This window comes from Tachyglossus aculeatus, chromosome 11 (genome assembly GCF_015852505.1).
Source record: "Tachyglossus aculeatus isolate mTacAcu1 chromosome 11, mTacAcu1.pri, whole genome shotgun sequence".
Lineage (NCBI taxonomy): Eukaryota > Metazoa > Chordata > Mammalia > Monotremata > Tachyglossidae > Tachyglossus > Tachyglossus aculeatus.
In genome coordinates, this window is record NC_052076.1 from 63,459,417 (window position 1) to 63,603,595 (window position 144,179).

The 144,179-nt window shown below is 46.7% G+C and overlaps 2 protein-coding genes across 6 annotated transcripts; one reads left to right on the forward strand and one right to left on the reverse strand.

Moving 5' to 3' along the window:
- Window positions 1-37,586: 37,586 nt before the first annotated feature.
- On the reverse strand, window positions 37,587-55,850 carry CCNE1 (cyclin E1). Of its 4 annotated transcripts, none has more exons than XM_038754779.1 (11): window positions 55,805-55,850; window positions 50,724-50,811; window positions 50,516-50,584; window positions 44,574-44,719; window positions 44,300-44,435; window positions 42,703-42,849; window positions 40,438-40,533; window positions 39,989-40,123; window positions 39,790-39,901; window positions 39,544-39,701; window positions 37,587-38,303 (listed from the first exon to the last, which is right to left on the reverse strand). In XM_038754779.1, the coding sequence occupies exons 2-11, from the start codon at window positions 50,787-50,789 to the stop codon at window positions 38,181-38,183; spliced, it is 1,188 nt and encodes a 395-aa protein (XP_038610707.1). In that variant the 5' UTR covers window positions 50,790-50,811; window positions 55,805-55,850; the 3' UTR covers window positions 37,587-38,180. The 4 variants fall into 4 exon arrangements, with proteins under 4 accessions (XP_038610707.1, XP_038610705.1, XP_038610706.1 ...); XM_038754777.1 differs by lacking the exon at window positions 55,805-55,850 and adding an exon at window positions 53,024-53,091; XM_038754778.1 differs by lacking the exon at window positions 55,805-55,850 and adding an exon at window positions 52,520-52,539.
- On the forward strand, window positions 44,044-119,204 carry LOC119935136 (uncharacterized protein F13E9.13, mitochondrial-like). 2 transcript variants are annotated; one of them, XM_038754780.1, is made up of 7 exons: window positions 44,044-44,380; window positions 59,286-59,361; window positions 65,048-65,130; window positions 82,147-82,327; window positions 99,102-99,252; window positions 104,243-104,370; window positions 118,267-119,204. In XM_038754780.1, the coding sequence occupies exons 1-7, from the start codon at window positions 44,351-44,353 to the stop codon at window positions 118,455-118,457; spliced, it is 840 nt and encodes a 279-aa protein (XP_038610708.1). In that variant the 5' UTR covers window positions 44,044-44,350; the 3' UTR covers window positions 118,458-119,204. The 2 variants fall into 2 exon arrangements, with proteins under 2 accessions (XP_038610708.1, XP_038610709.1); XM_038754781.1 differs by lacking the exon at window positions 44,044-44,380 and adding an exon at window positions 54,695-54,709.
- Window positions 119,205-144,179: the final 24,975 nt, after the last annotated feature.

The following is a 144,179-nucleotide window of genomic DNA, read 5'->3' on the forward strand; positions in this document are numbered from 1 at the left end:
CGTCTCCCTACACCTCAAGAACCTCCCGTTGCCCATCCACCTCCATATCAAATAGAAACTCTCCACAACTGGCTTTCAAGCACTCCTACCTTGCTTCACTGATGTCTTACTTCACTGATGTCAAGCGCTTAGCACAGTGCTCTGCACACAGTAAGTGCTCAATAAATACGATTGATATATATACTACAACCCAACCTGTATATTTTGCTTCTCTTAACAACCTTAGTTAAAAGGCAGGGCTGCAAGAGCAGGAGACTTCACTGATGGTACCCTCGAGGAGCGGAATGCCATGTCATTTATTTACTTTTAATCCCTTCCTCTGTATGCTTTTGATGGAACGAAAGAGCACAGAAATCCGTATAATAATAATATTAAGCGTTTACTATGTATCAGGTACTTTATTGAGGACCAGGGCCAGGTTAATCAGATCCCACATGGGGCTCCCAGTTTAAGCAGGAGGAAGAAGGGGGATTGGATCCCCATTTTGTAGACGACGGAACGGAGGCCCAGAGAAGTGAAATGACTTGCTCAAGGTCACACAGCAGGTACAGGGCGGAGGCAGGATTAGAACCCAGGTCCTCTGACTCCCGGGCCTAGGCTCTATCCGTTAGGCCGCCCTAATGAATGGATTCAAGGCTGGGCTACTGATTGAATTTTTTCTGTTGTTTTCGAACCCTGTTGCTGGGCCAGTGAAACACCCTGGATGCCGAATTGAGTGATCCGAGTTCGAATCTCCGTGGGACCTGTTGGGCTTTATTAACCAGCACTTAGTACGGTGCCCGGCATCTAGTAAGTGCCTCACAAATACCGTCGTTATTATTAGGTTTACAAACGAAAGCTCCGAACTGCTATTTCGGAAAGGGTAATATTAGAAATGAGTGGGTGCCTGTCTCACAAAGAGAAACTGGGCCATCATCAAAATGAAATTAAAGAGGGCTCAGCGCCCAGAGACGCATCCAAAGCAGCTCACACAATTGCTACCATTACTTGTGGGGCGTGGATAGGGGAAATCATGGAGAGAAAATTCGTAAAAATTCCCCCCCTCTCTTCTCTCCCATAGGAAAAGAGGTGAACGTGTGGCTTGGTGGATAGACGACAGGCTTGAGAGTCAAAAGGACCTGGGTTCATTCATTCATTTATTCATTCAATCATATTTATTGAGCGCTTACTGTGCGCAGAGCACCGTATAATCCTGACTCTGCCCCTTGTCTGCTGTGGGACCTTGGATCTGTCCCTTCACTTCTCTGGGCCTCAGTTGACCTCATCTGTAAAATGGGGATTAAGACCGTGAGCCCTATAATAATAATAATGATAGCATTTATTAAGTGCTTACTATGTGCAAAGCAGTGTTCTAAGCGCTGGGGAGGTTACAAGGTGATCAGGTTGTCCAACGTGGGGCTCACAGTCTTAATCCCCATTTCACAGATGAGGGAACTGAGGCCCAGAGAAGTGAAGTGACTTGCCCAAAGCCACGCAGCTGACAAGTGGCGGAGCTGGGATTTGAACCCACGACCTCTGACTTCAAAGCCTGTGCTCTTTCCACGGAGCCACGCTGCTTCTCAATGCTTCTCATTGTGGGCATTCATTCATTCAGTTGTATTTATCGAGCGCTTACTGTTGTAGGGCACTGTACTAAGCAGTTAGGAGAGTATAATACAGCCATAAGCAGATACATACCCCTCCCATAATGAGTTTACAGTCTGAAGGGAGTGAGACAGACATGAATACAAATGTGGGTCAGGGACCGTGCCTAATCCGATTTCCTTTTAACTACCCCAGCGCTTAGTACAGTACCTAGCACATAATAAGCACTTAACCAACACCGCAATTATTATTATCACCACAATAATAACAAGAATACTAATTTTGGTATTTGTTAAGAGTTTATTTGTTGTTGTCTCATGCTGTCGAGTCGTGTCTTACCCATCATAATAATAATGATGATGGCATTTATTAAGCGCTTACTATGTGTAAAGCACTGTTCTAAGCACTGGAGAGGGTACAAGGTGATCAGGTTGTCCCACAGGAGGCTCACAGTCTTAATCGCTATTTTACAGATGAGGTAACTGGGGCACAGAGAAGTTAAGTGACTTGCCCAAAGTCACACAGCTGATGTGGTGGCAGGATTTGAACCCAGGACCTCGGATTCCACAGCCCATGCTCTTTCCACTGAGCCACGCCACTTCTCCAGAGCGATGCCATGGACACCTCTCTCCCAGAACACCCCACCTTCACCCACAATCGTTCTGGTAGTATATCCAGAGAGTTTTCTTGGTAAAAATACAGTAGGCGTTTACCATTGCCTCCTTCTGTAAGCGTTTACTACATGTCAAGCATTACACTAACTGCCAGGGTAGATATAAGCCGACTGAACACAGTCCCTGTCTCACATGGGGATCACAGTTTCAGGGAGAGGGAGAATTGGTATTTAATCCCCATTTTACAGATGATAATAACAATAATACTAATTAGGGTACTTGTTAAGCACTTACTGTGTAAGCTCATTGTGGGCAGGGAATGTGTCTGTTGATTGTTGTATTGTACTCTCCCAAGCGCTTAATACGGTGCTCTGCACAGCGTAAGTGTTCAATAAATATGATTGAATGAATAATAATAATAATAATGGCATTTGTTAAGCGCTTACTATGCGCAAAGTACTGTTCTAAGCGCTGAGGGGGATACCAGGTGATCAGGTTGTCCCACGTGGGGCTCACAGTCATCACCCCCATTTTACAGATGAGGTAACGGAGGCTCCGAGAAGTTAAGTGACTTGCCCAAGGTCACACAGCGGACGTATGGTGGAGCCGGGATTCGAACCCACGACCCCTGACTCCAAAGCCCGGGCTCTTTCCACTGAGCCATGAATCAATCAATGTGCTGTTCTAAGCACTGGGGTCGATACAGGTTAATCAGGTTGGACACATTCCCTGTCCCACATTGGGCTCGCACTCTTAATTCCCTTTTTTGACAGATGAGGTAACTGAGGCCCAGAGAAGGGAGGTGACTTGCCCGAGGTGACCCAGCGGACAAGGGACAGAGCTGGGATTAGAACCCAGGACCTCCTGGCTCCCAGCCCCGTGCTCTATCCCACTACATCACGCTGCTTCTCTTGAAAGATGAGAAAACAGAGATCCAGATAAATTAAGTGATTTGGCCAAGGTCATCTTTCTTTTTATGACATTTATTAAGCGCTTACTATGTGCAGAGCACTGTTCTAAGCGCTGGGGAAGTTACAAGGTGATTAGGTTGTCCCACAGGGGGCTCACAGTCTTAATCCCCATTTTACAGATGAGGTAACTGAGGCACAGAGAAGTTAAGTGACTTGCCCAGAGTCACACAGCTCCCTCTGCCCATCCGCCAAGCTAGCTCTCTTCCTCCCTTCAAGGCCCTACTGAGAGCTCACCTCCTCCAGAAGGCCTTCCCAGACTGAGCCCCTTCCTTCCTCTCCCCCTCGTCCCCCTCTCCATCCATCTTACCTCCTTCCCTTCCCCACAGCACCTGTATATATGTATATATGTTTGTACATATTTATTACTCTATTTATTTTACTTGTACCTATCTATTCTATTTATTTTATTAGTATGTTTGGTTTTGCTCTCCGTCTCCCCCTTCTAGACTGTGAGCCCACTGTTGGGTAGGGACTGTCTCTATATGTTGCCAACTTGGACTTCCTAAGCGCTTAGTACAGTGCTCTGCACCCAGTGAGCGCTCAATAAATATGATTGATTGATTGATTGATTGATCACACATGTCATCGAGGCGGAGTTGGAGTCAGAAGGCAGATCCTCTGACTCGTGGGTCTGAAATCTTCTCTTGAGACTTTACTACTTCTCTCCTGCTCTGCTTTGGGGGGTGGGAGGGAATTGGGAGCAGGGGGCAAAAGACTTAAAGGCAAAACACAGATTTGCTATTTCACCTGTTTTAGGTAGTATTAAAAATAATGACGGCATTTATTAAGCGCTTACTAGGTGCAAAGCACTGTTCTAAGCGCTGGGGAGGTTACAAGGTGATCAGGTTGTCCCACGGGGGGCTCACAGTCTTAATCCCCATTTTACAGATGAGGCAACTGAGGCACAAAGAAGCAAAGTGACTTGCCCAAAGTTAGACAGCTGACAATTGGTAGAGCCAGGATTTGAACCCATGACCTCTGACGCCAAAGCCCGGGCTCTTTCCACTGAGCCGTGCTATTACTTGCTCATACTACAGGAAATGAAATAAATTCTACATGCCAACTTGTACTTCCCAAGCGCTTAGTACAGTGCTCTGCACACAGTAAGCGCTCAAGAAATACGATTGAATGAATGAATGAATAAGAGGTGAATAATAACGACTGAATGAATGAATAAGAGATTTCCAAATGGGTGATGGAGATTGGCCCCCAATTAAAATACCATAAAAATTGTGCTCTGGCACATTATTTAAAGGATTCATTATGCTTTTGTTTATTAATCATATGAGACGTTGGAAGGATTATAATTCCATTAGGGTCAAATTTTGTTTATTCGTACTAATGGAAGGAAACCTATTTTGAACGACCAATTTTGCAGATTCGGGAGAATGTGAAAGGACCCATTCAAACTCTGAAGGTTGTGACCCATTCAAACTCTGAAGGTTATCCATCTCTATGTACGTGGAAATTACAGTAAGATATTCTGAAAATAATTTTCCTCTTTAAATTGACTTCCCCAATGACTTTATGATGGAAGCAGTTAAATCGCTCATTACAACTTTGTTTTTTCAGCTCACCTTCTAGGGGAGGTTCGGATTTGACTAGAGAAACATTAATTAAACTGCCAAGACAGGTATCAATCCCCAATTTATTAGTGGGCCCAAGTGAACGGATTACTCACTTCACAAAACACTGAATAGATTTTTAAATTGTTCATATGCTCTGCACACAGTAAACTCTCAATATGATTGATTAATTGATTGATTAATAATAATCATGACATTTGTTAAGCGCTCACTAAGAGCCAGCCACTGTACTAAGCGCTGGGGTGGATACAAGCAGATCGGGTTGGACACAGTCCCCGTCCCACGTGGGGCTCATCGTCTCAATCCCCATTTTACAGATGAGGTAACCGAGGCCCAGAGAAGTGAAGTGACTTCTCCAAGGTCACACAGCAGACAAGCGGCGGAGCCGGGATTAGAATTTTCTTGCATGTACTAAGGCACTTTCGCTGTGTCAAGTGCTGTCCTAATTATTAGGGAAAGATTAGGCCTGGATAGTAAAAGGAAAAAAAATCAGTCACAATCCCTACCTCCCAGAGAGCTCACAGCCTCGAAGGGAAGGGAAGGAAAGTGGGAAAGAAGCAACAAAAGAAATGCACTGAAAATACAACGCGTGATAAGAAATTTCAGTGAAGAAATGCCAAACAAAATGGTATCAATCAATAGAATTTACTTAATCAATCAATCAATCGTATTTATTGAGCGCTTACTGTGTGCAGAGCACTGTACTAAGCGCTTGGGAAGTACAAGTGGGCAACATATAGAGACAGTCCCTACCCAACAGTGGGCTCACAGTCTAAAAGGGGAAGACAGAGAACAAAACCAATCATACCAACAAAATAAAATAAATAGAATAGATATGTACAAGTAAAATAGAGTAATAAATATGCAAGCATATTCCTTCCTCTCCCCCTCGTCCCCCTCTGCATCCCCCCCATCCTACCCCCTTCCCTTCCCCACAGCACCTGTATATATGTATATATGTTTGTACATATTTATTACTCTATTTATTTATTTATTTTACTAGTACCTATCTATTCTATTTATATTATTTTGTTAGTATGTTTGGTTTTGTTCTATGTCTCCCCCTTTTAGACTGTGAGCCCACTGTTGGGTAGGGCCCGTCTCTATATGTTGCCAACTTGTACTTCCCAAGCGCTTAGTACAGTGCTCTGCACACAGTAAGCGCTCAATAAACGATTGATTGATTGAATGCGTACTTTATGCAGAACACTGTACTAAGCACTTGGGAGACTTCAAGACAACAGAATTTGTTGTATTTAAGCGCTTAGTACAGTGTTTTGCACATGGTAAGCATTCAATAAGTATGACAATAAATGAACAGAATCTGTAATAATAATAATAATGGCATTTATTCAGCGCTTACTATGTGCAAAGCACTGTTCTAAGCGCTGGGGAGGTTACACGGTGATCAGGTTGGCCCACGGGGGCGCTCACAGTCTTAATCCCCATTTTCCAGATGAGGGAACTGAGGCCCAGAGAAGTGAAGTGACTTGCCCAAAGTCACACAGCTGACAATTGGCGGAGCCGGGATTTGAACCCATGACCTCTGACTCCAAAGCCCGGGCTCTTTCCACTGAGCCACACTGCTTCACCCCAAATTGAGCACCCCCCTTTCCTCTCCTCCTCCTCCTCCCCATCACCCCCTCTTCCCTACCCCTTTCTCCTCCCCACAGCACTTGTATACATTTGGACATATTTATTACTCTATTTTATTTATACATATGTATTAATCTATTTATTTAATTAATGATGTGCACACAGCTATAATTCTATTTATTCTGATGGTATTGACACCTTCCAACTTGTTTTGTTTGAGTTGTTTGTTGTTTGTTGGTTTCACTTCTCTGGGCCTCAGTTACCTCATCTGTAAAATGGGGATTTGAGTTGTTGTTTGTTTGAATTGGAGGAAAGGAAGTGGAGACAGAGGGGATAGTTAACTCTCTCAACTGTCTCCCCCTTCATATTTATTACTCTATTTATTTATTTTACTTGTACATATCTATCCTATTTATTTTATTTTGTTAGTATGTTTGGTTTTGTTCTCTGTCTCCCCCTTTTAGACTGTGAGCCCACTGTTGGGTAGGGACTGTCTCTATAGGTAGCCAACTTGTACTTCCCAAGCGCTTAGTACAGTGCTCTGCACACAGCAAGCGCCCAATAAATACGATTGAGTGAATGAATCCACCTCTCCAAGGTCGTCAACGACCAAAATCCCATGTAGGACATGGATTGTGTCCAACCTAATTAGCTTGTATCTACCCCGGCGCTTAGTACAGAGCCTGGCACGTAGTAAGCACCTAAATACCATTTTTTTAAAAATCGAGCTAACTCTATATTGTCATAATTCTCTTCCACCTCCAGACCACCTTCTAGAGATACTATCTAACTGATTTTTTGACAGTTCTCTCCTGGTTCATCTCCTACCTCTCTGGCTGAACTTTCTCGGTGACTTTCACCCTAAATTGTGAGAATTGGAGGAAAGGAAGTGGAGACAGAGGGGATAGTTAACTCTCAAGGAATTTGGAGAGAAGTAGAAGGAAGATGGGGTGATAACTGGAGAGAGTCATCATTAATCGTATTTATTGAGCGCTTACTATGTGCAGAGCACTGTACTGAGAGTCATGGGGTCAAGGGAGGGGTTTTTTTTAGGGGAAGGGAGACAGGAGCATGTTTGATGGTCTGGGAGGGAAGAAGGGTGGAGTAATTGCTTTGATAAGGTGCAAAGGAATTTTTTATGGTATTTGTTAAGCACTTACAAGCACTTAACTAAGTGCTGGGTACATACAAGATAATCAAGTCCAGCAGAGTCCAAGCCCTGCCTGGGGCTCACAGTCCTAATCCCCATTTTACAGATGAGGTAACAGAGGCCCAGAGAAGTTAATAATAATAATAACGATGGTATTTGTTAAGCGTTTACTATGTGCCAAACACTGCTTTATATGTATATATGTTTGTACGTATTTGTTACTTCATTTATTTTACTTGGACATATCTATTCTATTTATTTTATTTTGTTAGTATGTTTGGTTTTGTTCTCTGTCTCCCCCTTTTAGACTGTGAGCCCACTGTTGGGTAGGGACTGTCTCCATATGTTGCCAACTTGGACTTCCCAAGCGCTTAGTACAGTGCTCTGCACACAGTAAACCCTCAATAAATACGATTGATGATGATGATGATGATACAAGGTAATCAGGTTGTCCCACGTGGGGCTCACAGTCTCAATCCCCATTTTACAGATGAGGTAACAGAGGCCCAGATAATTTAATAATAATCATAATAATGGTATTTGTTAGGCGCTATGTGCCAAACACTGCTCTAAGCACTGGGGTAAGATACAACGTAATCAGGTTGTCCCACGTGAGGTTAACAGTCTCAAGCCCCATTTTACAGATGAGGGAACTGAGGCACAGAGAAGTGAAATGACTTGCCCAAGTTCCCACAGCAGACAAGTGGCAGAGCAGGATTAGAACTCACATCTTCTGACTCCCAAGCCCGGGCTCTTTCCACTGAAGGTCGTATCCCAGAGCTTCTTACAGTGCCTGGTAAATAGTAAGTACCTGATAAGTAGTGAGCACTTAGCAAATACCATTTAAAAAACAAAAACAGGCTCTGATAGCCCCCAGTGGCAACCTTAGGTCGTAATTTTCACTCTTCCACCATCCTCAAAAAATTTTATTCTTCTCTCCATATGCCAGAGCTAATTTTAATAATAATAATTATTAATAATAATTATGGTATTTGTTAAGTGCTTACTATATGTCTGTAAAATGGGAATTAAGACTGTGAGCCCCATGTGGGACAACTTGATCACCTTGTATCCCCCCCAGCGCTTAGAACAGTGCTCTGCACATAGTAAGCGCTTAACAAATGCCATCGTTATGTGCCAGACACTGTTCTAAGGGGGGGGGGGGGGGGGTTTATAAAGTAATCAGGTTGTCCCACGTGGGGCTCTCGATCTTAATCCCCATTTTACAGATGAGGAAACTGAGGCCCAGAGAAGTGAAGCAGCGTGGCTCAGTGGAAAGGAGCACGGGCTTTGGAGTCAGAGGTCATGGGTTCAAATCCCGGGTCTGCCAGTTGTCAGCTGTGTGACTTTGGGCAAGTCACTCAACTTCTCTGTGCCTCAGTTAAATGGGGATTAAGACTGTGAACCCCCCCGTGGGACAAACTGATCACCTTGTAACCTCCCCAGTGCTTAGAACAGTGCTTTGCACATAGTAAGCACTAAATAAATGCTATTATTACTCAAGTGTCTTGCCCAAGGCCACACCGCAGATAAGTGGTGGAGCCGGGATTAGAACCCACAACCCCTGACTTCTAAGCCACTTTAGTGGGGTAGTCGCCACAGCAGAGGGGAGAATGGATTTGTGAGAAATCCGGGGTATTCTAGAAGGTTCTGCTAATTGCAGGGGAAAAGAACATACCTGATCAGATTGAAATAGCTTCTCCTTCTGCCCTTAGGCTAAAGCATCCTAACAGTAGGCCAGTGGGATTCAGCTTCAGGAAGGGAATTATTCATTTAATCGTATTTATTGAGCGCTTACTTTTTTTATCTATTTATTTTATTTTGTTAATATGTTTTGTTCTGTCTCCCCCTTCTAGACTGTGAGCCCACTGTTGGGTAGACTGTCTCTATATGTCGCCAACTTGGACTTCCCAAGTGCTTAGTCCAGTGCTCTGCACACAGTAAGCGCTCAATAAATACAATTGATTGGACACTGTACTAAGCACTTAGTACACTTCGGCCACCGATAGAGACAATCCCTACCCAAGAGACGAGTTCTGCTTTGAGTCCCAGCACAAGACACATTAAGCCAGCCACCCCAGACGGTGACCCCGGATATCTCAGGGGAGTGGGGCCTGAATTAAGTGCTTAGTATAGTGCCCTGCACACAGTAAGCGTTCAATAAATAGGACTGCATGAATGAATGAATGTATTCATTCTCCACACTGCACCGGAGGCCAGGGTTGACCCTGGGACTTTGCACTAATGAGATTACCCTGGATCATTTTTCTACAGAAACGTTCAGGCCCTGTTTCCCCACTCCTCAAGAACCTCCACTGGGTGCCCATCCACCTCTACATCAAACAGAATATGTTTGTATGTATTTATTACTCTATTTATTTATTTTATTTGTACATATTTATTCTATTTATTTTATTAATATGTTTTGTTCTCTGTCTCCCCCTTCTAGACTGTGAGCCCACTGTTGGGTAGGGACCGTCTCTAGATGTTGCCAACTTGGACTTCCCAAGCGCTTAGTACAGTGCTCTGCACACAGTAAGCTCTCAATAAATACAAATGAATGAATGAACTCACCTTTGGCTTTAAAGCAGTTCGTCCCCTTGCCTCCTCTTACCTCACCTCGCCACTCTCTTACTACAACCAGCCCGCACACTTCATTCCTTAATGCCAATTTTATCACTGTGCCTCAATCTGAGCACAATCAATTCCCTTCCTCAGTCTACCCAGACTGAACCCCCTCCTTCCTCTCCCCCTCCCCATCCCCTCCTTACCTCCTTCCCCTCCCACAGCGCCTGTATATATGTTTGTACGTATATATTACTCTATTTATTTATTTATTTTGTACATACTTATTCTATTTATTTTATTTTGTTAATATGCTTTGTTCTCTGTCTCCCCCTTCTAGACTGTGAGCCCACTGTTGGGTAGGGACCGTCTCTATATGTTGCCAACTTGGACTTCCCAAGCGCTTAGCACAGTGCTCTGCACACAGTAAGCGCTCAATAAATACGATTAAATGAATAAATGAATTACAGACCCGCCCGCATCACTTTTTCGGGGAGAGCTGGGAACGACAACCAAAAGGACGATGAGGACGCGTCTCCGAGAGGCCCCGCCCCCTGGCCAAAGTGCGCATGCGCGATAAAGGGGCGGGGGCCTAAACCGAGGGAGGGGGTAGTGGGCGTGTCCTGGAAAATCAGCCAATCAACGAAGGAGTGGGCGGGGACTAGAAGTCGGCAAAGAAGGGGGAGTGGTGGGCGTGTCTTGAGAATCAGCCAGTCACGGGGTTTGTGGGCGTGGCCTAGCGCCGTGAGAGGTACGAGTGGGCGTGTCCCTGGAAGCAGCCAATCACCGAGGTGGAGGGCGTGGCCTAGCTCGGCCGCCGGGTCACGTGGCTAAACAAACGCCACGTGGAGCCGAGCGGCGCGCGGCCGCGCCTGGAGGGCGGAAGTTTGTTCATTCATTCATTAATTCATTCATTCATTCAATTGTATTTATTGAGCGCTTACTGTGTGCAGGGCACTGTCCTAAGCGCTCCGAAAGTACAATTAGGCAACAGATAGAGACAGTCCCTACCCCACAACGGGCTCAGTCTAGAAGGGGGAGACAGACAACATTATTTATTTTACTTGTACATATTTATTCTATTTATTTCATTTGGTTTATACGTTCTGTTTTGTTGTCTGTCTCCCCCTTCTAGACTGTGAGCCCGCTGTGGGGTAGGGACCGCCTCTGTATGTTGCCAACTTGTCCTTCCCAAGCGCTTAGTACAGTGCTCTGCACACAGTAAGCGCTCAATAAACCAGACAGGTGGTAGAGAAAGGGTCAGAATCCAGGTCCTCTGACTCCTGGGCTCGGGTTCTTGCCACTAGACCCCGCGGCTTCTTCTTCTTAGGCCTGTGAGAATGGGTTCCGCATGTTTACCATGGAGGAGAGTAGTAATGTTACAATAATAATTGTACTTGTTAAGCCCTTACTATGTACCAAACACTGTTCTACGTTCTGGGGTAGATACTAGTTAATTCCCAGACTGAGCCCCCTCCTTCCTCTCCCCTTCTCCCCTTCTCCCCATCCCCCCATCTTACCTCCTTCCCTTCCCCACAGCACCTGAATATATGTATATATGTTTGTGCCTATTTATGACTCTATTTATGTATTTTACATATTTATTCTATTTATTTATTCCTGTATATATGTATATATGGTTGTACATATTTATTACTCTATTTATTTATTTATTTATTTATTTTACTTGTACATTTCTATCCTATTTATTTTATTTTGTTGATATGTTTGGTTCTGTTCTCTGTCTCCCCCTTTTAGACTGTGAGCCCACTGTCGGGTAGGGACTGTCTCTATGTGTTGCCAATTTGTACTTCCCAAGCGCTTAGTACAGTGCTCTGCACATAGTAAGCGCTCAATAAATACGATTGATTGATTGATTGATTGATTATTTTATTTTGTTAATATATTTTGTTTTGTTGTCTGTCCCCCCCCCCTTCTAGACTGTGAGCCCGCTGTTGGGTAGGGACCATCTCTATATGTTACCAACTTGTCCTTCCCAAGCGCTTAGTCCAGTGCTCTGCACACAGTCAGGGCTCAATAAATACGATTGAATGAATGAATAAATGTTGGGTAGGGACCGTCTCTGTATGTTACCAACTTGTACTTCCCAAGCGCTTAGTACAGTGCTTTGCACACAGTCAGGGCTCAATAAATACGATAGAATGAATGAATAAATGTTGGGTAGGGACCGTCTCTATATGTTGCCAGCTTGTACTTCCCAGGCGCTGAGTACAGTGCTTTGCACACAGTAAGCGCTCAATGAATATGATTGAATGAATGAATGAACTGAGAGCTCACCTCCTCCAGGAGGCCTTCCCAGACTGAGCTCTCTCCTTTCTCCCCCTTCTCATCCTCCCCGCCCTACCTCCTTCCCCTCCCCACAGCACCTGTATATATGTTTGTACAGATTTATTACTCTAATTATTTTACTTGTACATATTTACTATTCTATTTATTTTATTTTGTTAATGATGTGCATCTAGCTTTAATTCTATTTATTCTGATGACTTGACACCTGTCCACATGTTTTGTTTTGTTGTCTGTCTCCCCCTTCTAGACTGTGAGCTCACTGTTGGGTAGGGACCGTCCCTATATGTTGCCAACTTGTACTTCCCAAGCGCTTAGTACAGAGCTCTGCACACAGTAAGCGCTCAATAAATACGATTGAATGAATGAATGAACCAACAAGTAGACAGGTGTTAATACCATCAGAATAAATGGAATTATAGCTATATACACCTCATTAATAAAATAGAGTGATAAATATGTACAAGTATACACAAGTGCTGTGGGGAGGGGATGGGCAGAGGGAGGGAGGGGGCGGTGGGGAGGGGAGGAGGAGCAGAGGAAAAGGGGGGCTCAGTCTGGGAAGGCCTCCTGGAGGAGGTGAGCTTTCAGTAGGGCTTTGAAGGGAGGAAGAGAGCTAGTTTGGCCAAGTTAAGAGCCACGGTCGCCCGGGGACGGGGGAAAAGGCACTCCTTTGGCCTTATTATTGAACGCTTACAGTGAAGTTCCTTTGGCATTTTAATCTCAGGGCTTTTAAAAGTGATGATTTTTTAGACTTTTAATCTTTTAGACTGTGAGCCCACTATTGGGTAGGGACTGTCTCTATATGTTGCCAGCTTGTACTTCCCAAGCGCTTAGTACAGTGCTCTGCACACAGTAAGCGCTCAATAAATACGATTGATGATGATGATGATAATTACATTTAAAAAAGCAGAGTCAGTTCAAAAGGAATTTCTGGATACCTTCTCACAACCAAGAGCTGTAATAATAATAATAATAATTGATAGTATAATAATAATAATGATGATGGTATTTTTTAAGCGCTTACTATGCGCCAAGCACTGTTCTAAGCACTGGGATTGATACAAGGTGATCAGGTTGTCCCACGGGGGGCTCACAGTCTTAATCCCCATTTTACAGATGTGGTAAATGGGGCCCAGAGAAGTGAAGTGACTTGCCCAAAGTCAAAATGGCAGAGCCGGGATTAGAACCCACGACCTCTGACTCCCAAGCCCGGGCTCTTCCCATTGAGTACAGTGCTGTGCACACAGTAAGCGCTCAATAAATACGATTGATTGATTGATTGATTGAGCCAAACTGCTTCTCTGTTATTTTCTAGCATTGTTCAGTGCTTTACCTATATGCTAAACGCTGGGGGAAAATAGAAGATAATCAGGTCCAAGTAGCATAGTCTAAAAGCTCAAGTGGGAAGGAGACTAGGTTTTAAATCCCCATTTTGCAGAGGAGGAATCTGAGTAACGGGGCTTGAAGGATGTCTATATCGTTATCATTTCTTAACACCAGAGTTAATGGAGACACACACGTGAAATTATAATATAATTTCATATATATTCATCTTAATATATATATACTGAGGAACTAAAGCCTGAATTCTCTCAAAATGCATTTAGTTTTCCTCCTTTCAGTTTTTCCCACCAGATGTTACTGCCGTTCCTGTGATATTTTCAGCGAGAATTACTTGAGACTTAACCAAGAAGCCTCCTGCTGATAATTTGTCCATATTGAGAAACAAAAAAAAAACCCAAAACGCTTTTTTTTAAGCCGATTCTCACAAGTGGCAAAAAATGTAATGCTCTGGTCATAAGGCAAGGAGAGAGCGGAGCTATAATCCTGACATTCAATACCCACGAACATTGATCATCATCATCATCAATCGCATTTATTGAGCGCTTACTGTGTGCAGAGCACTGTACTAAGCGCTTGGGAAGTACAAGTTGGCAACATAATTGATCTACTGCTTTTTTCTATTAGATCTGGGAAGATTGCAAAATGGTTTCCTTCGGTACTTTGATCCATGGATCAATAGCACTGACTGACCACTGAATAAATAAATAAATGATGGCATTTGGGTTTTTTTTGTTTTAATGGAATTTGTTAAGTGCTTACTATATGCAAATCACTGTTCTAAGCGCTGGGAAGGATACAAGGTGATCAGGTTGTCCCACATGGGGCTCACAGTCTTAATCCCCATTGTACAGATGAGGTAATTGAGGCCCAGAGAAGTGAAGTGACCTGCCCAAAGTCACACAGCTGAAGTGCAAAGCACTGTACTAAGCAATTGGAAGAGTACACTAAAAACAGAATAAACATTCTGTCTTGTTTACAGTCTAATGGGGAAGCAGACGAAAGAGTTTACAAACAGTGGGATCAAGAAGGTCATATTTAAAAGGCTTGCTTATTACACTCAAACTCTATTAATAATAGAAATTAATAACAGAAGTTAGTCATTCAATTGTATTTATTGAGCGCTTACTGTGTGCAGAGCACTGTATTAAGCGCTTGGGAAGTACAAGTTGGCAACATACAGAGACGGTCCCTACACAGTCTAGAAGGGGGAGACAAACAACAAAACAAAACAAGTAGACAGGTGTCAATGCCATCAGAATAAATAGAATTATAGCTATATACACATCACTAATAAAATAAATAGAATAGTAAATATGTACAAGTAAACTAAATAGAGTAATAAATCTGTACAAACATATATACAGGTGCTGTGGGAAGGGGAAGGAGGTAGGGTGGGGGGAAATTTTGTAATTTCTTTTTAATATTTTTTAATCTCATAAAGGTCAATAGTAGTAGAAGCAACATGGCCTAGTGGAAAGAGCACAGGCCCGGGAGTCAGAAGGACCTGGGTTCTAATCCCCGCTCTGCCACACGTCAGTGTGACCTTGGACAAGTCACTTTACTTCTCTGTGCCTCAGTTACCTCATCTGTAAAATGGGGATTCAAATTGTGAGCCCCATGTGGGATGGGGACTATGACCGGCCTGATTAGCTTGTATCTACCACCGCGCTTAGTCCAGTGCCTGGACAGAGTAAGCACTAATCAAATGCAACAACAAAGTAGTAGTAGTAATAGTAGCATTTATTAAGCACCCACTGTAATAAGATGTTAGGCAATAAATAATATTGAATGGTCCTCACAAGCTTTGCAGACAGCAAGCACTCAGTAAATATAATAATAATAATAATAATGATGGCATTTGTTAAGCGCTTACTATGTGCAAAGAACTGTTCTAAGCGCTGGGGAGGGGAAACAAGGTAACGAGGTTGTCCCATGTGGGGCTCACGGTCTTCATCCCCATTTTACAGATGAGGTAAGTGAGGCTCAGAGAAGTTAAGTGACTTACCCAAGGTCACACAGCAGACATGCGGCGGAGCCAGGATTCGAAACTATGATCTCTGACTCCGAAGCCTGGGCTCTTGCCACTGAGCCACGCTGCTTCTCCATATTCTCCAAATCATCATCATCATCAATCGTATTTATTGAGCGCTTACTGTGTGCAGAGCACTGTACTAAGCGCTTGGGAAGTACAAGTTGGCAACGTATATGATTGAATGAGTACCCTGCCCACAAAGAGCTTACACCTTAACCCAAAATATTGTAACTAGAGTTATAATACCTGTTCTCTCTCCTACTTAGTGAACCCCATGTGGATCGGGGCTGTGTCCAACCCGATTAGCTTGTATCTATCCCAGTGCTTAGGACAGTGCTTGGCATGTCTAATGCCTAATAAATACAGAGTGGCCAAAATAAATCAGTCAAGAAGATATCATCATCATCATCAATCGTATTTATTGAGCGCTTACTATGTGCAGAGCACTGTACTAAGCGCTCGGGAAGGACAAATTGGCAACATATAGAGACAGTCCCTACCCAACAGTGGGCTCACAGTCTAAAAGGGGGAGACAGAGAACGAAACCAAACACACTAACAAAATAAAATAAATAGAATAGATATGTACAAGTAAAATAAATAAATAAATTTATAAATAAATATTTATTTATAAATACATAAATAAATAGAGTAAAAAAAAAGATATATATCTGTGAGTGCTTAGGACGGTGTAAATCAGTACATAAGGGCCTGAATTGGCTGCAGGGATGATATGGCTCAGGTGCTGGGATATCCTTTGGGTAAAGCTTGTTGGAGAAGGGAGGAATTTAGGAAGGATAATAATAATAATAATAATAATGGCATTTATTAAGCGCTTACTATGTGCAAAGCACTGTTCTAAGCGCTGGGGAGGTTACAAGAAGACGCTGATTTTCCCACTGCAGCCTCCCAACATCTCCCACTTGGTTCCTGCATTTTGTTCAACCCCACCTGCAACCTAACCACCACTCCAGGGGTAAGAGAAAGCCCCTCACGTACCTTTCAGAAAGCGCTTTTTTGTTGTCGTTGTAGAAGGGGGACACAAACACCCGTCCTTATGGGCTTCATGGAGACTTCCAGGTATTGTAACGCAATTTCTTGTTGCTGTCAGATGCTTATTCTATTAAGAGAAACGTGAATTACGCTAAGCTGATTTGGAAGACAGGCAAGGGGATTGATTCTGACTATAAGGAGATGAAGGATTTCATTTGATTTTGGCCCAGTTAGGGAATTGTCTTCACTTCTAACTTCCCGCCTACGCTTCAAAGCTTCCCTGGTTGGGTGGAGTCAGTTATGTTGTTTAAAGAAGGATCTGCTACATTTCTGCCTTTGTGGTCAAGCTGCCTGTTTGGCAGTGGTTTGGGAATAAGGAAGGCAAAGATACAGCACGGAAGGATCTGCTACAGTTCAATCAATCGTATTTATTGAGCGCTTACTGTGTGCAGAGCACTGTACTAAGCGCTTGGGAAGTACAAGTTGGCAACATATAGAGACGGTCCCTACCCAACAGTGGGCTCACAGTCTTTGTGGTCAACCTGCCTTTTTGGCAATCAATCAATCAATCGTATTTATTGAGCGCTTACTATGTGCAGAGTACTGTATTAAGCGCTTGGGAAGTACAAATTGGCAACACATACAGTCCCTACCCAACAGTGGGCTCACAGTCTAAAAGGGGGAGACAGAGAACAGAACCAAACATACCAACAAAATAAAATAAATAGGATAGAAACGTACAAGTAAAATAAATAAATAAATAAATAAATAGAGTAATAAATATGTACAACCATATATACATATATACAGGTGCTGTGGGGAAGGGAAGGAGGTAAGATGGGGGGATGGAGAGGGGTTTTGGCAGTGGTTTGGGAGTAAGGAAAGCAAAGATACAGCACGGAAAAGACTGTTTTTCCCAAAAAACCTTGGCAATCCATACGGAGGAAAATTCGGCAGCGCACAAATTTCTGAAAGAAAAGATATTTCCAGCAGATGGTGCCCAGGGGTCTCGGGGGAGGCCCCGGATCCGTCCCTGCATCCATAGGAGGCAGAATCCCTTTGGAGCCAGAAACGGCTCCTAAAAATCGGGAAGGAGTGTGGACGGCCGGAAAAAGCACAGGCCTGGAAAGTCAGAGCACCCGCCTTCTCATTCTGACCCTGGCTCTGCTTACTGTGTGATCTAGGGCAAGATAAATTCACTTCTTTGTGCCTCAGTTTCTTCAACTGTAAAATGGGGACTAAATAGCTGTTCTCCCTCCTATTTAGACTGCAAGGCCCCATCTGGGACGGAGACTGCACCCCACCTGATTAACTTGGATCCACTCCAGGGCTTAGAACAGCGCCTGGCACAGAGTATGTGCTTAATTATTAATTATTAGGTTATTAATTATTAGGTCCAGGTAGCAGTGGGGCCATTTTTTAAAACCATATTCCGTAAGCGCTTACTATGTGCCAGGCATTGTATTAAGCACTGGGCTAGATACAAGTTAATCAGGTTGGACACAGTCCATGACCCGCAGTCATTCATTCACTCAATCGTTTTTATTGAGCACTTACTGTGAGCAGAGCACTGGTCTAAGCGCTTGGGAAAGTACAATACAACAACACACAATGACACGCGGGGCTCACAGTCAATCCCCATTTTGTAGATGAGGGAACTGAGGCGCTGAGAGGTTAAAAGTGACTTTTTAATGGCATTTGTTAAGCGCTATGTGCCAAGCACTGTTCTAAGCACCGGGGCAGATAAATAGATTAGACATAATCCCTGTCCCACGTGGGACTTGCGGTCATTCATTCATTCGATCGCATTTATTGAGCGCTTACTGTGTGCAGAGCACTGTACTAAGCGCTTGGGAAGTACAAGTTGGCAACATATAGAGACGGTCCCTACCCAACAGCCGGCTCTAAGTAGGAGGGAGAACAGCAATTGAAATCCCCATTTTATCGTTGAAGGAACTGAGGCACAGAGAAGTGATTTGCCCAAGGTCACACAGCTAGCAATTGACAGAGCTGGGACTAGATCTTGCCCAAGATAAATAACAATAGCAATATCGATGGTATTTGTTAAGCGCTTATTGTCTGTCAAGCACTATTGGAGAGACGTGCCAATCAGGTTGGACACCGTCCCTGTCCCATCTGAGGCTCACGGTCATAATCCCCATTTTCCAGATGAGGTAAATGGGGCCCAGAGAAGAGAAGTGACTTGCCCGAGGTCACAAAACAGTGGACAAGTGACAAAATCGGGAGTTCTTCTGAGTGCTTTATCTGCTAGGCCACGCTTCTTCTCTTAGATCACACAGCAGACAAGTGGCAGAGTCAGAATTAGAACCCAGGTCCTTCTGACTTCCATTCATTCATTCATCCATTCAATCGTATTTATTGAGCGCTTACTGTGTGCAGAGCACTGGACTAAGCGCTTGGGAAGTACAGGTTGGCAACATCTAGAGACGGTCCCTACAGTCAGCAGGCTCACGGTCTAGAAGGGGGAGACAGGCACCAAAACAACACATATTAACAAAATAAAATAAATAGAATAGTCATCATCATCATCATCATCAATTGTATTTATTGAGTGCTTACTATGTGCAGAGCACTGTACTAAGCGCTTGGGAAGTACATATACAGACAGTCCCTACCCAACAGTGGGCTCACAGTCTAAAAGGGGGAGACAGAGAACAAAACCAAACATACTAACAAAATAAAATAAATAGAATAGATATGTACAAGCAAAATAAATAAATAAACGATATGTACAAGCAGGCCCGGGCTCTATCCACTAGGCCACACTGTTCTTCTACCTCCACGCTGGGGCTGGGAACTGGTCTCGGAAGGGCACCGAGCTCATCCTAAGGCAGAACCCTCCCCGCCCCGGACTCGGCAGGCCATGGGGCTCCCTGAGAGTGGCTTCTCATCGCCAATTCCCTGTCAATCAATCAATCAATCATATTTATTGAGCGCTTACTGTGTGCAGAGCACTGGACTAAGCGCTTGGGAAGTACAGGTTGGCAACATCTAGAGACGGTCCCTACCCAACAGTGGGCTCACGGTCTAGAGGGGGAGACAGGCACCAAAACAACACATATTAACAAAATAAAATAAATAGAATAGTCATCATCATCATCAATCGTATTTATTGAGCGCTCACTATGTGCAGAGCGCTGTACTAAGCGCTTGGGAAGTACAAATTGGCAACATATAGAGACAGTCCCTACCCAACAGTGGGCTCACAGTCTAAAAGGGGGAGACAGAGAACAAAACCAAACATACTAACAAAATAAAATAAATAGAATAGATATGTACAAGTAGAATAAATAAATAAACGATATGTACAAGCAGGCCCGGGCTCTATCCACTAGGCCACACTGTTCTTCTACCTCCACGCTGGGGCTGGGAACTGGTCTCGGAAGGGCACTGAGCTCATCCTAAGGCAGAACCCTCCCCGCCCCGGACTCGGCAGGCCGTGGGGCTCCCTGAGGGTGGCTTCTCATCGCCAATTCCCTGTCAATCCATCAATCAATCGATCAATCGCATTTATGGAGCGCTTACTGTGTGCAGAGCGCTGTACTAAGCGCTTGGGCAACATATAGAGACAGTTGATTAGGCTCCTGGCAAGGCCTCCTCTCTCCCCGCACCCCTGTGGAAGCATCCTCCCCCGCCATCCCTTCCTCTCTAGTCGGCGGCGGCTCTGCCTCAGCGGCAGCGTTTTGATGATCATTTTTTTATGCAGCAGCTCCAATCAAAAGCAATACAATCTCCCAATGAAGCCTTTCAAATAAAAATCAAAGTTTAAAGTGGCCACCCCATGGGGCTAGTTGAAGTCTGAATCTGAAGCAGCTCTTCTGCTCAGACTTTGAACAGTTCCCGGGGTTCCCGCGGGTCGGGTCACGCACACCTGGAAGCGGAGAGCTCCTTTCAATCTCCCCCTTTCATCCGATGCTTAAAAAGAGAAACCGTCTTCCCGCTCCCTTATGCCCCGATGATTTCCTAGAGCAGAGGTGCTCGCTGAATATTTTTTCCGCGATCGCCCTTGTGCCCCCTGCCAGATTTTGGAGGCTGCACTTTGGAAAAGGCAGGAGAAGTTATGATAATTGGTTTTACCTTGGAGGTTAATAGGTAAATAGGATGACAGGGATGAAATTTGCAGATATCGAGTCCCTGCCGGAGGAGTATGTGTCCCCACTCTCTGTTTCCACTAAGACGCAGTTAGGGACTGTCAAAGCCAGCCCAAGTAGCATGGCGTTGGGTAGGGACTGTCTCTATATGTTGCCAATTTGTACTTCCCAAGCGCTTAGTACAGTGCTCTGCACATAGTAAGCGCTCAATAAATAAGATTGATGATGATGATAGAGCACAGGCCTGGGAATTCAATTGTGTTTACTAAGAGCTTACTGTGTGCAGAGCAATCAGTCAATCAATCGTATTTATTGAGCGCTTACTGTGTGCAGAGCACTGTACTAAGAGCTTGGGAACATATAGAGACCGTCCCTATCCAACAGTGGGCTCACAGTCGAGAAGATTCAGAAGGTCATGGGTTCTAATCCCTACTCTTCCACTTGCCTGCTGTGTGACCTTGGGCCAGTCGCTTCATTTCTCTGGGCCTCTCTGATCCCCACATGGGGCAATCAATCAATCAATCAATCAATCAATCAATCAATCAATCAATCATATTTATTGAGTGCTTACTGTGTGCAGAGCACTGTACTAAGCGCTTGGGAAGGACAAGTTGGCAACACATAGAGACGGTCCCTACCCAACAGTGGGCTCACAGTTGAGAAGAATCAGAAGGTCATGGGTTCTAATCCCTACTCTGCCACTTGCCTGCTGTGTGACCTTGGGCCAGTCGCTTCATTTCTCTGGGCCTCTCTGATCACCACATGGGGCAATCAATCAATCAATCAATCATATTTATTGAGCACTTACTGTGTGCAGAGCACTGTACTAAGCACTTGGGAAGGACAAGTTGGCAACATATAGAGACGGTCCCTACCCAACAGTGGGCTCACAGTTGAGAAGAATCAGAAGGTCATGGGTTCTAATCCCTACTCTGCCACTTGCCTGCTGTGTGACCTTGGGCCAGTTGCTTCATTTCTCTGGGCCTCTCTGATCACCACATGGGGCAATCAATCAATCAATCAATCATATTTATTGAGCGCTTACTGTGTGCAGAGCACTGTACTAAGTGCTTGGGAAGTACAAGTTGGCAACATATACAGACAGTCCCTACCCAACAGTGGGCAGTCAAGTCCCAGCAGCAGTCATGGGGCTGAATCACCTGTTTTTAGATCTTTTTTAACGGTACTTGTTAAGCACTTACTATTTGCCGGGCACTTTGCTAGGCGCTGCGGTAGATACAAGATAATCCCTGTCCCCAGACAAGTGGCGGAGCCAGGATTAGAACACAGATCCTTCCGACTCCCAGCCCGTCCTCCATCCACGAGGCCGAGCCGCTTCCACCCGAAGGATCGTGAAGGGAAGCCGTTCTGTTTGGAAAACCAAAGCTACCCAAGGAAGAGCCCCAACTGGCACTTTTCTCCCAGCCAGAAACAGGGGACCGAATCCCAATTTTTTCATTTGGAAAGAAATCATCCAGGGCAAAACTCGGGATGCTCGCTTTTCCCCACTCTGGACGGCATCTCCTTTCACCGATGATTTCTGGGGTCTCCATTTGAACCGCTTTTCCCAATCCTTCGGCTTTCACTCGGCCTGCTCGTGCGAAAAACACCACGAAAAACAAAGCACACGTCTAGGCCGGCTATAGCCATGGTGCGGCTTGAATGGGAGGGAAGGAGCGTGAGAAGGGGGGATATTTATTTTTATTTATTCATATGTAACTTATTTATTTATATTAATGCCTGTCTTCCCCCCTCTTGACTGTAAGTTTGTTGTGGGCAGGGAATGTGAATGTGTTTTTATTGTACTGTATTCTCCCAAGCGCTTAGTACGGTGCTGTGCACACAGTAAGCGCTCAATAAATTTGATCGAATGAATGACAGGGACTGTGTCCAAGCTGATTAGTTTGTATCTTCCCCAGCGCTTAGTACAATGCCTGGCACATAGTAGGCGCTTAACAAATACCATAAAAAAGTGATGGATATTTATCTGAGCCCATAAATACTGAGGTTACATCTAGTGCAGTCTGATTTTTTTAAATGCCATTCCTTATTTTATTTTATGACATTTGTTATGGTTTACTATGTTCCAGACACTGAACTAAACACTGGGGTAATAATAATAATAATGACACATTATTTACTCTTCTATTTATTTTATTACGTTAATATGTTTGGTTTTGTTGTCTGTCTTCCCCTTCTAGACTGTGAACCCGCCGTTGGGTAGGGACCATCTCTATATGTTGCCAACTTGTCCTTCCCAAGCGCTTAGTACAGTGCTCTGCACACAGTAAGCGCTCAATAAATACGATTGAATGAATATTTAGACGAGGGGGGAGGCAGCGAGCTCCTTTAATGTACAGGGAACACATCTGTACAGAGAAAGAGAAAAAACACCACGCTTTGTTATTTTTACTTTTTGGTTCTCGGAGGCCATCTGTGCAGGTTTGAGCTCGTCTGGAGAAGACCGGGTTTGTTTTTTTTTTATTTTATTTAAATTTATGATTTCTTTGCAGGCTGTCATTATGAAAATAATTTTTACAGTATCTGGGGCCATACCGAATTTCAACAGCCGGGCGGGTTTGTTTTTCCGACACTCTTCACCGGAGGATCACAAAGCACTCTGGCAACGGCCTGGCTTCTGCCACTTGCTCTATGGTTGGGGGGTCAGGGAGGGATTCCCCACAGCACCTGTATATATGTATATATGTTTGTACATATTTGTTACTCAATTTATTTATTTATTTTACTTGTACATATCTATCCTATTTATTTTATTTTGTTAGTCTGTTTGGTTTTGTTCTCTGTCTCCCCCTTTTAGACTGTGAGCCCACTGGTGGGTAGGGACTGTCTCTATATGTTGCCAACTTGTACATCCCAAGCGCTTAGTACAGTGCTCTGCACACAGTAAGCGCTCAATAAATACGATTGACGATGATGATGATGATTTGGGGGGGGCAGGAGAAGGGCCAGGGGAGGAAGTCTAGCCCAACTCTCTCCGCTGTAGAATCACAACTCTCTCCCTGCTAGCAAGGATCCTAGCATTCACCCCCCCGCTTATTACTCTATTTATTTTACTTGTACGTATTTATTCTATTTATTTTATTCTGTTAATATGCTTTGTTCTCTGTCTCTGCCTCCCCCTTCTAGACTGTGAGCCCACTGTTGGGTAGTGACCGTCTCTAGATGTTGCCAACTTGGACTTCCCAAGTGCTTAGTACAGTGCTCTGCACACAGCAAGCGCTCAATAAATACGATTGAATGAATGAATGAATCTAAAAATATTCTTAGAGACATCTGAGTATCCTCGGGAACTGGGATACTACTACTACTAATAATATTACGCTCTTACTGTGTGTCGATCAGCGGCATTTTTTATGGTATTTGTTGTTGATGATGATGATGGCATTTGTTAAGCGCTTACTATGTGCACTGTTCTAAGCGCTGGGGAGGATACAAGGCGATCAGGTTGTCCCACGTGGGGCTCACAGTCTTCACCCCCATTTTCCAGATTACTGTGTGTCAATCAGCAGCATTTTTTTATGGTATTTGTTGTTGATGATGATGATGGCATTTGTTAAGTGCTTACTATGTACACTGTTCTAAGCGCTGGGGAGGATACAAGGTGATCAGGTTGTCCCATGGGGGGCTCACAGTCTTCACCCCCATTTTCCAGATTACTGTGTGTCAATCAGCGGCATTTTTTAATGGTATTTGTTGTTGATGATGATGACGATGGCATTTGTTAAGCGCTTACTATGTACACTGTTCTAAGCGCTGGGGAGGATACAAGCTGATCAGGTTGTCCCACGTGGGGCTCACAGTCTTCACCCCCGTTTTCCAGATTACTGTGTGTCAATCAGCGGCATTTTTTTATGGTATTTGTTGTTGATGATGATGATGATGGCATTTGTTAAGCGCTTACTATGTACACTGTTCTAAGCGCTGGGGAGGATACAAGCTGATCAGGTTGTCCCACGTGGGGCTCACAGTCTTCACCCCCATTTTCCAGATTACTGTGTGTCAATCAGCAGCATTTTTTATGGTATTTGTTGTTGATGATGATGATGGCATTTGTTAAGCGATTACTATGTACACTGTTCTAAGCGCTGGGGAGGATACAAGGCGATCAGGTTGTCCCACGTGGGGCTCACAGTCTTCACCCCCATTTTCCAGATTACTGTGCGTCAATCAGCGGCATTTTTTTATGGTATTTGTTGTTGATGATGATGATGGCATTTGTTAAGTGCTTACTATGTACGCTGTTCTAAGCGCTGGGGAGGATACAAGATGATCAGGTTGTCCCATGGGGGGCTCACAGTCTTCACTCCCCATTTTCCAGATGAGGGAACTGAAGCGCAGAGCAGTGAAGTGACTTGCCCAAGGTCACCCAGCTGACAATTGGTGGAGCCGGGATTTGAACCCGCGACCTCTGACTCCCAAGCCCGGGCTCCTTCCACTGAGCCACGCTAGTGCTTATTATGTGCCAGGCACTGGGGTAGATACAAGCTAATCGGGTCGGACACAGTCCATACCCCACATGGGGCTCACGGTCTCGAGCCCCCGTTGAAGAGTTGAGGGAACTGAAGCGCAAAGAAGTGAAGTGACTGGGCTAAGGTCACGCAGCAGACAAGCGGTGGAGCCGGGATTAGAACACGGGGGCGTAGGGTGGGAAAAGAGGGATTTCTGAGACGACTAGTACAGTGAGTTCTCTGGACATCTGAATATATGGACCAAAATATCCTTTAGGCGAGAATTTGCTAGACAATTGATCTGGGGAGTGTGTTTTGCGGGAGAGGCCTGGTTCCCTCCACGCTTAAACCCACCAGTTCAGCAAACCAGTTCCCGCCACAGGCGACCGCTTCAATTCTGGCAATTTCCATCCCTCTGAAGAAGGAAAATTTCCACCCATCCACGGGAAGCAGCGTGGCTTAGTGGAAAGAACACGGGCTTGGGAGTCAGACGTCACGGGTTCTAATCCCGGCTCCGCCACTTGTTCATTCATTCAATCGTATTTATTGAGTGCTTACTGTGTGCATCATCATCATCATCATCAATCGTATTTATTGAGTGCTTACTGTGTGCAGAGCACTGTACTAAGCGCGTGGGAAGTAGCTAGGTGACTTTGGGCAAGTCACTTAACTTCTCTGGGCCTCAGCTGCCTCATCTGTAAAATGGGGATTATGACTGTAGGCCCCACGTTGGGACAACCTGATTACCTTGTATCTACCCTAGTGCTTAGAACAGTGCTTTTAGACTGTGAGCCCACTGTTGGGTAGGGACTGTCTCTATATGTTGCCAAGACAGACAACAAAACAAAACATATAAACCAAATAAATAGAATAAATATGTAGAAGTAAAATAAATAGAGTAATAAATAATAATAATGGCATTTATTAAGCGCTTACTATGTGCAAAGCACTGTTCTAAGCGCTGGAATAATAATAAATAATAATAAATACATACAAACATACATATGTACAGGTGCTGTGGGGAGGGGAAGGAGGTAAGGGGGGGAGGAAGGGGGGAGGAAGGAGGGGGCTCAGTATATATATGTTTGTACAGATTTATTACTCTATTTTACTTGTACATAGTTACTACTCTACTTATTTTATTTTGTTAATAAGTTTTGTTTTGTTGTCTGTCTCCCCCTTCTAGACTGTGAGCCTGCTGTTGGGTAGGGACCGTCTCTCTGTTGGCAACTTGTACTTCCCAAGCGCTTAGTACAGTGCTCTGCACACAGTAAGCGCTCAATAAATACGATTGAATGAATGAATGAATGAACTTGCACTTCCCAAGTGCTTAGTACAGTGCTCTGCACACAGTAAGCGCTCAATAAATACGATTGATTGATTGATTGATTGGCACATAGTAAGCGCTTACCAAATACCATTATTATTATTATTATTATCCCGCTGGGGATTTCCTTTAGCCCTCCCAGACCTGTCATTACTTCGTCTTCCAGGGCAAGTGGGGCCAAAGAAAGTGCCTTCCCACATGAGGCTCACAGTGTCATTCCCCATTTTACAGATGAGGTGATTGAGGCAAAGAGAAGTTAAGTGACTTGCCCAAGGTCACACCATAGACAAGGGGTGAAGCCAGAATTAGAACCCACATCCTCTGACCCCCATGCCCTTGCTCTTGCCGCTGGGCCATGCTGTTTATTCTTTTCTAAATTATTCGAAAGGGCCGCCACGATATAATAGATGTGGAGCTATCAGTCACGACTCGAGAGAGAGACGGGTCACCGTGGACCGTTCTTTCAAATCATCCAAAGCTAGGCAGTGTCGGAAAAGGGAGAGAAAATGCTGCAAAAGATGCTTCCACTCCGTACGCTGAAGTCCGATTTTACCAAACTAAAAAACCAAAATAACGGAACGGTGGCCCCTTTGATCCCGAGTCAGCTCTGTCACACAGCCACTGATGTAGGCCCGTGAATCCCTGGAGCGAATTACACTTTTACTGTGGCATTTTCCCAGATTTGTACTAAAAGGGCAGACCTTCATCCTTCTGGGGAGGATCCTGGGGCAGTCCAGTCTGGAGGCAGGGGTGAAGACGAGATGACCTTTTAGACTGTGAGCCCAATGTTGGGTAGGGACTGTCTCTATATGTTGCCAATTTGTACTTCCCAAGCGCTTAGTACAGTGCTCTGCAAATAGTAAGCGCTCAATAAATATGATTGATTGATTGATTGATTGATTGACCTCTTCCTAGGATTCTGTCTTACAGTGGTTGCCGAGTTGGGAGTCCGTTTAATGACGGAGCTTCCTATGGGGAACAATGGACAATGGAAGTCAACTCATTCCTAAAGTACTTTCCGGTATCGGAATTCAATAGCGCATCAAGTCCAACTGATTTCTTTTGGAAGACAAAAAGAATACATCCGCGACCCGTTCTTGATTCATTTGTACTTCACAAGCGCTTAGTACAGTGCTCTGCACTCAATGAATACGATTGATTGATTGATTGATTGATCAGTTGCCGCCTTGCAGTTTTAATCACGGGCTGTCTTCTCTTCCAGGTTCTCTTTGGCCTAGAGAGCCCCGTAAGCTAGCGGAGATGGCTATTTATGAAGCCAAGTGGAAAAATCACGGGCCTGAGAGACAGAGGATGTGACTTCTAATTCTGGCTCGGCCACTCACCTGCTGTGTGACATTGGGCAGGGAACCCCACTTCTCTGTGCCTCATGTGTAAAATGGGGATTAAATATCTGTTCTCCCTTCTATTTAGATTGTGAGCCCCATGTGGGACAGGAAGCAGCGTGGCTCAGTGGAAACAGCCCGGGCTTTGGAGTCAGAGGTCAAGGGTTCAAATCCCGGTCCCGCCACTTATCAGCTGGGGGACTTTGGGCAAGTCACTTCACTTCTCTGGGCCTCAGTTACCTCATCTGTAAAATGGGGATTAAGACTGTGAGCCCCATGTGGGACAGGAAGCAGTGTGGCTCAATGGAAAGAGCACAGGCTTTGGAGTCAGAGGTCATGGGTTCAAACCCCAGCTCCGCCAATTGACAGCTGTGTGACTTTGGGCAAGTCACTTAACTTCTCTGGGCCTCGGTGACCTCATCTGTAAAATGGGGATTAAGACTGGGAGCCCCCCGTGGGACAACCTGATCACCTTGTAACCTCCCCAGCGCTTAAAACAGTGCTTTGCACATAATAAAATGCCATTATTATTATTATTATTGTGTCCAAATTGATAAACTTGCATCTACCCCAGTGCTTAGAACAGTGCCGGGACACATAGCAAATGCTTAACAAATACAACAGTAATGATGATGGTAGTAATAATAATAATACTAATAATGAAAAAATACATTGTCAGAGAAATACGCTCAGACAACTCTGAAAACGAGTATTTCTGTTGTAATACTAGGTTGAACAGATTTCAACTTCTCTAGAGGTGAATTCAGTGGCTGATGATGGAAGTGTCAAACATCGTTTATTCTGTTCCATTACTGGCGACAACGTAGCTATAACCCGGGGATTAAATGTGGCATGAGGACACTCTGCCAGCCTATTTCTTTGAGGAGAGTCAATCAATCAGTGGTATTTATTGAGCGGTTACTGTCTGCAGAGCACTCTACTAAGTGCTTGGGAGAGTGTCCAACCTATTGAACTTTTATCTGTCCCAGGGCTTAGAACAGTGCTTGGCATATAGTAAGCACTTAACAAGTACCATGATTATTATTATATCATACTACGTATACATACTATATACATATATATGTGTATATATATGTATATATATGGTATATTATATTATATGTATATATATATACATACTATATACATACTATATACATATATATGTGTATATATATGGTATATTATGTGGTAATATTATCATATTACAATATGACAGAGTTGGTAGAACATTCAAGGAGAAACACAGTAGCTGAGCTGCTCGGCTCTACTCTTTTGAACAAGTTGATAAATAATTAGCCATTAAACTTAGTGTACTTGATCACCCAAGCATCCTGGTCTTTTAGCGCGTAGGAGATTTCTGGTTCCCAAACGGTAACCTTTACCAAAACGGTCTTCAGTTTATAGAGTAGGAGTCAGAAGGATGCGGGTTCTAATCCCGGCTCCGCCGCTTGTGGTCTGTGTGACCTTGGGTAAGTCACTTAACTTCTCCATGCCTCAGTTACCGCATCTGTAAAATGGGAGTTAAGACTGTGACTCTCGTGTGGGACAGGGATGGTGTCCAACCTGATTAGCTTGCATCTACGTCAGCGCTTAGAACAGTGTTTGACACAGAGTAGGCACTTAACAAATACCATTATTATTATTAGAGTACTAGGGACTAGATCTCTAATGCTGTAGTTTATTATTATTATTAGTTGTAATAATAATAATAATAATAATCTCCTATGCACTAAAAGACCAGGATGCTTGGGTGACCAAGTACACTAAGTTTAATGGCTAATTATTTATCAACTTGTTCAAAAGAGTAGAGCCGAGCAGCTCAGCTACTGTGTTTCTCCTTGAATGTTCTACCAACTCTGTCATATTGTAATAATAATAATAATAATAATAATGATGGTACTTGTTAAGTGCTTACTATATGCCAAGCCCTGAGATAGATACAAGTTCAAGCCAAGCACTCTTCTAAGCGCAAGGATGGATACAAGGTCCTCAGGTTCCAAGCAGTCTATTTACAGTCAATTAGTGGGGTGTACTTTGTCTTTTCCCATTTTCTTCCCTTCATCATCATCATCAATCGTATTTATTGAGCGCTTACTATGTGCAGAGCACTGTACTAAGCGCTTGGGAAGTACAAATTGGCAACAAATAGAGACAGTCCCTACCCAACAGTGGGCTCACAGTCTTCAGGCATCCGATTTCCTCTCTGTCACTTTCCTCCTCTCCTGCTAGGATCCTCCACTCTTCCGCCGGTCCGAATCGTCCTCTCGTCGTTATTTATCGGTCGCTGTCATTTTCCTCATTCCCTTTCCCTCCGCCACTCGGTTTCCCTGCTCTTGTTGCCGAAATTCTCCGTCCCTCTCCTCGCTTTCGTTACCTTTCGATCTCTCACATCCCCTCTCCTCCTCCTGTCACCCTCCCCGGGCCTTTCTTTTTCTTTCTAAAATCACTTTCTTTCTCAGATCTTTTCCCATATGGTACTTGCTCTGCCCTAAAACACACGTTAAGCAGGTTGGACACAATCCATGTCCCAGCTGGGGCTCACAGTATTAATCTCCACTTTACAGATGAGGTAGATGAGGCTCGGAGAAGTGAAGTGACTTGTCCAAGGTCACCTGGCAGGCGGCGGAGCCGGGATTAGAACCCGGGTCCTTCTGACTCCTGGGCCCGTGCTCTCGCCTCTAGGCCACGCGGCGCATGCAAAGACAAAAAAACAAAAACATAGCCCCTAAAACAGTCCTAGTTATTCAGGCAGTCTCCATGCTCTTTGTATCTTCCAGTCCACAGAGAAATTCGGCAAGGTTTCGGCTCCGTTCAATCCCAAAAAACCGTATTTTAGGGGGGCCACGTTGGTTAAATTTAGCAACGGTTCCAAATTACAAAGGCGATCGTCATTGCCAGTCAAATGCAATTGTCTGCCAGTTCAGACCCTGGAATACCTGCAGCAAATTATATTTAAGACTCTATTGTTACAGGCGGATTAGCTAATGCTTGATTTTAAGTCTAGGCTTCTAAATGTTATTACTGTTGGTTAACTTTCCCTGGCAGGTAACCTTGTGGAACAAATGACTGCATTACTTGAATAGCGGATTTGATCAAACAGGACAATTCTTTGAAAAATTGAGTTCTCTGTGGAAATTTGAGACCCGTAATCAGCAAATTAGATGATTACGGCGGGGATAAAAATAGTTCCCTGACAATGTCCAAGGTACAAATGTGATTTGAATTTCAAAAATGTTCACCATGAGGTAGGAGAACGGGAGGCTTGGTAAATATGACTAGACATGATCAGATTTGTTTTGATTTCTATTTCTCCCCCTTCTCTGAGGGGGAGGCTGATTGCCTACACAAACCTGATATCTTCGTTAAGGGTTCAAATTAAATGTCAGGAGGGCATTGCGCGTTGGAGTCAAAAGGCGGAGGGTAGACAGCTTTCCCAATTATTTCCCCCTCTCTAATGGTCCTCTATCTACGGCAATAATCAGTTTAAGCAAGGACTTCCCTTCCCCACGGCACCTGTATATATGTATATATGTTTGTACATATTTATTACTCTATTTATTTATTTATTTTATTTGTACATATCTATTGTATTTATTTTATTTTGTTAGTATGTTTGGTTTTGTTCTCTGTCTCCCCCTTTTAGACTGTGAGCCCACTGGTGGGTAGGGACTGTCTCTATGTGTTGCCAATTTGTACTTCCCAAGCGCTTAGTACAGTGCTCTGCACATAGTAAGCGCTCAATAAATACGATTGATGATGATGATTCGTAACCTTGATGGGAGTGGAGAAGAGGCCGCAAGACATTTGGCCCAAATGTACTTGGGTTCCCTGAAAAATGGGGATGACGATAAAATAACTAGGGAACAAACTGAAGGAAAGAAGCTAATGGGGTTGATTTGAGTATCTAGAATCAATCAATCGTATTTATTGAGCGCTTACTGTGTGCAGAGCACTGTACTAAGCGCTTGGGAAGTACAAGTTGGCAACATATAGAGACGGTCCCTACCCAACAACGGGCTCACAGTCGAGCTTTGCATGACAGATCAAGCTCTTTGCGACAGTCAATCGATCATCGTGTTTACTGAGCGCCTACTGTGTGCCGAGCGCTGTACTAAGTGTTTTGAAGACTAGGCTAGGGGATTATAGACAGGATCCCTGCTCTTGAGGAGCTTACAATCAACCAATCAATCAATCAATCAATCGTATTTATTGAACGCTTACTGTGTGCAAAGCACTGTACTAAGTGCTTGGGAAGTCCAAGTTGGCAACATATAGAGACAGTCCCTACCCAACAGTGGGCTCACAGTCTAGAAGGGGGAGAACAAAACCAAACATACTAACAAAATAAAATAAATAGAATAGATATGTACAAGTAAAATAAATAGAGTAATAAATATGTACAAACATATATACATATATACAGGTGCTGTGGGGAAGGGAAGGAGGTAAGATGGTGGGGATGGAGAGGGGGGCGAGGGGGAGAGGAAGGAAGGGGCTCAATCTGGGAAGAGACACTAAAATAAAGATAGGAGGAAAAAGGAAAAGGGGGCATATCACGAGTTATATATGTATATATAGATATACATATATGTTTGTACATATTTACATATTACATACATTGTGCATATTTATTACTCTATTTATTTTACTTGTACATATCTATGCTATTTATTTTATTTTGTTAGTATGTTTGGTTTTGTTCTCTGTCTCCCCCTCTTAGACTGCGAGCCCACTGTTGGGTAGGGACCGTCTCTATATGTTGCCAACTTGTACTTCCCAAGCGCTTAGTACAGTGCTCTGCACACAGTAAGCGCTCAATAAATACGATTGATTGATTGAGTTACTGCTTATTCATTGATTCAATCGGATTTATTGAGGGCTTACTGTGTGCAGGGCACTGTACTAAGCGCTTAATGTAGTTGGTAGCATCTGTAGTAGGTTATATATAGGCCAGACTTCAAGCTCGTTTTGGGCGGGGGACGTGTCTGCTAATTCTGTTGTACCCTACTCTCCCAAGCTCTTGGTACAGTGTTGAGCACACTGTTAGCACTCAATTCTACAGACTGATTGAAAAGCGCTTAGAACAGTGCAAAGCGCTTAGAACAGTGCTTTGCACATAGTAAGCGCTTCACAAATACCATTATTATTATTATTATTGATAGACAAAAACTGCTGTGGGAAGTTGTGAGTACCTAAATCAATCAATCAATCAATCCATCGTATTTATTGAGCGCTTACTGTGTGCAGAGCACTGTACTAAGCGCTTGGGAAGTACAAGTTGGCAATCAATCAAGAGAAGTGGCTCAGTGGAAAGAGCCCGGGCTTGGGAGTCAGAGGTCACGGGTTCTAATCCCAGCTCTGCTGCGTGACTTTGGGCAAGTCACTTAACTTCTCTGTGCCTCAGTTAGCTCATCTATAAAATGGGGATTAAGACTGTGAGCCCCCCGTGGTACAAACCTGATTACCATGTAACTACCCCGGGACTTAGAACAAGTGCTAAATACCATCATTCAGTTCTGCTGCATTGTACTCTCCCAAGTGCTTAGTACAGCGCTCTGCAGAAAGTAAGCACTAAGTCAATCAATCATATTTATTGAGCGCTTACTGTGTGCAGAGCACTGTACTAAGCGCTTGGGAAGTCCAAGTTGGCAACATATAGAGACAGTCCCTACCCAACAGTGGGCTCACAGTCTGAAAGGGGGAGACAGAGAACAAAACCAACCATACCAACAAAATAAAATAAATAGGATATGTTCAATTAAAATAAATAACAGAGTAATAAATATGTACGAACATATATACAGGACCATTGACTGAGTGATTGGAAGCCCAGAGAGCAGGGAAGAGGCTGATGAAGGAGCGAAGTCAGGATATGACGAGCACTTGAGCTGGCAGGTTGATCATTCGGATTGAGAGGAAGGGGTAGATCCTGAAAATGTTGTAGAGAGCTCAATTTAACAGGATTTAGAGAAAGACTGATTGTAGAGAGCTCTATTTAGGATTTAGAGAAAGACTGAATTTGGGGGTGGGGGCGAAGAGAGGGAGAGAGATGTCAAGGATAACACCAAGTTTTTCTTTATGATATTTGTTAAGCACTATCATCACCCTCAATCGTATTTATTGAGCGCTTACTATGTGCAGAGCACTGTACTAAGCGCTTGGGAAGTACAAATTGGCAACATATAGAGACAGTCTCTACCCAACAGTGGGCTCACAGCCTAAAAGGGGGACTATGTGTCAAACACTGTTCTAAGAACCGGGGTCGCTACAAGTGAATTAGGTTGGACACAGTCCCTGTCTCCCATGATGCTAACAGCTTAAGTAGGAGGGAGAAGAGGAGAACTGAGACACAAAGACATGAAGTGACTTGCCCAAGGTCACACAGCGTGCAATTGTGAGCCCGTTGTTGGGTGGGGACCGTCTCTATATGTTGCCGATTCGTACTTCCCAAGCGCTTAGTACAGTGCTCCGCTCACAGTAAGCGCTCGATAAATACGATTGAACGAATGAATTGGCGGAGCCACAATTAGAACTCAGGACTTCTGACTCCCAGCCCCGTGCTCTTCCCGCTAGGCCAGGCCGCCTTAGAGGAACTGGACGACAAAGTTGTGCTGATCTTGTCTTTTTGGGGGGATAAAATAATCGTCCTGGATTTTATTCAGGTTAATCAGGTCTGCAAATGGAGCCAGTCAGTATAAAGTGAAAACTGCCTCCTTTAATCAATCAATCGTATTTATTGAGCGCTTACTGAGTGCAGAGCACTGTGCTAAGCACTTGGGAAGTACAAGTCGGCAACACAACACATTAATAAGGCACTTATGAATTGACCCACTTCTTCTTAGGTTACTAAAACGACTAGAGGAAGAGGATTGGGTGTAGATCACAGTCCGAACAAGTTCTCTAAACCCCGAAGCTTCATTACACCTATCTTGTTTTCCCATTCCTATCTTCCTCCAAGAGGGAGATTAAGCTATTAGCTCCTCTTAGGAATCACTTCCTTGAAATACGCGAGGTCCCGGTTACCAAATGAAAATTGGCTCATCACTTGTACAGCATTTGCTTTGGAGCCACACTGAACAAAGATAAAAGGCAAGTCTACAATTTTAATTGAAGAACTCCAATTAACGCCTGATAAAGTGGCATTTGCAGATTTTACATGTCGCCTCCAGACTAATTTGGCGGTTTTTCAACGCGGCAAGGTGAGGCTGAAAGTCTTTCTTTCTCATCTTCAGCCAGTTTCATGAGACAGTGATTGTGTTCATCATCATCAATCGTATTTATTGAGCGCTTACTATGTGCAGAGCACTGTACTAAGCGCTTGGGAAGTACAAATTGGCAACATACAGAGACAGTCCCTACCCAACAGTGGGCTCACAGTCTAAAAGGGGGAGACAGAGAACAAAACCAAACATACCAACAAAATAAAATAAATAGAATAGCTATGTACAAGTAAAATAAATAGAGTGAGTAATAATTATGTACAAACATATATACATATATACAGGTGCTGTGGGGAAGGGAAGGAGGTAAGATGTCTATGCTCTGGGATCGGGGACTTTTGGGCATTTGGTATTTGCCCCACTCTCGACCCCACAGAACTTATGTACCTATTTGCAAAATATATTTTATAAAAATTATTTACATTCACACTCGTCTCCCCCTCCAGACCGTAAGCTCATTGTGGGCAGGAAACGTGTCTGCCGACTGTTGGATTAAACTCTCCGGAGCACTTAGTACGATGCTCTGCACGGAGTAAGCACTCAAATACTACTGTTGGATGCAACTGGTCAGAGCACTGACGTGGAATAGGTTGGCCGATAACTTATTTACCGTTCAATAAGTGGTGTTTGCTTAATCAGAGGACGATAATAATATTAAGATGCAGGAGAATCAGGTCCCCCATGAGGCTCACAGAGTAAGTAGGGAGGGAGAACAGGTATTGAAACCCCATACTGCTGATAGGGGGATTGAGGCCCAGAGAAGAGAAGTGACTTGCCCAAGGTCCCACAGCAGGCAAGTCTGCGGAGGAGGAATTAGAACCCAGGTCCCGGGTTCCTGCTCTTCCCACTAGGCCACACTGCTTCCTTTAGAAGGCTCTCGCTACTCCACCGGAGTCCTGATCCCAGCTCTGCCACTTGTCCGCTGCGTGACCTTGGGAAAGTCACTTCACTTGTCTGGGCCTCAGTTTCCTCATCTGTAAAATGGGGACAGATTGTGAGCCCCATGTGGGCCAGGAGCTGTGCTCAACCCAATTGGCTTGTATCCATCCCGGTGCTTAGTACAGTGCCCGACACACCGCAAGTGTTTAACAAATATTCTGCTGTCTCTCCCTGTCTCTCTCTGGGGCGGTCTCTGGTGTCTCCCTGTCTCTGTCCGGGGAAGTCTCTGGTGTCCCTCTGTCTGTCCGGGGCCGTTTCTGGTACTCCCTGTCTCTTCCTGGGCTGTTTCTGGGGACCCTCTGTCTCTCTCTGGGGCGGTCTCTGGTGTCCCCGTCTCTGTCCAGGGCGGTTCCTGGCTTTCCCGTGTCTCTCCGGGTCAGTTTCCAGGGCCCCCCTGTCTCTCTCTGGGGCGGTCTCTAGTTTCTATACCGTGAGCCCACTGTTGGGTAGGGACCGTCTCTATATGTTGCCAACTTGTATTTCCCAAGTGCTTAGTACAGTGCTCTGCACACAGTAAGCGCTCAATAAATACGATTGAATAAATGAATGAATGAATGTTGCCAACTTGTACTTCCCAAGCGCTTGGTACAGTGCTCTGCACACAGTAAGCGCTCAATAAATACGATTGAATAAATGAAATCATCATCATCATCATCATCATCAATCGTATTTATTGAGCGCTTACTATGTGCAGCGCACTGTACTAAGCGCTTGGGAAGTACAAATTGGCAACATACAGAGACAGTCCCTACCCAACAGTGGGCTCCCAGTCTAAAAGGGGGAGACAGAGAACAAAACCAAACATACTAATAGAATAAAATAAATAGGATAGATATGTACAAGTAAAATAGAGTAATAAATATGTACAAACATATATACAGGTGCCGTGGGGAAGGGAAGGAGGTAAGAGGGGGGGATGGAGAGCGGGACGAGGGGGAGAGGAAGGAAGGGGCTCAGTCTGGGAATCAATCAATCAATCAATCGTACTTAGTGAGCGAAAACTGTGTGCAGAGCACTGTACCAAGCGCTTGGGAAGCACAAGTTGGCGACATATAAAGACAGTCCCCACCCAACAGTGGGCTCCCAGTCTAAAAGGACTGTGATGATAATAATAATTATTATTATCATTATTATTTCCCTTCTCGCAGCAACCATTCCCCCCAACTCGGGGCCTGGCCAGACTTACAATTATTACTACTGTTGAAAACAAACATCAAGACAAGAAGAGGTACACCCCCGCCAGCCTCTGTAGTCTACAGGATGCACCAATGTTCTCTCTCCAGAAGAGACAACCGACAATGGCGTTTATAAAGAACCAACCCGCATTTAGAAGAGTTCAGATGCTATATCAAAACACCAAGCCCCCCCGACCCCAAAACGAAAACAAATCCCACTTTGACCAACAGCTCTCTTTAATTACCAGACCGAGTTCCATAAAACTAACTGTCTTGAAGACAGCATCTTTATTAAGAATTGATATAGAGAGACATAGCAGCATTTACATAAGAGGGTTTCGAAAAGGTGTCAATAATGGGGGGGTGGTGGGAAGAAAGCTTTAAAAATGTGCTACATTCCACAGTTGACTCACCCTCTGCATTATAATGCTCTCAGCCATTTATTGATCCATTCGATTGGAAGCGACCCCCGCGAAGCAGGGATGCCGCTTCTTAACTTCAAGCGTGTTTGTGTGTAATGACTTGGTGGAGTCAAGTATCACCTTCCTTAGCAGCATTTGGACCACTCAGCAGTGTTCTTTAGGTGGCTGGTGAACTTGACCCATTTATTTTAAAATAGTTCAATAATAATAATAAAAAAAAAACCACCTTCCCCCACCCTCCCCCCGACCCCCAGAAAAACAGGAGTTTCTTCTGTCAAGACAACCCCCTCCCAGGGAAGGGGGCATGTTTGCATTAATAAAAAAAATATTCCATAAAAGCTAAGAAACTCCCCGGGCAGCACTCGACGGAGCAGAACTCGGAACAGGCACTTGGGCAAAACTGTCTTTGATGGGAAACGTTGGCAGTCACACTGCCTTCCACTCAGTGGTCTGTTTCTTGCTGCTCTGCGGGGGCGTCAGGACACCGGTGGGGAGAGGAGAAGTCCTATTGTGTTCAGCCAATATGGCTTGCTTTGCCTGAGCTTTGTCCTGGAACGAGACAACGGAAGGAAGGATTACGAGGGCGGCTCTTCCGTCGCTCTTCCCGGATCGGCGCTCTAGGCTGCCGTCCTCTCCGGGGCGCGGAAGCCGACGGGAATCCTCCGAGGATTCAAAGACGGGCCCCTAAAACCGGTTGGCCGACTCAGCCGGCAAGTTATTCCCGAGCCAACGGTAGTCAGGCACGCAGGAAGGAGTTCGGGGTGATGTGGAAGGTCAGTATCACAAGCGGTTAAGGTAGCAGATGGAGAAGATTTCGATCCTCCTCCTTGTAAGCCCGATGTGGGCAGGGATTGTCTTTACTGCTGAACTGTACTTTCCAAGTGCTTAGCATGGTGCTCAGCACACGGTAAGCGCTCAATAAATACGACTGAATGAATGAATGAATGAAAGGAATTTGGGTGTCAGACGCAAACCAGATGTCACGGAATGAAATATCCAGAAATGGAGTTTATTAGGGTCCTTTACGATCGTTGATCTCCTTCCCTACATCATTTCAGAAGCCAGAGTAGAGTCCTGTGACTGGACTGGATTCCTTCTTTCACTCAATCGATCGTATTTATCATCAATCGTATTTATTGAGCGCTTACTATGTGCAGAGCACCGTACTAAGCGCTTGGGAAGTACAAATTGGCAACATATAGAGACAGTCCCTACCCAACAGTGGGCTCACAGTCTAAAAGCGCTTACTGTGTGCAGAGCACTCTGTTGTTGCACTGTGCTTTCCCATGTGCTTAAATAAATGGTGGCAATCCCTGCCCACAGTCTGGTGGGGGAGACGGACATTGAAACGAACAAATAAAATTACAGATGGGGCTGGGGGCCGAGGGAGCGAGTCAAGGCGACACAGAAGGGAATGGGAGTTGAGGAAAAGTGGGGCTTAGTCCGGGTGAAGGCCTCTTGGCGGAAAAAGGAGAACATCAGCTTCTTCCTGCCATGAGGATGGTGGGAGAATCAATGTGAGCACGCTTTGGGTAATGTTATCTGACTGCTGGAAGCTCGCCGAGGGCCAGGAAACTGCCTAACGACTGGCTGGTATTGGGCTCTCCCAAGCGCTTAGTACAGCGCTCCGCACTCGGTAAACGCTCGACAGATACCACAGATCGCAAGGCTCCGCGAGCGCCTCTGATTTTATCCTCTTCTACCTGCCGACGACGCACCAAGGGTCGCCTCCGGTTTTCAAATCACAGACCGGCTGCCTGAAAGCAACCGCGCAATGACTGTTACTCACCAGCAAAGCCAAGCTGTTCATGTGTGTCTGTATGTTGTGCAGGTCTTCAGTAGGAATGCCCTTGAAGTGTTTCAGTTTCGAACTCCCCACTTCCCTTATGGCCACGGCGAACGGAACCATCCACTTCACACACTCCTCGATGTCACGCCATTCGTAGCCTGGAAAGGAGGGGAGAGGCTGAAGGCTTTTCCGGCTAGGCCCGCTCGATCCCACCTACCCCATCAGGGCTGCTGAAGTTTCGCCTACCTGAGACTTTCTGCATCAGCTCCGAGGAAGAGAAGTGGTACAGGGCCGAGGCGGCAAGCACGCCGTAAGGAAATTCTAAGCAGCCGATATCCAGCACGCAGAGATCCAAGAGCTACGGAGAGAACGAGCAATGGGTCGCGCTCCACGAGAGCCTACCTAGACGTGTGAAAGTCTTTCAAAAGGAGACGCGAGACAATACCTCTGTGATCTGGATGAAGATTTGCTGGGGGTACTGGGGAAGGAGCACTTCATAAAAATCATTTAGGTACGCAACTTGCATGTATATGTTTAACCAGGACACAATCGTCAGCGGGCTTAAATTCCACTTGAGGGCCTGAAAACGAGTGAAGAGCGTGCGATTCAGAGGCAGGTCGAAACAATGAACATCCGGATAATTGGATACCCTCCCAATCCCAGTGAGTTTTAACGAAATAAAAATCCCACTGTGATCAAGAAAATAAAGATCGACCCCATGGGGATCCTGCTTATCTCTATTTACCACAATTTAGAAATCCACTATTTCATCACGTGGGATGGAAGGGGAAAAAAAAGCGCATTACGCGTCTATCCCCACTCGAAAGCCTTATTTTCCTCAAAGACTTCTGTTGACTAGTTCACAAAATGTCAAGTTTGAGCTCCTGTACTTACTTTCATTATGATTAACTCCATACTAAGAATCTCATCTTCTGTACAAGCCCCGTCCGTTACATACGCAAACTGGTGCAACTTAGGTGGGTAGATTTCCTGAAATAAAGTGGGAAGAAACCATTTCACACACCACCGTAAAACGAGGCAGTCATCCCTTTACAAGTCGGCGTGCCCAACAGCCGTAGTCCGTTTTTGTTGAAACGGAGGTTTAAGATTCGAACACACGCAGATATCGACACGTTCTGCGCTACACAATCGTTGCAGACGACCGGCTAACTGGTCGCCACTGTGATGATGGTGGAATCTCCTATTGAGAACGAAGGCCAGGCTTCACGCCAGGCACAGAGCCTTCCGGCCCGAGACCTGCACTGAGGGATCGGGGTGATGATAATTGTGACATTTGTTAAGCGCTTATTTTACTTGTACATATCTATTCTATTTATTTTATTAATATGCTTGGTTTTGTTCTCTGTCTCCCCCTTCTAGACTGTGAGCCCACTGTTGGGTAGGGACTGTCTCTATATGTTGCCAACTTGGACTTCCCAAGCGCTTAGTACAGTGCTCTGCACACAGTAAGCGCTCAATAAATACGACTGATTGACTGACTGTACTAAGCGCTGGGGTAGATATGAGGTAATTGGGTTGGACACGCTCCCTGTCCTGTATAAGGCTCACCGTCTTCATCCCCATTTCCCAGAGGAGGGAATGGAGGTCCAGAGAAGTGAAGTGACTTGCCTAAGGTCACCCAGCGGACGAGTAGCAGAGCCGGGATTAGAATCCAGGTCCTTCATCATCAATCGTATTTATTGAGCGCTTACTGTGAATCCAGGTCCTTCTGACTCCCAGGCGTGTGCTTCATCCCCTACTAATAATAATGATGCTGGTGGTGTTTGTTAGGCACTTACTATGTGCCCGGCACTGTACTAAGCACTGGGGTGGATACAACCATAACGGGTTGGACACAATCCCTGTCACACATGGGGCTCCCGGTCTCAATCCGAAGTTTTCCGGATGAGGTGGTCGAGGTCCAGAGAAGTGAAGTGACTTACTCGAGGTCACGCAGCAGAAAAGCGGAAGAGCCGGGATCGGAACCCATGAGCACCCGACTCCCAGGCCGGCACTCGATCCAATGAGGAACTGAGCCCACTGAGTGCGCGGGAGTGGGGTAAGGACACGGCGGGGGCCCGGCCTCGGTTTACCGCGTGGGTACGGACGCTGGGCCGTGACCCAGCCACCACGGGGTGCTTCCCTGCCCTATCGATGCCTGCCCTTGCCACGCCCTAACCTTATCCATTCATTCGGTCGCATTTATTGAGCGGGTACTGTGCGCAAAGCACCGTGCTAAGCACTTGGGAGGGCAGGACAATAAACAGATGAATCGTCCAACAACCCAGTTGCTCTTGGGCCCCCCAAATCTCCCCTCATTACTGTGGGCTCAGCCTCAGCAGGCCCTTTCTTTCATTCGTGCAGCACCAACTGTATCTGAACAACGGTGGCCAAGGCATTTGACGTCTCCAAGAGAGCTCAGGCGCCAGAGAAAGAAGGGCCGGTGACCTTCAGATAAAATACCGCAAATATTCAAATTCCCCAGTGGCGTGGGCTCTTCGAAGTCTGACCCTTCACATCTTCGATTTCCAAGTTCAGCCCCTCCCCTTCAGTCCAATCGTTTATCACCCGAACGGGATGCGGGAATAATAATAATGATGCGTGAATAATGTGGCCTCTGTGTTAAGCTCCTACTGTGCGCCAAGCACTAGACCCGATAAGACACACTCAGGTCAGACAAGATCACTGACCCACTTGGGGTTCACCGTTTAAGTGGAAGGCAGAGGGGTACTGAATCCCCACTGTTCAGATGAGGAAACTGAGGCCTAGAGAATCAATCACCATTTGCCCAGCACTGCACTAAGCACTAGGGAGAGGACCATGCAGAGGCACGCGTGGAGGTTACAATCTGGGGGATGGGGGGAGACATTCATATAAATTATACATATGTACCTAAGTACTGTGGGGCTGAGCGGGGAGGTGCGAATAAAGCGTGCAAATCCAGACGCGACGCAGAAGAGAATGGGTGAAGAGGAAATGAGAGAAGTTAAGAGTTACTTAAAAGCCACAGAGCAGGCAAGCGGCAGGGCTGAGATCGGAACCCGGGTCCATACTCTTACCCCTAGACCACGACGTTTCTCTAGTCTACAAATTAGACTGGGTCATTTTTCCTCGTCCTTCCACCCGGCCCCCGAAACACCGCACGCATTAACAACTTACCTCAAGTTTGGCCGCTATAAATAAAGATGAAATCCCAATAAGCTGCAATAGCGTCTTTACTATATTTTGTTGGGTTGCCATAAATCGATCAAAGAAATCCTGTGCTAAGTAAAACGTTTCCCGGTGAAGCTTATAGACTTCACACACCTGGAAAAAGGTTTAAAAAAAAGGGTTACTACAGTTATCTGAAGGAAGGCTTTTATTATGGCCCATAAAGTCTTAACTTTAGGTGAGGAGACAGATCACTGAAGACGGGAAGATGGTAAGCCTCTCTTCTTATAGGATGGTAACCACTTTTACACCCTTCTTCTCTCCATCTCCCACCACAAGCACACTTTCTATTCTAAATTCGTACTTTTTTTTTTTGGATAGACCGGGACTTAAAAATTGCACTGTAATTTTTCTTAAAATCACTACGGCACAGCAAAATTACGGTTAATCTCACACCACCTAGGTGGCTAGCAAAGAGGCTAACACATTTAAATACCAAAATGAACTAATTGGAAGTTGTGGCCCGCCAAGAAGTACTGTCAAATAAGCAAAACCTTAGAACAGTGCCCCAGCGCTTAGAACAGTCCTTTGCACATAGTAAGTACTTAACAAATGCCATCATAATCATCATCATTATTATTATTATTATTATTATTATGATGGTCTATAAACGGCATGTTCCAACTGAGTTTAAACAGACCCTATACACACCCTTCACTACTTTGGGAAAATGCGTCCAGGAGATAGTCTGGGGGTGCGCATTTAGACCCAGTTTGTTTCTAGAGGACTAAGCCTAGTATTCGTTTTCAGATTTCAAATCTAAGAATAGACTTCAGATTTCAAGTTTACTATTCACTTCTGAAAAAGTACAGTACAGTCGACGAGAGGTGGTTTCGCTTCTAGAGTAAAGCTAGCTTTTCCGACGGACTTCACTCAGCACCTGCCTTTAGCTTAAGATGTACCCAGTGTGTAAAAATTTCGCAAGTGACAAAAACGTGGGGTTTTGAATACCTAGAGAGCCGCATAGTTATTTGTAAACTGTTTGTAGTCGAGCCCCCAGATGTCAAGCTCCAAAGAAACGGGAGAGTCTCTTTCTGATTTACACTCATCCAGCTCGCGGCGTTTTAAGGGAAATTTCCATTATAAAATTTCAAACCCAGGGCCGTCGAAGAACCTTCCTAAGTGAAGCCCATTTTAGGGACCCCGTTAAGCATTAACCTAAGAGTAAGGCATTACATTTGTCGCGTTTTGATATTAAAACAGTCTTAACAGGATACAAAGTCCTCTATCCCAGGCTAGAGCCGCGGGAGGCAGATAAGGCCCCGACTGTTCAAAAATCTTGTCCGAGGCCAGACGGTTAAGCCCTCCTCGTGGAAGAGCGGATTCCAGAGAAGATGTAGTTACCTGTCAGTGAGTTACCAAAAAACGGTCAGCCTCTTTACCGCCTGCTAAAAAATCGGACTGTGGCATTGCAGGTGTTTTCCCTCCCGCGCCAAGAAAACAAACCGTGTTTCCTTTGGGTTTTGTTTGGGGAGAGGCGGCCAAACGAGGAGCTAGACGGGCAGCGGGGATCATCCTTGCCGCGACAGACGCAGTAGGGACTCACCTCCATTAGCCAGTCCAGAAGAATCGCTCGCATTTGCGGTTGCAGAAGTGGATGCCTCTGCAAGAAGTGCTTATCCCTCAGGTATGTCTGCTCTTTATTTAACATGATTTTCCAAACCTCATCCCTGTTTGCCCAGCTACAAAAGACGAAATACTTGCTTAGTGTGCGGACGTGCTCACCGGGAGAAGCGATGCAGTGAAGAGGTGAGGCGTCTGAGGGGTTTGGGGGCGGGTGAAGGGGGAGGAGGGGGTCCCGCGGAGGGTAAAATACGCACCCCAGTAACGGTAACGGCGACGTTCTGGTCAGATTAAATCTCCGAGGTCCATAAGGGGAGGATGGGGATGCCGGCTCATCCTCTTTGTCGGGTGTGGGAATCAAGACGCAGGGATTCCCGTAGATCGTGTCACCGTTGTTCCACGGCTGAAACGACACATACGAGTTCTCCTCCTTATGCCGTTCATTAAGTCCTGACTGTGTGCTAAGCACCGGGGTAGAGATTCCACGGTTTCCCCTCAGACGCCATCCCCGACAGGGCTCACGGTTGATTTTACCCTCACTTTCCGGATAAGGGAAATCGAGGCGGAGAGGGTGTGACTCACCCGAGTTCAGCCGGCGGGCCGGAACTGGGACTCCGACCCAAGGCTCCCGACTCCTAGGCCCAGACGCTTTCCACTGGGCCTCCCTGACTCCCACCGAGGGTAGACATGTATTGCCTGCAAACTACTTTGGATAAAGGACCCCTGAGTTTTGCCCCTATCTTTCCAAGTGGCAACCTTGGACAGTTTTGAGTTGCTAATGAGTAGAGATGAGCAACAGAAAGCAAATTCATTTTCCCTATCATGCTCTAGTCTTGAACAACTGTCGCCCGAGAGCAAACCAGGAAAGCGATATTCTAAACTTATTTCTTTTGAATGGGATGTGTAAAGATGAAGTAGAAAGAAAAGAAATTTTGTCATTAAAATTTTCACCCTGTGGGATATTACGATTTTCATCTGGGATATCCACTGCCCTTACTGCCAACCCACTCTGCTGTGCTGCAGTTTAGGCAGACCTCGAGGGAGAGACAGGTCGGAGAGGCCTGAGCGCATTTTTTTTTTTAATAGTATCGGTTAAGTGCTTACTATGTGCCAGGCACTGTGCTAAGAGCTGAGGTAGATACAAGCTAATCAAGTTGGACCCAATCCTTGTCCCATACAGGGCTCACAGTTTTAATCCCCATTTTACAGATGAGGGAACTGAGCCACAGAGAAGTGGAGCGGCTTGTCCAAGGTCACCCAGCAGACAAGCGGCGGAGCCAGGATTAGAACTCAGGTCCTCTGACTCCCAGGGCTGTGCTCTATCCACTAGGCCATGTGGCTTTGTAGCCTTCAGATGCAGGAGGGCCACCTCTTCTTTTGAGTGTTGGGCAAGGGGGGTGATGAGATGGGGCAAAGCAGGAGGGGAGGAGGAGGAGGAGGAAGCACCTTAAGCTCTGCTGTTTTCTTTAGTGAAGAAGCAGCGTTTCTGCAAACTAGGCACTCACACTGTGCCCCGGTGTTCCTGTCCCTATTGGATAGTGTGGCCGCTCTGGAGCAGCCTCCGGCTCAATGACATTCATAAAAATAGTATTCATGGTACTTGGAAAACACTTACTATGCACCAAACCCTGTACTAAGCTCAGCGGTAATAATAATAATAATGATGGTATTTATTAAGCGCTTACCATGTGCAAAGCACTGTTCGAAGCGCTGGTGGGGGATACAAGGTGATCAGGTTGTCCCACGGGGCGCTTACGGGGTTTTACAGGTGAGGGAACTGAGGCCCGGAGAAGTGAAGTGACTCGCCCAGTCACACGGCTGACAAGTGGCGGAGCCGGGATTTGAACCCATGACCTCTGACTCCAAAGCCCGGGCTTTTTCCACCGAGCCACGCCGAGCTAATCAGGGTGAGGCAGTCCCGGTCCCACATGGGGCTCACAGTCTAAGTCGGGGGGAGAAAAGGAACTGGCTCCCCGTTTTACAGATGAGGAAACCGAGGCACAGAGAACGTGAGTTACGCAAGGTCGCGCAGCAGGCCAATGGCAGAGCTGGGATTAGAACCCAGGTCTTCTGCCTCCCAAGCCCGGGCTCTTTTCGCTAGGCCTCGCCTCCCCGGTGCCTAGCCCCTGGGCCGGTGGTCACCCGTCCTCACGGCTGGCAACTCCATCTGTCATCGGCATCTGGAAAAATGAAGTCTCCAGGCTCCGAGCGTCCCTGACTTCACTCGCTTGTGGTTTCACCTCAGAACATCAAAACGTAAAATGAAGGTCTACCGGCAAAATGGCTCATTTCCACCTTCCAGGCCACCGCTGCTGGAGACCAGCACTACCAGGCTGGGAGGAGCCCTCTGCCAAAGTCTCTTGTGTGGGGTTGGGGGGCTTCAAATCCACGTCCCGGCTAGGGCCGGGAGTTTGACTTCAGAACCCGTGGCCTGTTTCTTTTAAAAACAAGAAAAGAGAGCAACCGGCTCAACTCTTTCTTTCATTCCCTGACGAGAAAGCTTCAATTTTATCTTTTGGGTTGAAGGTTTCTGAGCAAACACAGGCCAGGTTTACGTAATGTACACCCAGGAGCCCACCCTCCAATTCTTTCCTGAAGGATGGATTTCGGATCAGTTGTGCCTGTTTTGGGAATATTTGAGCAAACTCCATCAGGCCGGTGCTAGTCTTAGAAAGACAGTCCAATAGACTTCCTTTTAGACTGTGAGCCCACTGTTGGGTAGGAACTGTCTCTATATGTTGCCAACTTGGCCTTCCCAAGCGCTTAGTACAGTGCTCTGCACACAGTGAGCGCTCAATAAATACGATTGATTGATTGATTTCCTGCTTTGAATGACCAACGAGAGCCAGAAGCCTTTGAATCACCAGGCGGCCATCTTAATGAAAAGGAATCCAAGGGCGCTTCGCTGGATGGAAGCACGGTTGAAGAGACGAAACTACGAGCACTTCCGACATCTTAAAGCGTTCGGTAAATGCTAAGAATTGCCTCCGACCTCTCGCTCGCAGCCTTCTTCCTCGAGCTCTCTCTCACTTCAAACCCAAAAGATAACGGCGATCCCCATCATTGAAGCCCTTCTGAAATCCCCCCTCCTCCAGGGCTCCACTTGAGGTTTCGCCCTTCCGACTGCGACTTCACCATTTTCCCCCGCCTCCACATTTACCGACCTGCACATTCTCCTACCTCGGCACTGACTCATCCACACATTCCCCTTTCCTTTCTCCTCTTCCTTCGATCTAATTTGGAGTCTGCCTCCTCCACTAGACAGTCACCTCCTCGAGGGCCAGGGTAGCGCCTGACTATTATACTCCCCCCAGCAAGTGCTGCCCTAAACCATCAAGGTGTAATAGAGAAGAGAGGGCTGAGGCGCTTGCAGATGAAAATTCAAACTAAAATTAGGCTCGGTGATGTCACTAGAGGCAGTGACCTGTTGCCTCTAAGATACCACTCTGAAATTCCATCAGCTATTACTTCGACAATATCACTGACAGTCGAAAAAACACGGCCTATGTGCTTCCAGACTGCTAGGATGGCCAAGGGTGGGAGGGGAAGGGAGGGATGCTCTTTTCTGAACGAGAAAGAGATTATTCTCTCCTGGAGAGAGTTGCAAGGTGTTGGGTCTAAACGGTTCCCCGTGTCGGTGTCGTGACAGCTGACAGAGTCAACCTCCCCGCCTCGACTGCTGCACTGTGACTATCACAGTCACGCCAATTAAAAGGGCCACAGGAGACATCTTCAAGTTCGTTTTGCCCCTCCATCAGAGGGACTGAAATCTAGTTCCGCGGGCACAGCAGTCGGGGGGGGGTCACCCTCTCTGACCAGATGGTTGGCATAGCTGAGAGGGCAGGCCTTTGCAGATAAACCGGCAGCAGCTCTAAAACCGTGGGTCACAGGGAGAACTAAAGAAATGAGCACCAAGTATTCCCCAATGGCAGATAATCTGCCAACGGCTGATGAAACCGAATAGTGCTACTCTACACTTCACTAGTGTGAATACCTTGAGTTTATACAGGATTTGCAAAAACTCTAAAACAGTATAAACCGATGATGACACAGGCCTTGGGTGTGTGTTCAAAGCCTTCTTTAATGTTCTAATTTTCTGTTAAAAAAAAATGGATCAGAAGTGGAAGAACTAAATCCCCACAATTTCACTGGTAACAGATCCCAGGAATGCGTCATCTCCACATTTAATATTTGAACAAACCACATAAAGAACCAAAAAGGACAGTTTAAGTGGCAACCCCAATTTTTTTTCTAAAATTCGGCTCAAGGGTTCAATCTCAAATGAAAAAGGGATCAGCATCATGAGGCGCGCACGGTGACTTTGGAGGAAAATTAATAAAATAATATGGTCCTTACAGAAAGAAAAGATCAGTATTATCATAAAGTTGGGCATGCTTTTGATCAGATGAAGTTTTACTAAGCTTCTGTTACTAATGATATGGCAGGACGGTATGCAGCAGGGCCCAGGTCTGTTGCACTGCTAATGAACTTAATATCTATCCTAATTATCGGTCCACTGAAATGACGACATCGGTAATAACCGCATTAAAGAATAATTCTAAATAGCTAATATCCTGAAAGACTTGTAGTCCCAAATTCTAGCTTTAGAGACACCCATTCATAGATAGACCAATATCTACTAAAAAAACCCAATACATAGGGATCCTCTTTCCATTAATATTTGGGAGGTCACAAAAATTAAACTGTATTCCAGGGGATTGACATCTGAGCAGATTTTATTCATTCTACTGTGAAAGTTCCACCTGGTTAAATACCAGAGGTGATAAAAATGGACGAGCAAAAGCCAATTACATTATCCCTGAAATGGCCATCATCGAAGGCCAGGGAATCGGTTCGAACAATCGCCTCTTAGATACAGCAGGAGCTTCAAAGTGTTTCCATATACACTTGGTCCCGCTGTCTGGGGAAAGGGAGAGAGACAAAAAAACAACAAAACCCACAGTGAGTTTTTGAGACGATTTCAAAGCCCAGTGCATCCAAAAACTTTCCGTTCTGACCTTCGCTGAGCAGGGGGCCATTTGCTAGAACCCAAGCAAACCCGATCTGACTTCAACAGACAGGACTCTTGGGGGTGGCAGGAGCAGTTTGGGGGAAAGGGGGCGAACATAACCAATTCCCTTTACTTTAATAATGTGCATTTATTCAAAATAGGAGGTGGGCACCTCCTTTTCAGCGTTCCTGAATCGTACCCACGAGAGCTCCATACTCTAAGGCCTACGTGTGCGGTGACGACCATTTCTAACAATGCTGCCCATCTGTTACGGGGCACATTAAAGAGTAAAGATCCAGCTGCTACTTCTGTTTAAATGCAACACGTCATTCATTACCCTATGAAATACCCGACCCATAACTTAAAACACTGTCCCCCCGGCCACAACCCCGTCTCTTTTATCTATGAGGTTCTAAGACCTGAGCAGAAGGGGGAAAGATATGGCGCTTCCCAAACTCAAGACCTAACGCTGATCGCCAGCCATTTCTGGAGGAGCGTAGATAGCGCAGACTCAATTCATAAGGGGTGTCTGATATCACATTGTGTGGGGTTATTCTAGTGGGTGTTCCTCATGGGATGGATAAGTGTGTCGGCGGACTACGACTGCTGAAAAAAGTATAAAAATAGATCCTCCCGCCCTACTTTAAAGAACAAAACCTCAGTCAAAAGTGGCATATCTACTCAACAGTTAGACACACGGAGCTGTGAAAGCCACCAATTGGAATCAGAAACTAACCCGTTATATTTTAGGGTGAGCATGGACCCGGTGCGTAGCGAGACGGGAGAGAGGTAGGAGTTTTTATAGACGGGGAGAGATGGTGTCTACTTGGGATCTTCAGGGGCGTTCATCCTGCCAACCCTAGAGGTTTTCTCCTTTCTACTCGACTTACGGGTTAAGGCCAGAGGCTTTTGGGCGTCTCACGTGTCTATGCGTGAAATGGAGTCGGGGGCATTCTTAATCCCAGAGGGTGCCGCTCCCTTCTGAGCTAGGAATTGGAAGAACCCGCAGATTGGGTCAACTGTGCGGTACAACCATGAAACTGCAGACGAGCGAGCGGGCCGTGGAGCAGGGAAGGGCCTTAAGCTTGGTCGACGGAGGAGGGAGGCCCACAGACCCAAGTGAAGGGGTGGGGGAGCACGGCGGCGGGCGACGGACGGCCGCCGTCCGAGGCCGCCCGCCGCCATTACCTGATTCCCAAACTGTCTCTTCTTGGTCACCTCCACTTTGGCGATTTCTTCGTCGGGATCCTGCAAAAACTGTGGCCGAGGGACCACGGGCGGAAGAGAAAAGGAGGCGTTACCGGGTGAGCGGGGCAGGCCCGGGTTTGCGGGTCCCCCCGACTCCCGCCCCCTGACCCGCGTGGACACGGGGGACCCCGGCCTCCTCCGTACTCACCACGGCCACGTCTGCCTTCCTTTTCCTGGAGCGGCCCGCGAAGTCGGCGTTGCTGTCTTCCCTCATGGCGAGCGCCTCCTCCGCATCACTGCAGGGCAGGGGGGGAGAAGGAGATGGTTGGACCGGGTTGGGGAGACTCCCCCGCCCCAATCCCATCTGCTCCCCACCCCGAGGCTGGGATGGGGACGTGAGGGGAGGGGGAAGCCTCGTCCCGGGCCTAGCCCGGCCTCTCTCCGCCTCCCCGAGGCCCTCTGTCCTCCATCGGTCCTGAGCCTGGTGTGGGAGGAAGGGAGGGATGGCCGGGGCAGGAAGTGGGCAGGCACAAGGGAGGAGCGGGCCGCAGGCTGAGGTGGCGAAGGAGGGAGGAGGCCCGGGGCTGAGGTGGTCAAGGTGGGAGGAGGCCCAGGGCTGAGGTGGCCACCCCGGGCTGAGGAGGCCAAGGTGGGGAGGAGGTCCATGGCTGAGGTGGCCACCCTGGGCTGAGGTGGCCAAGGCGGGAGGAGGCCCAGGGCTGAGGCCGTGACCTCGGCCTGAGGGGACCCAGGAGGAAGGAGGCCCGGGGTGGGGGGAGAATCAATCAATTGTATTTATTGAGCGCTTACTGTGTGCAGAGCACTGTACTAAGCGCTTGGGAAGTACAAGTGGGGTGGAGAAGGCCACCCCAGGGCTGAAGTGGCCAAGGCCGGGGAGGAGGCCCAGGGCTGAGGTGGCCACCCTGGGCTGAGGAGACCCAGGGCTGAGGTGGTCACCCTGGGCTGAGGAGGCCAAAGGGGGGAGGAGGCCCGGGGCTGAGGAGGCCAAAGGGGGGAGGAGGCCCAGGGTTGAGGAGGCCAAAGGGGGAAGGAGGCCCGGGGTTGAGGAGGCCAAAGGGGGGAGGAGGCCCGGGGTTGAGGAGGCCAAAGGGGGGAGGAGGCCCGGGGTTGAGGAGGCCAAAGGGGGGAGGAGGCCCGGGGTTGAGGAGGCCAAAGGGGGGAGGAGGCCCGGGGTTGAGGAGGCCAAAGGGGGGAGGAGGCCCGGGGTTGAGGAGGCCAAAGGGGGGAGGAGGCCCGGGGTTGAGGAGGCCAAAGGGGGGAGGAGGCCCAGGGCTGAGGAGGCCAAGGCAAGAGGGGGCCCGGAGGGGGGAGAAGGCCACCCAGGGTTGAGGGGACCCAGGGAAGGAGGAGGTCCAGTGCTGAGGTGGCCAAGAGTTGGGGGGGGCGGGGGGGAGGCCCAGGGCTGAGGCCACGACCTCGGCCTGAGGGGACCCAGGAGGAAGGAGGCCCAGGGCGGGGGGAGGCCCAGGGCTGAGGTGGCCAAGGCGGGAGGAGGCCTAGAGCTGAGGTGGCCAAGGGGGGAGAGGAGGCCCAGGGCTGAGGAGGCCAAGGCAGGAAGAGGCCCGGGGCTGAGGCCATGCCTCGGCCTGAGGGGACCCAGGAGGAAGGAGGCCCGGGGGGTGGGGAGAAGGCCATCCGGGCTGAGGGGACCCACGGTGGGGAGGAGGCAGCCCAGGGCTGAGGTGGCCATGGTTGGTGGGGGGGGAGGCCCAGGGCTGAGGCCACGACCTCGGCCTGAGGGGACCCGGGAAGAAGGAGGCCCGGGGGGGGGGGGGGGAATGGGGGGGAAGGCCACCTCGGGCTGAGGTGGCCGAGGCGGGAGGAGGAGGAGGAGGAGGAGGAGGCGGTGGGTCCCCCGGGCTGAGGTGGCCAAGGCGGGAGGAGGCCCGGGGCTGAGGCCACCACCTCGGCCTGAGGGGACCCGGGAGGGAGGAGGCCCGGGGAGGGGAAGGGAAGGGCAGGCCACCCCGGGCTGAGGGAAACCTGTTGTTGGGTAGGGACTGTCCCTGGGGCCCAATGGCCCCTTCCAAGCGCTTAGCACAAAGTCGGCGCTCCATCAATACGATGGAACGAGGGGCTGGACGAATGAATGACCCCAGGCTGAGGCGGGCGGGCGACGAGGCCACGCCGGGCGGAGGGGGGGTCCGGGCCGCCGGAGGAGGAGGGGGAGCAGGAGGAGGACGCCGAGGCGGGGAAGAGGCGGCCCGGAGGCCTGAGGCGGGAGCCCTCCGAAAAATGGCCGAAAGGGAAGGCGGGCGGGAGGACGGGAGGGCGGAAGGGCACCGGGTCTGGGCCGCGGGGAGACTCCGCCGGCTCCTCACCCCGGGAGGGAAGGAGGGGGCCCTCCCTTCTTCCTTCTCCCTCCATCCCTCCATCCATCCCTCCCTCCATCGCTCCCTCCCTGCATGCATCCCCCTCTGGCCCTCCAGCCGGCCCCTGTCCTGGGTGTCCCCTGCTCTCCCCTCCCTCCCCCTGTCCTCTTCTCACCCCGGGGACCCCGGCTCAACCCTGACGCTGCGGCGCTGGCGGGCCGGGCCGGGCCGAGTGAGGCGGGGACGCCTCCTTTCCTTTCCTTTTCTCTTTCCTCTCCCTTCCCTCCCTCCTCCTCCTCCTCCTCCTCCTCCTCCCTCCCTCTTTATAGGTTGGCGGCGTTGCCGGCCGGCCGGCCGGGCGGGCGGGACATTTAAAAACCTGGGCGCGGAGCCGGGCCCGCCCCGCCCACCCCACCCCGGGGGCGGAGCATGCGCGCGGAGGAAGGGCCCGGGGCCCGGCGCGCGGGACTCGGCCGAACCTCCGCGGGAAGGGGCGGGGCCGGGCACGCGCCGAGGGGCGACGGGGGGAGGGGGCGGGGCCCTGCACGCGGCCGGGGGAGAAGGGGAGGGGCCCGGCGCGCGGCGCGGAGGAAGGGGGGCGGGGCACTGCGCGCGGCGCGGAGGAAGGGGGCGGGGCACTGCGCGCGGCGCGGGGAAGGGGAGGGGCCGGGCGCGCGGAGAAGGGGGCGGGGCCGGGGGGAGGGGGCGGGGCCTGACGCGCGCGGCGGGAGAAGGGGGCGGGGCCGGGCCTGCGGCGGGGAGGAAGGGGCGGGGCCCGGTGCGCGGAGGGGAGGAAGGGGGCGTGGTCCGGCGCGCGGAGGGGGGGAGGGCGGGGCCTGGCGTTTCGGCGGGGAAAGGGGGCGGGGCCCGGCGGGGAGGAGCGATGGGGGGCGGGGATGTGCGCGCGGCGGGTGAGGGGGGGCGGGGCTGTGCGCGCGGCGGGAGGGGGGCGGGGCCCGACGCTCGCGGCGGGAGAAGGGGCGGGGGCGGGGCTGTGAGCCCCCTGTTGGTTAGGGGCCGTCTGTATATGTTGCCAACTCGTACTTCCCAGGCGCTTAGCACAGTGCTCCGCGCACAGTGAGCGCTCACTAAAGACGACTGATTGGCGCGCAGAGGGTGGAGAAGGGGGCGGGGCCCGGCGCGCGGCGGGAGAGGAAGGGGGCGGGGCCGTGCGCAAGGCGCGGAGGAGTGGGCGGGGCCTTACGCCCGGAAGGCGAGGAGGGGGAGGGGCCGGGCGCGCGGAGGGACGATGGGGGCGGGGCCCGGCGCGCGGCGGGAGGGGGCGGGGCCATACGCGCGCGGCGGGTGAAGGGGGCGGGGCCTGACTCGGAGGGAGGGAAGGGGCGGGGCCCGGCGGGCGGTGGGAGGAGAAGGGGGGCGGGGCCCGGCGCGCGGCGCGGAGGAGGAGGGGGCGGGGCCCGGCGCGCGGAGGAAGGAGAAAGGGGCCAACTGTCAGCTGGGTGACTTTGGGCAAGTCACTTCACTTCTCTGGGCCTCAGTTCCCTCCTCTGTAAAATGGGGATGAAGACTGTGAGTCCCCCGTGGGACCACCTGATCACCTTGGAACCTCCCCAGCGCTTAGAACGGTGCTTTGCACGTAGGAAGCGCTTAGTAAATGCCATTAAAAAAAAATGGGGGGGGCGGGGCCCGGCGCGCGGAGGGGGGAGGAGGGGCGGGGCCCGGCGCGCGGAGGGGGGAGAAGGGGGCCAACTGTCAGCTGGGTGACTTTGGGCAAGTCACTTCACTTCTCTGGGCCTCAGTTCCCTCAACTGTAAAATGGGGATGAAGACTGGGAGCCCCCCGTGGGACAACCTGATCACCTTGGAACCTCCCCAGCGCTTAGAACGGTGCTTTGCACGTCGTGAGCAATTAATAAATGCCATTAAAAAAAGGGGGCGGGGCCCGGCGCGCGGCGCGGAGGGGGGAGGGCGGGAAAAGGGGGCGGGGCCCGGCGCGCGGCGCGGAGGGGGGAGGGGGCGGGGCCGGGCGCGCGGAGGGGGGAGGAGGAGGGGGCGGGGCCGGGCGCGCGGAGGGAGGAGGAGGGAGCCAACTGTCAGCTGGGTGACTTTGGGCAAGTCACTTCACTTCTCTGGGCCTCAGCTCCCTCCTCTGTAAAATGGGGATGAAGACTGGGAGCCCCACGTGGGACAACCTGATCACCTTCTAACCTCCCCAGCGCTTAGAACAGTGCTTTGCACATAGGAAGCGCTTAATAAATGCCATTTAAAAAAAGGGCGGGGCCCGGCGCGCGGAGGGGGAGGAGGAGGGGGCGGGGCCCGGCGCGCGGAGGGGGGAGGAGGGGGCGGGGCCCGGGCCCGGAGCGCGGAGGAAGGGAGGGAGGAGAAGGGGGCCAACTGTCAGCTGGGTGACTTCGGGCAAGTCACTTCACTTCTCTGGGCCTCAGTTACCTCATCTGTAAAATGGGGATGAAGACTGGGAGCCCCCCGGGGTACAACCTGATCCCCGGCGCTTAGAACGGGGCTTTGCACATAGGAGGCACTTAATAAATGCCATTTTAAAAAGGGGGCGGGGAGGAGGCGCGCGGCGCGGAGGAGAAGGGCGGGAAAAGGGGGGCGGGGCCCGGCGCGCGGCGCGGAGGGGGGGAGGGGGCGGGGCCCGGCGCGCGGAGGAGGAGGAGGAGGGGGGCGGGGGCCCGGCGCGCGGAGGGGGAGGAGGGGGCGGGGCCCGGCGCGCGGCGCGGAGGGGGGAGAAGGGGGCGGGGCCTGGCGCGCGGAGGGGGGGAGGGGGCGGGGCCCGGCGCGCGGAGGGGGAGGAGGGGGCGGGGCCCGGCGCGCGGCGGCCCGAGGCTGCAAGGAAGTCCCGGGAACAGGCACGGGATCGGGAGCGGCTGGCCTCCTTGCAGGTGCCCCGATCCCCCGCTGCGCGCTCGGCTCTCCCCTCCCTCCCTCCCTCCCTCCCTCCCGGCCTTCCTCCCTCGTACTGACGGAGCGCTTACTGCGCGCCAAGCGCCGCGCGACACGCTGGCCCGGGCCTCGGCGCTGCTGTCGCCGCCGGAGGCGCCTTCTCAGAAATTCATTCAGTCAGTCATTCATTCTTTCAACCGTCTTGACTGAGCCGCGGCGACTGGGCGCCGAGCGCCGCGCTGAGCGCTGGGGCAGGGCAAGTCGCCATGGAGACGGTCCCTACTCATTCATTCGTTCAGGCGTACCCGCTGAGCGCCCACTGGGTGCACAGCGACCGTCCCTACTCATTCATTCAGTCCATCGTCTCTATTTCTTTTATTTGTGGATATTTGCCATTCTATTTATTTTATTTTGTTACTATGTTTGGTTTTGTTGTCCGTCTCCCCCTTCTAGGCTGCGAGCCCGCTGTTGGGTAGGGACCGTCTCTCTATGTTGCCAACTTGGACTTCCCAAGCGCTTAGCACAGTGCTCTGCACACAGTCGGCGCTCAATAAATACGATTGAGTGAATGAATGAGCGCTGACTGGATAAATACGATTGAGTGAATGAATGAATGACTGAGCGTTGACTGGGTGCAGAGCGCTGCGCTAAGCGCTGGGGAAGGACAGCTCGGCCGCAGAGAGACGGGCCCTAGTCATTCATTCAGTCAATCGTCTCTTTATTTTACTTGTCCATATTTACTATTCTATTTATTTTATTTTGTCAATATGTTTTGTTTCTATTTATTTTATTTTGTTAGTATGTCTTGTTTTGTTGTCCGTCTCCCCCTTCTAGACTGTGAGCCCGCTGTTGGGTAGGGCCCGGCTCCGTATGTTGCCAACTTGGACTTCCCAAGCGCTTAGTACAGTGCTCTGCACACAGTCGGCGCTCAATAAATACGATTGAGTGAATGAATGAATGAATGAGCGCTGACTGGATAAATACGATTGAGTGAATGAATGAATGAATGAATGAGCGCTGACTGGGTGCAGAGCGCTGCGCTAAGCGCTGGGGAAGGACAGATCGGCCGCAGAGAGATGGTCCCTAGTCATTCATTCAATCAATCAATCAATCAATCAATCAATCGTATTGAGCGCTTACTGTGTGCAGAGCACTGTACTAAGCGCTTGGGAAGTACAAGTTGGCAACATATAGAGACGGTCCCTACCCAACAGTGGACTCACAGTCTAAAAGGTTCAGTCAATCGTCTCTATTTTCCTTGTACATATTTGCCATTCTATTTATTTTATTTTATTACTATGTTTTGTTTTGTTGTCCATCTCCCCCTTCTAGACTGTGAGCCCGCTGTTGGGTAGGGCCCGTCTCTCTAGATGTTGCCAACTTGGACTTCCCAAGCGCTTAGTCCAGTGCTCTGCACACAGTCGGCGCTCAGTAAATACGATTGAGTGAATGAATGAATGAATGAATGAATGAGCGCTGACTGGATAAATATAATTGAGTGAATGAATGAATGACTGAGCGTTGATCGGGTGCAGAGCGCGGCGCTAAGCGCTGAGGAAGGACAGCTCGGCCGCAGTGAGACGGTCCCTATTCATTCATTCAGTCAATCGTCTCTATTTATTTTATTTGTACGTATTTGCCATTCTATTTCTTTTATTTTGTTAATATGTTTTGTTTCTATTTATTTTATTTTGTTAATATGTCTTGTTTTGTTGTCCGTCTCCCCCTTCTAGACTGTGAGCCTGCTGTTGGGTAGGGACCATCTCTAGATGTTGCCAACTTGGACTTCCCAAGCGCTTAGTACAGTGTTCTGCACACAGTCGGCGCTCAATAAATACGATTGAGTGAATGAATGAATGAATGAATGAGCGCTGACTGGATAAATACGATTGAGTGAATGAATGAATTAATGAGCGTTGACTGGGTGCAGAGCGCTGCACTAAGCGCTGGGGAAGGACAGATCGGCCGCAGGGAGACGGGCCCTAGTCATTCATTCAGTCAATCGTCTCTATTTTACTTGTACATATTTGCCATTCTATTTATTTTATTTTGTTAATATGTTTTGTTTCTATTTATTTTATTTTGTTACTATGTTTAGTTTTGTTGTCCGTCTCCCCCTTCTAGGCTGTGAGCCCGCTGTTGGGTAGGGACCGTCTCTAGATGTTGCCAACTTGGACTTCCCAAGCGCTTAGTACAGTGTTCTTCACACAGTTGGTGCTCAATAAATCAATCAATCAATCAATCGTATTTATTGAGCACTGTACTAAGCGCTTGGGAAGTACAAATTGGCACCATATAGAGACAGTCCCTACCCAACAGTGGGCTCACAGTCTAAAAGGGGGAGACAGAGAACAGAACCAAACATACCAACAGAATAAAATGAATAGGATAGAAATGTACAAGTAAAATAAATAAATAAATAGAGTAAAAAATATGTACGATTGAGTGAATGAATGAATGAATGACTGAGCGCTGACTGGGTACAGAGCGCTGCGCTAAGGGCTGGGGAAGGACAGATCGGTCGCAGAGAGACGGTCCCTGTTCATTCATTCAGTCAATCGTCTCCATTTATTTTACTTGTACATATTTGCCATTCTATTTATTTTATTTTGTTAATATGTTTTCTTTTGTTGTCCGTCTCCCCGTTCTAGACTGTGAGCCCGCTGTTGGGTAGGGACCGGCTCTCTAGATGTTGCCAACTTGTCCTTCCCAAGCGCTTAGTCCAGTGCTCTGCACCCAGTCGGCGCTCAATAAATACGATTGAGTGAATGAATGAATGAGCGCTGATGATTAAGACTGTGAGCCCCCCCGTGGGACAACTTGGTCACCTTGTAACCTCCCCAGCGCTTAGAACAGTGCTTTGCACATAGTAAGCGCTTAACAAATAATAATAATAATAATAATAATAATAATTGACATTTATTAAGTGCTTACTATGTGCAAAGCACTGTTCTAAGCGCTGGGGAGGATACAGGGTGATCAGGTTGTCCCACGTGGGGCTCACAGTCCCAATCCCCATTTTACAGATGAGGTCACTGAGGCCCAGAGAAGTGACTTGCCCAAGATCACACAGCAGACATGTGGCGGAGCTGGGATTCGAAACCATGACCTCTGACTCCAAAGCCCGTGCTCTTTCCATTGAGCCACGCTGCTTCTCTATAAATAATAACAATAATAATAAATATCATTTATATAATATATCGTTATCATATTGTTATTTCTTATATAATATAAATATAATAATAATAAATAATAATAATAAATGCCATTATTATTATTATTTTACGGATGAGGGAAGTGAAGCGACTTGCCCCAGGTCACCCAGCAGACACGTGGCAGGGGCAGGATTAGAACCCATGACCTTCCGAATTCCAGGCCCGGGCTGGCTCTTTCTACTACGCCACGCTGCTTCCCATCAAATATCGCTACCCCCTCGGCGATGATGCGTTCGCCGGTAAAGCGCTCCTGCCCCCTTCCCTTCAAAATAGTTTCTTCTCTCTCCAGGACGTCAAGGAGCGAAAACTTACGGCATGAATGGGGTCTTAGAGTTTTTTTTTTTTTCCTCTTTCACAGACCATGAAGTTTATGCAACTGTTTGGACGGCTGAAATCCGCGGTCGTTGGGATGGTGCACGTGAAAGCACTTCCAGGTGGGGGAGATTCTGTTGTCTCAGAGGGTTATGGATTACAATTTCAGCAGGTCGGATCTTGTCGCCTACTAACCCCTGTACCGTGTATTCAAACCCAAATGGGCCAGCTCTTTTTTGGGGGTCTGGTCCAGTTTTGGGGTATGACCAAACCGGCTATTTTTAAAAGAAAGTGTTGTTGGTGTGACGTCCTTTATTTTAAAGGGACGGGGGGGAAACACCCCTCTAAATCATAGTATTTGTCGAGCGCTTACTATGTGCCGGTCATTGATCCCAGCTCCGCAAGTTGTCAGCTGTGTGACTTCGGGCAAATCGATTCACTTCTCTGGGCCTCAGTGACCTCATCTGGAAAATGGCGATTAAGATTGTGAGCCCCCCGTGGGACAACCTGATAATAATAATAATAATAATGGCATTTATCATCATCATCAATCGTATTTATTGAGCGCTTACGGACTGTCTCTATATGTCGCCAATTTGTACTTCCCAAGCGCTTAGTACAGTGCTCTGCACCTAGTAAGCGCTCAATAAATACGATTGATGATGATGATGATGCAGAGCACTGTACTAAGCGCTTGGGAAGTCCAAATTGGCAACATATAGAGACAGTCCCTACGCAACAGTGGGCTCACAGTCTAAAAGGGGGAGGATTAAGCGCTTACTATGTGCAAAGCCCTGTTCTAAGCACTGGGGAGGTTACAAGGTGATCAGGTTGTCCCACGGGGGGCTCACAGTCTTCATCCCCATTTTACAGATGAGGGAACCGAGGCACAGAGAAGTGAAGTGACTTGCCTAAAGTCACACAGCTGACAATTGGCGGAGCCGGGGCTTGAACTCATGACCCCCGACTCCAAAGCCTGGGCTCTTTCCACTGAGCCGCGCTGCTTCTCCTTGTAACGTCTCCAGCACTTAGAACCGTGCTTTGCACGTAGTAAGCGCTTAATAAATGCCATTATAATAAATAATAAATAATAATAATAAGTGCTGGGTGGATACAAGCCAATTGGTTGGGACACAGTCCCTGTCCCAAGTGGGGGTTACAGTCTCCATCCCCATTTTACAGGTGAGGGAACTGAGGCCCAGAGAAGTGAAGTCTGTTGATCATCTTTGGGTGTCTTTTATCCGTGGTTTTGCAGGCCCCGTTATTAACCACCCTTGTACAGTGTGATTTGGGCGGTAAATCTAAACCCCCAGTTTTCCCAAGGGAAGGGAAAAATCAGAAGTGTGTATATATATATATATATATACACATATATATATATATATACACACACACATACACATACACACATATACATATATACTATATATGATATAGTATATATACTCTTCATATATATATACTATATATGATATAGTATATATACTCTTTATATATATATATATATATATAGATAGATAGATATATGAAGAGAAGCAGCATGGCTCAGTGGAAAGAGCCCGGGCTTTGGAGTCAGAGGTCTTGGGTTCAAATCCCGGCTCCGCCAGTTGTCAGCTGTGTTACTTTGGGCAAGTCACTTCACTTCTCTGTGCCTCAGTTACCTCATCTGTAAAATGGGAATTAAAACTGGGAGCCCCCCGTGGGACAACCTGATCACCTTGTTAACTCCCCAGCGCTTAGAACAGTGCTTTGCACATAGTAAGCGCTTAATAAATGCCATTATTATTATTATTATTATTATTATTGAGTTCTGATTTGGCCATCACATGTGTTCTTCAAGCTCCTTGGGATTTGTTGCCTTCTCTCAGTCAATCAATCAATGGCATTTTGGGGGCGCTTACTATGTGCAGAGCACTGTACTAAGCCCCCAGGGTGACCACAATAGAAAAGAATTAGTGGACATATTCCCTGCCCATAACGACCTCAGGGTCTAGAGTCCAACCTTGCTTTTGTTCCCTGGGGTGGCTCACTTCAGAGGAGAACTGGCCAACAAATCTGATAGTCAGTCAGTCAATCAAGGGCATTTATTGCGGCGGGATTAGAACCCAGGCCTCCTAACTCCAGGTTCTGACAGTCAGTCAGTCAGTCAGTCGTATTTATTGAGCGCTTACTGTGTGCAGAGCACTGGACTGAGCACTTGCGGGGGGTATTGTGTAACAATAAACAGACGCATTCCTTGCCGTTAACTAGCTCTTTCCACCAGGCCCTGCTGCTTCTCTCGGCCTGAGTGTAGAGTTTTTCAGCCCCATTTTTCAAGTGAGGAAATCGAGTCAGAGAGCGGTAGAGTGACTTGAGCAAGGTCACCCAGCAGACCGTTGTCAGAGCTGGGACTAAAATTTGCGTCTCCTGACTCTCCATCTCGTGCTCATTCCTCTAAACTCGTAGGCTGCCGTTCTTCACTTCTTTTTTTAAGGGTGTTTGTTAAGCGAGGATGAGCCCACTGGTGGGTAGGGACCGTCTCTATATGTTGCCAACTTGTACTTCCCAAGCGCTTAGTACAGCGCTCTGCACACAATAAGCGCTCAATAAGTGCGATTGATTGATTGACATAGTAGCGTGGGAAATCTCTGGAGGAGGATTGTGCGTCCTTTTCACCTCGCTAAGCCGCCCTTGCCTGCCGCTTTTATCATCATCATCCTCAATCGTATTTATTGAGTGCTTACTATGTGCAGAGCACTGTACTAAGCGCTTGGGAAGAACAAATTTTACTCGGTTTTTCCCTCCTCCAGCTGCAACGTGCATTCTGCAGCCGTGTCTTAGGGCAGAGTTTTTTTGTACACTGATTTCTCCATGGCATTTAAGCGCTTAGTATGTGCCAGACGCTGTGTTGTACGCTGGGGTAGGTCCAAGCTGATCGGGTTGGACACAGTCCCTGTCCCACGTGGGGCTCACCGTCTTAATCCCCCGCTTTGCGGAGGAGGTGACCGAGGCCCAGAGAAGTTAATCAATCAATCAATCAATCAATCGTATTTATTGAGCGCTTACTGTGTGCAGAGCACTGTACTAAGCGCTTGGGAAGTACAAATTGGCAACATATAGAGACAGTCCCTACCCAACAGTGGGCTCACAGTCTAAAAGGGGGAGACAGAGAACAAAACCAAGCATACTAACAAAATAAAATAAATAGGATAGATATGTACAAGTAAAGTAAATAAATAAATAAATGGAGTAATAAATATGTACAAACGTATAGACATATATACAGGTGCTGTGGGGAAGGGAAGGAGGTAAGACGGGGGGGATGGAGAGGGAGACGAGGGGGAGAGGAAGAAAGGGGCTCAGTCTGGGAAGGCCTCCTGGAGGAGGTGAGCTCTCAGCAGGGCCTGTTAAGCGACTGCTTTGATCCATCAGCGTATTTACCGAGCGCTTACTGTGTGCAGAGCACTGTACTGAGTGCTCTGGTGAGTCTTGTCTTATGCCGTCGAGCCGTTTCCGACCCATAGTGACACCACGGACTCACCTGTCCCAGAACGCCCCGCTCTCCTTCTGCCGTCGCTCTGGTATATATTACTCTTTATTTACTTATTTTATTTGTACGTGTTTATTCTATTTATTTTATTTTGTTAAGATGTTTTGTTTTGTTGTCTGTCTCCCCCTTCTAGACTGTGAACCCACTGCTGGGTAGGGACCGTCTCTAGATGTTGCCGATTTGTACTTCCCAAAGCGCTTAGTACAGTGCTCTGCGCACAGTAAGCGCTCAATAAATATGACTGAATGAATGAATGAATGGTAGTGGATCCAGAGAGTTTTCTTGGTCAAAATCAGGAAGTGGTTTACCATTGCCTCCTTCAAAAGCGAGTCTCCACCCTTGACTCTCTCCCGTGGCACTGCCGCCCAGCATGGGTGAGATTTGTTGCCAATTTGTACTTCCCAAGCGCTTAGTACAGTGCTCTGCACATAGTAAGCGCTCAATAAATGCGATTGATGATGATGATTTGACTCATAGCAGACAGCCTCCCCCGTGCTAGCCACTGCCTCAGCTAGGAATGGAGTGGGTAGGCCTCCGCTTTTATTTTTTTGTGGCATTTATTAAGCGCTTACTACGTGCAAAGCACCGTTCTAAGCGCTGGGGAGGTTACAAGGTGATCAGGTTGTCCCACGGGGGGCTCACAGTCTCAATCCCCATTTTACAGATGAGGGAACTGAGGCACAGAAAAGTGAAGTGACTTCTCTGCTTGACCGTCCCTCAAGTAGCCGAGACTGGAAACTCTCCAGGAGCGACTCTGAGAGGGTCCTTGGCGAGTACCACATAACGATAGAGTCGGTCGACACATTCCCTACCCTCAAAGAGCCTACGGTCTAGAGGAGGAGGCGGACGTTAATAGAAATAAATAAATTATGGATATGTAGATAAGTGCTGTGGGGCTGAGGGAGGGATGAATCCAGCGAGGAACTCAGGACGATGTCGGAGAAGAGGAAATGAGGGCTTAATTGGCATTTTTTTGTTAAGCGCTTACTATGTGCAAAGCACTGTTCTAAGCGCTGGGAGGATACAGGGTGATCAGGTTGTCCCACGTGGGGCTCACAGTCTTAATCCCCATTTTACAGATGAGGTAACTGAGGCCCAGAGAAGTGAAGTGACTTGCCCAGGATCACACAGCAGACATGGGGCGGAGTCGGGATTTGAACCCATCATCATCATCATCATCAATCGTATTTATTGAGCGCTTACTGTGTGCAGAGCACTGTACTAAGCGCTTGGGAAGTCCAAGTCGGCAACATATAGAGACAGTCCCTACCCAACAGCGGGCTCACAGTCTAAAAGGGGGAGACAGAGAACAAAACCAAACATACTAACAAGATGAAATAAATAGAATAGATATGTACAAGTAAAATAAATAAATAAATAGAGTAATAAATATGTACAAACATATATACACATATACAGGTGCTGTGGGGAAGGGAAGGAGGTAAGATGGGAAGATAACCCATGACCTCTGACTCCAAAGCCCGGGCTCTTTCCACTGAGCCACGCTGCTTCTCTTAATCAGGCTTAATCAGGGAAGGCTTCTTGGAGGAGATGTGCCTTGGTTCATCGGTTAGTAATAATAACATCAATGATAATCGTATTTAAGTGCCTATTGTGTTCTAAGTCCTGGGGTAGATGATGATGGCATTCATTAAGCGCTCACTATGTGCAAAGCACCTTTCTAAGCGCTGGGGAGGTTACAAGGTGGTCAGGTGGTCACAGCCTTCTCACAGGTTCTCACAGTCTTAATCCCCATTTTACCGATGAGGTAACTGAGGCCCAGAGCAGTGAAGTGACTTGCCCAAAGTCACACAGCTGACAAGCGGCGGGTGGGTAAGGCAGATGCAAGTGGGTAGATGTAAGGTAAGCAGGTTGGACACAGTCCCCGTCCCACGTGGGGCTCACGTTCTTAACCCCCCTTTTACGGATGAGGGAACTGAGGCCCAGAGAAGTGAAGTGACTTGTCCAGGGTCACACAGCGGACATAGGGCAGAGCCGGGATTAGAACCCACATCCTGTGAGTCTCAGGCCTGAGCTCTATCCACTAGGCCACGCTGGTTTGGTGGATCGATGTCATTTTTTTGGAGCGCCAAGGACTAGGGTAGTGTCTCTTTTTTTTTTTCCTTTCCCCAGGGGGGTCACTTGTCCCTTGCTTCTCCTGCCCTGGAGGGTCCCTCCCTGCGACCCCTCCGTACTCCCACCACCCCCATCTTGCCTCGGCCGACCCCCGGCCTTTTGGGCTGGGGGCGGAATGGCCACAACGCCTGTCGCTCTTGCAGGGACTCCTCGGAACAACTTACCTTTGTCTCAGATCATCGCCGAAGCCCGCCGGGAAGCGGAGGTTTACCGGGACTCTGGAATTGTAAGACTCTGTCCCCCCCCTGACGATCCACTCTCTTTTTCAAAATTGCATGCTGTCTATTAACTGCTTACCATGTGCCAGGCACTGTACTAAGCGCTGGAGCAGAGACGAGGAAGCCAAGTTGGACACAGTCCCTCTCCCACGTGGGGCTCACGGGCCTAGATTCTCCACTCCTAGTCTGTGAGCTCTGCTTGAGATGCGGGGACTGTTTCAGAGCTGATTATCTCGGAGGAATGGCAGAGTTTAGCACAGTGCTTGGCACAAATGTAGCACATAAGCAACAGTAATAGTAATAATGCTGATGATGGCACTTGTTCAGCGCTTACTATGTGCCAAGCACTGTACTAAGCGCTGGAGCAGAGACGAGAAAGCCAAGTTGGATACAGTCCCTGTCCCACGTGGGGCTCACGGTCCTAGATTCTCCACCCCTAGTCTGTGAGCTCTGCTTGAGATGGGGGGGACTGTTTCAGAGCTGATTCTCTCGTAGGAATGCCAGAGTTTATAGCACAGTGCTTGGCACAAATGTAGCACATAAGCAACAGCAATAATAATAATAATGATGGCATTTGTTAAGCGCTTACTATGTGCAAAGCACTGTTCTAAGCGCTGGGGGGGATACAGTGTGATCAAGTTGTCCCACGCGGGGCTCACAGTCTTAAACCCCATTTTTGCAGATGAGGGAACTGAGGCTCAGAGAAGTGAAGTTTCTTGCCCAAGGTCACACAGCAGACTTGTGGTGGAGCCGGAATTCGAACCCACGACCTCTGACTCCAAAGCCCGTGCTCCTTCCACTGAGCCACGCTGCAATAGTAATAATGTTGATGATGGCATTTGTTCAGCGCTCACTATGTGCCAGGCACTGTACTAAGCGCTGGAGCAGAGACGAGAAAGTCAAGTTGGACACAGTCCCTGTCCCACGTGGGGCTCACGGTCCTAGATTCTCCACTCCTAGTCTGTGAGCTCTGCTTGAGATGCGGGGACTGTTTCAGAGCTGATTCTCTCGTGGGAATGCCAGAGTTTAGCACAGTGCTTGGCACAAAGGTAGCACATGATCAACAGTAATAGTAATAAGGTTGATGATGGCATTTGTTCAGCGCTTACAATGTGCCAAGCACTGTTCTGAGCTCTGGGGTGGACACAAGATAATCAGGTTGGACACAGTCCCGGTTACCACACGGAGTTTACAGTCTTAATCCCCATTTTTCACCCAGGAGGTGACTGAGGTACAGAGAAGTTGAGTGACTTGCCCAACGTCACACAGCAGACAAGTGGCAGAGCTGGGCTAATTATCATTATTATATAATCATGATGATTATCACCATCCCTTGGGGTCCGTCCCCCCCCCAACATTTCTCTCAGGTCAGATTCTCTCGTGCCCTCTTGACAACATATAATAGTGCCAAATGAAGTTGGTAATAATTAATTTAACACACAAGCACACCAAGCAGGTAGGAGGCAAATTCCCCCTAAGTCAATGTTTACTACACGGCGCTGGCCGGGGCAGGAAAATAAATACGGGAATGTGGGTCCCGACTGAGGAAAAGTTTCTGCCCTCCTGCTCTCCCCGGATTGCTCCAAAAACCAATTTAGACGGGAGAAAAAAATCTTCATCGTTTTAGAGAGCGGAAAGTGGTTGCTACCCCCCTCGTCCCCCTCTCCATCCCCCCCCATATTACCTCCTTCCCTTCCCCACAGCACCTGTATATATGTTTGTACATATTTATTACTCTATTTATTTATTTTACTTGTACATATCTATTCTATTTATTTTATTTTGTTAGTATGTTTGGTTTTGTTCTCCGTCTCCCCCTTTTAGACCGTGAGCCCACTGTTGGGTAGGGACTGTCTCTATATGTTGCCAACTTGTACTTCCCAAGCGCTTAGTACAGTGCTCTGCACACAGTAAGCGCTCAATAAATACGATTGATTGATTGATTAATGGCTGCCCTGAAGAAACAAAAAATAATAATAAAAATTAATGGTTTTTATTGAGAATTTATTGTGAGCAGAGTACTAAATGCTTGGGAAAGTACACTTCAGAATAGGTAGACGCATTCCCATCCACAAGGAGCTTACAGTCTATAGGGGGATTTAAGTGATTAGTATGTGCACAGCACTGTGCTAAACGCTTTTGTACTTTCCAAGCGCTTAGTACAGTGCTCTGGACACAGAAAGCGCTCAGTAAACGATTGAATGAATGAATGATACTAAAGTTCAGCTCTAATCCCAGCTCTGCTGTTTCCCTGCTCCGTGACCTGAGGTTAGTCACTTAACTTCTCTGTGCTTCAATTAGAGAAGCAGCATTGGCCTAGTGGACAGAGCCCATGGGAGTCAGAAGGACCTGGGTTCCAATCCCAGCTCTGCCACTCATTCATTCATTCAATCGTATTTATTGAGCGCTTACTGTGTGCAGAGCGCTGTACTAAACACTTGGGAAGTCCAAGTCGGCGACATATAGAGACGGTCCCTACCCAACAACGGGCGCACAGTCTAGAAGTGGGAGACACGCAACAAAACAAAACATGCGGACAGGTGTCAAATCCGTCAGAATAGATAGAATTATAGCTATATGCGCTGGTCCGCTGGGTGACCTTGGGCAAGTCACTTCACTTCTCCGGGCCTCAGTTCCTTCATCTGGAAAATGGGTAGAGCACGGACCTCGGCGTCTGGAGGTCGTGGGCTCTAATCCCACCTTCTGGTGCGGGACTCCCTCTCCCTTCCTGATCGACAGGCCGCCGCTCTCCGCATCTTCGAAGTCCTCCTAAAATCCCGTCTCCTCCGAGAAGTCTTCCCCGACTAAGCCCTCCTTTTTCCCTCGTCCCTGCTTTCCGGGTTGCCTGTGCACTTGGATCTGTTCGCCCTCTGCACTTTGATCCATCCCCACCCCCTCCACCCTCAGCTCTTGCGTCTTTATCCTTCAACCGTCACTTCCACACACCTCGGATTCCCCGAGAGGAACCACGACGCGACGGGAATGAGAAGCAGCATGGCTCAGTGGAAAGAGCCCGGGCTTTGGAGTCAGAGGTCAGGGGTTCGAATCCCGACTCCGCCGCATGTCTGCTGTGTGACCTTGGGCAAGTCACTTAACTTCTCTGAGCCTCAGTTACCTCATCTGTAAAAGGGGGATTGACTGTGAGCCCCATGTGGGACAACTTAAACACCTTGTATCCTCCCCAGCGCTTAGAACAGTGCTTTGCACATAGTAAGCGCTTAACAAATGCCATCATCATCATCATCATCAACCACACATGCAGGGTAACCTATGCTGGGAGACCCCGTGGAATCCTTGTCTGGGGAAATCGTCCCATTCCCAGTTTTCGGTTATTGCCTAGAAGCCGCGTGGCCTAGTGGATAGAGCCCGGGCCTGGACTCAGAAGGACCCGGGTTCTAATCCCGGCTCCGGCAAGTCACTTCACTTCTCCGTGCCTCGGTTATCTCACCCATAAAATGGGGATTAAGACCGTGAGCTCTGTGTGGGGCAAGGGGCTGAATCCTACCCCGTTTCCTTGGATCTACCCCAGTGCTTAATACAGTGCCTGGCACACAGTAAGCGCGTAACAAATGCCGCAATTATCATTATTATTATTAATTATTATTACCCCATAGCTCTTCAGGGGAGGGCCATTGTCTTAAGTTTCTCCGATCCCTCAGTCCATAATCTAGGGCTTATTAAAAGTTAGATGAAGTAACTACCATAAACAACCCTGCACAGAGCTGGGGCGTCCAGAGTTGGGGCCGGGATGGGCAGTGCCCAGAGCTCAGCTCAATTTGTGCCTCTCATTAATTAATTAATTAATTAATTCATTCATTCAATTGTATTTATTGAGCACTTACTGTGTGCAGAGCACTGTACTAAGCGCTTGGAAAGTACAATTTACTTTCAATTTCTCATGCAGCACGGCAGAATGGATAGAGCGTGGACCCGGGCGTCAGGAGGGTCGTGGGTTCTAACTCCACCCCTGCCACTTACTTGCCTGCTGGGTGACCTTGGACAAGTCACTTCCTCCGTGCTTCAGCGCCCTTCATCTGTAAAACGGGAATTGAGACGGTGAGCCCCACCCGGGACAGGGACTGTGTCAAACCCGATCTGCTTGCGTTCACCCCAGCGCTTAGTACAGTACCTGGCACACAGTAAGTGCTAAAAAATACCGCAATTATTATTATTTTAAATGGTGCTCGTAAAGCACTTACTATGCGCCAAGCATCGTACTATGCTCTGGGATAGATAGACGATGATCAGGTGGGACACAGTCCCTGTCCCACACGGGGCCCAGTGACCCTGGGCAAGTCATTTCACTTCTCTGTACATATTTATTATTCCGTTTATTAATGATGTGTATATATCTATAATCCTGTTTATTTTGATGCTGTTGATGCCTCGATGCCTGTCTACTTGCTTTGTTTTGTTGTCTGTCTCCCCCTCCTAGACTGTGAGCCTGTTGTTGGGTAGGGACTGTCTCCCTCGGTTGCCGAATCGTACTTTCCAAGCGCTTAGTACAGTGCTCTGCACGCATCAATATGATTGAATCAGTATGATGATTGAGAAGCAGCGTGGCTCAGTGGAAAGAGCACGGGCTTCAAATCCCGGCTCCACCAAATGTCAGCTGTGTGACTTTGGGCAAGCCACTTCACTTCTGTGGGCCTCAGTTACCTCATCTGTAAAATGGGGATTAAAACTGTGAGCCCCCCCATGGGACAACCTGATCACCTTGTCACCTCCCCAGTGCTTAGAACAGTGCTTTGCACATAGTAAGCGCTTAACAAATCCCATCATCATCGAATGACTGAATGAAGTGACTTGCCTAAATTGACACAGTAGGAAAGTGGCAGAGCTGGGATTAGAAAGTAGTCCCAAAGTATGAAGTAAACTAGTGCTACATTTTTTTTTAATATTAACACACAAAAGTAAAAGAGTTTTGAGTTAGAGCATCTACAAGTCAGCCTATCATGTAGCGGCAGACCCAAGCGACTCCTTTTTAAATAACAGTTAAGCAGAACACACTGCCCAAATGCAATCTACTGGCTCTTTCTTTTTTTGAAAGCACAAGAAAGCACCCTGCCCTTTTGTGAAGCCGTTTTGAGTTTGTGAAGTTGCCGTTTTCTCCAAAGTTTGTAGTCCTTTGTTTGCGACCCGAGGTTTGTAATCTTCTCGTCCATGAAAGGCAGTTAACCCAGGTTTACAGAGAAGAAAATGGAATTAGAAACCACATCCATGCTATCAAGCAGCATGGTCTAGTGAGAAGAGCACGGGCCTGGGAGAGGACCTTGGTTCTAATCCCACTTCTGCCACTTGCCGGCTGTGTCACCTTGGACGAGTCATTTCACTTCTCTGTGCTTAAATTCCCTCATCTGTTAAATGGGGGATTGAGTACCTGTCCTCCCTCCTCCTTTACTCTGTGGGACAGGGGCTATGCCTAACTAGATTATCTTGTATCTACCCCAGCGCTTTGTACTGTGCTTAGCACATAGTAAGCCCTTAGGAAATAATTATCATTATTATCCGGGGGATCCCGAGCAGGGCGTTGGTGGAGGAGAAAGTAGGATTCCGGATTCAAATCCATATGCTCAGACCCATTCCCCACAACCATCCCCTTTAATCATGACTGCGAACTTTCTCTAGAGCAGATTTGCCCCAGTGATAAGAGTAATAATAATTGTGGTATTTGTTAAGCACCTGCTGCGTGCCAGGCACTGTACTACTACTAATAATAATGATGGCATTTGTTAAGCGCTTACTATGTGCAAAGCACTGTTCTAAGCGCCGAACTAAGCGCTGGGGTGGAGACAGGTAACTTGGGTTGACACTGTCCGTCATCATCATCATCATCATCATCATCAATCGTATTTATTGAGCGCTTACTGTGTGCAGAGCACTGTACTAAGCGCTTGGGAAGTACAAATTGGCAACATATAGAGACAGTCCCTACCCAACAGTGGGCTCACAGTCTAAAAGGGGGAGACGGAGAACAAAACCAAACGTACTAGTAAAATAAAATATATAGAATAGATATGTACAAGTAAAATAAATAGAGTAATAAATCTGTACAAACATATATACATATATACAGGTGCTGTGGGGAAGGGAAGGAGGTAAGATGGGGGGATGGAGAGGGGGATGAGGGGGAGAGGAAGGAAGGGGCTCAAAACAGCAACAAAACATATTAACAAAATAAAATAAATAGAATAAATATGTACAAATAAAATAGAGTAATAAATATGTACAAACATATATTCAGGTCTCAACCCCCATTTTGTAGAGGAGGGAACTGAGGCCCAGAGAAGCGAAGTGGCTTGTCCCAGGTCTCCCAACGGACAGTCTTCCAGACTGTGAGCCCACTGTTGGGTAGGGACCGTCTCTATATGTTGCCAACTTGGACTTCCCAAGCGCCTAGTACAGTGCTCAGCACACAGTAAGCGCTCAATAAACGGGACTCACAGTCTCGCTCCCCATTTTACAGACGAGGGAACTGAGGCCCGGCAAAGTGAAATGACCGGCCCAAGGTCACACGGCAGACAAGCGGCAGGGCCGGGATTAGAACCTGTGACATTCTGACTTTCAGATCTGTGCTTTAGTCACTATGCCATGCTGCTTCCCCAGGACCAGAGAGAGGGCTGGGATTGGCAACACATGGAAGTTCAGTGAGATTTCCCGGCCAACGGGAAGGCACATTTGGAGCCGGAGGACAGCAATGGGTCTGGCGGGTGGGATTCTGAGATTCATCATAAGTAGTAGTAATAATACTACTATTAATAATTATGGTATTTGTTAAGTGCTTACTATGTGCCACACACTGTGCTAACCACTGGGGTAGATACCAGAAAAACGTGTTGGACACAGTCCCTGTCCCACGTGGGGCTCACGGTCTCAATCCCCTTTTACAGATGAGGTAACTGAGGCTCAGAGAAGTGGCTTACCCAAGATCACCCAGCAGACAAGTGGTGGAGCCAAGATTCATCATCGTCATCATCATCAATCGTATTTATTGAGCGCTTACTGTGTGCAGAGCACTGCACTAAGCGCTTGGGAAGTACAAGTCGGCAACGTATAGAGACGGTCCCTACCCAACAGTGGGCTCACTTCTGATTCCCAGGCCTATGCTCTATCCACTCTGCCCCGCTGCTCGTAGTATTGATTAAGCTCTTACCGTGTGCAGAGCACTGTACCGAGTGCTGGGAGAGAATACAGGGACGGCAGTCGAACACGGTGCCTGTCCCTCATCGGGTTCAAGATCTGAAAAGAGAGTGTGTTCGTTCTCTGGCCTTCGAACAGTGCTTTGCACATAATAAGCGCTTAATAAATGCCATCGTTATTATTATTATTATTGCACTAGGTTTTAATTCTCCCCTGCAGAGTCTTCCCATCAGGCAGGGAGGATGTCACCAGGTGATGTAAAAACTTCTGGGTCCCTTGGGCGATTTCAGGGGACACCTGCCTGTATCTGGGGAAACTGGCCTCAGAGCACCTCCTCGCTTACACCGTCCCATCTCCGAGACCCACGGAGCACGGCTTGGCAGTGCCCGGCGGGAAAACTCGTCCATCTTGCCGCCGACCCCTTTCCCACATCCTCCCCTTGTCTGGAACTCTCTCCCCCTCCATATACGCCCAAGCACCACTCTCCTCACCTTTAAATCACTCCTGAGGTCACATCTCAGTCAGTCTACCTCTATATTGAGCACTCACTGTGTGCAGAGCACTGTAGTAAGCGCTTGGGAGAGCACAACATAATAATATAACAGACACATTCCCTGCCCACAATGAGCTTACAGTCTCCTCCACAGGCCCTTCTTTGATTAAAAGGCCCTACTGAGAGCTCACCTCCTCCAGGAGGCCTTCCCAGACTGAGCCCCTTCCTTCCTCTCCCCCTCGTCCCCCTCTCCATCCCCCCATCTTACCTCCTTCCCTTCCCCACAGCACCTGTATATATGTTTGTGCATATTTATTACTCTATTTATTTATTTATTTTACTTGTACATATCTATTCTATTTATTTTATTTTGTTAAAATGTTTGGTTTTGTTCTCTGTCTCCCCCTTTTAGACTGTGAGCCCGCTGTTGGGTAGGGACCGTCTCTATATGTTGCCAACTTGTACTTCCCAAGCGCTTAGTACAGTGCTCTGCACACAGTAAGCGCTCAATAAATGCGATTGATTGATTGATTAAAACCCTTTTTCTCCATCTCACTCTCCCTTTTGCATTGTACTTTAATCTGTGACCTTTGGACGCTTGGTATGCACCTCAACACTTACGTTCAGATCTTTATATATTATAAATTATTTATTCATATTAATGTCAGTCTCCCCCTCAAGACTGTATGGGAGGGAACAGGCCTACTTATTCTGTTTTGTTGTACTCTCCTAAGCGCTTAGTACAGTGCTGTGCACATAGAAAGCTGATTGAGGATATGTTGGAGTAACTCTTCATAGCCTAGAGTGGAGTCAGGGCTTCGGATGTATTGTTCTTTCCCAAGCACTTCGAACTGTCCTCTGCCCACAGCAAGCATTCAATAAATACCATTGCTGACAGACCGATTTAATGCCAAGCCCTGTTGATTTTTTTTTAAAAATCGCGAATTGTTTCTTTAATGATAAGTGCAAAAAAAGAGAGGAAGTCCTGGCCATTTCCATTTTTAGATTACGAAAGCATCTCCACCTTCTTCCGGAATAGTGGGCAAAAAGAATTGCAGCGGGGGCTTTAGAAATGTAACGCGTCCCTTTCGCTGGCCTAGACGTGCTATGCTTGAGGGAGGAATCGCAGCGTGTTTAAGGCCGCTGTCTAGAATACAGAATGTTCTGGCCGAATTCATCTTCTAGGTATATACTTTTAAGCTTCATATAATGGCATGACCTCGTGACCCAGTTCTGCGTGATTTGCGGCAGAGGGGAATTTCGTTGGGTACACTGACGATAAAAATCAATGCCGCGTTCCAGATAATGTCCCAAAGATTTTTCTATAAATCACGCTGCAAGTTAAATCAGCAGAATATTTTTATGGCTATCCCACTGCTCGCCAAGTATGTGTCTTTGCGGAGTGAGAAATTAGATCTCGGTAGACGGTAAATGGCAGAGGATTCTATTAAGCACATTTGGAGCCCAGCAGCAGAAACACTGAGTTCTTACCGTTACTTCGAAGAAACGGAGGAAAAAATATAACCCCTGGAAAACGCTGGCATCGATTCCTGTCTTAAACTGAGAAACCCCATCATTCATTTCCCTCTCATTTCCGTTTAGCACAGATTCCAGAAGAAAGCTAAACATGTCAAAATGTATTAGTGGAGTCAGAGGCCTCCGTCAGGAAGAGAAATGTGGTGTTTGCTGACAGCCCCTTGACTACCTGTCTTGGACGATCAGGTTTGATAGAGGGGTTCCTCCTCTAATGCCACCCTACTCGCTGTACTTCCATCTTGTCTATCTCACCTCCAGCCACTCTTCCGCTTCCCGCTTCTGGCCTGGAATTCCCTGTCTCTAAATACCCAACAGACCATCACTCTCCCCACCTCCGTACCATTTTTGAAGGCAAGAGGCCTTCCCTGACTCATTTTCCCCTTCTCCCACTTCCTTCCGCGTCGCCCTTGCGTTTGGATTTCCCCCCCTTTATACACCCCTCCGTCAGCCCCACAGCGCTTACATCTCTATCCATCATCATCATCATCATCAATCGTATTTATTGAGCGCTTACCGTGTGCAGAGCACTGTACTAAGCGCTTGGGAAGTACAAGTTGGCAACATATAGAGACAGTCCCTACCCAATAGTGGGCTCCATCATGTATTTATGTTATTGTCTCTTTCCCTCTCTAGACACGTCTACCAACTCTGTTATATTGTACTCTCCCAAGCGCTTAATACAGCTCTCTGCTCATAGAAAGCACTCAATAAATACACTTGACCAATTGATCAGCTTCCTCCTTGCCCCCCTGTTTCTGGTTTTGTTTTGTCCGTCTCCCCCTTCTAGACTGTGAGCCCGTTGTTGGGTAGGGACCGTCTCTATATGTTGCCGGCTTGTCCTTCCCAAGCGCTTAGTACAGTGCTCTGCACACAGTAAGCGCTCAATAAATACGATTGATGATGATGATTTATTTATTTATTTTATTTGTACATATCTATTCTATTTATTTTATTTTGTTAGTATGTTTGGTTTTGTTCTCTGTCTCCCCCTTTTAGACTTTGAGCCCACTGCTGGGTAGGGACTGTCTCTATATGTTGCTAATGTGTACTTCCCAAGTGCTTAGTACAGTGCTCTGCACATAGTAAGCGCTCAATAAATACGATTGATGATGATTTATTTATTTATTTATTTTATTTGTACATATCTATTCTATTTGTTTTATTTTGTCAGTATGTTTGGTTTTGTCCTCTTTCTCCCCCTTCTAGGCTGTGAACCCGCTGTTGGGTAGGGACCGTCTCTATATGTTGCCAACTTGGACTTCCCAAGCGCTTAGTACAGTGCTCTGCACCCAGTAAGCGCTCAATAAATACGATTGATTGATTGATTGATTGATGAATGGGTGGAACAACTCCCTAGAGAATCGGCCTAGAGCCGACATGAAAGTCGGATCTCCCCCCAGCTCAGTGCTTCTCAGAGAGTGGTGTGTGAGGGATTCTGCTCAGCAGGTGACCACTCCGGCTGTTATTCCAGTGATTTTTTTTCCAGGAAAGGGGGAATTCTGACTCCTTTCCCGTGTCTGTGCCCTTGTGTTTCCAGGCAGACAGCTCTTGGGGAGTGAGGAGAGACATTCCCCCCGCACCCCCAGCAGATGTGCATATTTGGGGTGTCATTCTGCTGATGTAGCCACCGAGACTAAGGACCACTGCCTTAGCGTCCTCATCGGATCCGTGGAGGAACAAAAGAATTGGGTTATTATTAGTGGTAGTAGTTGTATTTATCGTTGTTGTTATTATTATCATTGATAGTATTGTTCTTGCCCACCAACTACATTTTAATCCATCAGTGGTATTTATTGAGCACTTCCCGCGTGCAGAGCTCTGCACTAAGCATTCGGGAGCGTACAGTACAACAGAGTTGGTCGACACGTTCCCTGCCCACAATGAGCTCTCAGTCTAATCGGGGAGACCGATATTAATATAAATAAATTATAGATATTTATGTAAGTGCTATGGAGAGGAGGTTGGGGCAGATATCCAGTGCCCAAGGGTCACAGAGCCAAGTGTATAGAGGGTGTAGGAGGGAGAGGGAGCTGGGGAAAATTTGAGGTTCGTGTAGCTGCTGGGTTTGTTTCCTCAGTGTTTACTTATTTTAGAGCATCCCTGGAAACCAGCGGAGCGGGATTATTGCGGATTGAGTTGCCCTTAACTTTCAGATCTGAGTCCTTCCGGGGAGTGGCTATTTGTTAATCAATCAATCAATCAATCAATCATATTTATTGAGCGCTTACTGGGTGCAGAGCACTGTACTAAGCGCTTGGGAAGTCCAAGTTGGCAACATAGAGAGACAGTCCCTACCCAACAGTGGGCTCACAGTCTAAAAGGGGGAGACGGAGAACAAAACCAAACATACTAACAAAATAAAATAAATAGAATAGATAGGTACAAGTAAAATAAATAAATAAATAAATAGAGTAATACATATGTACAAACATATCATCATCAATCGTATTTATTGAGCGCTTACTAAGTGCAGAGCACTGTACTAAGCGCTTGGGCAGTACAAATTGGCAACAGATAGAGACAGTCCCTACCCAACAGTGGGCTCACAGTCTAAAAGGGGGAGACAGAGAACAAAACCAAACATACTAACAAAATAAAATAAATGGAATAGATATGTACAAGTAAAATAAATAAATAAATAGAGTAATAAATATGTACAAACGTATCATCATCAATCGTATTTATTGAGCGCTTACTGTGTGCAGAGCACTGTACTAAGTGCTTGGGAGGTACAAATTGGCAACAGATAGAGACAGTCCCTACCCGACAGTGGGCTCACAGTCTAAAAGGGGGAGACAGAGAACAAAACCAAACATACTAACAAAATAAAATAAATAGAATAGATAGGTACAAGTAAAATAAATAGAGTAATAAATATGTACAAACATATCATCATCAATCGTATTTATTGAGCGCTTACTGGGTGCAGAGCACTGTACTAAGTGCTTGGGAAGTACAAATTGGCAACAGATAGAGACAGTCCCTACCCGACAGTGGGCTCACAGTCTAAAAGGGGGAGACAGAGAACAAAACCAAACATGCTAACAAAATAAAATAAATAGAATAGATATGTACAAGTAAAATAAATAAATAAATAGAGTAATAAATATGTACAAACATATCATCATCAATCGTATTTATTGAGCGCTTACTGTGTGCAGAGCACTGTACTAAGTGCTTGGGAAGTACAAATTGGCAACAGATAGAGACAGTCCCTACCCGACAGTGGGCTCACAGTCTAAAAGGGGGAGACAGAGAACAAAACCAAACATACTAACAAAATAAAATAAATAGAATAGATAGGTACAAGTAAAATAAATAAATAAATAAATAGAGTAATAAATATGTACAAACATATCATCATCAATCGTATTTATTGAGCCCTTACTGTGTGCAGAGCACTGTACTAAGTGCTTGGGAGGTACAAATTGGCAACAGGTAGAGATAGTCCCTACCCAACAGTGGGCTCACAGAGAACAAAACCAAACATACTAACAAAATAAAATAAATAGAATAGATATGTACAAGTAAAATAAATAAATAAATAAATAGAGTAATAAATATGTACAAACATATATCCATATATACAGGTGCTGTGGGGAAGGGAAGGAGGTAAGATGGGGGGGATGGAGAGGGGGACGAGGGGGAGAGGAAAGAAGGGGCTCAGTCTGGGAAGGCCTCCTGGAGGAGGCCTTAAGCGCTCACTATGTGCCAGGCACTGTACTAAGCGCTGAGGTAGATCCAAGCTGGTCACGCTGAACACAGTCCCCGCCCCACATGGGGCTCACGGTCTTAATCCCCAGTTTTTCAGGTAACTGAGGCCCAGTGAAGTGACTTGCCTAGGGTCACACAAGCAGACAAGTGGCTTAGATCAGATCAGTGGATTAGAACCCAGGTCCTTGGGGCTCTCAGGGCTGAGTTCTTTCCACTAGGCCACACTGCTTCTTGCTTCGTCTCAAAACCCCCAAGGGTCTGCTTTTCTCACACGATGACCTCACACATATGGGATAGGGACAGTGTCTAACCTGATTCCACAGCCTTAATACACATTTTACAGAAGAGGGAACTGAGCCCCGGAGAAGAGAAATGACTTGTCCAAGGTCACACCGCAGACAAGTTTGTTTGAGGGTACTTGCTAAACGTGTCCGACACTGTCCCAAGTGCTAGGGTAGACAGAAATCGTTTAGGTCGGACACAGTCCCTATCCCACAGGGGGCTCACAGCCTGGAGGGGAGGGAGAACAGGCGTTAAATCCCCATTTTACAGTTGAGTAAACTGAGGCAGAGAGGAGTGAGGCGACTTGCCCAAGGTCACACGGTGAGCAGAAACAGGTATTGAAACCCCATGTTACTGTCAAAGAGACTGAGGCGCAGAGAAGTGACTTGCCCAAGGTGGCACACCTAGCAATTAGCAGGGCAGTTGGCGGAGGTAGGATTAGAACCCAGGTCCTCTGTCTCCCAGGCTTTTGCTCTTTCCCCTAGGCCCCGCTGCTGACTCCCCCAGGCCCGGGAGTCAGAGGACCTGGGTTCTAATCCTGCCTCCGCCAATTGCTCTGCTGATTGCTAGCTGGGCGACCTTGGGCAAGCCACTTCTCTGCGCCTCAGTCTCTTCGACAGTAACATGGGGTTTCAATACCTGTCTTCCCTCTGTCAATTGCTCGCCGTGTGACCTTGGGCAAGTCACCTCACTCCTCTCTGCCTCAGTTTCCTCAACTGTAAAATGGGGATTTAATACCTGTTCTCCCTCCCCTCCAGGCTGCAGGCCTCCGCCAATTGCTCTGCTGATTGCTAGCTGGGCGACCTTGGGCAAGCCACTTCTCTGCGCCTCAGTCTCTTCAGCAGTAAAATGGGGTTTCAATACCTGTCCCCCCTCTGTCGACCGCTCGCCGTGTGACCTTGGGCAAGTCGCCTCACTCCTCTCTGCCTCAGTTTCCTCAACTGTAAAATGAGGATTTAATACCTGTTCTCCTTCCCCTTTAGGCTGTGAGCCCCGCGTGGGTTAGGGACTGTGTCCGACCTAAACGATTGATATCTTCCCCAGGACTTAGGACAGTGTTTGACACGACGTGAACATTTAACAAGTACCAAACTAACTGAATAATGGCATTTATTAAGCGCTTACTATGTGCAAAGCACTGTTCTAAGCGCTAGGGGAGATACAAGGCGATCAGGTTGTCCCACGAGGGGGCTCACAGTCTTAATCCCCATTTTCCAGATGAGGGAACTGAGGCCCAGAGAAGAGAAGTGACTCGCCCAATGTCACCCAGCTGACAAGTGGCGGAGCCGGGATTTGAACCCACGATCTCTGACTCCAAAGCCCGGGCTCTTTCCACTGAGCCACGCTGCCTCTCTAACTTGTCTGGAGTCAGAGGTCGTGGGTTCAAATCCCTGCCCTGCAACTTGTCAGCTGGGTGACTTTGGGCGAGTCACTTCACTTCTCTGGGCCTCAGTTCCCTCATCTGCAAAATGGGGATGAAGACTGGGAGCCCCACGTGGGACAACCTGATCACCTTGTAACCTCCCCAGCGCTTAGAACAGTGCTTTGCACATAGTAAGCGCTTAATAAATAGAGAATAATAATAATAATAATAATAGAGAAGCAGCATGGCTCAGTGGAAAAAGCACGGGCTTTGGAGTCAGAGGTCATGGGTTCAAATCCCGGCTCCACCACTCGTCAGCTGTGTGACTTAGGGCAAGTCACTTCACTTCTCTGGGCCTCAGTTCCCTCATCTGCAAAATGGGGATGAAGACTGGGAGCCCCACGTGGGACAACCTGATCACCTTGTAACCTCCCCAGCGCATAGAACAGTGCTCTGCACATCGTAAACGCTTAATAAATGCCATTATTATTATTATTATTATTATAAATGCCATCATTATTATTATTATTGTTGTCTGCGGCGTGACCTTGGGCAAGGAGAAGCAGCGTGGCTTTAGAAGAAAGAGCCCGGGCTTGGGAGTCAGAGGCTGTGGGTTCAAATCCCGGCTCCGCCACTGTCGGCTGTGTGAATTTGGGGAAGTCGCTTCCCTGGGCCTCAGTTACCTCATCTGTAAAATGGGGATTAAGACTGTGAGCCCCACGTGGGACAACCTGGTCACCTTGTAACCTCCCCAGCGCTTAGAACAGTGCTTTGCACATAGTAAGTGCTTAATAAATAGAGAATAATAATAATGATAATAGAGAAGCAGCGTGGCTCGGTGGAAAAAGCATGGGCTTTGGAGTCAGAGGTCATGGGTTCAAATCCCGGCTCCACCACTCGTCAGCTGTGTGACTTAGGGCAAGTCACTTCTCTTCTCTGGGCCTCAGTTCCCTCATCTGCAAAATGGGGATGAAGACTGGGAGCCCCACGTGGGACAACCTGATCACCTTGTAACCTCCCCAGCGCTTAGAACAGTGCTTTGCACATAGTAAGCGCTTAATAAATAGAGAATAATAATAATAATAATAATAGAGAAGCAGCGTGGCTCAGTGGAAAAAGCACGGGCTTTGGAGTCAGAGGTCATGGGTTCAAATCCCGACTCCACCACTCGTCAGCTGTGTGACTTAGGGCAAGTCACTTCACTTCTCTGGGCCTCAGTTCCCTCATCTGGAAAATGGGGATGAAGACTGGGAGCTCCACGTGGGACAACCTGATCACCTTGTAAATTCCCCAGCGCTTAGAACAGTGCTCTGCACATAGTAAGAGCTTAATAAATGCCATTATTATTATTATTATTGTCTGTGGCGTGACCTTGGGCAAGGAGAAGCAGCACGGCTTTAGAGGAAAGAGCCCGGGCTTGGGAGTCAGAGGCTGTGGGTTCAAATCCCGGCTCCGCCACTGTCGGCTGTGTGAATTTGGGGAAGTCGCTTCCCTGGGCCTCAGTTCCCTCATCTGCAAAATGGGGATGAAGACTGGGAGCCCCACGTGGGACAACCTGATCACCTTGTAAATTCCCCAGCGCTTAGAACAGTGCTCTGCACATCGTAAGCGCTTAATAAATGCCATTATTATTATTATTATTATAAATGCAATTATTATTATTATTATTATTATAACAAATGCCATCATCATTATTATTATCATTGTCTGCGGTGTGACCTTGGGCAAGGAGAAGCAGCACGGCTTTAGAGGAAAGAGCCCGGGCTTGGGAGTCAGAGGCTGTGGGTTCAAATCCCGGCTCCGCCACTGTCGGCTGTGTGAATTTGGGGAAGTCGCTTCTCTGGGCCTCAGTTCCCTCATCTGCAAAATGGGGATGAAGACTGGGAGCCCCACGTGGGACAACCTGATCACCCTGTAAATTCCCCAGCGCTTAGAACAGTGCTTTGCACATAGTAAGCGCTTAATAAATAGAGAATAATAATAATAGAGAAGCAGCGTGGCTCAGTGGAAACAGCACGGGCTTTGGAGTCAGAGGTCATGGGTTCAAATCCCAGCTCCACCACTCGTCAGCTGTGTGACTTAGGGCAAGTCACTTCACTTCTCTGGGCCTCAGTTCCCTCATCTGCAAAATGGGGATGAAGACTGGGAACCCCACGTGGGACAACCTGATCACCTTGTAAATTCCCCAGCGCTTAGAACAGTGCTCTGCACATAGTAAGAGCTTAATAAATGCCATCATTATTATTATTATTATTATTATTGTCTGCGGCGTGACCTTGGGCAAGGAGAAGCAGCACGGCTTTAGAGGAAAGAGCCCGGGCTTGGGAGTCAGAGGCTGTGGGTTCAAATCCCGGCTCCGCCACTGTCGGCTGTGTGACTTTGGGGAAGTCGCTTCCCTGGGCCTCAGTTTCCTCATCTGGAAAATGGGGATTAAAACTGTGAGCTGCTCCTCTTGGCGGCCGGCGTGACGGGCCTGTGGGTGGTTTTCCTCCTCAGGACGGCCTGATTGTGGAGAACACGCACGACCTCCCGTACACGGCCGCCGTGGGGCCTGAGGTGACCGCGGCCATGACGGCCGTCTGTGCCGCCGTGAGGACGGCCTGCCCCCACCTCCCCTTGGGAGTCCAGGTTCTCTGCTCGGCAAACCAGGAGGCCGCGGCCGTTGCCCTCGCAGCAGGTGAGAGAAGAGATTCCCTCTCTTTTTTTTTCAGACAAATGATAACTACCATGATACCATGATAATAAGCATAATTGTGGCATTTGTCAAGCGCTTAACGTGCGCCAGGCACTGTACTAAGCGCTGGGGTGGATACAGTCAACTCATGTAGGACACAGCCTGTGCGGGGCTCACCGTCTCAGGAAATATCACTGATTGGTAAGGAAAGCAGAAGTGGGAATTCCACGGGACAGGGGTTGTGTTGTTGAACCCTATTTGCCCTACCCCAGCGCTTAGTACAGTGCCAGGCATATAGTAAGCGCTTAATTAGCCCCATTATCATTATTTTTATGATCATTTTTTAACGCTATTAAGCGCTTACTATGAGCCAGGCGCTGTACGAAGTGCTGGGGGAGATGTAAGGGGATCAGGCTGGACACAGCCCATTTGCTTGTCCCCACCCCAGCACTTACTACAGTGCCAGGCATATAGTAAGCACTTAACTAGCCCCATTATCATTATCTTTATGATTATTTTTTAACGCTATTAAGCGCTTACTATGAGCCGGGCGCTGTACCAAGTGCTGGGGGAGATGTAAGGGGATCAGGCTGGACACAGCCCATTTGCTTGTCCCCACCCCAGCGCTTACTACAGTGCCAGGCATATAGTAAGCGCTTAACTAGCCCCATTATCATTATCTTTATGATTATTTTTTAACGCTATTAAGCGCTTACTATGAGCCGGGCGCTGGACGAAGTGCTGGGGGAGATGTAAGGGGATCAGGCTGGACACAGCCCATTTGCTTGTCCCCACCCCAGCACTTACTACAGTGCCAGGCATATAGTAAGCGCTTAACTAGCCCCATTATCGTTATCTTTATGATTATTTTTTAACGCTATTAAGCGCTTACTATGAGCCGGGCGCTGTACGAAGTGCTGGGGGAGATGTAAGGGGATCAGGCTGGACAGAGCCCGTTTGCTTGTCCCTACCCCAGCGCTTAGTACGGTGCCAGGCATATAGTAAGTGCTTAACTAGCCCCATTATCATTGTTTTTATGATTATTTTTTAACGCTATTAAGCGCTTACTATGAGCCGGGCGCTGTACGAAGTGCTGGGGGAGATGTAAGGGGATCAGGCTGGACACAGCCCATTTGCTTGTCCCCACCCCAGCGCTTAGTACGGTGCCAGGCATATAGTAAGTGCTTAACTAGCCCCATTATCATTGTTTTTATGATTATTTTTTAACGCTGTTAAGCGCTTACTATGAGCCGGGCGCTGTACGAAGTGCTGGGGGAGATGTAAGGGGATCAGGCTGGACACAGCCCATTTGCTTGTCCCCACCCCAGCGCTTAGTACAGTGCCAGGCATATAGTAAGCGCTTAACTAGCCCCATTATCATTATTTTTATGATCATTTTTTAACGCTATTAAGCGCTTACTATGAGCCAGGCGCTGTACAAAGTGCTGGGGGAGATGTAAGGGGATCAGGCTGGACACAGCCCATTTGCTTGTCCCCACCCCAGCACTCACTACAGTGCCAGGCATATAGTAAGCGCTTAACTAGCCCCATTATCATTATCTTTATGATTATTTTTTAATGCTATTAAGTGCTTACTATGAGCCGGGCGCTGTAGGAAGTGCTGGGGGAGATGTAAGGGGATCAGGCTGGACACAGCCCATTTGCTTGTCCCCACCCCAGCGCTCAGTACGGTGCCAGGCATATAGTAAGCGCTTAACTAGCCCCATTATCATTATCTTTATGATTATTTTTTAACGCTATTAAGCGCTTACTATGAGCCGGGCGCTGTACGAAGTGCTGGGGGAGATGTAAGGGGATCAGGCTGGACACAGCCCATTTGCTTGTCCCTACCCCAGCACTCAGTACAGTGCCAGGCATATAGTAAGCGCTTAACTAGCCCCATTATCATTGTTTTTATGATTATTTTTTAATGCTATTAAGCGCTTACTATGAGCCGGGCGCTGTACGAAGTGCTGGGGGAGAGGTAAGGGGATCAGGCTGGACACAGCCCATTTGCTTGTCCCTACCCCAGCGCTTAGTACGGTGCCAGGCATATAGTAAGCGCTTAACTAGCCCCATTATCATTATCTTTATGATTATTTTTTAACGCTATTAAGCGCTTACTATGAGCCAGGCGCTGTAGGAAGTGCTGGGGGAGATGTAAGGGGATCAGGCTGGACACAGCCCGTTTGCTTGTCCCTACCCCAGCGCTTAGTACGGTGCCAGGCATATAGTAAGCGCTTAACTAGCCCCATTATCATTGTTTTTATGATTATTTTTTAACGCTGTTAAGCGCTTACTATGAGGCAGGCGCTGTACGAAGTGCTGGGGGAGATGTAAGGGGATCAGGCTGGACACAGCCCATTTGCTTGTCCCTACCCCAGCGCTTAGCACGGTGCCAGGCATATAGTAAGCGCTTAACTAGCCCCATTATCATTATCTTTATGATTATTTTTTAACGCTATTAAGCGCTTACTATGAGCCGGGCGCTGGACGAAGTGCTGGGGGAGATGTAAGGGGATCAGGCTGGACACAGCCCGTTTGCTTGTCCCTACCCCAGCGCTTAGTACAGTGCCAGGCATATAGTAAGCGCTTAACTAGCCCCATTATCATTGTTTTTATGATTATTTTTTAATGCTGTTAAGCGCTTACTATGAGCCGGGCGCTGTACGAAGTGCTGGGGGAGATGTAAGGGGATCAGGCTGGACACAGCCCATTTGCTTGTCCCCACCCCAGCGCTCAGTACGGTGCCAGGCATATAGTAAGCGCTTAACTAGCCCCATTATCATTATCTTTATGATTATTTTTTAACGCTATTAAGCGCTTACTATGAGCCGGGCGCTGTAGGAAGTGCTGGGGGAGATGAAAGGGGATCAGGCTGGACACAGCCCATTTGCTTGTCCCCACCCCAGCGCTTAGCACAGTGCCAGGCATATAGTAAGCGCTTAATTAGCCCCATTATCATTATCTTTATGATTATTTTTTAACGCTATTAAGCGCTTACTATGAGCCGGGCGCTGGACGAAGTGCTGGGGGAGAGGTAAGGGGATCAGGCTGGACACGGCCCATGTCCCACGTGCGGCTCGCAGTCTTAATCCCCAGTTTATAGACGAAGTAGCTGAGGTGTGGAAAAGTGAAGTGACTTCCCCGGAGATGACCCGGAGAAGCAGCGTGGCTCAGTGGAAAGAGCCCGGGCTTTGGAGTCAGAGGTCATGGGTTCAAATCCCGGCTCCACCAATTGTCAGCTGTGTGACTTTGGGCAAGTCACTTCACTTCTCTGGGCCTCAGTTCCCTCATCTGTAAAATGGGGATGAAGACTGTGAGCCCCCCATGGGACAACCTGATCACCTTGTAACCTCCCCAGCGCTTAGAACAGTGCTTTGCACATAGTAAGCGCTTAATAAATGCCATTATTATTATTATTATTATTATTATTATGACTCAAAGCTTACTACCTCCAAGATAGTAAGGGGGCTGAGGTGGATGAGAGGGCGGCCAGAGGTGTGATTGTGTGAGCGTGCATGTGTGTTCCTAACCCAACCTCCATCCATCCCCACCCCTTGTATTTCCCAAGCGCTTAGTACGGTGCTCTGCACACAGTAAGCGCTCAACAAATACGATTGAATGAATGAATGAATTTATTTATTTTACTTGCACATATTTGTTCTATTTATTTCATTTCATTAATATCTTCTGTTGTCTGTCTCCCCCTTCTAGGCTGTGAGCCCGCTGTTGGGTAGGGACCGTGTCTATATGTTGCCAACTTGGACTTCCCAATGCTTATTCCAGTGCTCTGCACACAGTAAGCGCTCAACAAATACGATTGAATGAATGAATGAATTTATTTATTTTACTTGAACATATTTGTTCTATTTATTTCATTTTGTTAATATGTTTTGTTGTCTGTCTCCCCCTTCTAGGCTGTGAGCCCGCTGTTGGGTAGGGACCGGGTCTATGCGTTGCCAACTTGGACTTCCCAAGTGCTTAGTCCAGTGCTCTGCACACAGTAAGCGCTCAACAAATACGATTGAATGAATGAATGAATTTATTTATTTTACTTGAACATATTTGTTCTATTTATTTCATTTTGTTAATATGTTTTGTTGTCTGTCTCCCCCTTCTAGGCTGTGAGCCCGCTGTTGGGTAGGGACCGGGTCTATGCGTTGCCAACTTGGACTTCCCAATGCTTATTCCAGTGCTCTGCACACAGTAAGCGCTCAACAAATACGATTGAATGAATGAATGAATTTATTTATTTTACTTGAACATATTTGTTCTATTTATTTCATTTTGTTAATATGTTTTGTTGTCTGTCTCCCCCTTCTAGGCTGTGAGCCCGCTGTTGGGTAGGGACCGGGTCTATGCGTTGCCAACTTGGACTTCCCAAGTGCTTAGTCCAGTGCTCTGCACACAGTAAGCGCTCAACAAATACGATTGAATGAATGAATGAATTTATTTATTTTACTTGAACATATTTGTTCTATTTATTTCATTTTGTTAATATGTTTTGTTGTCTGTCTCCCCCTTCTAGGCTGTGAGCCCGCTGTTGGGTAGGGACCGGGTCTACATGTTTCCAACTTGGACTTCCCAAGCGCTTAGTCCAGTGCTCTGCACACAGTAAGCGCTCAATAAATGCGATTGATGATGATGAATGAATGAATTTATTTATTTTACTTGTACGTATTTGTTCTATTTATTTCATTTCGTTAATATGTTCTGTTGTCTGTCTCCCGCTTCTAGGCTGTGAGCCCGCTGTTGGGTAGGGACCGCGTCTATATGTTGCCAACTTGGACTTCCCAAGCACTTAGTCCAGTGCTCTGCACACAGTAAGCGCTCAATAAATACGATTGAATGAATGAATGAATGAATGAATTTATTTATTTTACTTGTACATATTTGTTCTATTTATTTTATTTTGTTAATGTGTTTTGTTGTCTGTCTCCCCCTTCTAGGCTGTGATCCCGCTGTTGGGTAGGGACCGTGTCTATATGTTGCCAACTTGGACTTCCCAAGCGCTTAGTCCAGTGCTCTGCACACAGTAAGCGCTCAATAAATGCGATTGATGATGATGAATGAATGAATTTATTTATTTTACTTGTACGTATTTGTTCTATTTATTTCATTTCGTTAATATGTTCTGTTGTCTGTCTCCCGCTTCTAGGCTGTGAGCCCGCTGTTGGGTAGGGACCGGGTCTACATGTTTCCAACTTGGACTTCCCAAGCGCTTAGTCCAGTGCTCTGCACACAGTAAGCGCTCAATAAATGCGATTGATGATGATGAATGAATGAATTTATTTATTTTACTTGTACGTATTTGTTCTATTTATTTCATTTCGTTAATATGTTCTGTTGTCTGTCTCCCGCTTCTAGGCTGTGAGCCCGCTGTTGGGTAGGGACCGCGTCTATATGTTGCCAACTTGGACTTCCCAAGCGCTTAGTCCAGTGCTCTGCACACAGTAAGCGCTCAATAAATACGATTGAATGAATGAATGAATGAATGAATTTATTTATTTTACTTGTACATATTTGTTCTATTTATTTTATTTTGTTAATGTGTTTTGTTGTCTGTCTCCCCCTTCTAGGCTGTGATCCTGCTGTTGGGTAGGGACCGTGTCTATATGTTGCCAACTTGGACTTCCCAAGCGCTTAGTCCAGTGCTCTGCACACAATAAGCGCTCAATAAATACGATTGATGATGATGAATGAATGAATTTATTTATTTTACTTGTACGTATTTGTTCTATTTATTTCATTTCGTTAATATGTTCTGTTGTCTGTCTCCCCCTTCTAGGCTGTGAGCCCACTGTTGGGAAGGGACCGCGTCTATATGTTGCCAAGTTGGACTTCCCAAGCGCTTAGTCCAGTGCTCTGCACACAGTAAGCGCTCAATAAATACGATGGAGTGAATGAATGAATGAATTCCTGCCGCCGAGCGCCGCCATCCAGATGACCCACCCCTGAGAGGGGAATGCAAAGACCCTGGAGCACCTGGGGATGGGGAGGATATCGGCTCCTCCCCATATTAATAATCCCATTAATATTGGGGATTAAAACTGTGATCCCTCCCCGTGGGACAACCTGATCACCTCGTACCATGCGTCGCGCTCTCTAGGGCCGAAAATATAGCTTTGGGGCCTATATCGTTCATTCATTCATTCATTCAATCGTATTTTTTTATTGAGCGCTTACAGTGTGTAGAGCCCTGTGCTAAGCGCTTGGGAATGGGATGGTAGGTCGTATATTACAGTATAGTACAGTATAGAGAAGCAGTGTGGTTCGGTGGCAAGAGCCCGGGCTTTGGAGTCAGAGGTCAGGCGTTCAAATCCCGACTCCACCGCTTGTCAGCTGTGTGACCTTGGGCAAGTCACTTCACTTCTCTGGGCCTCAGTTCCATCTGTAAAATGGGGAGGAAGACTGTGAGCCCCGCAGGGCGCAACCTGATCACCTTGTAACCCCCCCCAGCGCTTAGAACAGTGCTTTGCACATAGTAAGCGCTTAATAAATGCCATTATTATTATTATTATGTAACCTCCCCAGCGCTTAGAACAGCGCTTTGCACATAGTAAGAGCTTAAAAAATGCCATCCTTATCGGCTACCCCGGACAGACGATAAGAGGACGATAGAGAAGCAGCGTGGCTCAGTGGAAAGAGCCCGGACTTTGGAGTCAGAGGTCATGGGTTCAAATCCCAGCTCTGCCAGTTGTCAGCTGTGTGACTTTGGGCAAGTCACTTCACTTCTCTGGGCCTCAGTTACCTCATCTGTAAAATGGGGATTAAGGCTGTGAGCCCCCTGAGGGACAACCTGATCGCCTTGTAACTTCTGCAGCGCTTAGAACAGTGCTTTGCACATAGTAAGCGCTTAATAAATGCCATAAAAAAAAAAGACGTCTGGCCGGTTTGGGCCGGAGGGCCCCAAATCTACCCATTCTCCGCTCAGCTCTCGCCCAGCTACAGAGAGGCCCATCACCCGGTTTCCAGTTGGCCATCCCCATCTGGAACGGACACGGCTCCGGATTCCTTTACGTCCAGAAGTTTTATTTCAAGCGTCCGTCTTCCCCCCGCTTCCCTCCCGTACCCCTTCGGCACTGAGTTGTGGAGCTTAGATGTGCCATTTGTGTTCCTGTGGGGAAGAAACACAACAACTGGAGCAAGTGGGGGGAGCGCTCTACGATCAGGATGCTTCCCCCAGATGGTGACTCTGGTGCCATCCCATTATACCGTGTGTCCGGCACGACACACGTGACGTCAGGTGCGTCTGGGTGTTTGGTTACCTGCCCGGGCCGTCACAGGCCACATATAATAATAATGATGGCATTTGTTAAGCGCTTACTATGTGCAAAGCACTGTTCTAAGCGCTGGGCATACTCGTGTAGCCCAGGAGTTGGTCCATGAGATCAATCAATCAATCAATCAATCGTATTTATTGAGCGCTTACTGTGTGCAGAGCACTGGACTAAGTGCTTGGGAAGTCCAAGTTGGCAACATATAGAGACGGGCCCTACCCAACAGCGGGCTCACAGTCTAAAAGGGGGGAGACAGAGAACAAAACCAAACATACTAACAAAATAAAATAGAATAGATATGTACAAGTAAAATCAATAAATAGAGTAATAAATATGTACAAACATAGATACATCATCATCATCATCATCATCAATCGTATTTATTGAGCGCTAACTGTGTGCAGAGCACTGTACTAAGCCCTTGGGAAGTACAAGTTGGCAGCATATAGAGACAGTCCCTACCCAACAGCGGGCTCGCAGTCTAAAAGGTGGGAGACAGAGAACAAAACCAAACATACTAACAAAATAAAATAAATGGAATAGATATGTACAAGGAAAATAAATAAGTAAATGGAGTAATAAATATGTACAAACATATATTCATCATCATCATCATCAATCGTATTTATTGAGGGCTTACTGTGTGCAGAGCACTGTACTAAGCTCTTGGGAAGTACAAGTTGGCAACATGTAGAGACAGTCCTTACCGAACAGTGGGCTCACAGTCTAAAAGGGGAGAGACAGACAACAAAACCAAACATACTAACAAAATAAAATAAATAGAATAGATATGTACAAGTAAAATCAATAAATAGAGTAATAAATATGTACAAACATATATACATCATCATCATCATCAATCGTATTTATTGAGCGCTTACTGTGTGCAGAGCACTGTACTAAGCGCTTGGGAAGTACAAGCCGGCAACATATAGAGACAGTCCCTACCCAGCAGTGGGCTCACAGTCTAAAAGGGGGGAGACGGAGAACAAAACCAAACATACTAACAAAATAAAATAAATAGAATAGATATGTACAAGTAAAATAAATAAATAAATAGAATAATAAATATGTACAAACATATACATCATCATCATCATCATCATCAATCGTATTTATTGAGCGCTTACTGTGTGCAGAGCACTGGACTAAGCTCTTGGGAAGTACAAGTTGGCAACAGATAGAGACAGTCCCTACCCAACAGTGGGTTCACAGTCTAAAAGGGGGGAGACAGAGAACAAAACCAAACATACTAACAAAATAAAATAAATAGAATGGATATGTACAAGTAAAATAAATAAATAAATGGAGTAATAAATATGTACAAACATATATACATCATCATCATCATCATCATCAATCGTATTTATTGAGCGCTTACTGTGTGCAGAGCACTGTACTAAGCGCTTGGGAAGTACAAATTGGCAGCATATAGAGACAGCCCCTACCCAGCAGTGGGCTCACAGTCTAAAAGGGGGGAGACAGAGAACAAAACCAAACATACTAACAAAATAAAATAAATAGAATAGATATGTACAAGTAAAATAAATAAATGGAGTAATAAATATGTACGAACATATATACATATATCCTCCTCTCCCTTTCTGCAGCCAAAAACAGAATCAAGAGGGCTCAGGGCAAAAAGCTCAGGCCTGGGAGTCAGAGGACCTGGGTTCTAATCCCGGTTCTGCCACTTGTCTGCTGTGTGGCCTTGGGCAAGTCGCTTCACTTCTCTGGGCCTCAGTGTCCTCATCTGCAAAATGGGGATTCAATTTTGGTCTCCCTCCTACTTTGTGAGCCCTACGTGGGACCTGATGATAATCATAACAATAATAATAATAATAATAATAATGATGGCATTTATTAAGCACTTACTATGTGCAAAGCACTGTTCTAAGCGCTGGGGAGGTTACTTCACTTCTCTGGTCCTCAGTGTCCTCATCTGCAAAATGGGGATTCAATGCCTGGTCTCCCTCCTACTTTGTGAGCCCCACGTGGGACCTGATGGTAATAATAACAATAATAATATTAATAATGACATTTATTAAGCACTTACTAAGTGCAAAGCACTGTTCTAAGCGCTGGGGAGGTTACTTCACTTCTCTGGGCCTCAGTGTCCTCATCTGCAAAATGGGGATTCAATACCTGGTCTCCCTCCTACTTTGTGAGCCCCACGTGGGACCTGATGGTAATAATAACAACGATAATAATAATAATAATGATGGCATTTATTAAGCACTTGCTATGTGCAAAGCACTGTTCTAAGCGCTGGGGAGGTTACTTCACTTCTCTGGTCCTCAGTGTCCTCATCTGCAAAATGGGGATTCAATGCCTGGTCTCCCTCCTACTTTGTGAGCCCCACGTGGGACCTGATGGTAATAATAACAATAATAATATTAATAATGACATTTATTAAGCACTTACTAAGTGCAAAGCACTGTTCTAAGCGCTGGGGAGGTTACTTCACTTCTCTGGGCCTCAGTGTCCTCATCTGCAAAATGGGGATTCAATACCTGGTCTCCCTCCTACTTTGTGAGCCCCACGTGGGACCTGATGGTAATAATAACAACGATAATAATAATGATGGCATTTATTAAGCACTTGCTATGTGCAAAGCACTGTTCTAAGCGCTGGGGATTTACAAGGTGATCTTGTATCTACCCCAGCGCTTAGTACAGTGCGTGTCACTTTCTTTCTCTTAAGCCGTAGGCCCCTCCCTTCGATCCTCCCACCTCTGTCCCCCACATCCAACACCCCTCCTATCCCCACCTTCCCCCATCCCATCCCTGTTGTATTCTAGATGGTAATCTCATTATGGGCAGGGAACGTGTCTGCTAATTCTCTTGTGTTGTACTCTCCCAAGTGCTTAGAATACTGCTCTATATGTAGTAAGCACTCAATAAATACCATTGATTGATTGATTGGCACATGGTAAGTGCTTAAAAATACCCTTATCATCATTATTATTATCATTATTGTATTAAACCATGGAAAGTGCTTAAAATACCATCATCATTATTATTGCATTAAGCTCTTACTATGTATCAAAGACTGTTCTAAGGCCCGGGGTAGGTACAAGTTAATTAGATCAGGCGCAGATCCTGTCCCACATGGGGCTCCCAGTCGAAGTGGGAAGAGAGCAGTTCTCCCCATTTTTACAGTGGAGGAAACTGAGGCCCAGAGAAGTGAAGTACCTCGCCCAAGGTCACACAGCAAGCAGTTGGCAGAGCCGGAATTAGGACTGAGGACCTCCCGGAAACTCCCAGGGCCGTGCTTTTTCCGTTAAGCCACACTGCTCCTCATTATAATCTCAGGGCAGGGGCTAAAGGAAGATACCAAAACTTCCACCCTGGAGTCGGGGTACCTACACTGTATGATTCCAGGCGCACCGCGGAGACCCTCAGGGACCTCAGTGGATCTCCTTCCTGGCTATGGAAAAAGAGCCAAGGATCCCATGGGGTTTGGATCCCCTGGATCCAGGAAAGCCAGACCTGATGCTTGCTTCAGTCAGTGAAAAAGCAGGAAGGCCCGGAAAGCTCCCAGCGCTTTCTTCCGGAGCCCCCAGAGCGCTCCGAGACGTAATGAATTCAGGTCGGTAGAATACTTTAAGATCCTTGGACAAAAAGCACACTGTAAGTGCCAAATGTTATTACTATTATAACCTCCGTTTCGTAATCCTACACCTGCAAAGTTTCTCTGTTATAGGAATGCAAACAAATGTGTGTGTGTGTGTGTTTTTGCGCGCGCGCCTGCGTGTGAACTGAGACAGCCATGAGGGAGATTTTCAGCACAAAGATTGTATGCCTGTGAGAGAGCAGAATGGCTCAGCAAACTTCAGAAATGATCAAAATGTCCTATCCATAAAATCCCAGTTTAAAAAACGGTAGCAGGTGCGTATACAATAGGGAGTCAGTTGGGATGGATTACTATACAATACCATTTCCGTTCTCCCCAGATTAAGTATTCAAAGCATAATTTTCTGCAAATTGTCATTCTTGTCTGCTAAGAAAAGCAAATTTTATTTTTTTTTCGCGGAGAAACCTCATTACGGGCTCCACTCCACCTCTGAACAAGGGGCTTATTTGCACGAGAAAGTCATTAGGGCATTCCATCTTGAAAAATAGGAAAAACGAAAACTCCTCGTCACCAAGGAATGTTTCCGATTCTTCCAGAGCCCGAGACGGACCGCACGGGAATAATTCTTTCCCCTCCGTAGTAATTTCATTCAGCCAACTAGGCAAGGAAGGTGCGGGTAGCAGACCCGGATGATGAATTAAGCAATGGATAAGCGTACGCTCAGATGGTTTTTCAGATAACCACTTGTCCAGGACCAGTTATTCCTAGACCTAGTAGCCGAGTTCATTTCTATATCTACTGTGGGAGAGGGCTGATGGAAAATCAGCCATTTCTTTCTTAGAACGCATTTGCATTTTTAAAATTAGAACTTCTTTTCTCGGTCGATACCCCCATATGTGCGCATACATATGTTGATGCCTTGGCTAACTCCTAATGAAAACTGATTGCCAAAGAGCCAAGGTGGAGCCCCGGAGTCTACTACAATAAAATGAAAAAATATAATGCCGTTTTGGCATCTCTGTTAACAGCCTGGGCGGCTTACCTTTGTGTTGCCAGGTCATTTCTGAAATTGATCGTGGAGTCAATCAATCAATCGTATTTATTGAGCGCTTACTGTGTGCAGAGCACTGTACTAAGCGCTTGGGGAGTACAAGTTGGCAACACATAGAGACGGTCCCTACCCAACCGTGGGCTCACAGTCTAGAAGAGTCACCTACCTTCAGGGTAGATACCTACCTAATTGGCAGAAAACACCCCAAAACCACATCTCTGCCCACGTCTGTTCAATCCATTTTTTAATAATAATTGTGGTATTTAAGTACATGCTATGGGCCAAGCACTCTAAGTTAGAAGATAAATAGATAATTAGGTCACATTCCCTGCCTCTCACCACACTAATAATAGTAATAATGATGGTGTTTATTAAGCGCTTACTACGTGCCAAGCACTCTTCTAAGCGCTGGGGAGATTATGAGGCAATCAAGTTATCCCAAGGGGGGCTCACAGTCTTAATCCCCATTTTCCAGATGAGGGAACTGAGGCCCAGAGAAGTGAAGTGACTTGCCCAAAGTCACACAGCTGACAATTGGCGGAGCCGGGACGTGAACCCATGACCTCTTGACTCCAAAGCCCGGGCTCTTTCCACTGAGCCACACTGCTTCTCATACCCACCTCAGCCCCCTCCTCAGATCTTGGTGATAATAAGCTCACAGTCGATGTAGGAGGATATCAAATCCTCATTTTGCAGACGAGGACACGGAAATCCAGAGAAGTTTATTTATTTATTTGTTTATGTATTTATTTACATTAATGTCCGTCTCCCCTCTAGACCGTGAGCTCGTTGTGGGCAGGAATGTGTCCATTTGTTGTTCCATAGTACTCTCCCAAGCGCGTAGTACAGTGCTTTGCTCAGAGTAAGCGCTCAGTAAATATGATTGAATGAATGAAGTGACTTGTCCAAGGTCACACAGCAGGCCCGTGGCAGAGCTGGGATTAGAACCCGGATGCTCTGACTCCCAGGGCTGTGCTCTTTCCACCAGGCCACGCTGCTTCTGCGTTACTGGCCGTAAAACCTCCGGGACAAATTGAGTTATTCCAAGATGGGACAATTCACGGTCAGAACTCCTGTTCCTTTGTCCCCGAGTTGGCAAAGTGGGTGATCTTTGAGGACAGTGTCCCCCCCTGACGCCCGCCGAGACCTGTCTGCGGAGGGGAGATGCGCTGACGCTGGCCGAAATTTCTAGATCATCATCATCAATCGTATTTATTGAGCGCTTACTGTGTGCAGAGCACTGTGCTAAGCGCTTGGGAAGCACAAATTGGCAACATATAGAGACAGTCCCTGCCCAACAGTGGGTTCACAGTCTAAAAGATGTTATAACACTTCCCTGGTCGTGGAGTATTTATTCATTCATTCGATCATCTTTACTGAGTGCTCACTGTGTTCAAAGCACTGTACTAAGTGGTGAGGAGAGTATTGAGAAGCAGCGTGGCTCAGCGGAAAAAGCCTGGGCTTGGGAGTCAGAGGTTGTGGGTTCTAATTCCGGCTCCTCCACTTGTCAGCTGTGTGACTTTGGGCAAGTCCATTCACTTCTCTGTTCCTCAGATACCTCATCTGTAAAATGGGGATTAAGACTGTGAGCCCCATGTGGGACAAACTGATTACCTTGTATCTACCCCAGTGCTTAGAACAGTGCTTGGCACATAGTAAGTGCTTAACAAATGCCATAATCATTGTTATGATTATTATTAAGCAGACACATTTCCCTGCCCGTAACGAGCTTATGGTATTGTCTTTCTCTTTGTCCTAAATTCTCATACTCAGCTTTCTGCTCCCGAAGCTCTTTAGAAGTTCCGCTCGGGGCTTATTAATTCCCTGGACAATATCGTTGCATCTGAGGGTAACTGAGGGAAAAAGAAATGGCACTGAGAGAAGTCTCAGTGGAAGGACATTTCCTTACTGCCCAAGGGCCTCTGGACCCACAAAACAAGGTCCCTGTGGGCTGCAGCAAATCTCCCCCGCATAGAGAAGCAGCATAACCTAGTGGCAGGAGCACCGGCTAAGGAGTCAGAGGTCTTGGGTTCTAATCCCAGCTCTGAAACCTGTCTGCTGTGTGACCTTGGGCAAGCCACTTAACTTCTCTGTGCCTCAGTTCCCTCATCTGTAACATGGGGATTAAGACTGTGAGCCCCTGTGGGGCAATCTGGTTACCTTGTATGTACCCCAGCGCTTAGTACAAGGCAATCAAAACTTCCCTAAGCCCTGACTGAGAGTGGTTGTGGAGCTTTTCAGAGCATCTTCTTCATCTGCTGAGATTTTCCATCTTCCAGAAGCCTGTAAAATTCACTTTAAAAAAGCGGTCCCAGAAAAGAGGAGTCAGGAGACCTTGGCACATAGTAAGCACTTAACAAATACTGTAATTCTTCTTCTTCTTCTCCATCTCCTCCTCCTCTTTCTTCCTCTTCTTTCTTCTTTCTTCTTCTTCTCTTCCTTCTTCCTTCATTCTTCTTCTTTTCCTCCTCCTCCTCCTCCTTCTTCTTCTTCTTCTTCTTCTTCTTCTTCTTCTTCTTCTTCTTCTTCTTCTTCTTCTTCTTCTTCTTCTTCTTCTTCTTCTTCTTCTTCTTCTTCTTCTTCTTCTTCTTCTTCTTCTTCCTCTCCTTCTCCTTCTCCTTCTCCTTCACCTCCTTCTCCTTCTCCTTCTCCTCCTACTCCTCCTCTTCTCACTTCTTTCTTCTTTCTTCTTCTTCTTCTTCTTCTTCTTCTTCTTCTTCTTCTTCTTCTCCTTCTCCTTCTCCTTCTCCTTCTCCTTCTCCTTCTCCTCCTTCTCCTTCTCCTCCTCCTCTTTCTTCTTTCTTCTTTCTTCTTCTTCTCTTCCTTCTTCCTTCATTCTTCTCCTTCTTCCTTCTTCTTCTTCTTCTTCTTCTTCGTCTTCTTCTTCTTCTTCTTCTTCTTCTTCTTCTTCTTCTTCTTCTTCTTCTTCTCCTTCTCCTTCGCCTCCTTCTCCTTCTCCTTCTCCTCCTCCTTCTCCTCCTCCTCCTCCTCCTCCTTTCTTCTTTCTTCTTTCTTCTTTCTTCTTTCTTCTTCTTCTTCTTCTTCTTCTCCTTCTCCTTCTCCTCCTCCTCCTCCTCTTTCTTCTTTCTTCTTTCTTCTTCTTCTTCTTCTTCTTCTCCTTCTCCTTCTCCTTCTCCTTCTCCTTCTCCTTCTCCTTCTCCTCCTCCTCCTCCTCCTCCTCCTCCTTCTTCTTTCTTCTTTCTTCTTTCCTCTTCTTCCTCTTCTTCTTCTTCTTCTTCTTCTTCTTCTTCTTCTTCTTCTTCTTCTTCTTCTTCTTCTTCTTCTTCTTCTCCTTCTCCTTCCACTACCCCTACTCCTCCTCCTCCTCCTCCTCCTCCTCTTCTTTCTTCTTTCTTCTTCTTCTCCTCCTCCTTCTTCTCCTCCTCCTCCTCCCCCATCCCCCCCACCAAGACCTGTGTCCAACCCGATTATCGTGTATATACCCCAGCACTAGGGAGAGTACAATACAACAATAAACAGATACATTCCCTGCCCACAGCAAGCTTACAGTCTAGAGACAGTATGACATAGTGGAAAGAGCCTAGGCCTGGGAGTACTGGAGACCTGGGTTCTGATCCAGGCTCTGCCACTTTCCTGCTGTTGTGGTCTTGGGCTAGTCAATGTCTCTGTGCCTGTAAATCTGTAAAATCAGCATTCAATTACATATCTTCCCTCCCCCTTAGACTTAGATTGTGAGCCCTTTGCACTTAATACAAAGCACAAAGCTGAGGGCTTAGTATGGTACTCTGGACACAGTTAGGCACCCAATAAATACCATTGATTGAGTAGGGACAAGTGTCTGACCTGATTATATTGTATCTAGAACAGGGCTTGGCACATAGTGCTTTACCAAATACCATGAGAGCTATTAGGTTGGAACAAAAAGAGGTAATTAGGACCAAATATAGGGTTCTTAGCCTATATCATCTGAAGTTTATTGCCTGCGTAGCTGGGCCTGAGAGAACTCAGCTTATCCATCTGTAAAACGGGAGTCCCAGCCAGCTCCTTAGGACCCAACCGGTAATGCCTGCCAAGTGCTCTGAGCTGCTCGTGAGAGAGCCCTGTACGCAGCAAGGAGGTCATCATTATCAGCATTATAGGTTGTAAAGGGCCTGAAAAATAAAGGAGGGTGAGCAGGAAAAACTGACTCCTCATTTCTGGGACTGCTTCATTAAAGGGAATTTTACAGGCTTCTGGAAGATGGAAAATCTCAGTAGATGAAGAAGATGCCCTGGAAAGCTCCACAACCGCTCTCAGTCGGGGCTTAGGGAAGTTTTTGATTGCCTTACATCTGTTTTTGGGGGAAACTTCCGAGAGCCACCAAAGGGAAATTTCAATGTAAACAATACGGGCCATTTTGCCTTTTCACCATATTGCTAATGGGGAATTCTGCCTCACTCCCTCTACACCTCAATGCAGATTTGGCCCTCAGCAGAGGTAAAAGTTATTAAATTATATGAGCATATTGAGAATTGAACTAAACCACAGAAGAGGAATCACTGTTTTATGCTCCTTGGTTTCATGCAGTAAAAGAAAATATTCCTGTTAAATGTGAATTCATTTGCTCCTTCATTGGCTCACGGAGCTAATTTTGGACCCTTGGAAGGTTAAAATGGAAATACAAGGACTGATCTTTGTGGGTACAAGAAACACACGGGATTTTAGGAGAGCCCGGAAGCTGAAGTTATCCGATAAATTCCTTCCAGTGGCTCTCACGTGGGCTCGCTGGACAAAGTAGAGGCGGGTCAGTCGCGTACCGCTTTATTTCTGGAAAATAAAACATATCTTCCCTCTGCAGGCCTCTTCAGTCGTTGGCCTTCCAGTCGGTAGTTCACACGCAATTTGTGTGTCACTCGCTTTCCTCCAGGTTGTGACTTCATCCGGGCGGAGGGCTTCATCTTTTCCCACGTAGCGGACGAGGGGATTATAAATGCCTGCGCGGGGGATCTCCTGAGATACCGCCGACAGATTGGAGCGGAGCACGTTCAGATTTTTGCCGATATCAAAAAGAAGCACAGGTAAAAGCAGCCTGGGAGGAGGGGGGCCGTGGCCTAGGCAATGGACTGTTGTTACATTGTTATATTGTACTCTCCCAAGCGCTTAGTGCAGTGCTCTGCACACAGTAAACTCTCAGTGAACACCACTGATTGACTGGCTCTTTGAGGTCTGGAGGCTTTGGTGTGGGATTCCCTTTCTCCAGGGAAGAGTGTCCTGGTTTCTCTGAGCCGTTATAATATTATTAATAATAACTGTGGTATTTAAGTGCACACTATGTGCCAGGCACTGTACTAAGCACTGGGGTGGATACAAGTAAAGTGGGTTGGGCACAGCCTCTGTCCCACGAGGGGCTCACAATCTCAATCCCCGTTTTACAAATGAGGGAACTGAGGCACAGAGAAGGTAAGTGATTCACTCAAGGCCTCACTCAGCACACGGTAAGCGCTCAATACATTCGGCTGAAGGAATTGAGTGAATTTCCTTCAGCATGCTCGAGATGCTTTTAAAAAATAAATCAGAAAATACGTATGTGACTTGATAGGGGAGAAAGCACACGATGCTCAGAGAATAGGCGGCCCCCTCGTTAAAGAAAAACACGCACAACATGCAGTTCCGCACATCTGCTGACACACCAGGGACTTGGCTCTACGCTTTGTCATTTGGGGCCCGGAGACGTCAATTTTCCCCCGTTTCTGACTTCACCTGGCATTCTGCATCTTTCAGTTACTTCTCTGATTCTGCTGGCAAACAAAGAGATAACGCATTAAGAAATTCTGGGGGGCAAATGGGGTCCTCTCGGGTTACATTGGGAACTGCCAAGTAAATTGGATCCATAGTGTGTGACTTTTTTGGAGGGGGACTCCTCATTAAAAATCTGTTATCACAGGGTCTTGCTACAATATAGATTTTTTTTCCCATTCTACATGGTTACGATGTACAGTTTATAAGTGATAATTCTGTAGCCATATGGAGCCTTGGTTTAAAATGCAAGGAAATACTTCATGCGCTATTTAGGAGCTGAAATGATTTTTGAGGTTTATTGTGGGTGATGATTTTTCCTGTTAGACTGTAAAGCTCCTGGAGGGCAGAGAATGTGCCTTGGGCCTCTGTTGAACTTAGCATTTTGTGCAGTGTTTTGCCCTCAGTAGGTGCTCAATAAATGCCATAACCATTTGCCTACTATTGTGAGCCCACTGTTGGGTAGGGACTGTCTCTATATGTTGCCAACTTGTACTTCCCAAGCACTTAGTACAGTGCTCTGCACACAGTAAGTGCTCAATAAATGCGATTGATTGATTGATTTGCCTAGGCAATAGGCAGATTTGATTCAGTCAGTCAATTGTATCTATTGAGTGCTTACTGTGTGCAGAGCACTGTACTAGCTGCTTGGGAGAGTACAACACCACAACACAACGGATACATTCCCTGCCCACAATGAGCTTACAGTCTGGAGGAGGAGACAAACATTAATATAAATGAGTAAATTACAGATATGCACGAAAATGCCGTGGGGGAGGTGAATAAAGGGAGCAAGTCAGGGTGACGCAGAAGGGAGTTGAAGAAAAGGAAATGTATATATGTATATATGTTTGTACATATTTATTACTCTATTTATTTATTTATTTATTCTACTTGAATACATCTATGTCCCCCTCTCCATCCCCCCATCTTACCTCCTTCCCTTCCCCACAGCACCTGTGTATATGCATATATGTTTGTACATATTTATTACTCTATTTATTTTACTTGTACATATCTGTTCTATTTATTTTATTTTGTTAGTATGTTTGGTTTTGTTCTCTGTCTCCCCTTTTAGACTGTGAGCCCACTGTTGGGTAGGGCCTGTCTCTATATGTTGCCAATTTGTACTTCCCAAGCGCTTAGTACAGTGCTCTGCACATAGTAAGCGCTCAATAAATATGATTGATGATGATGATGATGATGAAAAGAGGACTTAGGGAAGGCCTCTTGGAGGAGATGTACCTTCGATAAGGCTTTAAAGGTGGGAGGAGTCACTGGGCATGTCACTCCCCTCCTCAAAAATACCATTGATTGAAGGGCCTGTCTTGAGCTTCCTATGCCCGAGAAGCTTTCCGTGGTGATGGATGGTGGCAAATTTAACAGGACACAAGGCCATGTTGATGAGTAGCACTGCATTAGCAAACCTGACTCCCACCTGAATGTGGGACCCCCCCTCCCCAACTCCAGAATGCCCATTGAAAATGCAATTGTCTTGTGTTATACAGCTACAGTATTTCAGTCCAAATAGGGTTTGGGGTAGAGGGACTTGAACAGATTAGGATAATTAATAATAACAATATTAAAAATAATATTAATTGTGGTCTTTGAGGGCTTACTAAGTGCCAAACACTGTACGTAGCGCTGGGGTAGATAGAAGGTAATTAGGGTGGGCCCAGTCCCTGCCCCATACGGGGCTCACAGCCTAAGGGGAGGGAGCACAGCTATTTAACCTCCATTTTACAGGTGAGGAAACCGTCCGTTCATTCATTCAATTGTATTTATTGAGCACTTACTGTGTGCAGGGCACTGTACTAAGCGCTTGGGAAGTACAAGTTGGCAACATCTAGAGACGGTCCCTACCCAACAACGGGCTCACAGTCTAGGAGACGGGCTCACAGCCTAGAACCAAACCAAAGAGAAGTGAAATGACTTGCCCAAGGACCCACGATAGGCAAGCGGCAGAGGTGGGATTAGAACTCAAGCCATCCGACTCCCAGGCCTGCGCTCTTTCCACTGGACCACACTGCTTCCTAATAAGTGATAACTGAGGTCAAAATGTATTTAATCCCCATTTGTCGCGCCTTCGCTCTGCATGGCCTAGCGAAAAGAGTCTGGGCCTCGGAGTCAGAGGACGTGGGTCCTAATCTTAGCTCCACCACTTGCCCGCTGTGTGACTTTGGGCAAGTCACTTCACTTCTCTGGGCCTCAGTGACCACATCTGCAAAATGGGGATGGAGACGGTGAGCTCTGTGTGGGACAGGGACTGTGTCTGATCTGACTACCTTGTTTCTTCCCCAGGACTTAGAACAGTGCTTGGCACAGAGTGAGTGCTTAACAAATGCCACAATTATCATCATTGGTATTATCATCATCATCATCATCATCAATCGTATTTATTGAGCGCTTACTATGTGCAGAGCACTGTACTAAGCGCTTGGGAAGTACAAATTGGCAACATATAGAGACAGTCCCTACCCAACAGTGGGCTCACAGTCTAAAAGGGGGAGACAGAGAACAAAACCAAACATACTAACAAAATAAAATAAATAGAATAGATATGTACAAATAAAATAAATAAATGAATAAATAGAGTACAAAATATGTACAAACATTTATACATATATACAGGTGCTGTGGGGAAGGGAAGGAGGTAAGATGGGGGGAATGGAGAGGGGGACGAGGGGGAGAGGAAGGAATATTATTATCATTATGGAGAAGCAGTGTGGCTCAGTGGAAAGAGCCCGGGCTTTGGAGTTGGAGTTCATGGGTTCAACTCCCGGCTCTGCCACTTGTCAGCTGTGTGACTGTGGGCAAGTCACTTCACTTCTCTGGACCTCAGTTCCCTCATCTGTAAAATGGGAATGAAGACCGTGAGCCCCCCCGGGGGACAACCTGATCACCTTGTAACCTCCCCAGCGCTTAGAACAGTGCTTTGCACATAGGAAGCGCTTAATAAATGCCATTAGTAGTATTATTATTATTATTCTAATGCCAGCTCTGCCCCTTGTCTGCTCTGTGATCTTGGGGAAGTCACTTCACTTCTCTGTACCTCAGTTCCCTCATCTGGAAAATGGGGATTGAGACTGTGAGCCCCTCATGGAACATGATTTGTTTGTATCCACAGCATCCGGCACATAGTAAGTGCTTAACAGATATAATTATCATTATTATCAGCCTCTCAAGTGGTCCGTGACTAGCCTCAGGTCCAGGTAATGTCATCCTAATCCAGTTCCGTCTTCCCCAGTATATCTGAGAATGTGGCCTGGGTAAGGGTTGCATGCCAGTTGGGAGAGCTTATCATCGTCATCATCATCAATCGTATTTATTGAGCGCTTACTGTCTGCAGAGCACTGTACTAAGTGCTTGGGAAGTACAAGTTGGCAACACATAGACAGTCCCTACCCAACAGTGGGCTCACAGTCTAAAAGGGGGAGGCAGAGAACAAAACCAAACATACTAACAAAATAAAATAAATAGAATAGATATGTACGAGTAAAATGAATAGAGTAATAAATATGTACAACCATATATACATATATACAGGTGCTGTGGGGAAGGGAAGGAGGTAAGATGGGGGGATGGAGAGGGGGACGAGGGGGAGAGGAAGGAAGGGGCTCAGTCTGGGAAGGCCTCCTGGAGGAGGTGAGGGAAGCGGAACGTGATGGGAGCCGTGGCCCTGACCTAAGGCCTCCCGTGTTTTCCCACATTCTCGAGCCGGGTCGTTTCAGGACAAGCGTCGAGTACCGTCTCAGAGCCACCGACTGTAAAGGTCATTCGGCTCTGGAAACGCTTGCGGAATTCCGGGCGTCCCCCAACGCGGCCGAGAGCCTGACCGGCCCTCCGTGTGACTTCCTCTGTCTCCCCCTTCTCGACTGTGAGCCCACTGTTGGGTAGGGACCGTCTCTAGATGTTGCCAACTTGGACTTCCCAAGCGCTTAGTACAGTGCTCTGCACACCGTAAGCGCTCAATAAATATGATTGATTGATTCCGGGGGGAAATCCGAGCCTGACCCGTGCCAACCTGAAATGAGGACTTTTCCTCCAGGCTCGTTTTAAACTCCGCGCCCTGCCCGGAAAGCGGGGAGAACATCCGGGGGACAAGGACGTGCCATGAATGGAGGACGGGGGAGCATTTTGCCCCCATGGAGTGGTTGGGAGGAGCAGAAGGGGAAACATTTGCCACCGGCGGTTGTAGGGGGAGAGGTCACAGGGCCCGAGAGCCTGTGCCTCCATATTGACAGCTGATTTGGGCCTTTTCTTTTTCCACAGCGCCCACGCCCTGACCGCTGATGTCAGCATCTCAGAAACAGCCAAGGCCGCCGAGTTCTTCCTGGCGGATGGGGTCATCCTGACCGGCCCAGCTACAGGAGTTGAGGCGGATCCCGGAGAGCTGAAAGGTGAGACGGTCCCTGGGCTTTTATTCATTCAGTCGTATTTATTGAGTGCTTACTGTGTGCAGAGCACTGTACTGAGCGCTTGGGAGAGTACAATAGAGCAATAAACAGACACATTCCCTGCCCACATTGAGCTTCCAGTTTAGGGCAGATCCTTGGTGACTTGGCACCTGAAAGGATGAGGTGAAAGGGGAACTTTGTCCTTTGTGGAGCCTTTTTTTTTTATTGTTACTCTCTCTGAACCAGAAGAGGAGACCAAGCATTGCTCCATTCCCCCAAGTAGAATTGATTTGAGACTATAAGCCCACTGTTGGGTAGGGACTGTCTCTATATGTTGCCAATTTGTACTTCCCAAGCGCTTAGTACAGTGCTCTGCACATAGTAAGCGCTCAATAAATACGATTGATGATGATTTGAGTTTTTGCCTGGCGTCTTTAAGAAAACCTCTCTGTGAGGCACGGTAGACATTGCTTTAAGTATTCAAGATGTGATACCCAATTCGACTCTCCGAACAGTATCTTTTTGGGCAACAGTTTCTGGCTTTCAGCATCTTACAAGAAAAGATGGGTTTTAAGAAAATAGAAGTCCAGAGGAATGAAGCTGCTCTGGGGAAGGGGAAACAGGTACTGGGTTACGGCAGACACCTCTTGGGTAACCTGGACTGATGCTTTCCTGTTGGGAAGCGCTTTTCCACGGGGGAGGGAGAAGAGTTGGGGGAGAGGAATGGTGAGGACAGTAAGAAAATGGGGTTGCTGTCAGCTCAACCCGTCAGAGAAATCCAAATTGGTTCAGTAGGTTTGTGGGGTTAGAAGGGGAGAGTAGGAGAAAGGATCCGATTCATTGATATCAGAACTCTGCCTTGTGCAAAGGATTTTGGGCTTCTGTGAGGAGGCATAACCTCTCTTCTTGGGACCTATCTGGATTTATTTTAACATCCATCTCCCCCTACCTCTCCTTGAGGGCAGGGATCATGTCTATAATGATAATAATACTATAATTATGGTATTTGTTAAGCGCTTACTATGTTCCAAGCACCGTTCTAAGCTCTGGGGTAGATAGATGCAAGGTAATCAGGTTGTTTCCCGAAGGACTCACAGTCTTACTCCCCATTTTACAGATGAGCTAGCTGAGGCACGGAGAAGTTAACTGGCTTGCCCAAGGTCACACAGCAAACAAGTGGTGGAGCTGGGATTAGAACCCACGTCCTCTGACTCCCAAGTCCCCTGACTCTTTCCACTAAGCCACGTTGCTCCTTAACTCTACCAACTCTATTGTGGTAACTGGTAATAATAATAATAATAATGATGGCATTTATTAAGCGCTTACTATGTGCAAAGCGCTGTTCTAAGCACTGGGGAGGTTACAAGGTGATCAAGTTGTCCCACGGAGGGCTCACAGTCTTAATCCCCATTTTACAGATGAGGGAACTGAGGCCCAGAGAAGTTAAGTCACACAGCTGACAATTGGCGGAGCCGGGATTCGAACCCATGAACTCTGACTCCAAAGCCCGGGCTCTTTCCACTGAGCCACGCTGCTCATTTACTGTGTGCACTTACTATGTGCCAGGCCTTGTCCTAAGCACTGGAGTGGGCACAGGCTAATCAGGTTGGACACGGTTCCAGTCCCACATGGGACTCACAGTCTCAATCCCCATTTTCCAGATGCGATAACAGGCCCAGGGAAGGGAGGTGTCTTACCCGAGGTCATACAGCCTACCAGTAGGTGCTCAATAAATGCGAATAAATGAATAACCTTGGACAATTCACTTCTCTGGGCCCCAGATACCCCATCTGTAAAAGGAGGATTAAGACTGTGAGCCCCATGTGGGACAGAGATTGTGTCCAACCGAATTTGCTCGTATCCTCCTTAGCGCTTAGTACAGTGCCTGGCACATAGTAAATGCTTAACAAATACCACTGATATTATTATTATTTTTTGGGGGGGGAGAGTTCAGTAGTGCTAATTCAGTTGTACTCTCCCAAGCACTTAGTACAGTGCTCTCTGCAAATAGTAAGCACTCAGTAAGTACCATTGATTGATCGATTTGGGGTCATCAACAATAGAATTTATGTAGGGCTTGGGAGAGTAGAGCAGAATGAGTAGATATGACCCCTGCCTTCAGGGAGCTTAGAATCTCACTTCTTTCTGCACACAACCTTCTGGCGGTAACCTTGTTTTCCCCAGTGTTTTAGCTTTTTAATATTTTTAAGCACTTCAGCTTTACATCTGGACCTGCTTAACCCTTAAGGGAGGTGGTAGGGGCCAACAGTGTTTTGTATCACCAACATCGTCCTCAAAGACAGTGTATTGAGCACCTCCTGTGTACAGAGTACCATACTGAGTGCTTGGGAAAGTTTAATATAATTTTGTTTTATTTACGGTATTTGTTCAGCACTTGCTATGTGCCCGGCACTGTACTAAGCTCTGGGGTTTGTACATATTTATTACTCTATTTATTTATTTATTTTACTTGTACATATCTATTCTATTTATTTTATTTTGTTAGTATGTTTGGTTTTGTTCTCTGTCTCCCCCTTTTAGACTGTGAGCCCACTGTTGGGTAGGGACTGTCTCTATATGTTGCCAATTTGTACTTCCCAAGCGCTCAGTCCAGTGCTCTGCACATAGTAAGCGCTCAATAAATACGATTGCTGATGATAATGATGGGGTAGATACGACCTAATCAGCGTGGTCACAGTCCTGGTCCTACACCAGGCTCACAGTCCTGGTCCCCATTTTACAGATGAGGGAAACGAGGCACGGAGAAGTGAAGTGACTTGTCCAGGGTCACTTGGCAGGAGTGGGGAGACAGGATTAGAACCCAGGTCCTCCTGTCTCCCAGGCCCGTGCTGTATCCAGTAGGCCACGTGAGTTGGAGGGTGGGATTCCTGCCTTCAAGGAGCTTAGAGTCAGTTGGGTGAGGATGGGGAGATATCTTCTGTCAAAGCGATTCTATTGTTCTGCTGACATCAGAAGGCAGGCCCTGTTCTCCCCATTTTACGGATGAAAAAGGAATCCCAAGCCCGGAGAAGTTATGGGGAAAGCGAAGGTGACCCAGCTCTTCAGCGGGAGAGTTGAGATGAGCCCATTTTCCTCATTTTTTCCCTCTCTTCCTGTTTTCTTCTGCACGGGGTGTCCCTCATCCCTTCAGGAAACAGCAACCCAGACATCCCCCTCTCCTTTCATAAGAGCGCTGCCAAGAGGATATGGCCCAATTTAATTTCTCCTTCCAGTTCTGCTTTCCCGAGCCGCTGCCCCACGTTTGAAAGCGTAAAAGGGCTAGAGCTGGTAGAAACGATAGACTTTTGCAGCGTGTTGAAAAGGGTCCAATTGTGTCTACAGCGGAGCAGATGTCTTCATTGCATAACACAGAAGGAGCCTGAGAAATACAGAACTTTGCTGTACATCAACACGAAACTTTGAAGCAACCCGTTTATTAAAATGCCCAGCTTCGGGGTGAGCCCATCGGAGTTGCAACGTTGTGACAACCTCCAGTTCTTAAGATGGAGGGTGTCCGCGTTTCACCGTTGCATCGTTCAGTCTAAAATCTTTAATCGTCCTGTCCTCGTACCCTGCCCGTGACCCTGGAAACTCAGTCCTGCAGGACTTTCAAGATCTGTGACCTAGAAAGAGAGAGAGTGTGTGTCTTTCTTATCAGGAACCAAGAACCCAGCTACTGCCAGATATTGACGTGCAAAGTTAGCTTTCGGTTTTTATCCTGCAAGTTCCACTTTGGATTTTCATTCCCTCCTGTACCCGACTCATCCCAGAAATTAGAAAATCCAAATGCACCCAACTGAATTTTTCCCAAACCCAGTGATTGAAAGTCAGTCGGTCAGTCGACCGGATTTATTGAGCGCTTACTGTGTGACGAGCACTGTATTATCAGTATTATCTTTTAGACTGTGAGCCCACTGTTGGGTAGGGACTGTCTGTATATGTTGCCAACTTGTCCTTCCCAAGAGCTTAGTCCAGTGCTCTGCACACAGTAATCGCTCAATAAATACGATTGATTGATTGATTGATCAGTCAATCAGTGATACTTATCGAGTGCTTATGGTGTGCGGAGCACCGTTCTAAGCCCTTGAGACAGTACGGTACAACAGAATTAGCAGACACGTTCCCTGCCCATAATGCGCTTACAGGCTGAGGGGGAGGCGGACGTTACTAGAAATAAATAAGTCATTTATAATACTTTCAATAATTAAATAATTTAAAGACATGCATATAAATGCTTTGAGGCGAATATCAAATGTCCCAAGGTCACAGATCCAAGTGCATAGTTGAAGTAGAAAGGAGAGATGATTCAGAAGGGTGGTGTGGGAAGAAAAAAAATATCTGATTCAGGGTAATTTTAGGGGCTTGTTGATTTAAATCAATCAATCAATCATATTTATTGAGTGCTTACTGTGTGCAGAGCACTGTATTGAGCGCTTGGGAAGTACAAGTTGGCAACATATAGAGACAGTCCCTCCCCAACAGTGGGCTCACAGTCTGAAAGTCCCATTGAAGTCATTAAAGTCCCATTATGTTTCTTTATAATACACCACAGTCAAACACCATGAGGGTAAGTGGAGCTACTGAATATGAAGCCATTTACTGGCAAATCAGGGGGAGATTTTATAACCTGCCTAGTAAGATTCATTTGGTTTCCATTTTCGGTTTTCTTAGGCACTGATCCAGGCAGATTCACCTCTCAAAAAAAACCTGGCTCTTTAGTGAACACAATGCAGAATTTTAGATTCCTATTTCTTTTCCAGGTTTTTAAACTCAGGTGCATTTCATCATCATCATCATCAATCGTATTTATTGAGCGCTTACTGTGTGCAGAGCACTGTACTAAACGCTTGGGAAGTACAAGTTGGCAACATATAGAGACAGTCCCTCCCCAACAGTGGGCTCACAGTCTGAAAGTCCCATTAAAGTCATTAAAGTCCCATTATGTTTCTTTATAATACACCACAGTCAAACACCATGAGGGCAAGAAGAGCTACTGAATATGAAGCCATTTACTGGCAAATCAGGGCGAGATTTTATAATCTGCCTAGTAAGATTCATTTGGTTTCCATTTTCAGTTTTCTTAGGCACTGATCCAGGCAGATTCACCTCTCAAAAAAAACCTGGCTCTTTAGTGAACACACACAGAATTTTAGATTCCTATTTCTTTTCCAGGTTTTTAAACTCAGGTGCATTTCACCCCAACTCAAATCTTTTAAGGCTATCTGCTTTGATAACAAATCTTCCTCTGCCTCTTTTTTCCACCCTGCGCGTAGGACGTATAATTACATGAAAGATCGGAGTGCCCTCTAGTTACAACGTACAGAACTAGGGAAATGCCGGGAAGAGCTTCAGGAAAGGTTCGGATTGGATTTGACACGGAAAAATTGATTTTTTCGCTGTCTTTCGCTTTCGGTGAAAGAGGAGAAGAAACAGGAGGACCTGTGGACTTGGGGATTTTTGAAGTGACCGCAGCTGCTCAGTGCCGCTGCTATTGGAAGGGGGTTTCTGGTTTTAAAATCGGTGCCCGTCTTTCCGATTTCCTGGGGACGGCGTGGGTTGTTTCCAACTGCAGATGGAGGCTGGCCGGCCCGGGGGCCGGGGAGAAAGAGGAGGTGAAAGGGAGAGAGGGCTAAGAAACTTGGAGTTAAAGCTTCATGTACGGAGCTGTCGCTACGCTCCTAAAGTTCCTGTTAGTCACCAAACAGTCCTAAAAGGTGATAATGATATAATTATAATTAGGATATTTGTTGAGTACTTACTATGTGCCAGGTACTGTACTAAGCGCTGGGGTGGATACAAGCAAATTGGGTTGGAGGTCGGTCAGTCGGTCAGTCGTATTTATTGAGCACTTGCTTTGGGCAGAGCACTGTACTGTACTGTAGTGGAAAGAGCCTGGGCTTGGGAGTCAGAGGTCGTGGGTTCGAATCCCAGCTCCGCCACCTGTCAGCTGTGTGACTTTGGGCAAGTCACTTACCTTCTCTGGCCCTCAGTTACCTCATCTGTAGAATGGGGACTAAGACTGTGAGCCCCACGTCTTAGTCCCCTAAACCAGTGGTTAGAACAGCACTTGGCACATAATAAGTGCTTAACAAATACCATTATTATTATTAATGCGGGAGACAGACATTAATAGAAATAAATTACAGTTATGTACGTTAAAAATGAAGGGAACAAATGAGGGCGATGCAGGAGGGAGTGGGAGAGGAAGAAATGAGGGCTTAACCAGGAAATGCCTCTTGGAGGAGTCATACCGTCATCAGCTTGTAACCTCCCCAGCGCTTAGAGCAGTGCTTTGCACATAGTAAGCGCTTAATAAATGCCATTATTATTATTATTATTATTTGGGAGAGAATGATAGAGGTGGTTGGCACGATTCCTGCCCTCAAGAAGCGTCCGGTCTAATGGAAAGGACTCTGCAGGGAGTTGCCTTACTTGTGCTTTCTTTCTCTTTCTGTTCCCCCTGCCAAGTCCCTAGCACAGTGCTGATTATGCATGGGCCGTCCAAAAAAACATTCCGGTTCCTTCAGGCGACGTTGTTGCCTTGGCTTTTCATCCCCTGGGAAAACAGGCACTGCCCTTTCCCCCCAGCACGTTACCAGATAGGAATTCTCGGTTGAAGCAAAGCGAGGCCGCCAACCTTTTCTTTGGCTGGAGAGGAGACCCGTCCGCCGCCGCTCCTTTGCAGAGGAGCTTCTGCTTGCCGTCAGCAGAGCATAAATTCAGAGGCAAGATGTGGCAGAAATATATGCCAGTCCAGCCACCATTATTGTGATTTAAGCTAATGACTAAAGAATTGTAATGAGCCCAGCACTATTGAATAGTTCTGCCACTTTAATAATCTTGCCATAAAAAAACATCTGAGCCAACGTGATAAATGGCGACGAGAATGGCATCTCTGCCTGCGGTGAGGCGGCGGGAGAGTTGGTTGGGAGAGGGGGGAGGTTTCTGCTTGGAAATGGGCAGGAGACTTGGATTCAGGCTGGAGACAGTTACCAAGCCCTGGTATTTTTTCAGAATGGAGGGTCAAATCTAGACTGTAAGTTTTGTACTTCAGTAGCATCATATGCGTAACATGTTTGCGGCTGCGTGTAGACTGTGTGTTAAATAAACTCGCAGGATCAAAGGAGCGTGTTTGCCGGTGGGGTCGGTCGTCTCCCCACGGGGCTGGGCTGAGCGGAGAGAGGTTCAGCCTGTCCCAGTGTCTCAGGCCTAGGTTTTGGATTCCAGATTGGCACTCAGATTCACCCCGGATCAGTTCCCGCTAGAATCAAGGCACATCAGGGTTTCTACAAGCCAAGCAGATACAAAATTTACCGATGCGTTCTTTTCCTGCCAACACACTCCACCCACTTAAACAGGTACACACGTACACCTCCCTCTGCAGCTGGAGGATGCTGTGGGGCGGCCGTGGGCGGGCCTGGACTACAGACCACCTTGGCGGCTGCACCCAAGGCCGCGACAGAACCCCGGCGGCGGGGGGAGTGGACTCTGAACCTGGACTCGGAGGTGGTTTAGTCCATTTCTTTTAGACTGCGAGCCCACTGTTGGGTAGGGACTGTCTCTATATGTTGCCATCTTGTACTTCCCAAGCGCTTAGTATAGTTCTCTGCACACAGTAAGCGCTCAATAAATACGATTGATTGATTGTAAGCTCGTTGTGGGCAGGGAGTGTGCCTGTTTATCGTTCTCTTGTGATGTCCCAAGCACTCTGCGCACAGTAAACGCGATCGCAGGAGTTCTTACCGCCGGGAAATTCTTCCTCTGTCCTCGTGATCTTCATTGTGAAGTGTGTCACTTGGTCCGAGAAAGGTGTCCCCTCACGTCGAGTAGGCCAATCCGGTCATTTACCACCAGAGAGATACTTCGCCGACCCGCTGAAGACGTCTCCCATCTCGACTACTCTGTGGTCCCCGATAGTCGCAACCCAGCATCCTTTAGTACCTCAAAGTTTTCTCACCCCATCAGGAGAACCTCTCTCTATCTGTCTTTTTTTTTGTGGTCCTTGTTAAGTGCTTACTATGTGTCAAGCGCCATTCTAAGCCCTGGGGTAGGTACAGTTTGATTAGGTCGGCCACATGGGACTCACAGTTTAAGTAGAAGGGAGAATGGGTATCCCCATTTTTTACAGCTGAGGAAACTGAGGCACAGAGGAGTGAAGTGACTTGCCCGAGGTCACACGGCAAGCAACTGGCAGAGCCGGGGGGAGAACCCAGATCCTTCTTACTCCCAGGCCTGTGCTCTCTCCACTCGGCCACGCTGCTTTTCCCTTCCATTTTCTCTTGTGCCTCTTTGAGTCTGAGGCAGAGTTCATTCATTGATTCAATCGTATTTATTGAGCGCTTACTGTGTGCAGAGCACTGGACTAAGCGCTTGGGAAGTCCAAGTCGGCAACATACAGAGGCGGTCCCTACCCAACAACGGGCTCACAGTCTAGAAGGGGGAGACGGACAACAAAACAAAGCACGTAGGCAGGTGTCAAAATGGTCAGAACAAATAGACTTAAAGCTCTATGTGCATCATTAACAAAATAGAATAGTAAATATGTACAAGTAAAATAGAGTAATAAATCTGTACAAATATATATACAAGTACTGTGGGGAGGGGAAGAAGGTAGGGCGGAGGGGATGGGGAGGAGGAGTTGTTTCTCTGATTCCTGTGACTGTCCCGCGAGGGCCTTATTTTGCTGTCTTTCTCCTCAGCGCCCAACTACTTTCTGTCTCTAGGATCCTTCTCCGTCCGAGAGAGTTGCCTTAGGACTTGGCTTTTCGACCTCTGCATCTCAATACCTTCTGAACGGTCAACTGACAAGAGCACGGGGTTGGGAGGCGGAGGACGCGGGTTCTAATCCCGGCTCCACCACCTGTCTGCTGTATGACCTTGGGAAAGTCATTTCGCTTCTCTGGGCCTCAGTTACCTCATCTGTCTAATGGGGATTAAGACTGTGAGCCCCATGTGGGACAGGGACTGTGCCCAACCTGATTACCTTGCAACTACCCTAGTGCTGAAAACAGTGCTTGGCACATAGTACATGGCTAACAAATATTATCATCATTATTATTATTACTATTATTATTATTATTCTCTGTGCCTCAGTTGCCTCATCTGTTAAATGGGGATTAAGACTGTGAGCCCCCCTCACGTGAGACCACCTGATCACCTTGTAACCTCCCCAGCGCTTGGAGCAGTGCTTTGCACATAGTGAGCACTTGGCGAATGCCATTATTATTATTATTATTATTATCATTATTATTATTATTATTATTCTCTGTGCCTCAGTTGCCTCATCTGTAGAGTGGGGATTGAGACTGTGGGCCCCCTGTGGGACAACCTGATCGCCTTGTGACCTCCCCAGCGCTTGGAGCAGTGCTTTGCACATAGTGAGCACTTGGCGAATGCCATTATTATTATTATTATTATTATTATTATTATTATTATTATTATTCTCTGTGCCTCAGTTACCTCATCTGTAAAATGGGGATTAAGACTGTGAGCCCCCTTTGGGACAACCTGATCACCTTATAACCTCCCCAGCGCTTAGAACAGTGCTTTGCACGTAGTTAGCACTTAACAAATGCCATTATTATTATTATTATTATTATTATTCTCTGTGCCTCAGTTACCTCATCTGTAAAATGAGGATGAAGACTGTGAGCCCCCTTTGGGACAACCTGATCACCTTGTAACCTCCCCAGTGCTTAGAACAGTGCTTTGCACATAGTAGGCGCTTAACAAATGCCATTATTATTATTATTATTATTATTATCATTCAACCCAAACTGGGGGCCCGATAACTTTGGACTGCTAGCTTAAATTATCTGGTATTCCTGAGACATAAATAATGATATACCTCCTATCTTGATTGGCATCAGCGATCATTCATAGATTTAAGTAGTGTTTGATTCACATTATTATTACTAAAGACATTCGTTAAGTCTGTAGGGCAAAAACATAGTAATTGTGGTATTTGTTTAACATTTACTCTGAGCCAAGCATTATACTAAGAATTAAGATAATCTGGTCGGACACAGTCCTTGTCCCACACGGGGCTCACAGGCTAGGAAAGATGCACTGCAAAATGGGGAGAGAACTCACACACCCTGGGAAAGAAATATTAAAAAATATTTATATTAATGTCTGTGTCCCCCTCTAGACCATAAGCTCGTTTTTTGGGTGTTTTTTAAAAATGGTATAATTAAGTGCTTACTTTGTGCCAGGCACTGTACTACGCGCTGGGGTAGAGAGAAGCTAATCAGGTTGGACACTGCCCATGTCTCCTATGGGGCTCACAGATAAGGTAACCGAGGTACAGAGAAGTGAAATGAAATATATAAAAAATATTTATATTAATGTCTGCCTCCCCCTCTAGACCATAAACTCGTTTTTTGGGTGTTTTTAAAAAATGATATAATTAAGCACTTTGTGCCAGGCACTGTACTGAGCGCTGGGGTAGAGAGAAGCTAGTCAGGTTGGACACTGTCCATGTCTCCTATGGGGCTCACAGATAAGGTAACCGAGGTACAGAGAAGTGAAATGAAATGAAATATAAAAAATATTTATATTAATGTCTGTCTCCCCTTCTAGACCATAAACTCGTTTTTTGGGTGTTTTTTAAAAAATGGTATAATTAAGCACTTTGTGCCAGGCACTATACTAAGCACTGGGGTAGAGAGAAGCTAATCAGGTTGGACACTGTCCATGTCTCCTATGGGGCTCACAGATAAGGTAACCGAGGTACGGAGAAGTGAAATGAAATGAAATATAAAAAATATTTATATTAATGTCTGTCTCCCCCTCTAGACCATAAGCTCATCTTTGGGGTGTTTTTAAAAAATGGTATAATTAAGCACTTACTTTGTGCCAGGCACTGTACTAAGTGCTGGGGTAGAGAGAAGCTAATCAGGTTGGACACTGTCCATGTCTCCTATGGGGCTCACAGATAAGGTAACCGAGGTACAGAGAAGTGAAATGAAATGAAATATAAAAAATATCTATATTAATGTCTGTCTCCCCCTCTAGACCATAAGCTCGTTTTTTGGGAGTTTTTAAAAAACGGTATAATTAATCACTTGCTTCGTGCCAGGCACTGTACTAAGCACTGGGGTAGAGAGAAGCTAATCAGGTTGGACACTGTCCATGTCTCCTATGGGGCTCACAGATAAGGTAACCGAGGTACGGAGAAGTGAAATGAAATGAAATATAAAAATATTTATATTAATGTCTGTCTCCCCCTCTAGACCATAAGCTCGTCTTTTGGGTGTTTTTAAAAAATGGTATAATTAAGCACTTACTTTGTGCCAGGCACTGTACTGAGCGCTGGGGTAGAGAGAAGCTAATCAGGTTGGACACTGCCCATGTCTCCTATGGGGCTCACAGATAAGGTAACCGAGGCACAGAGAAGTGAAATGAAATGAAATATAAAAAATATTTATGTTAATGTCTGTCTCCCCCTCTAGACCATAAACTCGTTTTTGGGGTGTTTTTAAAAAATGGTATAATTAAGCACTTACTTTGTGCCAGGCACTGTACTAAGCGCTGGGGTAGAGAGAAGCTAATCAGGTTGGACACTGCCCATGTCTCCTATGGGGCTCACAGATAAGGTAACCGAGGTACGGAGAAGTGAAATGAAATGAAATATAAAAAATATTTATATTAATGTCTGTCTCCCCCTCTAGACCATAAGCTCGTTTTTGGGGTGTTTTTAAAAAACGGTATAATTAAGCACTTACTTTGTGCCAGGCACTGTACTAAGCGCTGGGGTAGAGAGAAGCTAATCAGGTTGGACACTGTCCATGTCTCCTATGGGGTTCACAGATAAGGTAACCGAGGTACAGAGAAGTGAAATGAAATGAAATATAAAAAATATTTATATTAATGTCTATCTCCCCCTCTAGACCATAAGCTCATTTTTTGGGTGTTTTTAAAAAATGGTATAATTAAGCACTTACTTTGTGCCAGGCACTGTACTGAGCGCTGGGGTAGAGAGAAGCTAATCAGGTTGGACACTGTCCATGTCTCCTATGGGGCTAACAGATAAGGTAACTGAGGCACAGAGAAGTGAAATGATTTGCCCAAGGTCACACAGAAGACGGGTGGCAGAGCCGGGATTAGAACCCAGGTCCTTCTGACTCCGAGGCCCGTGCTATATCCACCAGGCTAGGCTGCTTCTTGTTGTGGACAGGGACTGCCTCTACCAACTCTGCTGTATTGTACTATCCGAAGCGCTTAGTACAGTGCCCCCCACACAGTAAACACTCAACTAATACCATCGATGACTAAACAGCTGTGCAAATTCAAGGAAACACAACCGTTCAATAACAAGGAAGCAGTATATTACCGCGGGGAGAGAATAGTTCTCGAGTCCCTCACTGATGCTGGCGGGTTCATTCTCGGTGGAAGTGGTGTTCCCGACCTTCTGCCATCGGGATAATAAATAATTAGGGTATTTGTTAAGTGCTTTCTATGTGCCAAACAATACTCTAAGCGCTGGGGTAGATACAAGGAATCAGGTGGGGCTCACAGTCTTAATCCCCATTTTACAGATGAGGTCACGGAGGCCTGGAGAAGTTAAGTGGCTTGCCCAAGGTCAATCAATCAGTCGTATTTATTGAACGCTTACTGTGTGCAGAGCACTGTGCACACAGCAGACAAGTGGCAGAGCCAGGATTAGAACCCACGACCTCTGACTCCCAAGCCCGGACTCTTTCCACTAGGCCACGTTGCTTCTTTACTGTGTGTAGTTCAGTTTTCTGCACACAGCAAGTGTGCCGTAAATACGATTGATTGATTGATTGAACTCATTGATGAGACGAAAGCATAAAGTAGATGTCCAAGGGAATTTCTCTAATTATAACCGAGAGGCAGAGGGGATTGTCCATTTTCATAAGTGAGAAGATGTGAGGAGCGTGCTGAGCTGGAATCACCGTCATAATAATAATCGTGCTATTTGTTAAGCGCTTACTCTCAAGCAGTGTACTAGGCGCTGTGGCAAGTGCAAGATGATCAGATCCCACACGGGGCTCACAATCTAAGCAGGAGGGAGAGCGGTTATTGAATCCCCACTTTATGGCCAATGAGGTAACTGAGGCACAGAGAAATTAAGTGATTTGCTCAAGGTCACAGAGCAGACAAGTGGCAGAAGTGGGATTAGAACTCAGGTCCCCTGTCATCATCATCATCATCAATCGTATTTATTGAGCGCTTACTATGTGCAGAGCACTGTACTAAGCGCTTGGGAAGTACAAATTGGCAACATATAGAGACAGTCCCTACCCAATAGTGGGCTCACAGTCTAAAAGGGGGAGGCAGAGAACAAAACCAAACATACTAACAAAATAAAATAAAAAATTTTATTTTCCTGTCTCCCAGGCCTTTGCTCTTTCCAGTAGGCCACGGCCTCTTCCGTTATGGGGAAGGTGGAGAAACATTCAGTAGAGGCCCAAAATGTCGTCAATAGTAATAATAATTGGGATATTTAAGCGCTTACTTTGTGTCAGGCACTGTATTGAGCGCTGGGGTAGATACAGTGTTATTGGGTTGGACACCGTTCCTGTCCCACATGGAGATTAAGAGCGTGAGCCCCATTTTACAGATGAGGCAACTGAGGCACAGAGAAGTGACATCAACAGTGGGGTCAGGCAGACCAGGAGAAGATGCACGGAGGAAATGGGTTTTTTAAAAGAGCCATCTACCCCTGTCATTCCCAAATCGTATTTCAGAACTGGCAACCTCAAACCTGATCTCCATCACCCAGGCGTAGAGCCCCAAATTAATAATAATAATAATAATAATGTATTTAAGTACTTACTGCGTGCCAGGCACAGTGCTGGGGCACTGTACTGAGCGCTGAATTCCATGGATAGTTTGGATACCCAACTAATCGGATGTTTTATTCCCCTGTAGAAGTTGGACAGGCCGTGAATATTCCGCTGCTGATTGGATCCGGTGTCACCCTGGAGAATGTGAAGAGCTATTTGAATGCAAATGCCTTGATAATTGGTTCATATTTCAAGGAAGGGGGTTATTGGGCCAATCAGATTGATCCCACCAGGGTAAAGACATTTATGGATCATGTGGGTAAACTGAGAGATTAAAATATAGCTGTGTGTGTGTGCGTGTGTGTGATCACAAGTATCTGTGGGCCTCCACAATTCAGTTTTCCCTGTCCCATTGTGAGTTTCGAAAACCATTCAGAGCTACAGCTTCTGTCTAGAACCGTGGGATTTTGTTGCAACCCCTTAATTAGCCCTGCATGAAAATACTTTTTTCCCCCACTTTCCCTGTGGTATTTGTTAAGCGCTCACTATGTGCCAGGGACTTCAAGAAAAAAAAGTATATTCGTCTGAAACAATCACACACAACACAGTCCAAGCGGGAAAGCTCTAAAGCGTTTAAGCCCTGTGTCCAGAATGCTGTGTGCTTGCTGCCTATTGTTGGGTAGGGACCGTCTCTATGTGTTGCCGCTTTGTACTTTCCAAGCGCTTAGTACAGTGCTCTGCCCACAGTAAGTGCTCAATAAATACAATTGAATGAATGAATGAATGAAGCTTTCTGGATGTATTTAAGTTCCCTGGCCTCGTATCGACCTAACCTGCCTCACGTCTCAAAGTCGCAGGAGCGAATGGGATCGAATTGTTTTCTCTGGTCAACCCATTCGTATTTTGCCCAACTGGAACAGGAAACGAACATTTTGGGAAGGAATTAACCATTACACGTGGATTGGATTTTGTCTGTTTCTCGGTTCTCTCTGCCCCTCCTAGTCCTCCGATACTAGCTTCAAGCCATTGTGTTCTTTGTGAGGAGAAATTTTCCACTCAAAAGCCTCCGGGTTCCCCTCATATCACAACTTTAGATTCCTTTCTATCTCTGTACGGAGAAACAGTGGGATGGGGTGGCGGTGGGGGGGAATGTTTTGGGTTAAGCTTTTGGAATAAACTTTTCTAGACTGTGAGCCCGTTGTTGGGTAGCAACTGTCTCTATATGTTGCTGACTTGTACTTCCCAAGCGCTTAGTACAGTGCTCTGCACACAGTAAGCGCTTTGCACATAGTAAGTGCTTAATAAATGCCATCATTATTAATAAATACGGTTGAATGAATGAATGAATAGTTGGGAAGCCCTTTCCAGAGTATTCCTGGGTTTGACCGGCTTAGTTCTCAGGAATAGAATTTCTTCCCTCCCATCTCAGAAAAATAATGAGCTTTCCTTTTCTAATCAGCACAGAGACTCGTCCATCATAGCAAATATGATCAGGTCCTATAAGAAAGCGTTTGGCTCTGATGGATATGGTCAATGAAAAGCTGTTTTTCGATAAGCATGACCCAAAATAGCACTGCAGATAAATGAACAGGATAAAATATCACAGGTTCAACAAGTACTATAAAATCTGCAGACTGCTTAGGGAGCGTATTTGTCCTGGTCGTCATTAAGAGTGATCGGCTGCGAGATAAAGAGGAGAGAGAATATCATAAATGGGGTCCTATTTGTGACTCTCCTATCACAGTGCAATTGGGCGGTGGGGCTTTGGGATCCACGCGAAAGAAATACGAGGAAACGAAGTGTTGGGAAGACTTCACTGGGCTCTTTGGCTGATTAGTGTACTGACGTAGGGTGATCGGAAGTACTTTGTTCCCAGATGTGGAAAAACTCAATAAAAAAAAATCAGAAGCGAAAGAGCATATCCGCGGTCACGAACGAGCGTGACTTCTATGTTCCGAGAGGCTTTCGGCCTTGGACCCTGGACTCTGTGAATCCCGAAAGATAAGAAAGTCTCGATTCCCTGAGACTCTCAGGTCTGAAGATCGAGCTGATGTCTCCCCCTGCCCTCTCTGGTCCTGACTGGTTGATGTTAATGAATTCCTGAGCCCCCAGTTCTGCCCACTCCAGGTGTTGGCACTGGACATGCTCCAATCAATCAATCAATCAATCGTATTTATGCTCCAGGGTCCCAAAGAAGTGCCCCATGACTGCCATTCATCACCTCCCCAAGTGCCCCCGGGAGACTTGTGTATTTGAACCAGGCCGTCATTTCAAACCCAAATGTTTGTGCGTGGGAGTCATCGTGGGAGACAGACTTGACTGGAAATAATTGGTGTCTTCTATTTCCCCCTGCTGGGTTTCTTTCTCTTCCTCTAAGGTCATTGTGGAGTGTTGCTTTTGGGTGGGAAAAAAAAATCATTAGGTTCGTGGTTTATTCAGTCCTCTTATTCACCCCTTTCCTGGGAACCACTAACAATAGACGGAAAGGAATAATCCATCCGTGAGTACATTTTTCACGTTTGAAGAGAGCTCAGAGCCCTGTGATGGGTTTGAAAGTTTAAGCCGCCCATCTGCCGCTTCAGGAGGGGTCTGATAGAATAATAAGGGCCAGTGCTACCAGAGCCGGGAGGGGGAGAAAGCCCACAGAGAAAGAAACCTTAGGGGGTAATTCCAGTGCTATAATTTCCAAAGGTGCATCTATACCTTTCCCTCTCGCACGTGGGAGCTGGGGACTGGTGGGGTTGTGTATTTTAAACTCTGCTGCGGCATCCTTGTCACCCCCGTGCCCCCCAATCACTACCATTTGAGAAGTGCCCAAGAGGAGAGGGAAGGTGATGTAATAACTGCGTCTGCGTAACAAAAACCTTACCATCAGGGCCATCTCTAATTGGATTCCCCAGATAACAGGCTGGTGAGTTGTATTCCCCGCTTCTCCTGGAGGTATATAGGGCCCTAGAATAGCTCATCAGTTCATCAATCACCTCTAGGACATCATCAGACTGGGGAGAAATCTCATCTGGCCTGTTTTTCCTACCTTTTCTGAAACAAGAATAACACGGCAAAGAAAGTTTACAACTAAACCGTGTTTGTGCGTAACCCTCATCACTCCATCAGGATCCAATTTCATAATTGTAAACTGGCAGGTCCTTATGGGCATGGGTTGTGTTTACCAATCCCATTGTATTTTTCCAAGCACTTAGTATAGCAACACTGCACCCAATAAGGGCTCAATAAATACCATCGATTGATTGAATAGCCATAGTCTTGGAGAAGACAAATTCAATCCAGAGTGAGGTGTAAAAATACAGGTGGGTGTCTCTTTTGAGGCTGCTTGTCTTTGAAATTTGTCATTGAGCCGTAGATTATTGAAATGTGAAAATATCCCTCCTCTAAAAAGCTCATTTATTGTCTTTAAATACTTTCCACCGAATTCCTTTGAGGCCCTTGCTTTGCCACATAGATACATCTGTAACTCAGTATTTCAGTGACATCTGAAATTCCAGATAGAATGTTTGGAATTTACAGGTGGAAAGGTTTTTGCCAGAGCATGGGGAGAGTTTTATAAAAAGTACAAATTTTTCCCCCAGTCTGATTTTTTTTTCCCACCCCCCGGTATTCAAAAGCATGTAGTTCTGACCCTATTTGAATTTTAGAGGCTATTCTTGTTTTCGTGTCACAAATCTTTAGGTAGAACTATAAATGCCACTAATTTCTAAACAAATTGCTGAGAGAATTATAAAGACTTCTGAGAGAAGCCACTTTGTTACAATGCAGAAGTATTACCTTCTGAGCATTTTGAAGCAAAGGATTTTTAAGCAGCCATTTTGAAAACTGACAAATAAATTGATAATGACTCCAGTGAATAGGGTTGCTTTTTAAAAGCCTTCATTACAGATGCTAAAAGTCACGTTACTGCAAAGGTGAAAAAGTAATGTGTTTTTAGTGGTGGGGGAAAATAAAGTCAAGAGTATTTAGAAACGTGACGTTGAACCAATGTAGGAATTGAAACCTATTCCCGGTCTATTACAGGGCTTTTTGCGCCTGTCTGTTACTTCACTGAGACTAGAACAGAAGGCTTCTCTGTTTAATTTGGATCCACTTACCATCCTTTGTAATCTTAATAAGATGATTTGACCCTCCCTTTGAGGTATGTGTTTTACCCGGGTCTCTCAGTCAGTCAGTGGTATTTATTGAGCACTTACTATGTGCACTGTACTAAGCACTTGGGAGAGTACAGCACAACAAAATTAGCAGACGTTCCTTGCCCACAAGAAGCTGAGGTGGAGGGGAAGGGGTGGGTCTCGGCTGAGTAGGTCTTTGCTTGGCCTTACTTTCATATTTATTACTCTATTTATTTATTTTACTTGTACATATCTATTCTATTTATTTTATTTTGTTAGTATGTTTGGTTTCGTTCTCTGTCTCCCCCTTCTAGACTGTGAGTCCACTGGTGGGTAGGGACTGTCTCTATATGTTGCCAACTTGGACTTCCCAAGCGCTTAGTCCAGTGCTCTGCACACAGTAAGCACTCAATAATTATGATTGATTGATTGATTGATTAGGTGGGCAGGGAACGTATCTACCATTTCTTATATTGGACTCTTCCAAGCGCTCAGTACAGTGCTCTGCTCACGGTAAGCGCTCACTAAATACCACTGACTGATTGATAGCCCGTTAAATGAGACCAAGGTCCACTGTACCCCTTCAATCAGTCAATCAATGGTATTTGTTGAGCGCTTACTGTGTGCAGAGCGCTGTACTTAGCGCTTGGGAGAAGACAACGGAACAGATGCATTCCCTGTCCATAGCGGGATTCTTATAGTTCTGAGTACAGCCTGGGAGGGGTCTGTCTGAGCCCCTTTTATTTTTTAAAGCATTATTCTATAAGGCTGGTTATTCTATAAAGGGGTAGAGCAGAACGAGATGAGTCCATAACGTGTTGTCTGTTTCTATTTTCCAAACCCGAGCGGTGCGTTGGCAACGTAAACCGAAAAGATAGACCAGGTTAAAAAGGCCTTCTGCAGCTCTCTGCCCGTAACCACTGGCGTTGATATTTATTTATTTTACTTGTACATATCTATTCTGTTTATTTTATTTTGTTAGTATGTTTGGTTTTGTCTCCCCCTTTTAGACCGTGAGCCCACTGTTGGGTAGGGACTGTCTCTATATGTTGCCAAGTTGTACTTCCAAAGTGCTTAGTACAGTGCTCTGCACACAGTAAGCGCTCAATTAATACGATTGATGATGATGATGTTGACTGATAGGTCTCAGACATGCAGGAAACACCGCTTGGGAAAAGGCTTCATTTTTTAAGTTTGAAATCGGTCACTGAAAAGTAAAGCCTTAAAAAAAAAAATCTAGCGAACTCTAAAATGCACTTGACAGTCTCTTTAAAATGCTTTCACTCTGCAAAGCCAGAATATCTTGGTTGTTTCTCTGTGTGTGTGTGTGTCTCTTTTTTAATCCCGCTATCATGAGCAGCAGGTAGCAAAATGTTGATCTTTAATGTGTTAGTAAAACAGCATTCCATTTGAATATTGGCTCTTTCTGCCATCTGTACCCGTTGACACTTTTTCATACGAACTTCTTCTATTTCTTGTACAACATACTTTTGGGTGTCCCTGTTGATTTATGCTACAGTTTCTTGGGTATTAGTGTTAAAAGTTACTTTTATTCCTCCCTTGATTTTTCTACCGCTCGACAGGATCGGAAGCGGCGTACGGTTTCCGGGCCCAATTTCTCCCCTCCTTTCTTCTCGCGGATGACTGAAATTTGGGGGTTTTCGGCATTTCCGTCTGAGGGGCCAGTGGGTGCGCTCCTAAGCGCTTAGTACAGTAAGCGCTCAGTAGAGAAGATTGAAATGAATGAATGCGACTGAGAGGATACCTGGGAAAACGAAGCCCTGATTAAAGGGTAATTGCTATATTAGGTGGTTACTATGTGCCAACCCCCTGCTGAGTGCAGGGGTAGATACAAGATAATCAGGTCGAACACAATTCATTCATTCATTCAATCGTATTTATTGAGTGCTTACTGTGTGCAGAGCACTGTACTAAGCGCTTGGGAAGTACAAGTTGTCAACATATAGAGACGGTCCCTACCCAACAGTGGGCTCACAGTCTAGGGGAAGCAGCCTGGCTCACTGGAAAGAGCCCGGGCTTTGGAGTCAGAGGTCGTGGGTTCAAATCCCGGCTCCACCAACTGTCAGCTGCGTGACCTTGGGCAAGTCACTTAACTTCTCTGGGCCTCAGTGACCTCATCTGTAAAATGGGGATTGACTGTGAGCTCTCTGTGGCACAACATGATCACCCTGTAACCTCCCCAGTGCTTAGAACAGTGCTTTGCACATCAATAAATGCCATCATTATTATTAGAAGATGATGATCATCATCATCAATCATATTTATTGAGCACTTACTGTGTGCAGAGCACTGTACTAAGCGCTTGGGAAGTACAAGTTGGCAACATATAGAGACAGTCCCTACCCAGCAGTGGGCTCACAGTCTAAAAGATCACGATGGTATTTGTTAATCAATCAATCAATTGTATTTACTGAGCGCTTACTGTGTGCAGAGCACTGTACTAAGCGCTTGGGAAGTACAAGTTGGCAACATAGAGAGACAGTCCCTACCCAACAGTGGGTTCACAGTCCACTTAAGCGCTTACTGTTCTAAACGCTGGGGGTGGGGGGATGCAAGGTCATCAGGTTGTCCCACCTGGGTCTCCCCGTCTTCATCCCCATTTGACAGATGAGGGAACTGAGGCTCAGAGATGTGAAGTGACTTGTCCAAGGACACCCAGTAGACAAGTGGCGGAGCCGGGATTACAACACAATCCCCGTCCCATCTGTGGCCCACGGTCTAAGAAGGAGGGAGAACGGGTATTAAGTCCCCATTTTGCAGAATGAGGAAACTGAGTCCCGGAGAAGTTAGGTGATGTGTCCAAGGACATTCAGCGGCCAAGTGGCGGAGTCGGGATTAGAACACAGGTCCTCTGACTCCAAGGCCTGTGCTTTTTCCATTAGGTCGAGCCGCTGGCCTAGTGGTTAGGGCAGAGGCTTGGGAGTCAGAAGGACCTGGGGTCTCATGCCAGCTCTGGCACTTGTCTGCCGTGTGACCTTGGACACATCACCTAACTTCTCCGGGACTCAGTTTCCTCATTCTGCAAAATGGGGACTTAATACCCGTTCACTCACTCACTTCATTCATCTGGGTCTCAGTTCCCTCATCTGTAAAATGGGGACTATGAGCCCCATGTGGGACATGGACTTTGTCCAACCCGATTACCTTGTATGCCCCCCAGCACTTAGAACAGTCCTTGGCACATAGTTGGCACTTAATGAATACCATCATTGTTATTATTCTTCTTAGTTAGGACTTTAAAGAGCAAAACTGCGCATACTGAAAAATACTCTGTTGTCTTGAATCTGGCTCTGTGTGCAAATCATCCCCTTTTGCACTCATGATCCACTTCCCGCTGCACATTTGTCCTCGCAGAACAAGAGTATTCTCCCTCCAGGGTGGCCACGGAGGGGCTTCTTGCAGTTTTGGGGTGACTTTTTCAATATCAATACTGGAGAGCGTGGTGTGGCCTAGAGGACCTGGGTTCTAATCCCTGGTCTGCCGATTGCTTGCCGTGTGACCTCGGGTAAATCGCTTAACTTTTCTGCACCTCAGTTTCCTCAACTGTAAAATGGGGATTAAATGCCTGTTTTCATTCATTCATTCATTCAGTACCCCTTAGACTGTGAGCCCCATGTAGGACAGGGACTGGATCCCACCTGATTAACTCATACCTACCCTAGCGCTTAGAATAGTAAGTGACACATAGTAAGTGCTGAACAAATACCATAAAAAGAAAAGAAAAGGACAGGTTGCCTTTGAGAAGTAGCGTGGCTCAGTGGAAAGAGCACGGGCTTTGGAGTCAGTGGTCATGGGTTCAAATCCTGGCTCCGCCACTTGTCAGCTGTGTGACTTTGGGCAAGTCACTTAACTTCTCTGTGCCTCAGTTACCTCATCTGGAAGATGGGGATTGACTGTGAGCCCCCCGTGGGACAACCTGATCACCTTGTAACCTCCCCAGTGCTTAGAACAGTGCTTTGCATGTAGTAAGCGCTTAATAAATGCCATTATCATTATTATTTGTCAGCGTGAGAGGCCTTAGAGCAGGCCTGTAGGTGTCATGTGGAAAGACACTCTTCAAAACCTCGTGTCAACGGGTACAGATGGTGGAAGAAGCCAAGATTCGCTTCTCCTGCCGTTCGACTAACGCTTTAGAGATCAAAGTGTTTTTTTCCCCCGGCTGCCGAAGCCCATCCGAGGATTCTTTATTGAAATGAGATTCTCTCTGCAAAATCCAAAGCCTCCTGAAGGGACCGGCTTCACACCTTCACTTCCCACTCTCCCGTCCCCCCTCCCGCTGCCCGCCCCCCCCAAACCCCTCATTATTGGCAGCACCCCTGCTTTGCGTCGTGTGCCAAAAAAGCAGCTTCTCCCCCCAGAGCAAACCTTCCTCTCTCCTGGAACCGTTCAAATCCTGTCCTTCGGAGCGAGGCTTCCTGGGGGCCCGGAGCTTGGTGTGGACTCTGTGGATTGATTTTGTTTTTTCTTCCCATCTTTAAAACCCGCATGCACGAGGGGAGCTGTAAGTCTCCAAACAGGAGAATGTGCTGTGTTTAACCCACAAGACAGCCGTAACAGCAACAGAAAGTCCCCCGCCACGTGAAATAATAAAAGTTGCCCTTCTGCTCTCCTGCTGAACTCCCGCCTGCCCAGCTCCTGGGCTTACTGGCATATTCCCTTGTGTCTTCCGCTAATTCTGCAGGAGCAGGAACTGCAAACCCTGTCTTTTCCCAGGCCCTGCCTTGGGCCTGAGCTTTGCCCGGAATTTCCTTTCCCGCTCCCTGCCGAGGCCGTTACTGATACACAGCCTTCTCTGCAGGCAGGACATTTGCACTGGTGGCTTGGATGCAGAGACTGGGCTTTGGTCTCTGTCAGAAAGACAGTGAATAATAATAATAATAACAATAACTTGTCTGCTGTGTGGTCTTGAGCAAATCACTAAACTTCTCTTTGCCTCATCTGTACAATGGGGATTAAGACTGTGAGCCCCACGTGGGACAACCTGATGACCTTGTATCTACCCCAGCTCTAAGAACAGTGCTTGACATGTAGTAAGCGCTTAACAAATACTGTTGTAAAATGGGGATTAAGACTGTGAGCCCCACGTGGGACAACCTGATGACCTTGTATCTATCCCAACTCTAAAAGCAGTGCTTGACATGTAGTAAGCGCTTAACAAATACTGTTGTAAAATGGGGATTAAGACTGTGAGCCCCACGTGGGACAACCCAATGACGTTGTATCTACCCTAGCTCTAAGAACAGTGCTTGACATGTAGTAAGCGCTTAACAACATCATCAATCATCAATCGTATTTATTGAGCGCTTACTATGTGCAGAGCACTGTACTAAGCGCTTGGGAAGTACAAATTGGCAACATATAGAGACAGTACCTACCCAACAGTGGGCTCACAGTCTAAAAGGGGGAGACAGAGAACAAAACCAAACATACTAACAAAATAAAATAAATAGAATAGATATGTACAAGTAAAATAAATAAATAAATAGAGTAATAAATATGTACAAACATATATACATATATACAGGTGCTGTGGGGAAGGGAAGGAGGTAAGATGGGGGGATGGAGAGGGGGACGAGGGGGAGAGGAAGGAAGGGGCTCAGTCTGGGGGGTAAAAAAAAATTATGAAAATGGGGGGGAAAAACAAAAGCTAGAGTCAACTGAGTCAATAGAGAAGCAGCGTGGCTTAATGGAAAGAGCCCGGGCTTTGGAGTCAGAGGTCATGGGTTCAAATTCCGGGTCCGCCAACTGTCAGCTGTGTGACTTTGGGCAAGTCACCTCACCTCTCTGGGCCTCAGTTCCCTCATCTGGAAAATGGAGATTAAGACTGTGAGCCCCCCGTGGGACAACCTGATCACCTTGCAACCTCCCCAGCGCTTAGAACAGTGCCTTGCACATAGGAAGCGCTTAATAAATGCCATTATTATTATTATTACTATTATAATAAATACTATTGTAAAATAGGGAGTGAGACTGTGAGTCCCACGTGGGACAACCTTATGACCGTGTATCTACCCGAGCTCTAAGAGCAGTGCTTGACATGTAGTAAGCGCTTAACAAATACTATTGTAAAATGGAGAGTGAGACTGTGAGTCCCACGTGGGACAACCTGATGACGTTGTATCTACCCCAGCTCTAAGAACAGTGCTTGACATGTAGTAAGTGCTTAACAAATACTATTGTAAAATAGGGAGTGAGACTGTGAGCCCCACGTGGGACAACCTGATGACCTTGTGTCTACCCAGCTCTAAGAACAGTGCTTGACATGTAGTAAGCGCTTAACAAATACCATTGTAAAATGGAGAGTGAGACTGTGAGTCCCACGTGGGACAACCTGATGACGTTGTATCTACCCCAGCTCTAAGAACAGTGCTTGACATGTAGTAAGCGCTTAACAAATACTATTGTAAAATAGGGAGTGAGACTGTGAGCCCCACATGGGACAACCTGATGACCTTGTATCTACCCAGCTCTAAGAACAGTGCTTGACATGTAGTAAGCGCTGAACAAATACTGTTGTAAAATGGGGATTAAGACTGTGAACCCCACGTGGGACAACCCGATGACGTTGTATCTACCCCAGCTCTAAGAACAGTGCTTGACATGTAGTAAGCGCTTAACAAATACTATTGTAAAATAGGGAGTGAGACTGTGAGCCCCACGTGAGACAACCTGATGACCTTGTATCTACCCCAGCTCTAAGAGCAGTGCTTGACATGTAGTAAGCGCTTAACAAATACCATTGTAAAATGGAGAGTGAGACTGTGAGTCCCACGTGGGACAACCTGATGACGTTGTATCTACCCCAGCTCTAAGAACAGTGCTTGACATGTAGTAAGCGCTTAACAAATACTATTGTAAAATAGGGAGTGAGACTGTGAGCCCCACGTGGGACAACCTGATGACCTTGTGTCTACCCAGCTCTAAGAACAGTGCTTGACATGTAGTAAGCGCTTAACAAATACCATTGTAAAATGGAGAGTGAGACTGTGAGTCCCACGTGGGACAACCTGATGACGTTGTATCTACCCCAGCTCTAAGAACAGTGCTTGACATGTAGTAAGTGCTTAACAAATACTATTGTAAAATAGGGAGTGAGACTGTGAGCCCCACGTGGGACAACCTGATGACCTTGTGTCTACCCAGCTCTAAGAACAGTGCTTGACATGTAGTAAGCGCTGAACAAATACTGTTGTAAAATGGGGATTAAGACTGTGAACCCCACGTGGGACAACCCGATGACGTTGTATCTACCCCAGCTCTAAGAACAGTGCTTGACATGTAGTAAGCGCTTAACAAATACTATTGTAAAATAGGGAGTGAGACTGTGAGCCCCACGTGGGACAACCTGATGACCTTGTGTCTACCCAGCTCTAAGAACAGTGCTTGATGTGTAGTAAGCGCTTAACAAATACTATTATTATAGTCAAGTGCTATGTGCCAAGCACTGGTTTAAGCACTGGGGGTAGATACAAGTTAAGCAAGTTGGACACAGTCCCTGTCCCACATGGGGTTCACACTCTTAATCCCCATTTTACAGATGAGGCCCAGAGAAGTAAAGTGACTTGCCCAAGGTCACACAGCAGACAGGTGGCAGAGGCGGGATTTAGAACCCATGTCCTTCTGACTCTCTGGCCTGTGCTCTATCTACTAAGCCACTAACTCAGCCCCCAGAAGTCACTGGATAGGAAGCATTGGCTTAGTGGAAATCAATCAATCAATCAATCAATCGTATTTATTGAGCGCTTACTGTGTGCAGAGCACTGTACTAAGCGCTTGGGAAGTACAAGTTGGCAACATACTGAGACAGTCCCTACCCAACAGTGGGCTCACAGTCTAGAAGGAGGAGACAGAGAACAAAGCTAAACACATTAACAAAGTAAAATAAATAGAATAGATATGTACAAGTAAAATAAATATCATCAATCGTATTTATTGAGCGCTTACTGTGTGCAGAGCACCGTACTAAGCGCTTGGGAAGTACAAGTTGGCAACATATAGAGACAGTCCCTACCCAACAGTGGGCTCACAGTCTAAAAGGGGGAGACAGAGAACAAAACCAAACATACTACTAACAAAATAAAATAAATAGAATAGATATGTACAAGTAAAATAAATAAATAGAGTAATAAATGCGTACAAACATATATACATATACACAGGTGCTGTGGGGAAGGGAAGGAGGTAAGACGGGGGGGGATGGAGAGGGGGAACGAAGGGGAGAGAGCCCGGGCCTGGGGTGAGAGGGCCTGGGTTTTAATCTTGAATCTGCCATTTGCCTACTGTGTGACTTTGGGCAAGTCACCTTATTTCTGTGTTTTAGTTTCCTCGCTGGGATAATGGGGATGAAATACCTGTTTTTCCTCCCACTCAGACTGTGAGGCCCATGTGGGACAGGAACTATGTCCGACCTGATTGTCTTATATCTACCCCAGTGCTTAGCCCAGTGCTGGGCACGAGGTAAAGGCTCAACAAATACCATTGAACATCAAAGGGAGATCCCGAGACAAACCCCTGGCTGAATAGTTGGAGAAGCATTCATTCATTCAGTCGTGTTTATTGAGCGCTTACTGTGTGCAAAACACCGTACTAAGCACTTGGGAAAGTACAACACAACAACAAACCGACACATTCCCTGCCCACGAGGAGCTTACAGTCTAGTCACTTAACTTCCCTTGGGTTTCATCTTCAGGCAGTGGCGAAAAATTCGATATTTTGTATAAAAAGCCACAGAGATATGGGTTTTGACTACAAAAATGTTTTGGAACAATGGAAAAAGAAATTCAGTTCTGGCACTCATATAGTGTTAGGTAAGTGCTTACATTTCTGTATATCTTGTAACCATAGGTTACAGAAAATTATATTCAAGCGTTTTTAAATGATTTTTCTATATTCCCAAGAATCTCATTACTAAAGTTCAGTTGCCCTCTAGGAAAGAATTTCTTAACTGTGACATCAATTACTTAATAATCTTAAAACTTGTTTTACTGATCTAGGAATGGTTTTATTTTGAGGAAAGGAAACTTCTTTCACAATCGATATTCCTCATCCCCCTCTCCATCCCCCTGTCTTACCTCCTTCCCTTCCCCACAGAACCTGTATATATGTATATATGTTTGTACATATTTATTACTCTATTTATTTTACTTGTACATATCTATTCTATTTATTTTATTTTGTTAATATGTTTGTTCTCTGTCTCCCCCTTCTAGACTGTGAGCCCACTGTTGGGTAGGGACTGTCTCTATCTGTTGCCAACTTGGACTTCCCAAGCGCTTAGTACAGTGCTCTGCACACAGTAAGCGCTCAATAAATCCGATTGATTGATTCTCTGGGTCTCAGTTACCTCATCTGTAAAATGGGGATTAAGACCGTGAGCCCCCCGTGGGACAACCTGATCACCTTGTATCCCCCGCCAGCGCTTAGAACAGTGCTTCGCACACAGTAAGCGCTTAACAAATGCCATCATCATCATCATGATTATTATTAGAGTATGGCCTGGTGGAAGAGCAGGGGTGTGGATTCTTTTTGTTTGTTTGTTGTTTTTAATGGTATTTGCTAAGCGCTTACTGTGTGCTAGGCACTCTCCTAAGCGCTGGGGTGGATACCAGCTGAAAAGGTCAGACACAGTCCATGTCCCACAAGGGGCTCACAGTCGTTATCCCCACTGTACAGATGAGGTCACTGAGGCTCGGAGAATTTAGGTGATTTGCTCAAAGTCTGGGAGCCGGAGGACCCGCGGTTCCAATCCGAACCCCACCACTTCCCTGCTGTGTGACCTCGGGCAAATCACTTCACTTCTCTGTGCCTCAGTCTTCTCGTCTGTCCAATGGGGATTTGACGTAGGTTCTTCCTCCCACGTACACTGTGAGAGGAGATGTGTGTGGGAGGGCGTGTGAGAAGCAGTTGGGGAGAGCACGGGGGAGATGAAGGAATAATAACGGTATTTGTTAAGCGCTTCCTATGTGCCAGGCACTGTACTGAGCGCTGGGGTGGATACAAGCTAATCAGGGACTGCGTCCTGATTATCCCCTACCTACTCTAATGCTTAGAACAATGCCTGGCACGTAAGAGTAATAATAATAATAATAACAGTCACATTTATTAAGCGCTTACTATGTGCAAAGCACTGTTCTAAGCGCTGGGGAGGTTACAAGGTGATCGGGTTGCCCCACTGGGGGGTTCACAGTCTTCATCCCATTTTACAGGTGAGGGAACTGAGGCCCAGAGAAGTGAAGTGACTTGCATGCCCTTGTGGCTAGACCACCAGCCTGGGAGTCAGAACCTGGGTTCTAATCCCGTCTCCCACTTATCCGCTGTATGACCTTGGGCAAGTCACCTCATTTCTCTGGGCTTCAGTTATGCCATCTGTAAAATAATACTAATAATGGCATTTATTAAGCGCTTACTATGTGCAAAGCACTGTTCTAAGCTCTGGGGAGTTTACAGGGTGATCAGGTTGGCCCACGGGGGGCTCACAGTCTAAAATGTGGATTAAGAACGTGAGTCCGCCGAGGAACATGGACCCTGTCCAAGCTGATGACCTTGTATCTGCCCCAGCGCTTAGTACAGGTTCTGGCACATAGTAAGCGCTTAACAAATACCATACCGTCATTACCTTTATTATTACTACCCCTGAGTCTTCAAGGTTTCATCCAAAGCCTCCAACTTCCCTCTCCCACCTCTGCTCTCTTCCTTTCACTCTTGAGAAGCAGTATGGCCTAGTGGGTAGAGCCTGGGACTCAGAAGGTCCTGCGTTCTCATCCCAGTCCCACCACTTGTCTGCCGTGTGACCTTGGGCAAGTCACAGGAGCAGCGTGGCTCGGTGGAAAGAGCCCGGGCTTGGGAGTCAGAGGTCGTGGGTTCTTATCCCGGCTCTGCCATTTGTCAGCTGCGTGACTTTGGGCAAGACGCTTAATTTCCCTGTGCCTCGGTTGCCTCATCTGTAAAGTGGGGATTAAGACTGTGAGCCCCATGTGGGACAACCTGATTGCCTTGGATCTACCCCAGTGCTGAGAACAGTGCTGTACTTCCCGAGCGCTTAGTACAGTGCTCTGCACACAGTAAGCACTCAATAAATACGATCGATTGATTGATTGATTGGCAATCAATTGCCAACATTATTATTATTGTTATTATTCTCTGTGCCTCAGTTGCCTCATCTGTAAAGTGGGGATTAAGACTGTGAGCCCCATGTGGGACAACCTGATTACCTTGGATCTACCCCAGCGCTGAGAACAGTGCTGTACTTCTCAAGCGCTTAGTACAGTGCTCTGCACACAGTAAGCGCTCAATAAATACGATAGATTGATTGACACATAGTAACTGCTTAACAAATACCATTATTATTATTGTTATTATTCTCTGTGCCTCAGTTGCTTCATCTGTAAAGTGGGGATTAAGACTGTGAGCCCCATGTGGGACAACCTGGTTACCTTGGATCTACCCCAGCGCTGAGAACAGTGCTGTACTTCCCAAGCACTTATTACAGTGCTCTGCACACAGTAAGCGCTCAATAAATACGATCGAGTGATTGATTGATTGCTTGGCACGTAGTAAGTGCTTAACAAATACCATTATTATTATTGTTCTTATTCTCTGTGCCTCAGTTGCCTCATCTGTAAAGTGGGGATTAAGACTGTGAGCCCTATGTGGGACAACCTGATTGCCTTGGATCTACCCCAGCGCTGAGAACAGTGCTGTACTTCCCAAGCACTTAGTACAGTGCTCTGCACACAGTAAGCGCTCAATAAATACGATTGATTGATTGATTGCTTGGCACGTAGTAAGTGCTTAACAAATACCATTATTATTGTTGTTATTATTCTCTGTGCCTCAGTTGCCTCATCTGTAAAGTGGGGATTAAGACTGTGAGCCCCATGTGGGACAACCTGATTACCTTGGCTCTACCCCAGCGCTGAGAACAGTGCTGTACTTCCCAAGCGCTTAGTACAGTGCTCTGCACACAGTAAGCGCTCAATAAATACGATTGATTGATTGATTGATTGGCACGTAGTAAGTGCTTAACAAATACCATTATTGTTGTTGTTATTATTCTCTGTGCCTCAGTTGCCTCATCTGTAAAGTGGGGATTAAGACTGTGAGCCCCATGTGGGACAACCTGATTACCTTGGCTCTACCCCAGCGCTGAGAACAGTGCTGTACTTCCCAAGCGCTTAGTACAGTGCTCTGCACACAGTAAGCGCTCAATAAATACGATTGATTGATTGATTGATTGGCACGTAGTAAGTGCTTAACAAATACCATTATTGTTGTTGTTATTATTCTCTGTGCCTCAGTTGCCTCATCTGAAAAGTGGGGGTTAAGACTGTTAGCCCCATGTGGGACAACCTGATTACCTTGGATCTACCCCAGCGCTGAGAACAGTGCTGTGCTTCCCAAGCGCTTAGTACAGTGCTCTGCACACAGTAAGCGCTCAATAAATGCGATCGATCGATTGATTGATTGGCACGTAGTAAGTGCTTAACAAATACCATTATTATTATTGTTATTATTCTGTGTGCCTCAGTTGCCTCATCTGTAAAGTGGGGATTAAGACTGTGAGCCCCACGTGGGACAACCTGATTACCTTGGATCTACCCCAGCGCTGAGAACAGTGCTGTACTTCCCAAGCGCTTAGTACAGTGCTCTGCACACAGTAAGCGCTCAATAAATACGATTGATTGATTGATTGGCACGTAGTAAGTGCTTAACCAATACCATTATTATTATTGTTATTATTCTCCGGACCTTAGTTCCCTCGTCTGTAAAATGGGGGTGGAGACCGTGAGCCCCACATGGGACAGGGACTGTGTCCAACTCGATTTGCTTGTGTCCATTCCAGCGCTCAGTACAGTGCCTGGCACATAGGAAGCGCCTAACGAATACCATCATTATCACTTTACCTCCCCCGTGCTCATCCTCTCCCCAACTGTTCTCCTCCCACACACATCTCCCCTCACACAAGAAGAGCAGCAGCAACAGCAAAAGATTACCAAAAACAAACACCTCCTCCATACTTCAGAGTCAGAGTAGTTTCCGACACTTGTCTCCAATGCCTGCCGTCGTGACCGCACCCTTCGGTGCTCCCTAGCGCTTAGTACAGTGCTTTGCACACAGTAGGCGCTCAGTAAATACGATTGAATGATTGAGCGAATGCTTTGTACCCGGGAGGTTCTTGAACTCTCATTGCCAACCTGTGATTTAGTGCCCTGCAGCAGTGTGACAAATGATCCCTGGTTGTTCATTCATTCATTCAATCATTCAATCGTATTTATTGAGCGCCTACTGTGTGCAGAGCACTGTACTAAGCATTGTCTGAAAGCGTTAATGCTCTTCCCCCGATTCCTACCTTACTACCACAAGACTAACTGGGGAAACTGGGAGGATGGCTTCCATGAAGCGGTGTGGCCCAGTGAACAGATTGCGGGCCTGGGGCTCTAATCCTGGCTCCACCCCTTGTCTGCTGTGTGGCATCATAATAATAATAATAATATCATCATCATCAATCGTATTTATTGAGCGCTTACTATGTGCAGAGCACTGTACTAAGCGCTTGGGAAGTACAAATTGGCAACATATAGAGACAGTCCCTACCCAACAGTGGAAAAGGGGAAGACAGAGAACAAAACCAAACATACTAACAAAATAAAATAAATAGAATAGATATGTACAAGTAAAATACGCTTACTATGTGCCAAGCACCGTGTGTAAGCTCTGGGGTTCATTCATTCATTCAGTCGTATTTATTGAGCACTTACTGTGTGCAGAGCACTGGACTAAGCGCTTGGGAAGTCCAAGTTGGCAACATCTAGAGACGGTCCCTACCCAACAGCGGGCTCACAGTCTAGAAGGGGGAGACAGACAACAAAACTCAACATATTAACAAAATAAAATAAATCGAATAAATATGTACAAATAAACTAAATAAATAACAACAACAACAATCATATTTATTGAGCGCTTACTATGTGCAGAGCACTGTACTGAGCGCTTGGGAAGTACAAATTGGCAACATATAGAGACAGTCCCTACCCACCAGTGGGCTCACAGTCTAAAAGGGGGAGACAGAGAACAAAACCAAACATACTAACAAAATAAAATAAATAGAATAGATATGTACAAGTAAAATAAATAAATAAATAAATAGAGTAATAAATATGTACAAACATATATACATATATACAGGTGCTGTGGGGAAGGGAAGGAGGTAAGATGGGGGGGATGGAGAGGGGGACGTGGGGGAGAGGAAGGAAGAGGCTCAGTGTGGGAAGGCCTCCTGGAGGAGGTGAGCTCTCAGTAGGGCCTTGAAGGGAGGAAGAGAGCTAGCTTGGCGGATGGGCAGAGGGAGGGTTGATACAAGATAATCAGGTTGTCCCACTTGGGGCTCACAGTCTTAATCCCCATTTTACAGATGAGGTAACTGAGGCCCAGAGAAGTGAAGTGACTTGCCCAAAGTCACATAGCTGATAAGTGGCGGAGTTGGGATTAGAACCCATGACCTCCGACTCCCAAGCCCATGCTCTTTCCACTAAGCCACGCTGCTTCTCAGTAAAAATGATAATGATGGCATTTGTTAAGCACTTACTATGAGCCAAGCACTGTTCTAAGCGCTGGGGTTGATACAAGATAATCAGGTTGTCCCACGGGGGGCTCACAGTCTTAATCCCCATTTTACAGATGAGGTAACTGAGGTACAGAGAAGTTAAGTGACTTGCCCAAAGTCACACAGCTGAGAAGTGGCAGAGTCGGGATTAGAACCCACGACCTCTGACTCCCAAGCCCGGGCTCCTTCCACTAAGCCACGCTGCTCACTTCGCTTCTCTGGGCCTCAGATCCCTCATCTGCAGAATGGGGATTTTTTTAAAATGGTATTTATTAAATGCTTACTATGTGCTAGGCACTGTACTAAACGCAAGGGTAAATGCAAGGCAATCAAGTTGGACACAGATCATATCCCTCATGGGGCTCACAGTCATCCCCATTTTACAGAGGAGGGGACTGAGGCCCAGAGAAGTGAAGTGACTTGCCCAAAGTCACACAGCTGAGAAGTGGCAGAGTCGGGATTAGAACCCACGACCTCTGACTCCCAAGCCCGGGCTCCTTCCACTAAGCCACGCTGCTCACTTCACTTCTCTGGGCCTCAGTTCCCTCATCTGCAAAATGGGGATTTTAAAAAAATGGTATTTATTAAATGCTTACTATGTGCTAGGCACTGTACTAAATGCAAGGGTAAATGCAAGGCAATCAAGTTGGACACAGATCATATCCCTCATGGGGCTCACAGTCATCCCCATTTTACAGAGGAGGGGACTGAGGCCCAGAGAAGTGAAGTGACTTGCTCAGAGTCACACAGCAGACAAGTGGCAGAGCCGGGATTTGAACCCAGGTCCTTCTAACTCCCAGGCCCCTGCCCAATCTACTAGGCCACACTGCTTCTCAATAAGTTTTCCCTCCTAATGAAACTTTGAGTTCCATGTGAGACCTGATTATCCTTGTTTTTTCCCCAGCGCTTAATACAGTGCTTGACACAGAGTAAGCTCTTAACAAATACCATTGTTATTATTATTAGTAATAATAATAATGTCATTTACAGTCACTGGGCCAAATGTAAACTAAGCAAGACTCTCACCCTGGCCACTATTCATTCATTCATTCATTCAAATGTATTTACTGAGCCTTACTGTGTGCAAAACACTGTACTGAACGCTTGGGAGAGTACAATGTAACAATAAACAGGCATATTTCCTGCCCACAACAAGCTTACAGTCTAGAGGGAGACCACTAGAAGATTAAAATCTCAGGTTATGGACAGTTTAGATGAGACAAACAAATAAACGGATGCTTGGCTGGAATACTTTATTTAACTATTTCTGTCTCCCCCACCAGATACTGTACGCTCCTTGAGGGCTGAGGCTTCAGTGGTCATGGGTTCAAATCCCAGCTCCCCCAATTGTCAGCTGTGTGACTGGCAAGTCGCTTCACTTCTCTGGGCCTGTTCCCTCATCTGTAAAATGGGGATTGACTGTGAGCCCTCCGTGGAACTACCTGATCACTCTGTAGCCTCCCCAGCGCTTAGAACAGTGCTTTGCACATAGTAAGCGCTTAATAAATGCCACTATTATTATTAGTACTATTATAAAAGTTTAGCATGTCATGGTTTAAGGCAAACGCGTGCTATTTGGAACCAAGGAAGGCTCACATCATGAATGGTAAAGATTTGTTTCTAGGTGTTAGAATTGAAATGAGATTTTAATAAGGCAGGTTGGCAATCTATGCTAACTTACTAATAATAAGAAGAATTGTGGTATTTGTTAAGCGTTTAGTTTTGTCCCTATACTTTGCTGCTTCTCCTAGCTGTAATTTATTTTAATGTCTCTCTCTCCCCTACTAAATTATATGTTCCTTGAGAACAGGGATCATGTCTACCCTCTCTATTTAATTGTACTCTCCCATCAATCAATCAATCAATCAATCAATCGTATTTATTGAGCGCTTACTATGTGCAGAGCACTGTACTAAGCGCTTGGGAAGTACAAATTGGCAACACATAGAGACAGTCCCTACCCAACAGTGGGCTCACAGTCTAAATGGGGGAGACAGAGAACAGAACCAAGCATACCAACAAAATAAAATAAATAGGATAGAAATGTACAAGTGAAATAAATAAATAAATAAATAAATAAATAGAGTAATAAATATGTACAACCATATATACATATATACAGCTGCTGTGGGGAAGGGAAGGAGGTAAGATGGGGGGATGGAGAGGGGGACGAGGGGGAGAGGAAGGAAGGGGCTCAGTCTGGGAAGGCCTCCTGGAGGAGGTGAGCTCTCAGCAGGGCCTTGAAGGGAGGAAGAGAGCTAGCTTGTGCTTAGTACAGTGCTCTAGCACCCAGCGTTCAATAAATACTGAAGCAGCATGGCCTAGTGGATAGACCACGGGGCTGGGAATCAGAAGGACCTGGATTCTAATCCTGCCTCTGCCACTTGTCTGCTGTGTGACCTTGGGCAAGTCACTTCATTTTCCCCTGTCTCATTCACCTCATCTGTAAAAGGGGATTGAGACGGTGAGCCCCATGTGGGACATGGACTGTGTCTAACCTGATTAGCTCGTATCTACCCCAGAGCTTTGAACAGTGTCCGGCACATACTAAGCGCTTAACAAATAACAGAAAAAAAATAGCATCGATTGGTTAAGTGCTCGGTAAATACCGTTGATCGATCATCTGCCAAACACTGTATTAACTCCTTCATTTAAAAGAGCATATAGCTCCACTTGCTATTGACCCACAGAGACCTGCGTCCAAGTGGAAACCTGATGGGAATGAGAGTGAAGAAACGGACTCCAAATCTAATTCCCACCTGTCTTCTCTCCCAGCGCTTAGCACACTGCTCTGCACGCAGTAAGGGCCGAATAAATGCTATTACTACCCAATTCATTGATCATTGGCTAAAGCGTGGGATGGAAACTCTAGCCCACCTCCATCTCCCCTCCTGTTCTGACCTTTCATACGCAAGAATTCAGAAGAATCAATGTCAGCGGTGTTTTTTGAGTGCTTAACCTGTGCCGAGCACTGTACTAAGTGCTTGAAAGATGGACCGGAGATTTGAGGTAGAGGGCTGAGTAAAGAATGGTAGCAGGTTATTAGCCACTTTTTTTCTCCTAAAAATATCTAGCCCCTCACTTCCCACCTCTACTTACCTGCAGGACCTGACCCTATCAGGTGAATATAGCAAATTTTTATGGCATTCGTTAAGAGCTTCCTGCGTGCCCGGTACTGTATTAAGCGCCGGAGTAGATTCAAGATAATCTAATTGGACACAATTCATATCCCACAGGGGGCTCACAGTCTTAATCCCCATTTTACAGATGAGGAAACCGAGGCACCGAGAATAATAATTATGGTATTTGTTAAGCGCTTACTGTATGCCAAGCACTGTCCTAAGGCAGGTTGTCCCACGTGGGGCTCACAGGCTTAATCCCCATTTTACAGGTAACTGAGGTACAGAGAAGTGAAGTGGCTTGCCCACGGTCACGCAGCAGGCAGGTGGCAGGGCTGGGATTAGAACCCATGACCTTCAGATTCCCAGGCCCGTGCTGTAGCCACTATGCCACGCTGGGTAAGTGACTTACCCAGGGTCACACAGCAGACAAGTGCAGTGATTAGAACCCAAGTCCTCCGATTTCCAGGCCTGTGCTCTTTCCACTCTTCAAGCCCTTTATTGTTAAAATCCCCAATTTTTTGATGGTATTTATCGAGTGCTTTCTACGTACAAAGCACTGTACTAAGCATTGGGAAAGAGTATACGGGGGGAATTAGACAGACTAATTTCTATGGAGACTGACATCTTTGGAGAACACAACTTCACTTCTCAGGCTGGACATTTTCAAAATCCTGTAGTCAGGGCACGATTAACTTCTGAAAAGAACAAAGCGGGCGGTGATAATGCGTAGAAACTCTAAAATTAAATCCCAGCTATCCAATCAAATGATGTCTAAGGACATATTCGTTAGTTTGAAGGGTATCGCTGCGATATGTGAAGAGAGATTCTTGTGTTAACTTCCAGCGAGGCAGTTGGACACTTTTTAGTTTCATTAGAATATCCTGCGTTAAACCTCAACCCACAGAAAAGCATTTTACCGGGTGTTAATCATTTATGGTTTATGCCCTTTTAAAATGTGAGAAAATGGTTAATTTTCTTGTCGAATCTTATTTTCCCTCGGGTTTTTTCTAATTATTATCATTATTGTTAATAATGTCAGTCAATTAATGGTAATTATTGAACACTTTCTGGGCAGAGAGCACTGTACTGAGCACTTGGAAACCAGCTTACAGTCTGGGGTTCGGAGGGTGGGAGGGAAGGGGAGACAAACATTAATTGAGAAGCAGCGTGGCTCAATGGAAAGAGCCCGGGCTTTGGAGTCAGAGGTCACGGGTTCAAATCCCAGCTCCGCCAATTGTCAGCTGTGTGACTTTGGGCAAGTCACTTCACTTCTCTTGGCCTCAGTTCTCTCATCTGTAAAATGGGGGTTAAGACTATGAACCCCCCGTGGGACAACGTGATCACCTTGTAACCTCCCCAGAGCTTAGAACAGTGCTTTGCACATAATAAATGCCATTATTATTATTATTTCAATTTCACAGAGTTGTAGATGCCCACAAGGAGTTCACAGTCTACAGAGGGAGGCGGATATTAAAATAGATCGCAGGTATGAGAAATAGTTGAGTATATGTATTAAGTGCTGTGGGGATGGAGCGAGTAATAAAACGTCGAAGGGATTTGTGGCCAAGTGCAGAGGCGACGGTGAGGGAAGAGCAGATAGGAGAGTGATGTGGTGTGGGTTAAGCGCTTGCTATGTGCTAAGCATTATACCAGATCGTGGGGAAGATACAAAATTATCCAGTCGAACACAGTCCCCGTCCCACGCGAGGCTCATAGTCGAGGTAGGAAAGAGAACAGGTATCGAATCCCCATTTTCCAGATGAGGAAAGGAGGCTGTAGTCTGGAGGTCTCAGAGAAGGTGGAGCTGCTTCGTGTTTCTTCTTAGTCCCACCGTCTTCCCCTCCCTGCCGGCGTCTGACCTGCACCTCGTTGCAGTGTGGGGTACAAAACCCCAAAGCAGGGGGATGTCTGCTGAGTCTAGGTGCCATCAAATTTTCTCACATTTTAAAAGGGCAAAATCATAAATGATCGACACCCAGTAAAATGGCATCATCATGGACTAAGGGTTCTTCCCAGTGAACCACCCGGGACAGCTGAATGGTCAGCCCTGGACCGCAAGTTCATTTCGGGCAGGGGACGTGTCCACTAATTCAGCGTGGCTCAGTGGAAAGAGCACAGGCTTTGGAGTCGGAGGTCGTGGGTTCAAATCCCGGCTCTGCCAACTGTCAGCTGTGTGACTTTGGGCTAGTCGCTTCACTTCTCTGGGCCTCAGTGACCTCATCTGTAAAATGGGGATTAAGACTGTGAGCCCCCCGTGGGACAACCTGATCACCTTGTAACCTCTCCAGCGCTTAGAACAGTGCTTTGCACATAGTAAGCGCTTAATAAATGCCATCATCATTATTATTATTATCATTACTCTTCCAAGGGCTTAGGACAGTGCTCTGCATATAGCAAGTGCTCGGTAAATCCAGTCGATCAATTGGTGGGAGAACAGGCATGGGGGTGACAGGAGAGACTGTAAGTCCATTGTGGGCAGGGATTGGCTCGCTCTGTTGCTGAATTGTACTTTCCAAGTGCTTAGTGCAGTGCTCTGCACAAAGTAAGTGCTCAATAAATGCGATTGAACAGATGGATGAATCTGTAGGGGAGGGAGCCCTGAAGAAAAGGAGGCAGGTAGCCGAGATTCCCCCACCTCACATCCCCTGTTCTTCGAGCTTCGGAGTCGGAGGTCATGGGTTAAAATCCCAGCTCCGCCGATTGTCAGCTGTGTGACTTTGGGCAAGTCACTTCACTTCTCTGGGCCTCGGTTCCCTCATCTGTAAAATGAGGATTAAGACCGTGAGCCCCCCTCAATGGGACAACCTGATCACCTTGTAACCTCCCCAGCGCTTAGAACATAGTAAGCGCTTAATAAATGCCATCATTATTATTATCATCAAGAAAGCTCCTCCCCCCCCCCCCACCCGCCCCAATGGAGAAGCAGTGTGGCTTAGTGGATTGAGCAAGGGCCTGGGTTCTGATCCCGGCTCCGCCGCACGTCTGCTGTGTGACCTTGGGCAAGTCACTTCACTTTCAAGGCCCTACTGAGAGCTCACCTCCTCTTCCCAGACTGAGCCCCTTCCTTCCTCTCCCCCTCGCCCCCCTCTCCATCCCCCCCATCTTACCTCCTTCCCTTCCCCACAGCACCTGTATATATGTATATATGTCTGTACATATTTATTACTCTATTTATTTTACTTGTACATATCTATTCTATTTATTTTATTTTGTTAGTATGTTTGGTTTTGTTCTCCATCTCCCCCTTTTAGACTGTGAGCCCACTGTTGGGTAGGGACTGTCTCTATATGTTGCCAACTTGGACTTCCCAAGCGCTTAGTACAGTGCTCTGCACACAGTAAGCACTCAATAAATACGATTGATTGATTGATTCACTTCTCTGGACCTCAGCTACCTCATCGGTCAAATGGGGACAAGGCTGGTGAGCCCCTTGCGGGACAAGGTCCGTGTCCAACCTGATTAACTTGTGGCCACCCAGGCACGAACCTCTCAGGATGGCAGCTGGAGACTTTCCAGCCCTTTACCAGTCTCAGCTACGGGAGGGAGAGGCACTCCACACGTAGCTGGGGCAGTGGCAAGCAAGTGGGAGGCAATCTGCTACAAGTCAAAACTCACCTGAGCTGGGCAGCAGTGGCGTGGGCGAGAGTCAAGGGCGGAGGCTTAATTTTACTAGGTGAGAGAAGGCAATGGTAGACCACTTCTATAGTTTGACCAAGGAAATTCTCTGGATCTACTACCAGAACAAGGGCAGATGGAGGTGGGGCGTTCTGGGAGAGAGGTGTCCGTGAAGTCACTACGGGTCGAAGATGACTCTACAATCAATCAATCAATCAGTCAATCAATCGTATTTATTGAGCGCTTACTGTTTGCAGAGCACTGTACTAAGTGCTTGGGAAGTACAAGTCGGCAACATATAGAGACAGTCCCATAGTGACATACAGTGACATATAGGACAGTTCTATAAAATGAATAGATATGTACAAGTAAAATGAATAAATAGAGAAATATGTACAAACATATATACACAGGTGTTGTGGGGAAGGGAAGACTCCACTGCTGAGAACAGTGCCTGGCACATAGTAAGCGCTTAACAAGTACTATAATTATTAATTAATTCATCCATTCAATCGTATTTATTGAGCGCTTACTATGTGCAAAGCACTGTAGTAAGCTCTTGGGAAGTACAAGTTGG

Bases quoted from the DNA above. Each gene is read 5' to 3' on its own strand.
- LOC119935136 (XM_038754780.1), top strand. From the start codon at position 44,351: ATGCCTCTGCAAGAAGTGCTTATCCCTCAG. The intron at 44,381-59,285 runs GTATGTCTGCTC...CCTCTTTCACAG, and splicing joins AAGAAGTGCTTATCCCTCAG to ACCATGAAGTTTATGCAACT. The intron at 65,131-82,146 runs GTAAGACTCTGT...TTTCCTCCTCAG, and splicing joins TTTACCGGGACTCTGGAATT to GACGGCCTGATTGTGGAGAA.
- CCNE1 (XM_038754776.1), bottom strand. From the start codon at position 50,879: ATGGGATTGGGGCGGGGGAGTCTCCCCAACCCGGTCCAACCATCTCCT. The intron at 50,585-50,723 runs GTGAGTACGGAG...CCTCGGCCACAG, and splicing joins GGAAGGCAGACGTGGCCGTG to TTTTTGCAGGATCCCGACGA. The intron at 40,534-42,702 runs GTAAGTTGTTAA...ACTTTATTTCAG, and splicing joins TTATAGCGGCCAAACTTGAG to GAAATCTACCCACCTAAGTT.